Genomic DNA, 144179 nt, shown 5'->3' with positions numbered 1-144179 from the left:
AGTCCAGAAGGGTGACAAGCCATTTCCTGAACTTGAAGAGAAAATAGAACCTGAAGTTCAACGAGTATGCAGTGGAGTGGATGCAGATGGAGAGGTAACAGTAGAATGCAGAAACAGTAGCGGTTTAGTGTCTACAGTACATCAGAAACTATTCCCTAAGGTGTCTCTAGTCTCCATGACTGTTTAGATAATTTACAAACTTATTAGTTACACTGTTTCTATTAGTGGTACTCTACTGGATTTAGATACAGTGTGAAGTTGGATTCCCATCTACCCTCTGCACGTTCATCATCACATTTCATATTTACCTCTCACATACTGTACTTGTTATGTTGTATGTTTAAAAATACATTTCTAATTATCTCTCACGTCCCTTTTCCAAAGGCTAAGGCAATGGAGACACAGAAAGAGCCTGGAGACAAAGACCTCGCCACAAAGGAGAGCAGCCCCACAAGCCCATCAGATCTGGCTAAGCTGGAGAGCTCTGTCCTCCCCATACTGGAGGCCCAGACTAAAGAACTGACGCAACCAAAGGACGACTCAGAAAAACTCACCGATTCACTCAAGGGCAGACGCAAACTGGAAGTGCTGCCGATCTCGTCAGAGTCCCCCAGCTCCGAGGATGACAGGGAGCTCTCGGAGAAAAAAGAAGCAGACGCCCCTAAGAAAAGACTGCTTGTGCCGATGGACCTCAGAGGCGACTCACTGGAGGACAGCAGTGAGAGTGTGGGTAAAGACAGCCCCATGTCCGGGGACGAGGAAGACTTCATTCGAAAACAGATCATGGACATGAGCGAGAACGAAGACGCCTCTCCGTCGGACGAAGAAAACCTGATCCGGCGAAAGGTCCGAGATCAGGAAAGGAAACGTAACGAAGACCAGAGAGGAGATGTGAAGGAGAGGAGCGCGTCAGGAAAAGCCCGGCGCCTCCTTAAAAACAGTACCATCAGCCCTGACGACGACGAGATTAAGAAAATCAGCACCTCGTTAGACGCCCCTGAGGACACTGGGAAAGAGGAGGGAACTGAATCCAAAGTCGACCAACCTCAGACAGAGGAGCAGGAAGGTGGCATGGGCGTACGTAAATTCAGAACCATCGAGCTCAACACAACCAGTTACCCGGTAAGTGTGCCCGGAATACCAAGAGATGACGGCGAACTGGAAATGGAGAACTTGACGGATTCGCCAGATGACCGATCCAGAGGTGAAGGTTCCTCCAGCCTCCATGCCTCCAGCTTCACTCCGGGGACGTCCCCAACATCGCTATCCTCTCTGGATGAGGACAGCGACAGCAGCCCCAGCAACATACGCTCCGGCGAGGGCAAACAGCACAGGAAAGCCAAACACAGACAACCTGGCCAGGTCCTGCCCACCATCGAGGATTCTTCAGAGGAAGAAGAACTTCGCGAGGAGGAGGAGCTACTCAGGGAGCAGGAGAAGCAGAAAGGCTCGGGCAAGAAATCCAAGAAGGACAAAGAAGAAATACGAGCGCAGAGGAGACGAGAGCGTCCTAAAACGCCTCCGAGCAACCTCTCCCCCATCGAGGATGCGTCTCCGACGGAGGAGTTGAGACAAGAGGCTGAAATGGAGGAGATCAGACGTTCCTCCTGCTCGGATTTCTCCCCCAGCATTGAGTCAGAGCCGGAAGGATTTGAAATAAAGGCGGAGAAGATTGCAGCTGTCCAGAAAGTGTACACGCTTCCCACATCGATGTCCCTGTACTCACCAACGGACGACAAAGACAGACAGGACGCCACTCAGAAAAAACAACTGAAAACTGCCGACGAGACGTATGAAGAGATCATGCTAAAGGCTAAGTCCCCTACAGCTGAAAAAGTTGAGATCCCTCCAGGAAAAGAGTCCCTTTATGGAGGTATGCTCATTGAAGACTATGCCTACGAGTCCCTTGTTGATGGATCAAAAACTCAGCAGCAGGATCTTGAGAAGATCTCAGTTCCAGCTTCGCCCAAAAAACTCAGATCACCAGATGAGGTTTACGAAGACATGATGCAGAAGAGGAAAGAGTTCATGCAGTTGGAACAAGAATTCCAACAAACACAGCCTGTGTCAGAGAGACCAAAACCTACGATCATATTGCAACCGGCCAACAGTAGCACCTCTGCCAGCCCTACAGTTTCCATAGGCAAGGACGGGAAACCCTTGTTAGATGCAGAAGCTGCTTATGAAGAGCTCATGAAGAAAGTGCTGACTCCTGGAACCAGCCCAACCCAGCAGACTGACGTTCCCCCAGCAGAGGGGGCACTTCCTAGTCTTGAGGCTGACAAAGCTCTACCTAGAAGGGCTCTCCAGCCCATTCCAGACCTCAGGGTGACGCAGTGTTCGTCGGGAGAGGAAGGATCCGATGAAGAATGCAGTGCAGCCAAGATGCAGGACGAGCCGAAAGCTGATGTTCCTGAAGCGGATCAGACACCTTCAGTGACAGAAGATCCCACAGCGGTTGTTTGCGAGGTTCCTCCAGCAACTACGTCCAACCAACCACATACCATAGTGGCGGCATCAGAGGTGGAGCAGCGAGTGGAGATTAACCAACCCGAAGCCATAGACCTCTCCGGTGTCAAATCTGTGACTCCAAACATGGTCCCAAAACCACCTGCCCCGGTAGATTCCAGTGTATCACCTTTACCCACCGTACCACAGTACACCCCCACTGTGCCCAGCATCGTGTCCACTGCCCCTCCTGTCCCCCCAAAACCAGCCGTCCTCCGCAGGTGTCTGTCTCAGGAAAAAGCAGACGTCCCTATCCCTCCACCACTGCCACCTCCCACCCTACCCAAACCAACCGTTTACCCAAGGAAACCTCCGGTTCCCCTTCCACCTCAAGCTTCATCGACCCCAGTCAGGTGTGACCCTGTGGCCATGACAACAGGACAAGCAGGGTTAGCAAGTCAGCCTGTGGCAGCAGCTACATACAAGCCCCACGTTCCTCCTCCAGTTCCTCCAAAGCCTTCCTCCATCCCTGCTAGTATGGGGTATAGCCACAGGCCAGGCGATGGTGTCAAACCACCTGTTGCACCAAAACCAACAGGTTCTCAGCCAACCTCCCCGGCCCATGTCACATATCCACCAAGACCTACTGTGCTCCCCACAGGCACTTCTGACATGGCCTTGAATCTGAGCCCCTTTGCTGAAAGGCCAGGTTACGCCTCACCAAAGTCCCCCTCCTCCCCAAGATACGCCAGCAACCTCCATGACACGTATGTGGTCATCACTCTGCCCTCCCAGCCCAGCTCTCCAGTTGAGGGCTTCACAACCCAGGCCCCATCAAGTCCAGGCCCAGTATCTCCTTTAAGACAAGCCCAACCTCAATCACAGCAATATCCACAGCCACCTCCCCCTCAAACAACCAGGGTGCCCTTGGCATACACTCGAATCACTGAGTCCATAGAAAGCCAAGAGATATGTGGACCAGAGAAGGTTGTGTCGAGCTCCTGTCATGTGATTGAGGCCATATCGGCTTCAGCACAGCCCCCTCTGGTCATGCCGAACCTCCTTTCTCAAGTAGTAACGACCGAAGTCCAAAGAACAACTGTGTCTGTGGTGCATGAAAGAGCCACACCCCCCACGCCCGCCCCCAGAGCAACCGGCGTTCCCATTTCGTTGGAGAAACCCAAACCGCAACAGACCCACACTACACACAGCTACCAGCCAGGAGAGGTAGTCGACCTTCGCACGATGAAGGAGGATCCTGAATCATCCATGAATGGTGTAGATCTGTCCGCCGGCCCTGAGATAAGACGTCAGTCCTTGGTGCCAGACATTGGTGTTCGTCCTACAAGTGCAGTGCAGTCATCGGTTGTCAACCTCAGTGCTGAGTCCTCCACTGTTTCCATAGTGACAGACAGCATCACCATAGTAACGTGCGCGGCAACCATACAACGGTACGAGAAAGTAGACACCCCCGAAGCATCCTCCTGCATGCCCCTTCAGCTCACAAAAAACAAAGCGTTCGAGCCGGTTTCTCAAATAGTTTACCGGCCCATAGATTCTCAACCCTCCACCAGTGACAACGCAGAAATCCCCATAAACCTCTCCGTTGGATCCAGCACAGGAGGTGGAACCTTCCAGCCTCCGCCCATCACCATCGCCCCAACTCCCACTCCCGCATGTGTTGCCAATGGCCTAACCAGTGGCACGGCCACAGTAGCAGGGGCAGTTGACCTCAGCACGGTAAAACCTTTCAACACAGTGGTGTCAATCGATCCTTCCTCTGTGGATGTCGTTACGGCTGTGATCACGGAGGATGATGGGACACCGGTGGACCTGACAGCTGGAAGGAGAGCCGTTTGCTGTAATGTCGTCTACACGCTCCCTTTTACAGGGAGCTGCACCACGCAGCAGGCAACCACACCTTTACCCGAGGATCGCTTTGGATACCGGGATGATCATTATCAGTATGATCGTACGCCATATGGAATGAGAGGGTTTGGGGGGATCAAACCGTCGATGTCAGACACTAACCTGGCTGAGGCTGGCCTTTTTGTCTACAAAAGCAAGAACAGTTATAATTTCAATGGCACCACTGAAGGTGCAGTTGACCTGACATCAGCAAAGATATCCGATGCAGGTCAGTGCAGTGATATCGCAGACCTTTCCCTAAAATATCACTTTGAATTTCTTCCACTTATTCACGGCCAATAAGTGTGTCCGTTTTGTCATTCTCTTTTTTCGTCATTTTTTTGTTTGTTTTTTCTTTCATATAAGTTGTTTGCATGGACATTTCATTTTCATAATTTTTTTCATGCTCTTCCATCACATTTCCATAAACAGATGTACGTGCTTGCATGCTTCCATGTGGAACTGGCTTGGCATCACTTTTCATCTGGCAAGGCTGGACTTTCATCCATTCTTTTTTTGTTGTTGCTTTCCTCATTTGGATGGGGCATGGCTTTTTGTGAGCTATTTTACCATTTACGTAATGAGGTCTATGGATTCAATTGTATTTTTTTGCCTTCGACAGGAGAAGCTGTTGACTACTCCAAGAAAGGAGCATACTCTGGGATGACAATTCCTCCTTACTCCCAAGCCAGAGTAACAGGATCTACAGGGACTCTCTTTGGAACAAGCAGTGTCTTGAGGTCGTCTAATGGCGTGGTTTACTCTTCAGTGGCCGCACCAATTCCCTCCACCTATGCCATCACCACCCAGCCTGGTTCCATCTTCAGCACCACCTACAACACCCTGTCAGGGATGCACACCAGCGACACCATGCCGTCCCTCTCAGACCTCCAGAACCAGCCCCTCACCAGATCCCACAGCTTCCTGTCCTCCCTCTCCATCACGACGGCAGACGAGCAGAGCAACGCTCCCCTCAACCTGGAGATTTCCAAACACGGCGTCTCCGCCGCTGGTTTCGGCATCGCGACCGCTGCAACCTCTCTGGCTCTGGACTCTTACACTGAGGCGTCCCTGGAGGCCATCGCGGCCTCCCTAGAGGCACTCTCCTCCCCCATGGTTCCCGGGGACGGCCAGTATCAGATGGAGCGGGAGATGCTGGAGGTGGAGAAGATGAAGCAACAGCGGCTGGCGGAGGAGCTGGAGTGGGAGCGGCAGGAGATCCAGCGCTTCCGCGAGCAGGAGCAGATTCTGGTGCAGAAGGAGCTTGAGGAGCTGCAGTCGATGAAGCAGCAGATCCTCTGCCAACAGGAGGAGGAGCGCCAGGCCCATCTGATGATGCAGAAGGAGACCTACGCCCAGCAGCAGCAGCAGCTGGAGCAGATCCAGAGGCTGCAGGAGCAACTTCGACAGCAGCTGGAGGAACAGAGGTTCATTAAGATGTACCCAGGGGCCGATGCCCTGGGTCACGGCCAGCAAGAGGCCATCATCCTGGGGCCGGACGGCACGGAGCTGTCCCGCAAGATTATGGACAGCGGGGTTCAGACCGACGAGGAGGACGGGGCGGTCGAGAAGGCCTACACGGCGGGGAGGAAGAAGAGGACGGTGAAGAAGAGCGTGGACAGCTGCGTGCAGACGGACGATGAGGATCAGGAGGAGTGGGAGGTGCCGGCGAGAGGGAGACGGAGCAGGCCTCGCACGGCCCGGGGAGAGAGAGGGGGACAGACCGACATGTCCATCCAGGCCCATGCTGAGATCTCCATACAGACTGACACAGAGGGCAACGTCAGAATGGACACGAGAATGGAGCTGTCAGACTCGGAGAGAACTTCCCCCAAGAGAAGACCCACCCCCTTAGAGATAGGCACATCCCCACACCTCAAAACGGACTCGTTCACCCTTCAAGCCCCTCCCAAATCTCCCAAAGTCCTCTACTCCCCCATATCTCCTTGCATATCCCCCAGCAAATCTCTGGAGTTTGTGTCCTATGAGAAATCACTAGGTGACACCAGCCCTCAGAGGATAAGAGGGAGCACTGAACCGACCAAAGTGTCTCCTGCGAGCCCGAGGTCGTCGAAGGTCATGCAACGATCCCTTTCTATGAGTCCCACCGGAGAGGAGAGAGCATCATCTAACCAGTTTGGGGAAGGTTACTCTGTAAGTCAAAAATGTTTTCCGATAATAGTGGGAATATGTATTGGAATGGGAACACCATTGTTTGGGGTAGTATCTCTATCAATTAAAAGAAAACCTTTTTTTTCATCATGACACTGTAGTATTAGCTTAATTGAATTAATGAACTACTATTCTCGTTATACTACGTAGCACGTTAGTTTTCCCTCTACCCCTCTCAGGATGTAAGAACACTTATCTGTCTGAGCAGTTAGTTGAGAAGCACCTCATATATGCATGAAAATTGGAGGGCAAAAAGCTTAGCTTGCAAGAAAATATTGAGCCACCACACATCCATAGAGGTTTATCTGAATAAATTACATATTTTGTGGCTTCCCCTGAGAAGGCACATTTTTGTTGAGAAGTTTAGTGCATCACATAGGAATGTACACTTTATCTTAAGGTACACATATTCACCCTTTACTAGTTTCTTATTAACATGCATATTAGTAGCAACTTGACTCTTTATTAGTCATTAGTTAGCACTTATTAAGGACTTATCATGCATGACCATATTCTACAACTACTAGGCCATGAACTACAGGGTTTTCCTCACTAACCTCATAATTACTCATAATCTTATTCTATCTATAATTCCAGAAATATGTGTGTCACCGACATCTTACTCACCAACTGCATCACGGGCACTGTGCTCTAATTCCAGGAAGCTGTGTGTGTGTGTGTCACCTACTTCATCATGGGCACTGTGCATCTGTCTATAGTTCCAGGAATCTGTGTTTGTGTGTTTCACCAACATCTTAATCACCTGCATCATGGGCCAGCTGAGGTTATTCGCAGAGTACTTTTTAAAATGAAAAGTACCACGTTATACAACTGTCTCATTTGTCTAACTTGTATAATTTGTTATTTTCCACAGGGAAAAGGTTCATCAGGCAGTACGCCAACAGGAACTCAGAAGAAGGTGAAGAGAACCCTCCCAAACCCACCTTCCGAAGACGAGTCGACGTCTGCCAGTCAGACCGGCTACAGCACCGGCTCGGCACGCCGGCGCATGTGCCGCAACTCCAACATGGCACGAGCCAAGATCCTCCAGGACATCGATCGAGAGCTCAACCTGGTGGAGCGTGAGTCTTCCAAGCTTCGCCACAAGCAGGCGGAGCTGGACGAGGAAGAGAAGGAGATCGACGCCAAGCTGAGGTACCTGGAGATGGGAATCAACCGGAGGAAGGACGTCCTGCTGAAGGAAAGGGAGAAGAGGGAGAGGGCTTATCTACAGAGCGTGGCTGAAGACCGCGACTACATGTCGGACAGCGAGGTTAGCAACATCCGGGAGACGCGGGGGAGCCGAGGGGTCAGCGGGGTCGAGGAGGTTGGAAGTCACGGGCTGGAGCGTCCCAGGACGGCACCACAGTCTGAATTGGAGGAATTCGTCCCACCGCAGACGACACACGACTACAGCAAGTACTCTCAGTACCAGTACTCCCAGAGCCAGACGATGTACCAGCAGCAGTCCCTCTACCAGGCCCCTCAGTCCTACCAATCCCAGTCCCTCTACTCGTCCGTTCCCTCCCTCTCCAGCTCCCAGCAGCAGAGCTACCACCAGATGCTCCTGCTCCAGCAGAAGGCCGCACGACAGGCTGCCCTTCTCTCCGAGCTCGACGCTACCAAGATGGCCTCCGCGTACGACGTCATCAGCCGTCAGCCCGACCCCACGTCCTCCTCCTACCTGGGGGTGAGGTACGACAAGTATGGCAACCACTTGGACCTGCGGGCCCTGGAAGGGGGCAGCATGGCGGGCAGCCCAATGTCCAACGTCTCTGATTCCTTTTATACCGACATGGACCATCACACACCCAGGAGCTACGTCCTCCTGGAGGATGCAGCCGAGCTGGCCAAGAGCTCCAACAGCCTGGCTTCCTCGTCGTACAGCCTGGCCGAGAAGGAGCTAGCCAAGGCAGAGAGGCTTCTGCGGAGAAGCGCGGCCGATCTGGGCTCGACGGACTACCTGGGCTCCACCTCCAGGCTGCACACGTACGGGAAGACGCCCGACGAAGAGGATGCCATGGAGGAGCCGTACGAGCTGAAGCTGCTGAAGCAGCAGCTGAAGCAGGAGTTCAGGAGGAGCGGGGGTGGGACGGAGAGCCTGGAACAGCTTACCGGGCTCCCTCAACACTACTACACCCCCAGTTCTGGAGTGTCCAGCTACTCCCAAAGACACTACCCAAAGACGGAAAAGTACAGCATCAGCCGGCTGACCCTGGAGAAGCAGGCTGCCAAGCAGCTGCCCGCTTCGATGCTCTACCAGAAACACAAAACCCCACAGATGGAGCCCAAGATATCCACCAAGTACTCCTCCGTTCAGGACAGCCGAGGCCTGGAGACGGACTACAGCAGCTACCTGGGTTCCAGCGGCAGTTCCCCCAGGTCCAGTCGCCTGATGCAGGACGAGATCACATTCGGCCTGCGCAAGAACATCGCCGAACAGCAGAAGTATCTCGGGTCCACCTTGGGAACCAACCTGGCCGGTTCTCTCAACCTGGGCCAGAGCATGAACCTGGACTCTGCCTATCCTAGCGGCAGCCGCTCCCGACCGTCCTCCCGTCCGACCTCCGTGTACGGCCTGGACCTGTCAATCAAGAGAGACCCTTCCAGCTCTTCTCTAAGGCTTAAGGGGGATGGGGAGGTGTCGCTGGAGGGTTCCAGCTACCAAGCCCCCACCGGTCGCACCAAGCCGACCAGTCTGCCCATAGTGCAAGGAGGTCGGGGACGCATCCCCATCGTGGCACAGAACTCAGAGGAGGAGAGCCCGTTGAGTCCTGTGGGGCAACCCATGGGCATGGCCCGGGCATCAGCAGGACCTCTGCCACCCATATCAGCTGACTCGAGGGATCAGTTTGGCTCCTGCCTCTCCCTGCAGGAGACCCAGCTACAGCAGCACCTGAGAGAGGAGCCGACCAGAGGGAGGGGCTACGTGATGATGGACGACCTTCAGGGCACCATGTCGGACAGCGAAGGTAAAAAACTTCCTTGTCACGCTGTTGGGTTCTTCCTGTGGGAGTGGGACTGCTTCCTGTTTCCTGCTTCCTGTTTCCTGTGTGGGAGTGGGACTGCTTGCATGCGACAGACTCTGGCTTTCTTCACTTTAGACTTTGTGTTTTCGTTTGTTGTCTTTTATCTCAGTTTTGGTTGTTTATTCTTTACTCTCAATGCATGTCGTCTTTCTTTTTGTCATTTACTTTTTGTGTTTGTTATTTAGGGCTTAATTTAATTTAAAATATTGTTGCCCTGCATGCATGTCTGTGTATTGCTGTCCTTGCATGACATTCAGATAGTTTCAGTATTTTGTTATCTGGTATATGAATGCCAATATTAGTGTTGTTACTGTGTATAGCATCTAGTAGTGTATGTTCACAATCTGAATTTCTGCATTTCTGACATACTGTCATCTCAAATGAACAGTATTTCATAACTGGCATACTTGAAATGAAGGTTTTATTCTTCACGTCTTAAAGGATTTCCATATTTTTTTTAAATCCTGCTTATTAAGCGCACAAGCTCCTTTGTGTGTTGAGACAGAATAAGTGTGTAATCCCTCCTGAAAGCTCAGGTCAAAACCATGCAAGGAAAATGCTTCTTGCTTTATCATTACATTTACATTTAGTCATTTAGCAGACGCTCTTATCCAGAGCGACTTACAGTAAGTACAGGGACATTCCCCCCCAAGGCAAGTAGGGTGAAGTGCCTTGCCCAAGGACACAACGTTATTTTGCACGGCCAGGTATCGAACCGGCAACCTTCTGATTACTAGCCCAATTCCCTAACCACTCAGCCTCCTGACTCCCTTTCATGAATGATATATTTGCCTCCCTGACTAGCTAAATTTTATGAAAATTATACTGTATCATCGTCTATGTAATACTTACTCAGCAATATTTTACCTGGACAAAGACAAATCTATATATTTATATATCATATAATGTTTATCTCAGTCGACAATTCACCTACAAAGAAATTATTAACTTGAACTACTGTCATGTTGATTACGGCAGATCTAGTTCTGAAACTGTACTTGTTAGTCTTGCAGATAACAGTGGAAAGATCTTTCTAGCATTAACATTGTTAAATGTTTGACAGTGCATGTTATGTAAATGCATGTTGTGCTGTGTAATAAATACAAAACAATAATTTGCATGCCCGTCTTTGAATATGCATGGTTGTCTTTGAAATTATGAGGTTTCGTTTTTTTGTTGGTTATAGTACAAGTAAACAAATGAAAAATTATTACAAGTTGACTTAGTGTGTTTACAGTCTGTTTTTAGCATTATTCTCTACCAACTAACCAGTCGAATGATTTTCAATGCCTCTACATTTTAAAAACAGCAAAACCATCAGCTTATATGTAACCTCGTTGCCCACATTTCCAACTGTCATTCAACTGTACTAAAATCAAACTCATGCAATGTCCTGCTTGGCAGCATGATGCAGTGTAAATCAGGTTTCCTTGGTTACAGCCCTCAGTGACTCCATGATGGCTTTGAACAGAGAAGATCCAAGAGACTCACATGAGAATATAGCTAACGGTAGAGTATTAGTTCAATTCTCCACCCCTGCCACTTGCCCATCAACAGATATTTAAAAACAAAATGCTATTTGCATAATGACACATTGGGGTGACTAAATGCTGAGAGCGTGAGACATGCAATGGCTGCTTCCAAACTAGTATGAGTAGTTAAAAAAAAATGTTTACTAACAAAAACTACAGATTGAACAATTTCATAAATATGCATTAATCTAGTTCTCCTTTCATGTACAATAGTCAATCCATTAACCTCAATTGCCCATTTGAAATGATAGTTGACCTTGTCCCTGAAGCTTAAAAATGAGTTTATTTAGCATTTAGCAGCTTGTCATTCATATTCTCTGTGGGTTGAGAAAAATTAAATGTTAGCAGTGTCCAAACATATCTACTCTTTTACCTTGGGGGCCCTTTCAGTTTTTGTATTATTCATTCTGCATTCCAGACTTTGTCCTATATGAGTCAACAGGTTGCAAGTTGTTAAATACTAAACAAAATGGAAGTCAGCCTCATGCTCATGTATCCACCAATCAGAGTGTCTCCTCGTGGACAGGTCAGATGTGGTGAAATGACTTGATTTATTCGTTCCCTCCTCTCCTGTGTGTTTGTGAAGCCTACCACCTGCGCCAGGAGGAGACTGACTGGTTTGATCAGCCGAGAGACGGCCGACCTGAGAATGGCCACGAGAGGAGACAGGTACCCTTCATACACGTGCAAAAGGAAAACACTTGATCCACAAATCGTATATACATCACTGTGGTTACCAGAGGTCCAGGGGTGTAGGTTTGTTTTCAAATGGGGGTGGGAAATGTTAAAATTTTTTAACTGATGATGAGGCTGTTAAAACTAATTTTCTTTATGAAAAGTGGGATGGGACAGATTTGGCTTTTTTTTTGGGGGGGGGGGGACATGAAACTTCCACACCTGTTCAGGTGTTTAGCCATGCTAATACCCTGTCCTTTCTGTCTCTCAGGGAAAAGATCTGTACTACCCCTTTCCTCACACCAGGGTTAAACTGCAGAGGAATCCCAAGGATCGCAGTGTATCAGGTAATTTAAACAGGATTGTACTTTCCCAGGTAATAATTTAATGTCTAACTTGTTTCCAGAGTCAAAACAAGAGAATCTTACCTAAAGAAAAACAGACTCTTTACAGTCATGTATTTAAATAATTCTGTTCACTAGATGAACCAGTTCCTAGTTTCTTGTCTTGCATACGCCCACTTCAATTCACCATTGTGCACGCATCACTTCCGCATATTGCATAAGTCAGGTCAACGGTTTCCGCTAGCTGGCAGTTACTTTTGTTCTCGCACACAGTTCGGGTCATCTTGACAATGAACCAAAATGACAATGAACATGTACATAGGATTCTATGTAACTTATTTTTATGTTGGTATATACTGTTAAGTATAGGTCATCATATAAAGTGCCCATTGACAGTGAGGCTAAAAATACAATAAGCTGGACATCTTATCAGATAAATCTACAGTTACTGCATTTCGATGCACAACGTTAACACTAACAATAAACACATCGTATTTAGACGATCCTAAACAGGGCAGATAATCCTGGTCTGGCTTATAAAACCTTAATCATCACGTTGAGTCAGATCGCCCACTGCTCCCTCACATCTCACCACCTCTATCGTTTTGGCGCCTTTCCACTCTCATCAGTCATCCACGCTCAAAATGGCGTAACCTTCACAGGGAAAATTACTTGATGCAATTAACGAGCGTCCCACAAAGGAGGAGCCAGATTATGAGTCTCTTTGAGAATGAATCGTTTGTCGTTGTGATTTGTCACATTCCTGATCGCGTCAACGCGTCTGACAGGGAAGCGCTGCTTTGGCCCCTTCCATTGAAGAATAGTAAACATCGCTCCGTCAGAGAACAGACTGTTTGACGATGTGTGTTTTGGTCATGTAAACAACAGTCGTGAGTGTGTGTGTGTGAGCGTGTGTGTGTATGGACGTGTGTATGAATGTGTGTTTGTGTCAGTATGTTTCAACATTTTCTGTGTTTCCCTCATTTATCTCACTCGTGTGTGAACTGGATTCTCTTCTCATTCAGGAAACGGTCTAGGCATCCGTGTGGTGGGAGGGAAAGAGGTTGCCGGCAGCAACGGAGACATCGGAGCCTACGTTGCCAAGGTCCTTCCTGGCGGAGCAGCGGAACAATCTGGGAAGATTCTAGAAGGTATGTTTGTTCCATCACAGAGAGACACAGTCTACATAGTATGTCCTATGAAATGTTGCATAGACTGAATGTAATTATAAGTGAAAGAAATTCTGGTATAATTGATGTGAAAACATCAAATAAAAAATGATATAACATATGATACACACAATATAAGATAATGTCCCCTAATTCAAGACATATCACACCCTCAGAACACAATCTACCGTACCAGTGAAGCATATCATTCTTCGCCCCAGCCTAGCATATATATCAGTTGTCTGTAAGCACTGTGTATCAGTCTACAGATTTACTGGCAGTGATCTCACCCTAGGCCAGCTTTTCCTGACACTCTCCCAGAGATGGATGGCTATGTCGCGTATTAAATTAAAGGTATTTCATGAGCCGTATTGATTCAAGCAGAGGGAGGCTTGGGACAGCGATACACTCTCTCTGTCTGTGTCAGGTGACCAAGGGCCATTCAGGGCCACGGTGAATTAAGGTTGATGAGGGTCCCCGGGTGCTTTGTAAGGCTGTCAGGGCGTGATGTAGAGGTGGGCAGCACGGACGGGGTGGTGTACACAGGGCAAGGAGAGAGAGTCAGTCTACACGGGGCACGGAGAGAGAGTCAGTCTACACGGGGCAAGGAGAGAGAGTCAGTCTACACGGGGCAAGGAGAGAGAGTCAGTCTACACGGGGCAAGGAGAGAGAGTCAGTCTACACGGGGCAAGGAGAGAGAGTCAGTCTACACGGGGCAAGGAGAGAGAGTCAGTCTACACGGGGCAAGGAGAGAGAGTCAGTCTACACGGGGCAAGGAGAGAGAGTCAGTCTACACGGGGCAAGGAGAGAGAGTCAGTCTACACGGGGCAAGGAGAGAGAGTCAGTCTACATGGGGCAAGGAGAGAGAGTCAGTCTCTACTGTGGGGGGGGGGGGGGCGGTGTCCGTGTGCAGGACTGCAATCCGTCCATCAGTGGTGTGTATGTGTGTGTATGTGAGTGTCTTTGTGTATATGCGTGCGTGTGTGTGTTTGTATGAGTGTGTGTGACTGTGTGTATGTGAGTGTCTTTGTGTATATGCGTGTGTGTGCGTGTGTGTGTTTGTATGAGTGTGTGTGACTGTGTGTATGTCAGTGTCTTTGTGTGTGTGTGTGTGTGCGTGTGTTTGTCTCGTCTCTTTATCCTCTCTGTCCTTCCTGTCCCTTCATCCTTCCTCTCCTCCATCTCTGTCTCCTTGATCCCGTCACTTTCAATAATCACTTGTCTACGTTCCTCCACCCCCCTCCCTCCCTCCACCCACCCCCCTCCCTTCCTCCACCCCCTCCCTCCACCTCCCTCCCTCCCCCTTTTTCTGACTGACTGCTTATAAAACCGCTACATTATCTTCCTGCACACAGACTCAAAGTGAGCTTTCACCAGGTGCAGTCTAACCCGTGTGTATTTCCTAAACTCTATGTCAAGCTCTTCATCGTCCAACCTAGTTGTGTAGTTCTGTAGTTCTGTAGGTCTATAGTTTTGTAGTTCTGTAGACAACTGCCTAAGCCTCAGGACCTCAGCTACAACATGAGACGCAATCCTCTGATTCAAACATCTCAACTGATGTCCCGAATCCTCTCTTTACACTTCTAGTCACACAGACACAAGAATAGAGAGGCTTGTCGAGGCTGGCCGTGTCACCAGAGGGTTGCTGTCGAGACAAACCTGTGGTTCCGTCTAATGAATCGCTCAATGTTACAACACTTATTACCGTGTCAGAACAGACTGCGTGAGTCGATGGCTCTCTGGAGCGTCGTGTCTCGCTGAGCGAGAGAGAGAGGATTGTCAGATAGAGACGGTTTTAAGGGATAATGTTCTTCCAGCCATATTATTTGTCTGTACTTTGTCCATGAGTTTGTGTGCGTATATGTAAATAGTATTTGTTTGCTTGCATATGTGTATGTGTGTGTGAACGAGAGAAAGGATATCTGAATCATACTGCCGATGAATCCCAGTGTGAAACTTGCCTGCGTGTCACACACACACACACACACAGCTCAAGATCTCCGGCGCAGGAAGAAGAGCGTCCAGAAGAGACGAGTTCACCTCTGTAAGTTTTGAAGAGAGGGTTTGTGGAGAGCGAGAGGGGGGGAGGGAGAGAGAGAGGGGGAGAGAGAGCGAGAGGGGGGGAGGGAGAGAGAGAGAGGGGGAGAGAGAGGGGGAGTGCGGGAGAGGGGGAGGGAGAGAGAGAGGGGGGGGGAGAGAGGGGGTGCTGTGGTGCTTTGCTGTGCTGTGCCCTGTGTTATTTCACCTGTTATTTCTAACCAGTGGGGTCACATTCATCTCCCTTCTTGGCTTCCTTCTTGACTTTCCCTACTTGACTTCCTGTTACGAGAATTTGACCTCCGCCTGTACTGCTTTGACATCAGCACATCTGTCCACCAAAAAAGGACACAGTGTAAAATAAAATCTCTCTTCTTCTGTGCATGGGTTTTCCCTAACATGAACATCCAGTTCAACTTGATTTCAGACACACCGATCCACATCCTATCAGAGTGTCTCAAAGCCTAAATGTTGCTTCAAAACATTTACTTGTCACCCCTCTCGTGTGTGGGTCAGCTGGTGTGGTAGTAAACAATGTGTTTATCCTGAGCGTGTGACTGTGTGCTGTCCAGGAATGCAGGTGCTGGAGTGGAACGGACTTCCCCTCACAGGGAAGACCTACGAGGAGGTGCAGGGGCTTGTGGGACAGCTCTGTGGGGAGGCGGAGCTCTGTGTCAGACTGTGAGTATCTCTCCTCCTTCCGTCTCTTTTATTTTCTTCCATCCCGTCATCCTTCCACACTTCTATCGCTGTTTTATTATCTTCTCTATTCCTCCTTCCACTCTTCTATCTCTCTCTCTATCGCTCTCTCTCCCTCTCTCTATCTCTAAATCTCTACATCTCTCTCAGGGATCTGAACATGCTGGCTGACTCAGATGCCTCCCAGCATCTGGATTTCCAGGACCAGACTAAGGGTACCTAGCTCTCTAGAACTCATTTTTTAAATTCTTATTTCTATCTATTTCTATATCTTTGCAGGTATGCACAGTATGTTTGTGTGGACTGTTGCTTGTGAACAAAACAAAAACAAATGTTTTTTTCTCTCGTGTGTGTGGCGTGTGTGTGTGGTGCTTGTGTGTGTGTGCGTGGTGCTTGTGCGCCCTCTGCAGGCGACAGGCCCCCCAGGTCTCCGGGGGTGGACCCCAAGCAGCTGGCCGCTGAGCTGCAGAAGGTGTCCCAGCAGCAGGCTCCGCCCCCGACCACCACCTCCTCCTCGCTCTCAGCGGGGGGCGACAGGGGATCCTACGGCATTTCAGGAACTACCTCCACCACCTCCAGCGCCGTCGCCAGCCCCGGACAGCCTGGCTCACCCTCCGTCAGCAAGAAACGTCACAGCAGCAAGGTGAGGAGAGGAGAGGTGAGGTGAGGTGAGGTGAGGTGAGGAGAGGAGAGGAGAGGTGAGGAGAGGAGAGGAGAGGAGAGGTGAGGAGAGGTGAGGAGAGGAGAGGTGAGGAGAGGTGAGGAGAGGAGAGGAGAGGAGAGGAGAGGTGAGGAGAGGAGAGGAGAGGTGAGGAGAGGTGAGGTGAGGAGAGGAGAGGAGAGGTGAGGTGAGGAGAGGAGAGGAGAGGAGAGGTGAGGAGAGGAGAGGTGAGGTGAGGAGAGGTGAGGTGAGGAGAGGTGAGGTGAGGAGAGGAGAGGTGAGGAGAGGTGAGGTGAGGTGAGGAGAGGTGAGGTGAGGAGAGGAGAGGAGAGGTGAGGTGAGGTGAGGTGAGGAGAGGAGAGGTGAGGTGAGGAGGAGAGGTGAGGTGAGGAGAGGTGAGGTGAGGTGAGGAGAGGAGAGGAGAGGAGAGGTGAGGTGAGGAGAGGTGAGGAGAGGAGAGGTGAGGAGAGGAGAGGTGAGGTGAGGAGAGGAGAGGTGAGGTGAGGAGAGGAGAGGTGAGGTGAGGAGAGGTGAGGAGAGGTGAGGAGAGGAGAGGAGAGGTGAGGAGAGGTGAGGAGAGGAGAGGTGAGAGAGGTGAGGAGAGGAGAGGTGAGGAGAGGTGAGGAGAGGAGAGGAGAGGTGAGGTGAGGAGAGGTGAGGTGAGGTGAGGAGAGGTGAGGAGAGGTGAGGTGAGGTGAGGTGAGGAGAGGAGAGGTGAGGTGAGGAGAGGAGAGGAGAGGTGAGGAGAGGTGAGGAGAGGAGAGGTGAGGAGAGGAGAGGTGAGGAGAGGTGAGGAGAGGTGAGGTGAGGAGAGGAGAGGAGAGGTGAGGAGAGGTGAGGAGAGGTGAGGAGAGGTGAGGAGAGGAGAGGAGAGGTGAGGAGAGGTGAGGTGAGGAGAGGAGAGGAGAGGTGAGGAGAGGAGAGGTGAGGAGAGGTGAGGAGAGGTGAGGAGAGGAGAGGAGAGGTGAGGAGAGGAGAGGTGAGGTGAGGAGAGGTGAGGAGAGGTGAGGAGAGGTGAGGTGAGGTGAGGTGAGGAGAGGAGAGGTGAGGTGAGGAGAGGTGAGGAGAGGAGAGGTGAGGAGAGGAGAGGTGAGGAGAGGAGAGGAGAGGTGAGGAGAGGTGAGGTGAGGAGAGGAGAGGAGAGGTGAGGAGAGGTGAGGTGAGGAGAGGAGAGGTGAGGAGAGGTGAGGTGAGGAGAGGAGAGGAGAGGTGAGGAGAGGAGAGGTGAGGAGAGGAGAGGAGAGGTGAGGAGAGGAGAGGAGAGGAGAGGTGAGGAGAGGTGAGGAGAGGAGAGGTGAGGTGAGGTGAGGAGAGGTGAGGAGAGGTGAGGTGAGGAGAGGTGAGGAGAGGTGAGGTGAGGAGAGGAGAGGTGAGGAGAGGAGAGGTGAGGAGAGGTGAGGAGAGGTGAGGTGAGGTGAGGAGAGGAGAGGTGAGGAGAGGTGAGGAGAGGTGAGGTGAGGTGAGGGGAGGAGAGGTAGGAAAGGAGAGGTGAGGAGAGGTGAGGTGAGGAGAGGTGAGGAGAGGAGAGGAGAGGTGAGGAGAGGTGAGGAGAGGTGAGGAGAGGTGAGGAGAGGAGAGGTAAGGAAAGGAGAGGTGAGGAGAGGTGAGGTGAGGAGAGGTGAGGAGAGGTGAGGAGAGGTGAGGAGAGGAGAGGTGAGGTGAGGTGAGGTGAGGTGAGGAGAGGTGAGGAGAGGTGAGGAGAGGTGAGGAGCAGAGAGGGGCTCTACTAGCTGAAGGATTGAGATGTCATTTTCCTCCCAGGCTCCCACTCACAGGAGATGTAAATTGCGCACACGCCTGCTGTACCTACATGTGTTTTGTTTCTCCAACCCTGCAGACAGTGGAGGCGGTGAAGACTCAGACCCACCCTGTCAGCGGGGAGATCCAGGTCAGCTTGCTTTCTGGAAGTCCACTTCAGACACACACAAGTCAATCATTAACACTGTATATCAGTGCTTTTGATCACGTCACTTTGTCTCTGGACAAAACAAGCCCTTCTAGATTCACACTTAACACACACACACACACGTCAAAGTTTCCATTGATAAAAAGTGAGCTAACAGGCAGCTGGTGTTTGGACTGCAGCTCCAGATTAACTACGACAAGCAGATGGGGAACCTGATCGTGCACGTGCTCCAGGCCAGGAACCTGGCGCCACGCGACAACAACGCATACTCAGACCCCTTCGTTAAAGTCTACCTGCTGCCTGGGAGGGGGTGAGTCGCTGTGAACACACACACACACACACCGGAGAGACACTCACACACATGCCAGACACACACACACCCATGAGAGAGGCACACACCCAAGAGAGAGAGACACACACACAGCCCAGAGAGACACTCGCACACATGCCAGACACACAAAAAATGTTCTAGCATTTCCAGAAGATTTACATCTCATGCACACTTTGGTGAGCATAACAGATACTGATGGTGGCAATAAGAAAATATCTTCTTGTGGACACGCACTTCCATGCTGATAAAACTCACAGAAAGGACATCAACATCGAAATCAAAGCTCGAGTTCTTGAACGGCAGCCATTTTGTAAAAGCTTTAAACCTTATTCCATTCATTTTAAAATCGATTTACAATTGATTTTAGCTTGCCATGGCATCTTTCAGTGTTCTAAACTTCACCCTCGCTTGCTATCAGCTCCATAACACCACAGCGGACATTACTGTAGGTTCAATTACCTTTTCCTAATTTCTTAAAAGCCCCCCGTGATATTACATTCTTATTTTCAGAGTTATCAACACCCTATCAGCGTCAATCGAGACGTGTAATATTTAGATACTGTATGTAGATAGAGGTAATGTAAATTATATGATCTCTTCCATGCAGTTTAGCTGATTTACCTCCTACGGTGTGGTTGCTAGGCGGTAGGACAGGGAAATTGATACGTCTCATATTTGCTTGTAATATGATCCTCACACACTCAAGCAGCCTGCGCTCGCTTCCTGAATGGGATTACACTGCGTTCTAATTGGCTCTCCCACCTTTCCATCCCTTGTCGACAGGGTATTCAGCGACTGTGTTCAGTGGATACACACACGTTCACACAGTCACTGTCTCAGACAAACACACTCTCACACACACACTGCAGCCCCCCCACTCCCACAACACACACACTCACTGCAGCCCCCACAACACACACACTCACACACACACTGCAGCCCCCACAACACACACACTCACACACACACTGCAGCCCCCCCACTCCCACAACACACACACTCACTGCAGCCCCCACAACACACACACTCACACACACACTGCAGCCCCCACAACACACACACTCACACACACACTGCAGCCCCCACAACACACACTCACACACTCACTGCAGCCCCCACAACACACACACTCACACACACACTGCAGCCCCCACAACACACACACTCACACACACACTGCAGCCCCCACAACACACACACTCACTGCAGCCCCCACAACACACACACTCACACACACACTGCAGCCCCCACAACACACACACTCACACACACACTGCAGCCCCCACAACACACACACTCACACACACACTGCAGCCCCCACAACACACACACTCACACACACACTGCAGCCCCCACTCCCACAACACACACACTCACTGCAGCCCCCACAACACACACACTCACACACACACTGCAGCCCCCACAACACACACACTCACACACACACTGCAGCCCCCACAACACACACACTCACACACACACTGCAGCCCCCACAACACACACACTCACACACACACTGCAGCCCCCACAACACACACACTCACACACACACTGCAGCCCCCACAACACACACACTCACACACACACTGCAGCCCCCACAACACACACTCACACACTCACTGCAGCCCCCACAACACACACACTCACACACACACTGCAGCCCCCACAACACACACACTCACACACACACTGCAGCCCCCACAACACACACACTCACACACACACTGCAGCCCCCACAACACACACACTCACACACACACTGCAGCCCCCACAACACACACACTCACACACTCACTGCAGCCCCCACAACACACACACTCACACACACACTGCAGCCCCCACAACACACACACTCACACACACACTGCAGCCCCCACAACACACACACTCACACACACACGCACGCACACACACACTGCAGCCCCCACAACACACACACTCACACACACACTGCAGCCCCCACAACACACACACTCACACACACACTGCAGCCCCCACAACACACACACTCACACACACACTGCAGCCCCCACAACACACACACTCACACACTCACTGCAGCCCCCACAACACACACACTCACACACACTGCAGCCCCCACAACACACACACTCACACACACACTGCAGCCCCCACAACACACACACTCACACACACACGCACGCACGCACACACACACTGCAGCCCCCACAACACACACACACACACACACACTGCAGCCCCCACAACACACACACACACACACACACACACACACTGCAGCCCCCACAACACACACATACACACACACACACACACACTGCAGCCCCCACAACACACACACACACACACACACTGCAGCCCCCACAACACACACACAACCCTCTCTTGTTACTACTACTTATTGTAACCATTATGATCACAACCCCCCCCCACACACAACCCTCCCCCCCACCCCCCCACACACACCCTCCCCCCCACCCTCTTCTGACAACTCTTTCTTTGTGTATGTTGTGTTTATATTTAATGCATGCTGGATCTTCTCAGTCAGGTCATGGTTGTCCAGAACGCCAGGTATGTGATTGCCCACTCTGATCTTAAATATGGTCGTTGTTTGGTTGACTTTTGGTTGAAGGAAAGAAGGTGGTTGTGGTTGGACCACTGTTTTTTTTTTTCTTCCCCTGACTTGCATTGGAGCTCATGGCTCAGAGACTGGAGAGACCCCCTTCTAACACCCCCCACCCCTGTGGTGTGTTTCACTACCTCTAACCTTCCCCACACCCTTATTCTCAACACTGCATCCTCTACACACTATGCATCTGCCCCTAGACATGCTAATTTTGTGCTATAGATATACTCCTGATATCCCCTCTTCTCTCCCAACTAATTGTACTAAATTTCTACCGGATGACCTAGTTTGTGTTCCTCCCCATTTTCATTATTACTTTGATACCCAGGCATATCCAAGCCTTGGATGTAGGCCTACATCCTTAGCTATACATCGTGGTCTTATTTTATTTCTGTGCAATCTTCTTTTTCCTACATTGTGTCTTACAACCTCCAGTACACCCTGACAGCATGTCTTACATCCTGACCAACCGTCAGTTGTACTGTTGGTACCCCACAAGGCGGATCACTTCTTACATCGTGACCTATACTGTGATACCTATATCCTGATGACATAACCTTTGACCCATTGTGATCTAACAATGTGCCCTGCATCTTCACAGTACATTGTGCCATACACCCCTAGATCCTACTGTACCATGCATTGCCTGTCCCAAGATGTTGTGTTGTTTCCATTCTCCTCTGGACTCTTCTCTCGTTACTCCTGTCAGTCCTGTTACTGACCTGTGTGTGTGGGTGCATGGTGTGTGTGTGTGGGGGTGCATGGTGTGTGTGTGTGTGTGGATACGTTGTATGTGATTTCAGCGCTGAGAATAAGAGAAGGTCAAAACATGCAGGCAAGAGTCTGAATCCGGAGTGGAACCAGACTGTCATCTACAAGAACATCCACCTGGAACAGGTACTAGACGGCCCACGCATTCACGAAGGGTCACTTGAAGGTTAGGTTGTGGTTGGAGTTGAACCCTGTGTTTGTTGTGTCCCAGCTGAGGAAGAAGACCTTGGAGGTGAGCGTCTGGGATTACGACAAGAGCTCCTCTAACGACTTCCTGGGAGAGGTGATACTTTCTTGTGAACGTTGTAAAAACATCCCTCCAAAAAAATCCACTGTACTCCGATAAAAGCAACACATCTAACCACCCACAATATTTCTGTGCGTGTCGCTGACACGTGTTGGTGTGTGTGTTGGTGTATCCAGGTTCTCATCGACCTGTCGAACACAGCCCAGCTGGACAACATCCCTCGCTGGCTCCAGCTGAAGGAACAGACCGAGGGTGAGCACCACCGACGCTCCCACACGAGCCAGGGACGCCAGCACTCCCCCAAACAGCCCTCCCACGGCAGTCAGCATGCCTCCCCCAAGACCGGTGGCTCCGCCCAGGACTCCGCCCAGGACTCCCCCAAGTCCTCCGTCATCAAGAGCCGAAGCCACGGGATATTCCCCGACCCGGCCAAGGGTAGGAGACACACACACACACACCCCGCCCTCCTCTCTCCCGCCTCCTCACCGCCATCCTACACATCCTCCCCGACGCCTCGTGCTTTCCTGTTTCTGGTCTCTCTTTCCTCCTTTTTTTGGTCTCTCTCTCCTGGTCTCTCTGTCTCTATTTTTTTCTTCTTCTTCTATGTCTCTCTTTGCAGTTTAGTCTCTTTCTCCCACTATCTACTGGCTTGTCTTTCTTTCTATTCCTTTCCCTCCCTTTTCTCTCTTTCTCCCCCTCTTTCTGTCATTCTGACTCACCCATTGTAGCTTTGGCTTCATGCTTCTTGCTTTCTCATGCTATGGTCCTCAGTTGTGTGCATAAACCAACCCAGCTGCAAGAACGGCCCTTAACTTCAACCACCCACACAAGGGAAGCTGGCCGTGGAAGGCTTTGAAAACATCCTTAACTTAGGCTACATCTCAAATGTGTCCTTCTAAACATAAACATAAATGCCACTGAATGCCAGATCCTCCAAAATGTAGCATGCAGAGTTAACTAGCTAGCTGGTAAACACAAGGGATCACTACTGCTAAGTCATAGACAGTAGCTTAGAGTATGAGCTATTTTTTGGTAATTTGGTGAATTTGGTTGTTTTAGACACGCAGGTGCCCACTATTGAGAAATCACACAGTAGCCCCAGCACATCGAAGCCTTCCCAGTCAGAGAGCCACAGCCAACATCAGCACACTCGCTCTCACGGCGCTCCGCGGTCCGCCGGCGGCAAATCCGCCTCGCGGCCGCACCACCCCAAGGACGGCGGAAGTGCCGGCGGCGGTGTTGCCGTGGCAGCGGGCGAAGCTTCCGCCCCTCAGCAGCAGCATACGCCGCAGCGTCTCCAACCAAGTAAACGACGCAAATAAAATAAAAAACTCCGCAGCATGGCCGCATCGCGCTCATCTGTTCCACCTTCTGTTCTGTTAGACCTTTTTTTGTTTTCGTTTTTTCTTCGTTTTTCCCCACGTTCCTTTCCCGGTCCTTGTCCACACAGTAAGTCTGTAGTTCACCTCTCAGCGCTTCTCTTCCTGTATGTTCCCACGGTCTGTGGAGCCAGCACATCACACGAACCCCGAGCACTTTCACTTCACGTTCACTCTTTTTGAACCGAAGAGGCATAAAAGACCGTTAAAAGCTTTGTAAACTGTTTTATCGTGAGACACGACAAGCAGAATTTTTTTACTTTATTAGAGAAGTTAACCAAAAGTTATTTTAAATAGTAGAACCTACAACAAATAAGAAAATAAACGTAGAACATTTTTGATTTGTTAATTTTTGTACATGTAGGCCTGTATGTCTAACTGTAGGTAATCTTGACATAGACTGACTTGTACCAAACTAGATTGGCTGTATTTGAAAGGTTGAGTCAGAATGACCTGTCAATCACATTTACATTTAGTCATTTAGCAGACGCTCTTATCCAGAGCGACTTACAGTAAGTACAGGGACATTCCCCCCAAGGCAAGTAGGGTAAAGTGCCTTGCCCAAGGACACAACGTCATCTGGCACGGCCGGGAATCGAACTGGCAACCTTCTGATTACAAGCCCGCTTCCCTAACCGCTCAGCCACCTGACTCCCAGAATCAGATTCAGATCTGACGACTGGACAAGCACACTACTGACTAGTGTCAGAACACGCTGGAGTCCAGCATTAGGTTGGCAGCAGTGATGAGTTTAAGTTAAATAAAAATACTGGTGGTCATTATAAATTGTCAGTTGGACATTTTGTACAATCTGATCCAAACACATCTACATAAAAGAACTCGACCTAACCCATCCCTTCCCTCACTTTACCATAAAGCCTTTTAACGGTTTTCAGAGTTCATTTTGGCTATTATTTAATCCCGATTTTTTTACTGTCAGCTTTCTGTGAAAAGCTACTCCACTGAGATCGTTGTGCATGCAGTCCACTGCCCTCTACCCAAGGTTTTATTTTTTATTTCCCCAACTTTATTTTTCTACCCACAATGCAACTCAGTAGACGCTGCACACCCCACCCCTTAGTGACATGTGGGCGGGGCTAACTGCACCAGTCACTGTGGCTGCATGCCGTTGACAGTAACGCTGCTTGCCATTGGTGAGGATAATTCGCTTTCTGAGTCTCCATCTCGCCCCCTTCCCCTCCCTCCGCCCTCATCCTGACCTATGAACTGCCCGCCACCCCTGGCCATGACCTTTTGCTCCCTCGGCGTGACCCCACGTTGACCCCGCCCATGCGCCTGCGAACCTCCGCCCACCCCACCCAAGCCCAACGAAACTCCGCCCACCTCTCCCTGAGGCATCACAGGCACAGCGTAGTGGGCGTGGTCACCGTTCGGAGACCCCAGTCCGATTCGCTGCCCGCCCTGCCGCCGGCGGCTCCATCAGCCAATTGGAGCAGAGCAGACGGTCGTCAGCTGACCCTCAGAAAAGCCTTGTCTGAAGAGAGACCATGGAGGGACGGAGGTGAGAGACCAGCGGCCCCCCTCAGTCATGTGACTGGAGCGGGGGGGAAGGAGGAGGAGGAGAGAGGAGGAGGAGAGAGAGAGGAAGCTACTAACGCACACCTGCAGAGAACTAAAGAATGAAAAAGACAAGAGAGAAGAGAGAGAATTTTAAATAGATGAATAGATGGATAAAAGATAAAGATCATACACACACAGCCACAGCCAGCCAGAGATTCATGCGGAGAGACACATCTCTTGATGGCCGACGACACAGCTTGCTAATATCAGGAAAATGAGAACTGGGGGCGTGACATCATTTCCTGTCTATTGAATATTATTCTTCTCCCAATTGAACTCAGTAAGTGCCTGACTGTGTTTTATCTGCTTAAAGACTTCATCGACTGGCATTAGCAAGCTTTTCTCCTGTAGTCACAACGTGTCTTTCAGGCCTGAGAGAGAGGAGCGTCGGCATGAATTCTGGGTAATATCACATTCACGCATCCCACGTCATTCACAGCCAATCATGTTCTGTATCACTGCCACACGTACGGTACTTGGCCCACGAGACCACAGTCTAAAGTGTGATCCTGATAGGATGGTGATGAATGACCTTGTTTCTTTCAGCATAATCAGTTGATAAAAATGAGAAACATGTTGGGGGGGGGGGAAAAAGCATAAAATCCTTTAACAGAAATGGAACTGATACTTGTGAGCGATAAGATTAGATGACACACATTAATCCCCAGGCAGGGATGTTTGGGACAGGTCTATATATAAGTCTAACAGTATATAAAATCATGCAGTCACATCTCTTACATGAATAGGCTGGTCAGAAACACACTCAAAAGTTTACGGTCCAACATTAAGCGTACTAACAGTGTTTGTTAGGGTCTATGTGCCTCTTCTTTAGTCTTCTGTGTACATATCTATGTTGCTTGATGTGTGTGTCTAGACACTCTATCTCTATGTTGCTTGATGTGTGTGTCTAGACACTCTATCTCTATGTTCTTGATGCCTGTGCTTCGTCTGTGTGTCGTTAAAGAACGAGGTACTGTCTGTTTCTGAAGCAACGCTGTGTTCAGTTGATGCTGTGTTTGTTCACCTGCTGCTTCGGACTGTACCTGTACAAGCTGTTGTTTTCATTCAGGTTTAAGATGTACACTCCCTTATATATGGCATCCAAGGCACATATTGTAGTATCGTAATATATCTACATGTAACACATACGGTATCACCACTCCTCAGAACATGCAGTGCACACTACACTGGGATATCTCTCTCTCTCTACCTCTCTCCCTATCTCTCTCTCTATATATATATCTCTATATATTATCTCTCTCTATATATATAGATATATATATCTCTCCATATCCCTTTTTTGACCTATGTCAAATCTCCAATCAGCCCGGGGCAGCCACAGGTCTGGGGATGCCCCGGTAACAGCTGCCTCATTGGACAGTGGTCTGAGTGGCAGCGCCTACAGCCTATGGGACGAAGACGGGGAGACCAACGCGGTGGACAGTGCCATCTTCCAGATCCCGCGACTGTGAGTCATTTAGAGTTAGACTGAAAACCAAGAGACTGGAGCATGTGCATGTCTGCGGGGGGTTGTGTGTCTCTGTGTGTGTGTGTGTATGTGTGTGTGTGTGTGTGTGTATGTGTGTGTGTGTGTGTGTGTGTGTGTCTCTCTGTGTGTGTGTGTGTGTCTGTGTGTGTGTGTGTGTATGTGTGTGTGTGTGTGTGTGTGTGTGTGTGTGTATGTGTGTGTGTGTGTGTGTGTGTGTGTGTCTCTGTGTGTGTGTCTGGGTGTGTGTGTCTGTGTGTGTCTGTGTGTGTGTCTGTGTGCGTGTCTGGGTGTGTGTGTCTGTGTGTATCTGGGTGTGTGTCTGTGTGTGTGTCTGTGTGCGTGTCTGGGTGTGTGTGTCTGTGTGTGTCTGTGTGTGTGTCTGTGTGCGTGTCTGGGTGTGTGTGTCTGTGTGTATCTGGGTGTGTGTCTGTGTGTGTGTCTGTGTGCGTGTCTGGATGTGTGTGTCTGTGTGTGTCTGTGTGTGTGTCTGTGTGCGTGTCTGGGTGTGTGTGTCTGTGTATCTGGGTGTGTGTCTGTGTGCGTGTCTGGGTGTGTGTGTGTCTGGGTGTGTGTCTGTGTGCGTGTCTGTGTGTGTGTGTCTGTGTGTGTGTCTGTGTGCGTGTCTGGGTGTGTGTGTCTGTGTGTATCTGGGTGTGTGTCTGTGTGCGTGTCTGGGTGTGTGTGTGTCTGGGTGTGTGTCTGTGTGCGTGTCTGGGTGTGTGTGTCTGTGTGTATCTGGGTGTGTGTCTGTGTGCGTGTCTGGGTGTGTGTGTGTCTGGGTGTGTGTCTGTGTGCGTGTCTGGGTGTGTGTGTCTGTGTGTGTGTCTGTGTGCGTGTCTGGGTGTGTGTGTGTCTGGGTGTGTGTCTGTGTGCGTGTCTGGGTGTGTGTGTCTGTGTGTATCTGGGTGTGTGTCTGTGTGCGTGTCTGGGTGTGTGTGTGTCTGGGTGTGTGTCTGTGTGCGTGTCTGGGTGTGTGTGTATGTGTGTATCTGGGTGTGTGTCTGTGTGCGTGTCTGGGTGTGTGTGTGTCTGGGTGTGTGTCTGTGTGCGTGTCTGTGTGTGTGTGTCTGTGTGTGTGCCTAGCGTCTCAGGGTGAATATCCAGAGTTAGTTGGTTGTAATCAGTAAAACAGGTACCATCTTGTTGTTCTGTTCAGTGGAAAGATTCCAAACGGCACAGATGGGATGAAGTCACCACTGGGACCCGGGGACTCAGAGGGTAAGCTACGCTGTCTCTACAGCGTTTCTGTGTGTGTGTGTTGAAACGTGTGTGTGTGAGTGTACGTGTATTTACATGCACGTTTTGGATCTGAATCTGGCCTCATGCATGTTCAGTCACTGTTCTCAGAATCAGAATGGGATTTATTCGCCATGAAAGTTTGCACAGACAAGGAATTTGCTTTGGCAGGAAGGTGCATACAATAAACATATACCTAAAATTTAAATATGTGGACTATCTATACTAAGGGTACATAAACTAGCAGTACTAAGTGGGATTAGAATATAATTAAATATACAATAAAATAAAATATAAGTTGCCGTAAATTACAATATAAAAATACAAAAATACAAATATTACAAAAAATACAAATGTACAAGATACCATTGGTGGTCCACATCTGTGGTGCATATCCACGTCACCACGCTCATACATCATCCGCCAGCTGTTTCAGCCATGTCCTCTCTAGAGGAATATGAGAGAGAAGGCTGTGATTGGTGCTGGGACTGTAAGTCGTAGCAGGTAATGGAGTCCAGGGATGATTCTTTAGACAGATTTTTTAACCCTTTCCTTCCTTGATTATTATCGTGTTTAGTGTGTAAAGTAAGCTCCATTTCTACATTTATGACACAAATACTTCGAATGTTGAGTGAAGATTATTATTATTTTTTGTATCAAAAAAACAGATGTGGACCACCAATCCCTCTACAAGAGCTGACTGGGGCACTGTGGTCAAGATAACTGTGTTACGTCTGTGTATGGCTGTCAGTAAACTACCCATACATTAAAACACTCCTATAGAACTTTTACACCATGCTTGCAATGAAATCGAAGGCGAATATGAAATGCAAGGCTTTCAAATCAAATCACATCTTATTTGTTCAGCTCTTTTTACAAGCAATGTCACAGAGTGCTTCGCACGTGCCTCCAGAACTGCAGCATGAACCATCCTAACACTGGGCTGGAATGTGTGTCTGTGTTCAGGGAAGACCCAGGTGATGGGGGAGATCAAGATCGCTCTGAAGAAGGAGGTGAAGACCGAGGGGGAGCAGCTGGTGTTGGAGATCCTGCAGTGCAGAAACATCACCTACAAGTTCAAGTCTCCTGATCACCTGCCTGGTTAGCGACACACACACACACGGAAACCCAACTCTTCTGCACACGTGCCTGTTGGCGAGAATAATGTGCACTGCATCTTTTGAAAGGCTGTGTGTGTTTACAGACCTCTACGTGAAGCTGTATGTGGTGAACATCGCCACGCAAAAGAGGATCATCAAGAAGAAAACCAGAGTATGTCGCCATGACCGCGAGCCCTCCTTCAACGAGACCTTTAGGTTCTGCATGAACCCCACCGGTCACTCTCTACAGGTATACCCTGTGTGTCTGCCTGTCTGTCTGCCTGTCTAATTAAACCTACCTACTGAAGCTACATCGTGTATAAGTACTTCAGTCTCGATCTTTCGTAGCTATGATTGTACCTTCCTTCATGTTGTTGATGCCTTACTTACGATACTCGTGTGGTTCATCCCGTGTGTGCTACAGAACCAGGTCTCAAATATGTACCTCTTCTCTCCGTCCAGCTGTTCCTGGTGTCGAACGGGGGTAAGTTTGTGAAGAAGACCCTGATCGGGGAGGCCTACGTGTGGCTGGACAAGGTTGACCTGCGCAAGCGAGTGGTGAGCTGGCACAAACTGCTGGCCAGCTCGGCCCAGATCCACTCCTAAGAGGATACCCCCCTACACCCCCCCCCCCCCCAACATCTCTGACTCCCTAAAACTGGTGTGGGACAAGACGGAGGGGTGGAGGGGTACCCCGTCTTCTCTGATCACTGCTCCGTTCGTTCCAGACCTGCTCACAGGCTGCACCCCCAGGGGGGGGACAAAGACTTTTGGGGTGCAGCGGGGAGGGATGTTGTTCTGACAGTGTGGGTCTTGGTGTCAGGGTAACACGGTTGAGCTGTGAATGGAGAGAGATTATCTTAGTAGAGTACTGAAGTGTTTTTTGTGACTACTGGAAGTTGAGAGGACATGGTTATGTGTTTACAGGAAATGAGCTAGTGTTTACAGGAAGTAGCGTGCAGTCCGGAGCGATGGGTGGCGGAAACAAAGCGAGAACTGAACTAACCAGGTCTTACAAACATACTCGCGTTTAAACGCACAGGCGTGTAAGCACCCACACACGCACACGCACACACAGACACATGTTCACTCACGTTCACATGAACACGCTAAAGCCACAGAGAAAGTGAATAAATAGATACAGGGAATGGACACTTGTAGATTCTTGTTTATTTATATTTTAATTGTAAGTTTTGTTCACAAATTAAATTATAATTATGGGACTCCCTATACATTTATGTTTGATATCAGAATTTTAATTTATTCTTGAAGAATTTTGAGAATTACATATCTAATATTATCTATTGAGATGCACATCTTATTTTTGTAGTTTGATTTCATTAGAGATGTACGAATGGTCATATTTCTTCTCCTCGGTCAAGTAATGTATTTCAGTCCAGAATTTCTATCCAGAGAGTGCACAGTCTATTTTCTAACACACACTTAATTCATTCCGATTTTAAAGTTGCTCTGAGCTGGCATGATTTTGTTTTGCATTTATAGACTATATATCAGCCTGTCCTCTTCTTCATTGCTCCTTTCTTAGATGTAAATGTAGATCTATCTAACATAGTACATAACAGATAAGATGTTCTATATCTCTAGTTGGTGTGATGTGATCAGAGGGGAGAGTGTGCATTGTGTACAGCCGTATATCTATCCTGTGAGGTATTTCAGTAGTACCACACTGCACAAGTGGAAACATGTCCATCCACTACTTGGCGTTCACTTTGTACGTAGTGGAGTACAATGTCATAGTTGGAGATTATACTGTATATACGGTATATATAAACACACACATATATATATAATAAATATCTACCTATCACTGACAATCCAATGTGTATGATTGAGGTTTAAATGTTTGACTGGTATCACCCCTTAGGATGTGGACCACGAAGCACATCATATTGAATCGCTTTGATCATTCTTGTTTTTCTTCTTATGATGCGTTGTTAATTGATTACATATTGAAAAGGTCCTATCCACAATATGTACTGGACAAGACAAACAGCGTCAATATTGCAGACTTTTACGTTTTACTTTGCACTTTTTCGAATTATTTCTAATATAGAGATAACCACTGTAGAAGCTACCCTTTGAAGATACCTTGAATCACAAGCGACAGTTATTCCAGTACCAGGGACTGCTAAAAATATTTAAAAACAACTAAAGGGGTTTTCTGTACCAAACATTCCAACATTTATTCAGATACTTGTTCAGCGTATTGTGCTTCCCCAAGTTCAAACACCTTTCATCAGGGTACCCCAATCCTTTGTGAGATGGTTGGTATTCATCAATGTGTGTACTGATAATGAACTGTCATGACTTAACCCTTGTGCTGCCTTCGGGTCACATGACCCAAAGGTTCATAACGAACCATCGTTGTGTTTACCCAATTTTACCCAATACAAAAACAAATAAAAATAATTATCTTTTAACCTTCGCAATGTGGAGGGTCTGAGACAGCCCGACGGTTAAAAGAAAATGCTTCACTTTGTTTTTGTATGCAGTAAAGTTGTCGCAATACGACGGTGGGTCACAATGACTGATGGGTCAGAATGACCCGAAGAGAACACAAGGGTTAAGATACGTCAGTGACATTTTAATATTTAGCTACCTGCTTTCGTGTCATACAGTCTGTTCCTGTGTCATTTCCTGTACGGTGTCATTTCCTGTGCGGCGTGCGCTGTGTGTATACATGGACATGCGAGACAGGATCTTCGTTTGAGTTTCACAGCTTGTTTGTTTGGGGTCAAAGGGCACAGGGGCTGGTCAGACTGTGACTGTTTGACCTGTGCCAAACTTTGACCAAAATCCACAGATCATGTCCCCGAGTGATTTCTATGCAACATAGAGCTATGTGTTGGGAATGGATCTCGAGATTAGTCAAAATGGCTGTTTAAGAAACAGAGCATTGGAAAAGGGGAAAATATAACATTTTGTTCATGGTTCATATTATGTACATTATTTTTATTTATTTTTTACAATTGTATTTTCACGTCTCAGTGCTAGTTTTATGGCATTAATGTGTTTCTTTTATAATGAGTCATTTCATATGGCTGTGTGCAGATGTATTTATCCGATACATGCTTTTGTTTCATACAGTATGTTGTAAATGTACATAACTAATTTAAACGTATTTTGATTTATAAATGATATACAGTTATTGTTTACAGAGTTTAGTTACCTTGACGGTCAGAGGAAGGTTCTGGTAGAGAGGTACACACATGCAGTATACACAGGTCAGCTCATATCAATATATCATATCAAGTACAATTATGGACGAACTCTCTTCATTATCTCATTTCAAAAGCACTCACATTTTCCACAGCTTTTATTTTTCCAGTAAATACATGATTTACTAAACGACACAACAACCTGTTGATGTGATGTCACGATATTATCAAATCTTTGCACCACTTTGCTTATTCTATGAGTGTGTGAGATCCAACTTCATACTAAAATCCATGCATGGCAATGTCCTAAGTGCACCTCCCTTTTCTAAAGTATAGTCTGCCTACCATCTCCACACGGATGGAATCTCTCTCTGTTTCTCTTTCTCACACACACACACACACACACACACACACACACACACACACACACACACACACACACACACACACACACACACACACACACACACACACACACACACACACACAGTAGTCACATCCCTGTTCTCACACACACACACACACACATTAATCACATCCCTGTTCTCACACACACAGTAGTCACATCCCTGTTCTCACACACACACACACACATTAATCACATCCCTGTTCTCACACACACACACACACACACACACACACACACACACACACACTCACACACAAACCCCCACAAGGCGGTGCCGTTTCTTAGTTTGTTACCTTGTATATAAATATCTTCTTTTTTCTATGAAACGGATCCAGATAAACTTTCTCTGATCTGTGATGCATGAGAGGAGAGCAACGCACCTCCTGACCACAGAGTCGGAGCGCAGGAGACGAGGGGACACGCTTATTGCCGATCTATAGGAGCCACATCTATCCTGACCCTTACACTGAACACAACAGAGAGTAGAAACACACTAAAGTTTTAATCTTACCAACTCAAGTAGTTGCAGGAGAATTTAAATGTGCTCACATTGGATGTTGCATGTTATGTTGGTGGTCTGTCCATACTATTTTTGTGTCCAGATTCTATTTACAAAGGGAGGCGCAGAGGAAAACAAATGCTTAAGGGGGAAAAATATGAAGAAAAACTACATTATTTAAAGATGTATGCTGACTGTACAAAGATTATGCTTGTAAAATCGTTCTGGTTTTTCCACTTCTATGTAAACCGAAAATCTACTGTCATGGTTTTGTGATTGTACACAGGAGGTATTGATAAATTATGCAAATTGTGCTGTAAAAAAACGGCTGTTGCCCTGAGTCTAAATATTAAATATATGTACAAATGAAGCACAAGAGTTTGGTTTTTGCAGAACTGTTGGCAACTATGTCCTTTGATGCATTATATACTAACAGACTAAATGTTCAGGACTTTTTGCTTTTGTATAATTAGTGTGCCTGACTATTTCCAGAAGGTAGGTAGAGAGACAGAAAAGTAGCCCGTCCAATCATTGCATTTGGTCCGAATGCCGTCCATTACAGTCCTGTGACAGATTTCAGATTTATAAAATGTTACTGTCAAACCTTTAGACTAACTATCAGGATATGAAGTTCATATAAGCACATTTCAACAAAAAGTGCTCAACATTACCTACCCTGCCTTTAATTCATTGTAAGAAAAATGAAACGGAAAAGCACGACATGTTGATAAAAATGAAGAAAACAGGACATAAATCAGAAGTGGGCATAAAAGGTATTCTAGAATGTGGTAGAGCTGGACAAGGCCGGAGATATCTGTTGGAATTTCTGGAAAGAACCGGCCCAATAAGGATAATCTAGATTGTGCTGGATATAATTAAACCAGAAGATGGCAGTAATGAAACATGATGGATGACAGCTGCCGTAAAGACCCAGGGTTAGAAGATGAAGCAAGTTAACTTCCTGGAGCTGGACTAGCTGCAGGCACAGGTCAGGGTGATAATATATCATATGTAGCTTTCCTTTGAACACCCTGTATTTTTGTCATTCGTAGTGTAAGGTTGCTAGCATATGTAGTCAATGTGGATTGACATAAATCACTGCCGAGTTTGAGTACCGTGACGGGCAGTTAGGACCTGTGTGCACAGGACCTACTGCCGACGAAGCTTGCGCAATCACGCCTGTTACACATGACTGTATATATGGAGGTGGGCTTCCCTTCGTTCTGGTTCACGCAGTAGTTAGCAGTTACTTACACCGATATGGGTCCGGTCTGAAGCTGGGAGCTAAACAGTATGGAGGAAGGAGCAGAGCCCACGACTACAGACAGCCGGGGCTTCCACCAGGTAAGCATTAGTAAGTGCGCTACTCTGCTATACAAAAGGCAATGTACTATAAAATAAAAAGCTTCAGTAAAACCTTTTTATCATGGCCTTACAGAAGTTTACAACCTGGTGTCCAAGTCACATTTCGCACCCTATCCCTGGCTCGTTGCCTGATCTCAGACATATTTTGTGTCTCCCCTGCCTCTTCCAACTCTTTCTTAATGTTCTTCACCTCTACGTCCATGGCTTTAGCTAGTCTCCAGAGTTGTATTGGTGTAATGTTTACCACCGTTCTCTCTAACCATCACATCTATGGTGGTCATGAGCTGTGAAATGTGGAAAATATTGTTTTTGTAGCCTTCACCTGACTTCCAATATTCATTGTCAATGACATGAACTCGGTTTCCACAACTTTTCACAAAGCTCTTTTTGTGGGTCAAAAAAGAAAAAGAAAAAAAGAAAGAAATCAGAGACATAAATCATCAGGTTAAAATTAGAAATGACATTATTAATAATTCAAAATGTTATAAATTCAAAGGATGTCATTGGGTAAAAGAAAACAAGCAAGTCAACGAGCAACATAAGAACAACGTTCAGTTACACCTCATGTGCTTACAATATTTTTTAACAATCTTAAGAATGGCATTAACAAAACAAAGCAGTAAAAATTATAAAATAATAAAGATCCATTGATTTCTGTTAACTCTTCTGATATTTAAATCCGCACACAATTTATTTAATCTCAGACATTTGCTATAACAATTTTCAAATCCAGACCACCAGGCTTATATGACTGTTTCAAATCTCTGTAAGCACATATCCGTGCTTATGTACAGGTAGTTGTTCATTTTGCTGAATGCACAAACATCATTGTATGGTTAGTCTACTGCTTTCACTCTAAAGATGGTTAGGTGTTCTGTACATCTTATGTCTCTTCCCACTTACTTATTTTTACTAGAATTGTTGGTATTATGATTCTTTTGGTTTGACAAGCTTCTGAGGGGCTTCCCAGGCTCCTTGAATGATCTTTTTGGCTTCATCTCCGACGGACTGAGCTGCATTCTTTGCCGCTTCTTTGGCATTATCGGACCTCTTTGCAGCTTCTGCTCCCTTCATACCACCTTTAACTGCCCCAGCAACGCCGCAAACACCACCTGCTACTCCAAGTCCAATACCTGCAGCAGCCCCGGCTCCAATTCCACCAGCAACTACCCCTGCGGCTGCTGCTGCTTCTGCTGCTACTGCCCCTTCTGCAGAAGCTACCGCTGCCCCAGCTGCTGTTGCCCCAGCTGCTGTTGCCCCAGCTGCTGTTGCCCCAGCTGCTGTTGCCCCAGCTGCTGCTGCCCCAGCTGCTGCTGCCCCAGCTGCTGCTGCCCCTTCTGCAGCCCAACTAGTCGCTATTGCCCCAGCTGTTGCCTCAACTATTGTTGTATATACTGCTGCTCCACATGCTGCTGACTTTGAGGATTTGACTTCCATGGCTATCTTGGTTCCCCCTGCTGCACAGAGTCCAGCTAGTAGGATCAAAGGGGCTGTTGCTCCAACCGCCACACCAAGCAGCATCCCTAGTAATGCCCCGGTGCTTATACCTGCCAGCTTTCTCAAAGCTTCCTTCTTCACCCTATTCCTGGCTCGTTGCTTGATCTCAGTGATCTCAATGTCTTGTGTCTCCCCTGCCTCTTCCAACTCTTTCTTAATGTTCTTCACCTCTGTGTCTATGGCTTTAGCTATAGTCTCCAGAGTTTCATTGTTGTAATGTTTACCTTCATTCTTTCTAACCATCACATCGATGGTTGTCATGAGCTGTGAAATGTGGAAACTATTGTTTTTGTACCCTTCATCTGACTTCCAATATTTATTGTCAATGACATGAACTCTTCCACAACTTTCCAGAAATCTCTTAAAGACATTGGTCTTGTTCTTTTTGTCACCCTGGCAACTGTTGTCCAAATCTAAAAACTGCTGAATGGTCATCTGATCATCAAGATTGTCACCATGAGTAAAAAGGACAACTGTGTGCTTCAGCAAATCTTTACTAAACCAGTCCTGAATTGTCTTTGCAGTCTTCATGTACTCTGGTGTGAATCTACCCACTGGAAACACCAGCAGAAAGGCATGAGGTCCAGGTGCACACTCGGTTAGACATGACACTATTTCATAACGAAGATCTTTCTTAGATCTGTTTGGGTCAAAGATCCCAGGGGTATCAATAATTGTGACTTTTCTCCCACAGACTATGCCGTTGGCTCTGTTAACCTCTCCAGTTACAGCCACTGGGGAGCATTTAGAGGTAAAGCAGTTGTTGTGCAGAAGGGTGTTTCCAACGCTGCTCTTTCCAGACCCCGTTTTGCCAAGAACAACAATCTTCAGTTCTTCAGGTGCTTAAGGGAGACGTACAGATCTGTTGTAATTCTTTTGCAATTCTATAATACAGTAGAATATAAACCGGAGAATGCAGAGTAGTTCAATTGTAAACCTTTGAGCTAATTTTATTTAAATGATGTTTGACTGAGCTCATAAACTCTTCTACAATTTGACTAACAATTTACATTAGTGGACTTACCACTCATCTTCTGCGTTGACTTCAAACTCTGTTCACAGGCTTCTGGATATGTGATATATAAATCAAAGTTTTACAGACACTGTTTCCTGTTCAGGTGGTGTTTGTCATATTTAAAAAGGGGAGGACATAATCTTAACCAAATCTCTCAAGTGAGGAACTTTTGCTAGGTTAAACTACTTCATAAAGGTGTTGCTACCTACGTAATTTGAGTTTTTGTTTTGTGGGAAATCAAAACAGATCCAATTTTAAAACATTTTAGATTTTGAACATTAAGCACACAAACCTTTCAAATTGAAGAGAAATGATTGAGCATAGACTTGAGTTCTAGTTTGTTCTAGAATTTTGCTGTCTTTGTGTTCTGCTTAAACTGGTTAATCAACGCATTTGAAAGTATCCACTTAGCTAGCCAGCATTTCATCCATAAAAGTAACCCTTTGAAAGCAGCATTGCAAATTAATTGCAACCAATACCCATCCAGCTATACCCACTGAAATAACCACTTTAAGTAATCTTTTTATTAGTTAGCTAGCCAGTATTTCATCAGAATCAGAATGGGCTTTATTCGCCATATAACTTCACACAAACAAGGAATTTTCTCTGGCAGGAAGGTGCATAAACATATACAAATCTTAAGTCTTGGATGTTCTATATCGCACTGACATAAATAATATCGTTCCTGTGCCTGTTTTCCGGCTCGCTTTATCCATAATGCCCCTTTTTTAAAACTGTTGCCCTCTGGCCGACGCTTCAGAGTTCTGTGCACCAGAACTGTCAGGCACAGGAACAGGTTTTGTGTACTGGAAGCTCCTGTCACCAAGACACATTCCTTGTATGTGTAGGCAAACTTGGCAATAAAGTTGATTCTGATTCTGAGACACAGAGATTCCTGGCATAATTAGAGAGATACATTAAATGCGTTCACTTACCACTCATAAGCGCAGCTAGTTCAGGCAGGGCAATCGGGCAGCGCGCGTCAGTCATCGGGGACGTAAGGCGTCTTACTCCACCTTTCTATCCTCCGCCCACTACCACACCCATGTTAGCAGCTCATATCCATTGGGCCACGTCCGATAAGGCGTATTTAAAAGACGCGCGGATACGCACACACTCACCCCGGTTGTTGTATGATCAGTGCTGCTGCCGCCCTCCACCATCCCCTTTCTCCCCCGTGCTGTCTGTCTGTTCGATCCCTCCGGGGGATTATATCTCTATTGCTCCCTGCCTCATATGTCAAGTATGGATGTGTCGCATCGAGGAGGCGGGGAGTGCTTCCCTTAGATCATCCACTCCGCCATAGTTAAATCTACATGTCCATGTCATGTAACAATAAATGCTCAAATCTAATACGTGATTGTCTTTACTGAAATCTTTTTCTGTGTTGACTTGAACTGTGTTCACAGCCTTCTGGATATGTGCTAAAGTCAAAGTCTTACAGACACTGCATCCTGTTCAGGTTGTGTTTGTCATATTTACAGAGGTAAGATAATAATCTTAACCAAATATTTCAAGTAACTGACCAATCAGGAACTGTTGCTAGGTTAAACTATAAGAAATACCTTTGGCATTATTTTGAGCCCATACAAATTTCTCAAGTAACTGACCAATCAGGAACTGTTGTTTACCTTCCAAAAATGTGTGGGTGTGATGTCAAAACATAGATGACATTTAAAACATTGTAGACAGGATTCCAAACAGTAAGCATACTACCCTTTACAATATCATTGAGCATATACTGGAGTTTTGGTTTATTCTTGAATGTTACTGTCCCACTACTCAATTACTCCTTTAATTACTTTGTGTTCTGGTTAATCAACGCATTTGTCTTACTGTAAACTAAGGCTGGGCAGTATGAACGATGCAAATATTGCAATCAATCTACGCAAACATCTCAATCAATCTTTCGCATCCTCATAATCAGTATTGCACAGATGAAGTATACAGTTTTAGGGATATACCGTTCGGTTTTATATGACATAACTTCCAATGCAGCGGTGCAGATTGTATAGTCATGACATTTTAAGAAAAACTAATATCTTGTGAGATATGCTGTTACTGTCCGTGCTTCCAGCCCTGCTGTACCCAAAATCAAGAAGTTAATAATGTAAACCAAACTGTGGGTGTGAATTGGAATATGTCCACAAGGGGGCAGTCCAGGACATCAATTAACTACAAAGATACAGTATCTATAGATTATGTTTTCTTAATCTTTAAACCATCTTAACTTTAAATTTGAAAAATGTAATGTTACATGTTGGCAGTAAAAAACAATATGATAAAAAAAAAAAAAAACTTTCCCCTTCCATACTGTTATTTTTAGTGACGGGAAGATTGTGGCTCAAACACACAAGCAAACACACCAACAAGAAGAGACTCTGTATGATGACACTGTGAGACCCTGACGTGCTCATCAGTGATGTGATGTGGCAGATCCATTGGATTTTTCACTGTGTGTGTGTGCTAGAGAGTGTGTGTGTGTGTGCGTGTGTGTGCTAGAGAGTGTGTGTGTGTGTGCGTGTGTGTGCTAGAGAGTGTGTGTGTGTGTGCGTGTGTGTGTGCTAGAGAGTGTGTGTGTGTGTGCTAGAGAGTGTGTGTGTGCGTGTGTGTGTGTGTGCTAGAGAGTGTGTGTGTGTGTGTGTGTGCGTGTGTGTGCTAGAGAGTGTGTGTGTGTGTGTGTGTGTGTGCGTGTGTGTGTGTGTGTGTGTGTGTGCGTGTGTGTGTGCTAGAGAGTGTGTGTGTGTGTGCGTGTGTGTGTGCTAGAGAGTGTGTGTGTGTGTGTGCGTGTGTGTGTGCTAGAACAAGACGATGTGGCCCAGATGAAGTGTGTGTGTGTGTGTGTGTCCCATTAGCTCTGTCTGTTTTAGTACAGTGTGTTAATTTAGCTTGTGCGCGTTTGTGCCTCGTCAGAGCAGACATCTTGTTTAGCGGCGTCAGACACGCTCATAAATCAGGCCTCTGTTCATCCTCCGCGTCGCCCCCCTGAGTGGCCCTAACGTTGTAACGCTCGCTGATTTGTGAGCTGTGACGCGCGTGGAAGGCATGCATGCTAACTGGGCTGAGGTTGGCTAAAGGACTAATGCAGCCGAACTCAAGGCCAGCGGGACAACGTCTTCACAGCCTGCGTTTGAAACACTTCAAATGCACACATGGATGCACCGTGATTGTACTGAACATACAAACTCCTGCTTGTTCTCAGGCACTTCCTTACTGATGCCACGAATGTGTGATTATCCTGCTCTTTTATTCATGGTTGAAAAGGGTTGTGACCCATATGATGGTGTTCACACCGATGCACACGCTCTTCACGAGCTCTGCTCTAAGAGCAGGGTCGCTCCCTGAGGGAAACCCACTAATGCATTACTGACATTTACCGCACACACACACGCAAACACAGCCGATGGATCGTCAGATAAATTAGCTAATCGAGCAGAGCCTGAATGTGAATTATGCCTCCAATGATTTGCTGTTTGACAATCTCTTTGATTTGTTTGACCTAATTTACAGAGTCCTACAGTATATTCACAGAATCCTACAGTATGCTAAGTGTTAGTCTCACTAGGGGGCAACAGCTTCCTACACACCCATGAAGAGAAATCCTACACTGATTTAGTTTCTTTCTCCTAATATTTTCTTGTTACAAGCGTGTGTGTACCTGTGTGTGTGTGTGTTGGGGTGCATATGATACATGGGCTCTCTGTGTGCACCTGCATGGGGGCAATCGGCCCCCCGCTGGTCTCCAGACCTGCAGCTGGAGTCAGGAGCCATCTGGCTCAGCCTCACCTGAGAGCCCAGACGACACACACCTCCCTCAGCCTCACCTGAGAGCCCAGACGACACACACCTCCCTCAGCCTCACCTGAGAGCCCAGACGACACACACCTCCCTCAGCCTCACCTGAGAGCCCAGACGACACACACCTCCCTCAGCCTCACCTGAGAGCCCAGACGACACACACCTCCCTCAGCCTCACCTGAGAGCCCAGACGACACACACCTCCCTCAGCCTCACCTGAGAGCCCAGACGACACACACCTCCCTCAGCCTCACCTGAGAGCCCAGACGACACACACCTCCCTCAGCCTCACCTGAGAGCCCAGACGACACACACCTCCCACACTCAGGAAGACGTTCGCTATTTCTTCTTTGTACGCTTCTTCATAAAGTGGTTTATCACATCAAGATCTCGCAGTATTGTGGTGTTTCGTGCGCCTGTCCGTATGTATGTAAAACTCAAACCTTACATGTTGCAAGCAGGTGCTCGTTTCAACAAAACCATCTTGTTCAAACTGCTAAATAAACGTTAAGCAGGGTAGTTTAAAAGTGAGACAGCTTTACTTTTAAAATGGGTAAAGTTGCTGTGGTTTTAAGTAAAGACCAGACCCCCAGGCTCTGCTCAGCGGATGCATCTGGAAGGATAGACTGAGGGCAATTCTCAGAGAACAAGTTCAGCTGAAATGAAACCAGGTTATGAAAGGGTCACATTCGAGACAGGCGCAGTCTGTTGCTCTATGTCTTTCCGTGGCCGCCCATGTGTCCGGAGGGCAACGAACGACCATTACATAATGGGCTGAATCAGATTCTAGCTGTAGTCCCAGATCGGCATAACCTTCATCTCTTCACTTCTGTGGAGGTCTTTCAGATGCTTTCGTTAAAACCTGCAGAGCTGACAGGATCCTACAGTTCATCAGGGTAAACAGTTTTACCAAATTCACCTTTCAGGAAATACTCGGGGGAAACTTGTGGCCATTATTCAAAATATCAGACTTTGTGTTCATGTAGCAAGAGAAATTGGTCACGTTGAAGCATAGCAAGTCTGGAGGACAAGTATTGAAGGGCTTTTGCGTGATGCTGTATTGTGTGTGAATCCGTTTGAAAAGGCTGCCTGCTTTGATCAGTGGACACCTGTCCTTCCCTTCAGAGTCCACGCTTTCATCCTCTGTTGTCTTCTCTCACCCTCCTTTCCTCCCTCCAGCATCCTCTCTTTCCTCCCTCAAGCATCCTCTCTTTCCTCCCTCCAGCATCCTCTCTTTCCTCCCTCCAGCATCCTCTCTTTCCTCCCTCCAGCATCCTCTCTTGTAGGTTCGCTATCTCTCTCTCTCTCCTTCTCTCTCCCTGCCAACTCTTTGTGTCACTTTTTCTCTCTTTCATTCTTGGTCCTCTCCCTTTGTAAACTTTCTAGCGTTCGATTGGTATCCCTAAACCCATTCAGACCAACATATCTCTCTCTTCTCTCTCTCCTGCTCTCTCTCTTTTCTCTCTCTCCTGCTCTCTCTCCATCTCTCAGATCTTCTTCTTCTAAAGATATATTTGTTCCCCTCTATGCCTTTAAAGAGAAGCCACGCATCAACAGGGCATGGTAATACACTGCCATTGAACTTTTGAACGTTTATTTGATCTAACAGAAGGAGATGCGATGAGACCAACACAATCTGCTACGTCTTTCAGCCTGTAAAATTCAATCCGGGGGCACCAATGGAACAGAGAAGCCCAAGGACTAGGAAAAACGTTAATATGTTTTTTATTCCACTTCTGGAACATGAACATAAGCCATAAGACTCCAGGTAATACATGTTGGCGCTTGCATCCCAGTGCAGGAACGTTTTACAATCTTACTGGCTGTAACCTTTGTTCTTTTCCAAATACAGGGATTGTCTTTCTGAATTCAAGAACAATATATAGAATGATGGTAAGGAGGGTGTTGTTTTTGTCAGTTTGCGGATACAGTACCAGGATTACCGTGGTGATGGCTCACATACAAATAAAGGTCTGTCGATATCAAAACGACTTTAAGCCACGCCTGTCTCGTTATCTGCTCCTATCTTGCTCCTGTCTTTCCCCCTCTCTCTCTTTCTGTCTCTCTCTCTGTCTCCCTCTCTCTGTGTCTCCCTCTCACTGTCTCTCCCTCTCTGTCTCCCTCTCTCTATCTCTCCTTATCTCCTTCTCTCTCTCCCTCTCGCTTTCTCTCCATGCTCCTGATAACTGGAATAATAGAGCGATCAAACACTGTAACCAAATCACTCTGTGGGTCTGGCCAGATAAAGAGACTGATTCCATCCGGACTCTTCCTTACCGGTCCAAACCTTATCCTGTTCGGTTCCTAATCAGGCTCAACCTCTGCATCTAGAAAGATCTCTCAGATACCAAGACAGGGGTCATGACACACCCATGTATAATGACACCTGCGCCTCTGCAATGTACGGTAGCTTATATCAGCTGAACAGTCGTGAGATTTCCTAGAATTGGCCATGGATTGTCTGGTGAGAAACCAGCTGTGAGGCATGAAGGCATAGGAAGCTTCTGACAGACGGGGAGGCGTTTGATTGGTGGTTATAGGCAGCAATGGTATCTTCCAGGTGAATCTGATTGGATGAGATGCAGAGTCATTGGCCTGTTTTGTGTGTGACAATTTCACTCTGATCTGACAATGACCAACTGCTTGGAGCGGATGCAGAACGTTGTTACGACCGACACAGTCCCGAGACTCTGACGTGCTGGTCGGTGACGAACCACGAGAAACAATCCGAGGATTTACTTGAAAAGCATTTCGCTGCGTCTAACATTTAACATGACCCGCCCCTGTCACAGCCCCCGAAGGCACAGTAATATCCCTGACCCCAGACTGTCCTGGCCTTCAGAAATAATACAAGTCAGACAGTGAGGAGATACAGCCCCTCCCTGTCACATCACACACAGTAGCCATCAGTCACCCTAAAAAAATAAATATCAAATCAAGTTGACCTTTTTGAACAGGTCAACTTGCCGTTTGTAAGACTAAGTCACCTTTGACCTCAAAGACAGAAATACCTTATCCTCCCTCAGATCATCTAAACAACCTCTACCTGTCTCAACTGTCTCACCTCCTCATCCGATGTCAGGTAACTTCACACCTGCTGTTATGAACCTGTGTGAGGACCACACTAGGATCCCAACAGTGCTCCAGACACAGAATAGGATTGTAGGTAGTTTTCTGATTAAACACAAAAAATAATTCATGACACCTGAGAAATGCACTCACCCAGGATGAATAAATAAATTATACTTTGCAATCCAGAAGGAGATAAAAAAAAAGGATATGTGTGGATGCGTAGCATGAAGATAGCTATGATTATGAATTAAACAGTCAAATCCTATTTATTGTTACAAGATAACAAGGGAATTTAAACAGAGAGCACTGACGACATACTCATGTATCTCATGGTACATTCATTAATATTTAAAAATAATCATGGAAAATAAATATTTTTACTGAATTCATGTTGGAGGTTTATGGGTTGGCGCTATGTAGTCCTACTTGACATATTTTGTGAGTGTGGTACATTTGAAAACCTCCAAATGTTCTGTGTTTGCTCTGTTCTGTGTGTTACATATCTGGATTTGTTTTATATTATCCACTGTGACTTCTGTGGAAAACAAGTTTTAATTTGATCTGAAAAAAGCCTGCAGTGAATTTCCACCCACAATGAATCAAAAGTAATTAAAATAAAATGCTAAGACTTTTTGCCCTGCAAATATAATTTAATGAGTTAATCTAATTCAAGAAATGAAATATTTTAAAGCATAGGCCTACCTTCTTACAGTGGGTTTGTGCAGTTAAGATGATAAATGTGTACTTTATTAACACAGAATTATCCCTGTTAGCTGACTTTAATAGTACATTCTTTCATCTCTTATCAACATCCCTAATTAACTCATTTAGAATCTGCTTCGAAATATTCCCAATCTCCTGTTTAATGACCCCATTTATCTATTCCGACTAATCACACATATTCACAGCTCAACTTTTGCATAACAAGGTCTCTTTCCCAGGAGTCCCACTGGTTTTGTTTAAACAAAAAAAACGTTTTTCACCGTCACATTCATCTCTTCAGTAACAATTCAACAACAGATGGACTAATTTGCACTCTCTCGTCTCCTCTATAACCACGTGTGGTTTAAGAGATGATCGGACACATTGCTCTCACTCTCACCAAATCATATCCATAAGTGTAGAATTATTTCTACCCAAATGTTTACTATTCTTCGCTTAAAAATGTAGTAGCACTTTTCCGTTGTTGTTTTTCGTTTCGTTTACTCTCGACCTCGGTTGTCGCTCCCTCGCGGGTCTGGAGGCAGGTCTCCGAGGTGCGCTCGCTCGCTCGGCGGGAAAGAAAAAAAAGCCTCTCGTGAGGTTTTGACTAGACTGTGTGGCGTTGCTAGGCGACGGCTGACTGCCAGGGCGAATCCCCGAGTGAGAGTGGCGCGAGCTGGCGCGCGCACAGACGATCCTAATTCACTTAGCAACACTTTCTCCATCTTTCAGGAGATCTCTTCTCGTCCTTTTCTTTGTTCTGTCATCATTGTCCTTGTATCAGTCCTCCTCTCGCTCGTTCCACCACAGTCATATATAAACTGTGGTAAACAGATGATATTGAACACAGGCAGTAGGCTGCAAGCCTACATTTGTATATTGAGCTACGTAAAGTTTAGGAACTAAGAGCAAAGTAAAATCGTAACAGATGATCGTCCAAGCACTATACAGTTCCCCCAAAAATCGTATATAGGCCTACTTTTTCTCCAGCAGGTAATATACAAGTACTAGAAGACAAGTCTATAAAGATATAGCCTAAGTGGATCATTGAGGTTTTCTGATCTCACTGAGATATGAAACATGTAACAGATGTGGCCGCGCCCCAGTCGGCCGACGTTCGCCTGCAGTCATGGTCGCCGGTGGCCTGTATACCTGAGTGAATTTAATCGACCGACACCGACTACTGATAATGTGAACCATGCCCATGTGAGGCAGCTAAACGAAACCGAACTAAACTGACATTTACTTAGGCCAAATTCAGTAACTTTAATGTAATCTCTTAATCCTGTTAGGAATAGTTCTGGTTTGGCTTCATGGCTAAATCATTATCCATCGAGCATGGAGAGAATTATCCATGAAAGGCCTGGGTGTTAAGTATAACATATAAATTACAGTTTATATTAACATGTAGCCCAGTCCTGTAACTTTAATGGGTTATTTCCAAACAAAACACAGAACCAGGAATGTAATTAAAACATCTATCGTTTAAGGAAGTGTGTGTGTCGCTAAATCTGGTCCTGTATTTTTTTTAAATCTCTCACCTCGTGGCTGTGCGCGCCCGAACAAGTGTGTGTGTGTGTGTGTGTGTCTCATAGCACGCTTAGCCTATCTATTTGCGTTGTATACCATTTTCCAGAACCCCCACACCCCTTCCAAATATTATACTCTGCTAACTCTGCACTCACCCTCTCTGAACCCAGGGGGACGACGCCCCCAGCCCCGTGCACCTTTAATATAGCTGCCTGTGAAACCTGATGTTTGCTTAGCGGTAGGGCGCCTGAATATTTGCACAGTAAATCTATCAGAGAGTTGGTATAATGGAAGCAGGCACATTATTCTAACCACCCCACCGCCCTCTTTGGCAAATAGTGAAGATGGCTCTGAAATTATAACCGTAAGGTTGCATATTAAACAGTGGATTATGTGATATTTATACATATTAACTGTCTGGTTGACTGAGAAGTAGAAATACTTTGTTACTGTAGGCCTACTTAAGTAGATTTTTATGGTATCGTACTTTAGTCCACTATTATTTTTTGGACAACTTTTTACTTTCACTTCTTACATTTTTTACACAAACATCTGTACTTTCTACTTCTTGCATTTTCAAGCCAGGCTCATTACTTTAGTGTTAATCTGAAGGAGTGTAATACAGGGAAACTATTATACTGTTGTTACACTGTGGTTACACTGTGGTTACATTGTGATTATGTTGCTATTACACTGTTGTTACACTTGTTACACTGTTGTTACACTTATGTTGCTATTACACTGTTGTTACACTGTTATTGTGATGTTACACTTATTATGATGTTATGTTTTGTATTACACTTATGTTGTTAATAAGCTTTATTTTTTAACAAGTTTTGTGCAGTCCAGTTCATGTTTTTTTTAATTACAAGTCTATTACAAATGATTAGGCTTGTAGTAGGCTATGTCAATCATAACAAACAAAACAAAAGTAATTTTGTGTTTCCTACACTACACCTAATTAGCTTTTGGGCCACGTTAGTGCAACACCGTTAAATCGTAAGTTGAAGCCTTCAGAGCTGTTGTTGTTCAATGTTCCCGGGTGGTGACCGCGCGTTGCCCAGCTCCGCGAGGAGAGGAGTGCCTTGTATGGCAACGCGTGATGATGATCGTTCTCAAATGGGGTGGGGTGGAGAGGGTGAGGGGCTTGGAAACCGATCCGCTCTAGGCTCGCACACATGCACCGACACTCTCTGCTCTGCCGGCGAGCGGAGAGGATAAAGAAGAACTACACACCTCCCGTTCTCCTCCGACGCACGCGCATCTTTTAGAATCACAGCTGGAGATCTGACACGCTGCCTGAGAGTGTACCAGACAAACTCACTGGAGGGAGTAGAACCCGTCGTGATTTGTTTTCAAACTCCGATGGCTGTGTAACCGGTCCGTCAAACACGCAAGGGAAAACGCAGAAACCGTTCCAGTGGATTGGGGGACGCGTCACGCATTGTTGGATCTGGGCTTAGTTTGTGTTCTCGGGAAATACGCACAAATATGGATACTAACAGCCTATCAACCGCATTTATAATAGCATTGACAACGTTGTCCTGTGTATCAACTTTGGAGTTCCCAACAGAACGTGTGTAAGTACAGTAGGCGACACGCTTTAACTTTCTATAGTTATGTCCTTTTCTATAAATTACAGTGGCATCAGTATTATACTATCGCTTTCTGTAAAACAATGAGGATAATAGTACAGTAGGCTTATTGTCAACTGTGACAGAGTGCGATATATGCCTATTTGCAATGTATGAATTAGGTTTGTAATGCCGTAGCTGAGTTTGGGTCTGAATTGTAAGCTCACGGTTTAGTGGCAAACTGGAAAATCGATTACTCATGGGCTAATCCAATTTTCATTACGTAACTCCGACGAAATTGTATCCAAATCAATGAATAGAGAGGACGGTGCTCTCTCGCTTCCAGCATCCTAAAGTGTGATAGTAACTTCCAGCCACCGTATATGTCCGGCCAATAGTAACTCGCACTCAAGAACAATTTAGTGTCAAAAAATAAAACGTGTAGGCTATCTTCTGATTTAAAATATCAGTTTGACACATTATAAATGAACATGTAACTCAACTCAGCACAACTGAAACAAAACACGGTTGATTATTATTCATCACGCATTTCAACCATAGTTTTTTTTTTAACAGTTGTCTCTCTTCCACAGCTTACAGGTTGTCAGCCGGTTCAGAAACTAGTAGTCTAATTGTTGAAGCAGGCCCCCAGGTCTCCACACTTAAGTGTAATAATAAAAATAGAAACCACCCGGTTCTTTACCGTGGTGGAATACAAGTTGTCCAATCTTGCTCAGCATTTCATTTAATCATTTAAATAATAATACTTGACCCCTAGACCCTACACGCTTTACATTTATTTCAGTTAATATTAGGTTTATCTTTTTTTCTCCAAATAGACAACAGGTTTCCGAGGTTAGGCTATAGCTACAGTATGCTACAGTTTAGTAAATGGGCTTGGTGATGGTGGTGGGGAGGGTGGGGTAGATTTGGAATTCATACGAGGTCCCGCCATGGAGAGACCAGTATGGCACTCAGCCTAATAGCCCACAGTATGATGTCAGACTGCCACAGCAGCCACCCACTCATTGAAATAGATTTTATGGAGAGCAAATAGATTGATTACCCCACCCACCCATCTCCCATGCATTGTTCAGACATGCCAGTGTGAAGGCATAGATAAACATAATTTGAAATATGGAAGAGGAGAGTTTCAAAGCAGATCAGGTGACAGTATTCAACAATTCCACAGGGAATTACTACTGAACCTTTTAGCTTGCTAAATGTTAGTTCTAGCAATGCTAATGTTATAGTATTAGGTTGTGCAGTATAAAATTATAATCATCCCTAGAATGTGTATTGGGTGTGTTCATAACTGTGCGTGCGGTTGAGTGAATAAAGATGACCCCTGCTTCACTTTGTCGATGTCACGTCAGCTGTATGCCTTTGTCTTTCTCACTGTCTGCATGGAAGCTGTTGCTGTTGGGAGAGATCTTGCTACAGTACTAGCGAGAATAATAATGTGTAGAAGTAACACATTAGAACAAGCGAGAAGTAATAATGTGCTCCTTATTTAAAGTACAGTGACAGTGATTTTGAGTGACAGCCTGGACTCTTCAAGGGGAATGTCACGAAAGGAGACCGAACAATATTTTTGGGTGACTCACAGCACGAGCGACAACATCTACTGTATGTGTGTGTGTGTGTGTGTGTGTGTGCGTGTGCGTGTGTGTGTGTGTGTGTGTGTGGTGTGCGCACGTTTGTGCGTAACATGATCCCTTGGTTGAGTATAGCTGGGGGTGTTTTCTGTTCTCTTGGAGAGGGACAGGTGGACACTGTGGTCCATTATTAGCTCATCAGTGGTTGGTCCCTTCCTGTTTTTCTTTGCTCATGTAGCTCTCTTCTCTCTTCTTCTCTCTACTTCTCTCTTCTTCTCTCTTCTTCTCTGTACCCCTCCTCTCCTCCTCTCCTGTCTCTGTACATCAACAAGGATACATGCACGTAGGCACGCATGCCTTGTCTCCCTCTCTTCTTTTTCTCTGTCATGTCCTTTCTTTTTCTCTTTCCCCGCTTTCTCTCTCTCCTCCTTTCTTCCCCCTCTTCTTCTCTCTGTCAGCATGCATGACTGCATCTTTGTGATTCGGCTTTAACCTCTGATTTCAGTGTCTCCCTGCTTCAGATGTGCTCTTCTGTAGACTGTGTTGCCCCTCTCTCCATCTCTCATCTGTCTCCTCTTCCTTTTCTCTCACTCCTGCTTTCTCTTTCTTCTCTTTCTTTCTTTCAACCTTCCCTTTCCCTCTCTCTCTCTGTGCTCCCAGGCAGATGATGAACATCATCAAATCTGAAAGTCTGATGTCACAGATTGTGCCCCAGAGAACCCGGCGCCATGCAGCCAGCGCACAGGGGACGAGGGGGTGGGGGAGAGAGGGAGAGAGGGTGTGGGGGAGAGAGGGAGAGAGGGGGGTGGGGAGAGAGGGAGAGAGGGGGTGGGGGAGAGAGGGAGAGAGGGGGTGGGGGAGAGAGGGAGAGAGGGTGTGGGGGAGAGAGGGAGAGAGGGGGTGGGGGAGAGAGGGTGTGGGGGAGAGAGGGAGAGAGGGTGTGGGGAGAGAGGGAGAGAGGGGGTGGGGGGGAGAGAGGGTGTGGGGAGAGAGGGAGAGAGGGGTGTGGGCGAGAGAGGGAGAGAGGGGGTGGGGAGAGAGGGGGTGGGGGAGAGAGGGAGAGAGGGGTGTGGGGGAGAGGAGAGGGAGAGAGGGGGGTGGGGGAGAGAGGGAGAGAGGGGGGTGGGGGAGAGAGAGGGGGTGGGGGAGAGAGGGAGAGAGGGGGGTGGGGGAGAGAGGGGGTGGGGGAGAGAGGGGGGTGGGGGAGAGAGGGAGAGAGGGGGTGGGGGAGAGAGGGAGAGAGGGGGTGGGGGAGAGAGGGAGAGAGGGGTGGGGGAGAGAGGGGAGAGAGGGGGTGGGGGAGAGAGGGGGTGGGGGAGAGAGGGAGAGAGGGGGTGGGGGAGAGAGGGAGAGAGGGGGTGGGGGAGAGAGGGGGTGGGGGAGAGAGGGAGAGAGGGGGGTGGGGGGAGAGAGGGGGGTGGGGGAGAGAGGGAGAGAGGGTGGGGGAGAGAGGGAGAGAGAGGGTGGGGGGAGAGAGGGAGAGAGGGGGTGGGGGGAGAGAGGGAGAGAGGGTGTGGGGGAGAGAGGGAGAGAGGGTGGGGGAGAGAGGGGGAGAGGGGTGGGGGAGAGAGAGGGTGGGGGAGAGAGGGAGAGAGGGTGTGGGGGAGAGAGGGAGAGAGGGGGTGGGGGAGAGAGGGAGAGAGGGTGGGGGAGAGAGGGAGAGAGGGGGGTGAGGGAGAGAGGGGGTGGGGGAGAGAGGGGGTGGGGGAGAGAGGGGAGAGAGAGGGTGGGGGAGAGAGGGAGAGAGAGGGTGGGGGAGAGAGAGGGAGAGAGGGGGTGGGGGAGAGAGGGTGTGGGGGAGAGAGGGAGAGAGGGGGTGGGGGAGAGAGGGTGTGGGGGAGAGAGGGAGAGAGGGTGTGGGGGAGAGAGGGTGGGGGAGAGAGGGAGAGAGGGTGTGGGGGAGAGAGGGAGAGAGAGGGTGGGGGAGAGAGGGAGAGAGGGTGTGGGGGGAGAGAGGGAGAGAGGGTGTGGGGGAGAGAGGGAGAGAGAGGGTGGGGGAGAGAGGGAGAGAGGGTGTGGGGAGAGAGGGGGTGGAGGGGAGAGAGGGAGAGAGAGGCACAGCTTATCTGGTTTCACAGTCTGCCTAACACAGTCCACTGGCCTGGCTGACCCATGCTTTTAAGAGGCTGGGATGGTACAGCACATGTTTATGTTGTTATACTGAACAAAGGACCAATATCCTCCCCTCTCCCCACTCCCCTCTCTCTCTCTCCCCACTTCCCCTCTCCTCCCCTCTCCCCTCCTCTCCCCACTCCCCTCTCCCCACTCCCCTCCACTTTGTGTTTCGTTTCTCTATGGCTTCCACCCCCCTCTGTGCTGTATTTCCCCCACTATAGTGTAATTAGATTTCATGCTCAACCAGTTAAGTAGATATGCCTGTTTCGTCCCTTGTACTGTCTCCGCTAATCAGCAAGCATAATGTCAGGCCTCTCTCTGTCTCAGAAGGCTGAAGATGTTGTTAGCGTCTACGAAGAAGGACAATGTCGCAAATTTAGCAATTTTGCTGGTTGTCTTTGGGGGGGATTGCCCTCATGAACATCTGGGTACTAGGTTGTCACACTGCTAAGGGTTAGGTTGTGGGTTCGATCCCCACATGGAACACACGTGTTGGCATATGCGCGACCTGCTAGGCACGGTCGTAGCTAACTTGGGTCTCCCTGGCTCTCTGTCGCCTCCTGACCAGAGGGATTTAACAGGTGTATTTCAGGAGGAACGCTTTCGCGCACACACACACACACACACACACACACACACACACACACACACACACACACACACACACACACACCCTGAAGACAAGATCTAGGCCCATTACTCATACTAGTCACTGCTCCTTAGCCCTTTTATCTATTCATCTTATTCTCCCACTCTCAGTGTATTTCTCTCTCCCCGATTCACTTCAAGTCCTCTCTTTCCATCTCCTCACTCTCTCCTCTCAAACCCCCTCCCTCCCTCCCTCCGTTCATCTCTCAACATGTGCGCTAAATTTAGATATTTTTTGCTGTAGGGAGGGGGGTCAGGGGTCTGGTCTCAGACCTGAGTTAGGGTTTGTGACTGGGGGTCGGGGACGTAGTCTAAGATATCATCATAGAATATTAAATTGTCCTGTCCCCTTCCTGTAAATCTCCCCCTTGCTCCTCCACTGATGGTCTGTGGAGCCATATTTTATGTGTGGTGTCCGATGTTACTTTAGTGTCTGGTTTAATTGGCTGCTGCTGCTACTACTGTAGTACTACATGCAATACTACTACTAATACTACATATATGCTTGATTCCGCGTTTTGCTTTAGGCTAAGAACGTCATCTTTTTCATTTCATGTTTTCATAATAATACAGGGAGCCGGGAACCCCTGTAAATGAAACTTCTTAATGAATCGGATTATATGACATAATCTGTCAAACAATAAGTTAAACATGAACAGTACAAAGAAAGAAATGTGTACCTGAGTGTGCATGTACAGGAACACGAAGGAACAAGCACCTCATGCAGGGCTACAGGCCTGCATCACTGTAATCTTGTGCCACATGGAACTTCCTGGAATTTTCCATTGCAACGTTGCCCAGGAAACCTTGTGAATAGTTAGCAGCTGGTTAGACATAATGCCCTGTCCACCACAGGAAGCACATGTGTACTACAGCCCTGACACAAAGAATGGGAACTGTAGTTTTTCAAGAGTTGTGCAAACTTAGCAAGTCAATTAAAGCACAAGGCCAAATAGACATTTAGCAATTGGAGAAAATCTAGAGAATTATGTGTGTTGATTGTCTCGCCACACACAAGTCTTAGTCTAGTCCAGCAAAAGTATTTTGCATGCTATATGTTCCAAGTCTATAGTGCATTGCTGGATAATCAGGAGATTTCTCCCCAAATCATCCTCATCCACCATAATCATCAGTTATCAGATGTCTCAAGTGGGAGCTGTTTCTCCCCTGTAAGAGTCTCTGTTGCTCACGTGACCTTGTATTGAGACGGGAGCACTGCTCCAAGGTGGCCACGGGCAGCGTGGTGCCTTCAGAGAGCTGTCCAAACTCAGCCCCAGCTAGAGGAACACTCACCTGGTTGTGGAGGTGCCTGGATTGATGTCGACTATTTTGGGCCAGAAGGGTTTTTTGTCACACCACATCGTGCAAAATAGAGAGTTGTTAGAGTAAATGGAGTGTGTGTGTGTGTGTGTAAGAGAGAAAATGTGAGGGAAAGAAGGAAGTGAGAGAGTTTGATCTGGACAGAAGATGAGAGATGAAGAGAAGATGTTAGAATGAGAGAAGGTGAGAGAGAACGAGAGGAAGAGGGATATTTGTGGAGACGAGCAGGAACGCCAGGAGAAGATGCGAAATGTGTGAAACGACACCTCTCTCTTTCTGTCTCTATCTCTCTGTCTCTCGCTCGCTCTCACACACACACACACACACACACTCTGTACGGTATATATCATACACATCTCTCTCGTTCGCGCCACCCCGCCTCCTTTTAGTCTGGGATTTCTTCTCCCTCCTGTCACGCCTGCGTCCCTGATGCCGTTACTGAAATTCAATCACAGAATGTCTGGAGCCTAAAAAGTGTTTGGAGAGGAAATGAGGTCACAGAATCCTCTCCATTTCTATGGAAACCTGAACCTGTCACATCCTACGCCGGTTGCGTCCTGGTTTGTGGCTAGTTACTCCATACCCATCTCACTGTTTCCTAAAGTTTTGCAGATGTACAATATTTCTACCATTTCTGCATTTGTTTTTGTTTCTGGAATTGTGTTTTAGTTCATTGTGTCACAGGGAGACACTGTAGAAAGTAGAACTTTAAGTTCCATGGGTCAAGGTCCATTAATGCAGTAGTTAGGTTGCATCTATATGTACAGTGTTAGTAGCAGGTGTGGTAGTCTGACAGAACGACCACTAATAAACACTCTGTTCCTTTCTCCCGATGTCACAGTGGTACCTTTGTCCTAGAATGTAACTTGCTTGGACATGGGCGTAGGGATAATTTCCTGGGCGTTGTTAGGTCTGTCAGGACGTATTCCTACTCACCTGCAGGGTGAGGTGAGACAGAAGAGGTGCGGACAACACTGACCAGCGGCCGTGGGGACAGCGGGTCAACTCTGTCCTGTTGGCCCAGGGGAGAGGGGTCGAATCTAGGCAAGGGTTGCTTAGAAAGGGTGGAAAGGATTTCAATACTGGATAAGTGTGTGTACCACTACCGCTAATTAGAGCCTTGCTCAATCTCTTATTAGGTATCGCCTCTTGACTCAATTACAGACAGTCTGTCATCCTCCCTCTCTCCCTCTCCCTCTCTCTATCTTGCTCTCGCTCTCTCTCCTTCTCTCTCTCGCTCTCGCTCTCTCTCTCTCTCGCTCTTTCACAGTTTTTTATCTGCTTTCTATCTTCTCATCAGTGCTTGTGTCAGTCTCATTTCCCACTAAAAGCAGATTAGGAACCTGAATTACAATCATTAAAGGTTCAGTGCAGCGAAGAAGATAAAAACAGGAACCCTGTTATAATGTGCTTCCTTCCAGACCGTTTATCTGTTGCTCTCTCTCTCTCTGTCCCTCCCTGTCTTTATCTTCCTCTCTTCCTCTCTTTTTCTCTCGCTCTCTCTCTGTTCCTTACTCTGACAGTTTGACAGCGTTTAGAGGGCTAATGCAGTTGTTCTGAAAGCTAATTCAAGTGTCAAAACATTGCAGTGTTTACAGGGTTTTCTGGGTGTGGGGTGACTCTGGAGAGGTTGATGATATGTTCACTCTGTTTCCTGTGTCTGTATTTGGTCCCTAAGAAAAAGAACAAAGCTGGTTGGCCCTTGTCTTTAAAGCTTTCTACATGAGCAGTCTCCAGATATAGAAGGCAGGGATGAGCATTCGTGTTTAAGACAAGATGCTGTGGATGCCAGAATGGATGGAAATCATTCCACTCTTTAAAACACAAGTAATTGCATCCTTAATATAGAGGAAACCGTCTAGGGAGACTTTCTAGAACGTTCTCTCCGAGACCTAAATTTAAGGCGGTTTGACCCCATCACACAACAACTTATCAGCATAACGAACGACTGGCCGGCACCCAGTGAAGCTTGATGTGTCACTCTATTTCTAAACCTTACTTCAACTCTCCTTAATTTTTTTTTCGGTTGCTAAACCAGCCAACTGAAATCAGCTGCATCATTTCAAAAATATGAAAGCGATGAAATGGAGAGGAGAGGACAGAAATGGCCTCAGTAGCTAGTGAGGCCCGAGGGCCGACCCTGCCAGAAGTCACACAGCCATGCTCCAGCTCTGAGTCAGGATCTCTATTCTGGGCTCCGGCCCACCCCGCTGTATCAAGCCCGGGGATTGGACAGTCTGCTCCGGAACAGCTTTTATCATTGGTCGGATGCCTTTTATGTACGAGGGAGGTTACTGGTCTGTGCTGAAACAGGTTGGTTGGACTGAGTGGAGATGTGTGGCGTTGGAAGGTGTTTTCAGAGATCTTTTAGAGTTTGGAGATGCTCTCAACTCAGGGAGCTGTGTACTAATTAGACCCCAGGAATACTTAGCTCCCTCACACGCACATCCAGACACAGCACTGATGTTACATAATACTCGCCCTAACAGTGACCACCACAGAACACACACACACACACACAGATTATTACACAGAAAATCTGGTAAATTAGTTGCACCTGCCCCTCTGACCTTTGACCCTGCTGACCTGTAAAACCCCTACTCTGGTTTCACACACACGCACACACAGACACACACACATCTGAAAAGAATGAGGAAGTAGAGGGTTCCTATAGATAGTCTATCTACACAAGAGCAAGGCAACCTCCTGGAGAGAACTTCAACAAAACCCTACAGTCTGTTTTGGTAGTCGGGGAGTCTTTTAGAGGCAAAAGGCAAGAAAGGAAGCACAGCGCGCCTCACAGAGCCGGGAGGACTCTCACTTGGCTGGGTTTCACAATGCTCCACTCTGCACAAGCGCCCGGGTGTGCAACTGAACTGCTGCTGCCTCTTGTCCAAACCGCTTCACCAGCCATTTTGGGTCCTTTCACCCCCTCCCCTTATACTGTGCATTACCAACCCACCCCTCTCCCCCACCCTCCCCCAGTGGGGGTCGTGGGGGGGTTAGAAGAGGGGAGGGGTGAGGGATGTTATCTCATTTTTCCACAGTGCTCTCCAAGTTTCCATTTCTCCTACGACTTTGTAAAACTCTTTTCTTTTCCCTGACAGTCTCATTGTTTCTGCTACATTTCTGGCTTGTCTGTTTTGGTTTGGTTTAGTTTGTTCAGTTTGTTTTTGTGTCGCAAGCTGTTTGGTGCAGATTGACCACATACCGTAGATAGGACACAATCAGAGTAGTCAGGATTATTTCTCAATGAAACAGGGAAACTGAGAACTTATGCTTTTAGCATTGTTCAGGTTTGAGGCTGCGTGGCTATTTTCTGAAACCTGTTTGTTATTTCAGACCATACACAGGATAATGGGTTTCACACTAGAACCAACCATGAACTGCAGAACCTCCAGGCTGCAGGAGACTAGGGGGGGACTAATCATCCTTACCCAGAAACAGTGGCCTTCCCTGGGACACAACCACATAGTTGTTGCTCCCCATTCCTCATTACAGCTCCAGAGTAGGGCTGCCCTTGGCCTTAGATTCTGGTTCAACTTCCCAGTCCCAAATTAGAGACTGTAATGTAAAACTCGCTGGGGATATAGGGTGCATGGACTATTTATTCCTGCCTGCAAAGGTTTAAATATATTTTAAATATGTAAAAGTTAGCAGCAAGGATGTTGAGTTGATTGGGTTTCTGATGTTGAGGGGTGAATCGGGTCGTTGTGTGTTCCCTCTGTCAACACACTACGGGACCGTCCTCCCGTAGTGACGAAAAGCGAGACGGACGTGTAGCCGAGCAACCTGTTGAGCAGGGCAACGTTTTCCACGGCAACCGCTCGCAAGTTCTCCCTCACGTCTGCACGCCAAGTTAGGAGACCTTGACTTGACCCCTGTGAGCCGGTGAACGCAGAAACACTTCCTGTCCTCAGCGGTATGCCAGCCCCTGATTTACTTATGTACCTAGGTGATGTGCATACTGTAAGTGTGTGTGTGTGTACTCGTCGTGAGTGTGTGTTGGTGCTTTATTGCAGGAACAGACTATGCTGACCGTTGTACCGGCTCCAGCCTCTCTCCTAACCCCTCTCTCCTAACCCCTCTCTCCTAACCCCTCTCTCCTAACCCCTCTCTCCTAACCCCTCTCTCCTAACCCCTCTCTCCTAACCCCTCTCTCCTAACCCCTCTCTCCTAACCCCTCTCTCCTAACCCCTCTCTAACTCAGCTGTCTCTGGGAGGCTAAATATACGGAGCTGGTATGCTTCTCCCTGCGCCGGCGCTCCCTGCTCACATTACCCTGTGGTCTCTAAATAAGATAACACTGAGAGGTCAGGTGTCGTAGAGGTCAGGGCTGGAGGGCTCCGGAGCAGGAAGGGTTGACACTTCAGGGGGGGGAAAGTTCATTTTCTTGATGTGTTGTCTTATGTATTGTTAATGACGCCAGGCGTGGGGGGCGGGCCTGGGGGGCAGGCGTGGGGGGCAGGCCTGGGGGGCAGGCCTGGGGGCCAGGCGTGGGGGGCAGGCGTGGGGGGCAGGTGTGGGGGGCGGGCCTGGGGGGCAGGCCTGGGGGGCAGGTGTGGGGGGCAGGTGTGGGGGGCAGGCCTGGGGGGCAGGCCTGGGGGTGAAGGGGGTGTTTGTGTAGACTGCGGAAGAGGAGACCTCACATGGACAGTTTTTGTAACTGTATCACGGCCCGGGTAATGAGAATCCTGGGTGTTTTGACACGTCGGGGTATTTATATAGAATATCGCACACCATACACGTGGATACACCTCTACCTACTCACCCCTCCTCTACCGCTTTACACTCTACCTCATTCCCCCTCCCCTCCTCCACCCCTTACACCTCCACCCCCTCTCCTCCTCACCTCTCCTCCACCCCCTCTCCTCCTCCTCCTCCTCCTCCTCCTCCTCCTCCTCTCTCCTCCTCCTCACCTCTCCTCCTCCTCTCTCCTCCACCCCCTCTCCCCCTCATCACAATGCTGGCACTGCCACTCACACACAGACAACCCTGGGTACATCTTGATTTTCATACACCGATCAATGACTGTTTAATCACCCCCGAGCTTCAGAGCGATGTTGTTTAGCATGTTGCCATGGTAATCTGTCCCCCAACTACACTCAGTGTCACATGATATCCAGGTTCCAATAGAAGCGAACGTCACAATTTGTAAAACAACAATTTATCGTAGCTGCTGAACATGTGCCATCGTTAAGTGAGTTGTGGATCCAGTCATGTGAGCCTCACTAGCCTGGGTTAGGGTTTAGATGAGATCAGCACCCGATTAATAGTGAATCTAACGTGATTTCCTCTGGTGTTCTCACAGGGTGAAGAACTGGGTTGAACAGATGCAACATGAGCTGGTGACATTGACAGATTCAGCCAGTGGGATTCACAATCTTGTCCAGGTGAGTTTCTCAACACACGTTTGGAAGTAAAAAACGCACATGTACTTATGCATCCATCCTGTATATACTCTGTTTGTCTCCATTTTCAACCTATGATAAACCTGTTTCCTCATGTAGAACCTGTGGGTCGAAAGTATTCTTGTTCAGTCCATGCGTTTGATCATATGTGTTAACCTGTTCATGCGTGCATGAGTGTGTACCGTGGTGTGACAGTACACTCACACACACACACACACACACACACACACTCATGTACAGTACGCATGAACAGGTTAACACATATGATCAAACGCACAGAGAAGCATGGTCTGTACATAAACACATCTCATTCCTGTGGCTTCAGAATCCCCTCAGGCTGCTAAATAATTGGCTGTTTGGCATTTCTGTGTTTGATTTTCATTTCTGTCTCCTCTTGCTGTGATTCAGAGTTGTATAATCTGCAAACAGATTCCACATTAAACCAATCAAAAGTCCCCGCTCGAATGAAGTCACCTTTGACCCCTGTGTCTCTTTCTCCTGATTGGTCCAGATCTTCCATAACCACAGGAAGCACTTCACCATAGAGTCCAACGACGCCAGACATCTGGTGTCCAGCGCAGCAGGGAACATCGAGAAGCTTCTGGCTAACCGCTCTCGCGCCCTTCATGTAAGAACACAACTTTACTCCTGCTACACACTCAAGTTGGGTCGCCCCTTTAGCTCACTGGGCAGGGCGCGTACCCTACGGGCTAAGGTCCCACACACAGCGGCCCGGGTTTGATTCCGGCTCGGGGACATTTCTGCATGTCCTCCCCTCTCTCTCCCTCTCATAGCCTTCCTGCCTGTCTCTGTCACTGTCCAAAAAGGCAGAAAACATAAATAAAGGAATCTCTGGTAATTCAGTCTCTGGGAACGAGTTTAGGAAATGAAATCTGTTTTTTCTACTTGAGTCCTGTGACATCACGCCCCAAAGTAGCTTGATCTCCAACGCCACGCTCCTCGCCTCCCCCCCTCCCTCCCTCCCTCCCCCCTCCCTCCCTCCCCCCTACCCCCCCTTCCCTCCTCGCCTCCCCCCTCCCCTCTCTCCTCGTGGATCACCTTGATGACGACACGACGAGCTGCCAGCTCCCACGTTCCGGATCGATCCGGATCGATGCTCCTCGGGGAGAAACCTGTCAGTCTGTGTTTGGCTTGTGGCGTAGCAGCGTAGACGCCGTCGTAATCCCCCTGTCAATGCCATTAGGACCAGGGGTTTTCACAGCGTCACAATGGATAGGTTTGAGGAAATGATTGTTGTTTTCAGTTGTTGCGACCATAGATATATATAAAGGGTAGACGTCTCGTCCGCGTTGCCGGACAACAGAGTCGAACGTCCGCACATGGCGGCCATCTTGCTACAGTCAACTCGCTCACCCATAACATTGTGTTGATGCTAAAGTTAATTTTTAAATGACCATAACTTATCAACGTCAGAGATGTCGTTATGCCACTCTCCATCTCTGACGTTGATAACAAACCAAACCGTTTAAAAATCGATTGAAAATTGAGCAAGTTATGGTCATTTAAAAAGTACATGTAGCATCAACACAATGTTATGGGTGAGCGAGTTGACTGTAGCAAGATGGCCGCCATGTGCGGACGTTCAAGACTCCGCCGTAAGACATCTAGTCTTTATATATATCTATGGTTGCGACAACGCCGGCAGCCAGGCAGGGAAACATGAGGTTTTTCTCCGATTCAAAAGCAACATGTAGCTAGTTAGTATGTGTCTTTAAAGTGCCATTTACGACATGTTTACCTGAAAAGACTGGAGGCTACCTGGCTAACGACGATGTTTAGACACTTAGCTAGCACGCATTGGTGCCTGACAACATGTCTTTTGGTCTCGCAGAGTTTAGACAACAATGAGAGCACTACTGGATGTCATCAATGGCACCACATACTTCATCAAAAAACACTGTATTCTGTCACTGTCAGAATACACAGAAAATAGGCTAATTAGCGTTGATGTCAAGAGGTGAACTGTGATGTTTTCCACCTCCTGGAGAGAGTGGAACCAACCTATCGTACCATATGTGACGGTGGAAAGCTATTCGTTTAGTTGAGAAACAGGATGTTGATAGATGTGCTGTTTTATTTTCCTCTTTGTAAGGGACCATCTGTCACTTTTAACCTGCCTGCTGGCAATACAGGGGTGTTGTGTGTGTGTGTGTGTGTGTGTGTGTGTGTGTGTGTGTGTGTGTGTGTAATAGCGGTGTGGGGGTGGGTGGGGGGTGGGGGGGATAGGGGTGATGTACGGGAGTTGACCGGATGCTCTTTTATGAGTGACAGTTTCACACTGACTAACCACACACTCTGGCCAGTCTGGCCTTTGGGTAATAAGAGAGAATCGAGTTTAGACACTCAGAACACACACACACACACACCTATTGACCTTCCCTATGGCGTGTGTCTCTCTCCGTACTTACACACTGACACACACTGACACACACTGACCATGACAGAGGGAGAGTGAAAGAGAGAGAGAGAGATCAGGGGAGAAGGATAGAGAGAGGAAAGAGGGAGATTGCTAGAGAGGGGGGAGAGAAAGGGAGCCAGAGAGAGAGAGAGAGAGAGAGAGAGAGAGAGAGACAGAGAGAGAGAGAGAGAGAGAGAGAGAGAGACAGAGAGAGAGAGAGGGACTGATAGAGAGAGAGAGAGAGAGGAGAGAGAGAGAGAGAGATGAGAGAGAGAGAGAGAGAGAGAGAGAGAGAGAGAGAGAGAGAGAGAGAGAGAGAGAGAGAGAGAGGGCTAAAGAGAAAGAGAGAGAAAGAGAGATTAGGGAGCTAGAAAGAGAAAGAGAAAGAGAGAGAGCTAGTGTAGACCAGTGGAGTGCTGTGACCACCAGTCCCCCTGAGGGAGTGTATGGTAGCGTAGTGCCGGTAGAGCAGGCCCATCCATTAGACCCTTAGCAAGAGAAACAACAGGAGCTCCCATTACACCATTCAACAAGCGCCACTCTCCTTTCAAAACACCAGCTCCTATTAGGCCTCTCTCTCCACGCCCTGCTCTCTCACACACTCAAACACACACACACGCACTCAAACACGCACACACAAGCACACACACACGCACTCAAACACGCACACACAAAGCACACACACACGCACTTAAACACGCACTCAAACATGCACACACACACTCAAACATGCACACACACACACTCAAACATGCACACACACACACACTTAAACAGGCACACACACACAAACGCGGAAAAAAAAACAAATAGCCCAACCCTCCTGGATACACGCAGGTAAAAGGTGACAAATGGCGTCTATCAGACCTATGAACAAACTGGTATACATCAACAACCAATCCCATCTCCTGTCCAGACGGATCGGCAGAGAGGGGTATATCTCTCTGTGCAAACATAGAATCAAACATTCATTTCCCTCTCAGCCTTCAACCTGCCCATTGTGACACAGAGAAGAAGAAAAACAACGAATTGCACTGAGAAGAGAATTAGCTTAAAGCTGTAAAGGCTGCACTGGCTCCATGCCACACGTAGTAACAGGATAAACAATAAACTACTCTGGGATCATTTATCCCTCAGTTCTTGTTTGCTTCCATGTCCCAGAGAAGCAGCACAAGCACAGTCGTCTAGAAGGGATCTGAGGGCGAGACAGAGTTTCCTGTTTTAGCTTGAGAGGAGGAAATAACAAAGATGTTTTAGACACACATTCACAAACGGATACTTTCGACACACAAACTAACCAACACACACACACACACACACATACAGACACCCTGCAACATACACACGCTGTTTGAGAGACTGAGATCCCTGGTCCTCAGGGCTACATGATGAGGAAGGGGTGTGGTTGAGATAGCGTCGTAAACACTCCATTACCACAAGCTGCTTGTCCTCCTTCAACCCAGGAACTCCTCTCTCTCTTATCCCTTCTCTCACTCTTCCCTCCACCTTTCTTCTCCTTTATTTCACACACACACTCTCTTTTTCCTCTCCTTCACTTTCTCTCTCTCTTTCTCTCTCTTTCCCTCCTGTTTCCTTTTCACACATACTGTACACACACACACACACACTATCTCGGTCTCTCTCCTCTCTCCCTGGCTGGTTTGCTGGGCAGGCGTGGATGCAGGGTATCTGATGTGGTGCCAGGTGCCACTGTAACACGACAGGCTCCCTGTGGGGCATGGGCACCAGCTGTATGTACAGGGTTCTCTCTCTCTATCTCTCTGTCTCTCACTCTATCTCTATGTCTCTCACTCTATCTCTGTCTCTCACTCTTTCTCTCTCTCTATATATATTTCTCTCTCTTACTCTCTTAGTACTCTTTCATCTTTCTCTTTCTCCCACTCTGTCTTAGTCTCTCTTATTATTTCTCTCTCTGTCTCTCTCTCTTTCTCTCTGGCATTCCCACTTTGTGGGACTTTCCCAATTTACCATCTTTAACAAATCAACCACCACCTTTTAAAAACGCCTTCCAAGAACATTCTAGAAAACCCCCAAACAGTCGTGATGGTCGCTTGGACAGGAGGAGGAGTGATGCTGTGGGTTGTTTGTTCTGTGGATCCGGTCTCCACACAGCAGATTAAAAATGATGTGTCACTCCTCTGTGTTTCTTAGACAGTCAAGTAGCATGATAGTTGTGCATTCTGTTTCGGGAGATTACACCACACAGACAAAACAAGTGTGTTACTGTTCCCCACACCCTCGCCTCTTCCGATGCCTCTGATCTTTCTTCTCTCTCTCTTCCTTGCTCACTCGCTCCTGTGTGGTACTTCCTGTGTGGTACTTCCTGTGTGATTTGTGAGCATGGGTGCCGGTCATTTGGGATATGGATGATAAACACTACTGAGATGGAAGAAAATATTTCACAGAAAAAGCAGCGTCTTGAGAAACATAACCGTGGCTCTCTCTCTCTCTCTCTCTCTCTCTCTCTCTCTCTCTCTCTCTCTCTCTCTCTCTCTCTCTCTGTCTCTGTCTCTGTCTCTGTCTCTGTCTCTCTCTGTCTCTCTCTGTCTCTCTCTGTCTCTCTCTGTCTCTCTCTCTCACTCTCTCTCTGTCTCTCTCTCTCTGTCTCTCTCTCTCTTTTCCCTCCTTTTCTACCTTCACTCCCTCTGGCTTCTTTTTACATCTCTATTTCCTTGCTTACCCCCCCCTTCTAACACACTGATGATCTCTCCTCACCAGATCACTCCTGTACTGGTCAGGATGATCTCTCCTCACCAGATCACTCCTGTACTGGTCAGGATGGGTGGGCGTCTCCTGTCATGCTACAAAGAAATCCCAGGCGTGTGTGTTAACTGTGTGTGTGTCGACAGTTCATGATATTGTTTGCCCATGCCCCCAAGTACCCTCCGATGTGTGTGTGTGTGAGTGTGTGTGTTTATAAGCCATAGCCATATCGATCTGACCTCCCTTTGACTGCTATTGTCCAGTGTAGCTCTCTTTGATATCGAGACCACCTCAGGCTTTCTGTCTGCGAGGCCTTCATGAATTATTTACCTCCCATTTCCAACACACTTGGATCGGGCCTGTGGTTAACCTCTTCTGAAGGAATAGCCGACTTTCCCCAGCAATAGGGGTGACAGCAGAGATTGGTTGCATGCGTGGGTGTGTTCCAGATGTTAGCCCAGAGGGACAGGACGCAGGGGACACAGTTTTTAACAGGAAGCTAGTCTTTCTAACCTTAATGAGATCTGCAGCCTGAGACTGCTTTACTGAGTCATGTTAAACAACCAAACTGTATGTTAGAGGGCCATGTGATATCGAAAAGAAACCTGCCTATTTTTTTAGGTTTGGGGGCTTCTGAAAACATCTTGAGAATAGTGCTTCAAAGATCAGATGGTTCGGCCAAGCGTGTGGTTTCAAGGTCACCTTGCAGAGCTGTCTGATCTGAGGAGCCACACGATTCTGAGAGAAGGAAAAGAACAGAGGCTGAAAACGATGAATAGAAAGTGACAGAAACACTAAGGGGTGGGGTGTAAGAGAGAGCAACAGAACACAAGTACACCCAGGCTGTTGTTGTCAGAAGGAGAGGGGGAGAGAGAGAGAGAGAGAGAGAGAGAGAGAGAGAGGGAGAGGGGGAGAGGGGGAGAGGGGGAGAGAAAGAAAGAGGAGAGCTTGATATAGAGTAAGAATACAGAGTAGAGTTAGGGACTCTGTTGTGAATCTCAATATTGATTGGGCCGGGGTTATTTCAGTCGTGGGATTGCATTAGTCCTTTGGCAGGGGATATAAACGCCTTTGGCTCCCCACCAGATCCAACTCCACTGTTGGCTGCCATTTTGGAGAAAAAACAACAGTTGCCTCTCAACCCCAGCCTGTTGGGGAGATTTATATCACTCTGGGTGAACACCACTCGGCAGTTCAACGGGTGGAATAGAGGAGAACCCCCCCCCCCCCCCAAAAAGGGTCCCTAATGATGAGTGAGTGCGAGTGTACAGCCTCTAGACAACCCGCGATTCTGCAGCAGGATTTTGTAAAGTCTTAATTGACGGGTGAGCTTAGTATGAAGTTAACAAGATAACCAGGAGATGACAGCAATGGGTGATCTGGCTCTGTGGCGTGTCCTCACCTCACTCGAGTGGCACCGTATCTACGGAGCCCGGCTTGGATGCTGCCTGTTGCCATGACGCCCGGTCGCTAAGCGACGTGGGCATCACAAACAGACACTTGATGCACTAAACTAAGCACGTCTGCCTCTAACAAATGACACAGAATCAAAGCACATGTGCTAAAAACCCCACACTTAAATACCTGCTAAGTATCCATCTCTCTGTGAACATCTTGTTTTTATCAAAACAGCGTGTTATCCGGAGGACAAAGGCACTTGAAGCATTCTTGGAAGTAGCAGAAGAAGCGGAGACGTTTTAATAGGGCCCCATTAGCTGAAACAGTGCACTGTGGGTAATGTGGTGTTAGTAATTATAGTGGAGTGTGTGTCTGCAGTGTCTGATAGCCTGTTATTAGAAGTGGGCTAGTGGGGCTGGAAACGGTGACACACCGAGGGCCATTAAACACTGGAGTTCAAATCCTCAGAAACACATACACTATTTGTTGTCACACACACACACACACATCCATACATGGGAGGGTCACTGTACAGTAGTGTGTGTGTGTGTGTGTGTGTCTTATTAAATAGCAACAACTGAATTCCAGTCTGTCGTGTGAGACCACAGCATCAGATCCACAAAGCAGAAATAGTTTGACAACATTATGAAGGATGATAATTACCTGCAACATAGCACCTGCAAAGTCATGCTGTTAAATCAGCGCTGCAACAGAAACATCTACAAACGCAAAAGAATCTAACCACAGAAACCACAGAAAACACACTATGATAACAAACAAATATCCTCTGCATTTTCCGACAGATTCCTAACATGCACAAGTGACACATTTAATCACAATAACTGGGCAAATTATATTGATGGAATCTCAGCAATGGGAGCACTTCAGCATAACCTCCTCATTGAATAAGGACCTTGTGGATTTATAAGGGCCCAGCGGATATAATTCAGGTTGAACTATGGTCCAGCTGTTCTAGTCCAGCTGACGTGGCCTGAGATACCCCATATATCACCTCCTTCAGTCTGGGCAGAGATGCATCGCTGAGCAGGCAAAACGAGGAAAGACGTTATTACGACATCTGAATATGGATGTGAGACGTGAAAGAGAACCTGGTGCTGATGTTCTACAATGTGCCGATGTTCTAGCATGAGCACAACCGTTGTGAGCTGTGAAGTTTCTGAGACGTTTAGAAGAAGCATCTTTCCCGAGCCAGTGTGTTTCTCTGGAGTAAGTTAACCGGCTGTGTTCTCTCTGTCATCTCTCATTCCATCCTCTCCCGCTTGCTGAAACACACACTTGGCCCCAGACACACACTTAAGCACACACTCTTACACTCTCACTGTGTGAAGTCCATAGCGGTGTTTTATTGTGTTAGGGACCTGAGGGGCTCTCACACTGAGGCGTGAGACAGTTGCTTTGCACCAGACCCTCGCCTGTTGACAGGTGGTGCGACCACACACAGTCCTGACACGCCTTGAGCCAAAATGGCTCCCATCCTGCTTCCCTCCGTCGCCTGCGTGCTTGACAAGCCAGGCTGACTGTAAATACTGTCAGGTCGCTCACCGTGCCTTGAGCCAACATGTCTTCTCTCCAAATACGAGTCAGTTCATCTTGCCCCAAGCCAAGATGGCCCCTTCCCTGCTTCGCTCTTCCTTGCCAGAAGACTGTGATGCATATTTAACGGCGGTGACCTTTAGTCAATAATGTAGCCTCGTTTTCCAGCGAGGGGGCGGCGCTCAGAGGTAAAAGCAGATGGTCGGGATAAACCGCGGTAACCACGGCAACGTCTCACACTGCCTAATTTGTTTGGTAAGGATTTAACTTTAGCTGCAGACAGTCAACAGGACTTTGATAGCACTGCTGCAAGCACTGTTATAGCACCGAATTTCTCAACAGATTGCACTCTTTGCTTACAAACGTAATCTGAAAATGGCTTCATGGTCCAGTTGTAAAATGTAAAAATGCAGGACCAGGGAGGAAGACCACTGGTGTAGATCATGTGCTGCTGTCTTCAGCTCCATCAACACCAGGTGCCAGGTCCTGGCTCCCACATGATGGGTGACAGTCAGACTTACGGTCCTGTCCCCAGCTCCCACATGATGGGTGACAGTCAGACTTACAGTCCTGTCCCCAGCAGCCACATGATGGGTGACAGTCAGACTTACAGTCCTATCACCAGCTCTCACATGATGGGTGACAGTCAGACTTACCGTCCTATCACCAGCTCTCACATGATGGGTGACAGTCAGACTTACCGTCCTATCACCAGCTACCACATGATGGGTGACAGTCAGACTTACAGTCCTATCACCAGCTCTCACATGATGGGTGACAGTCAGACTTACCGTCCTATCACCAGCTCCCACATGATGGGTGACAGTCAGACTTACAGTCCTGTCACCAGCTCCACTCCCAGTCCCCTGTGTTTACATGCATCCATTTACCAGTTGTTTCTCTACAGGGCGACACACCAAACGTCACATTCTGTTGCGCAACAGATAATCAATGACTAGACTGGTTCATGCTTCTAACAGTATAACAATGTTCCTCTGGACAAACAATAGAATAAAGGGAAGCTATCTTTAAATTATAGGGATATGTAGGTTTAAATTTTAATGGGCTGTTTGCCCATGCATGCCCATTTTCTCTCTGTGCAGACAAATATAATCTGGATGATTTGGGTCCCCCTGTGGAAAGGTTGTAAATATTTGATGTGAATAATGTTGTGGAAAGTGTTGAATTAGTTTTGATAAGGGCTATGAGAGGCTCTGTGTGTATTTGTGTGTGTGTATGTGTGTGTGTGTGTATGCGTGTGTGTGCTCAGACAGCAGTGACTCATTATCCAGCTCTCATTATTATTTACCACTTCCTTGAGTGTGTGTCGCTCCCTTGGTGCTCCCAGCTGGCATGTTCATGCTTGGTGTCTGCCTCTCTCTTTCTCTCTCTTCACTCCACCCACTTTCTCTCATCCCTCTATCTCTCTCTTCTATCAATTTATGTCATCCCCCTCTCTCTCTCTCCACTGTCTAAGTACTCTCAGATCATAAGGATTTGCTTGTATCATTTAGATGTCCTCTATTCTCTGACTATCTGGTCCTGTTTTGATATATAAATAAGATCAAAAGTCTCGATTTGCTCATCATGTATGGGCTATGTGACGTGGCATCCCCAAAGTAACACAAAGGAGAAATGGACTGTTTTCCTTGTCCATGTTTTCAAAACTACCCCCAAAACGTAAAGAACCGAATGAATGTATGGATCAATGGAAGCATGGAAGAGTTCTGGTTCGGTGAAGGGTTTGAGATGCATGTGAACAGAAGGCGGTAGGAATACTGATGATGCCGGCTAGCAGCGAGGGTGAGACACACTGGAAAGGACAGCAGCCATCTTTCTACAACTGATGTGTGAGAAAGAGGCTTGGACAACGAGTTCATATCATGTCATGTTGCCAGCCAGTAAGCTCATAGACAGTTCATATCATGTCATGTTGCCAGCCAGTAAGCTCATAGAAATCTGGTCAGCCAGTCAGGTCTCTCACCAGTCACATATCTGCGTTCGAAAACTACGTTTTGCTGTGTTAAGATATGTATAATTCCCAACTGATACAAAAATGTACCCATATCATTGATTCTGGCGCAATTATGTGTCTTTATACACATGATTTAGTAAAGGAATGTCCATTGCTGTCCGAAGGCAGCTTTTCTTTATTCAGCTCTTATATCTAAATGTAGCTATTCAGCTGGGCTACATGATGCCACTTGGCTCATTAGCTGACCATTAGCTACACAACATACTGTCATTTGTTATTCTCTAATTAGCTCATTAGATAGGCTGCGCTGCATTAGTTTACTGTTGCTCATTAGCTCTCGTAGTACTGGAAGGAGCACAATGTACAGCTGGAGAACAGGTCGAATACCACAGCCAGCTCTGACCCCTGTGCTTTGACCATTCATGATCCATATTTTACCCCCTAAGGATGTCACTAATGAACCTGTGTGTGTGTGTCTTGAGAGTGTGTGTCTGTGTGTTGAGTGTTTGTGGGCCTTTGTGTGTGTGTGTGTTGAGTGTGTGCGTGTGTTGAGTGTGTGTGTGTGTTGTGTGTGTGTGTGTGGAGAGGTTTAGCTGAGCTGTGTGAGAGTTGCTGTAAGGTGTGTGATTAATGGGTCGGTGTGAAAAGGCCCAAAGAGAAAGTGGTCTCCAAACAAGCGTTATGAAACTAAACTAGCTTTTAGAAAGACCAACGCCTGTGAGGAGAGACATGGCATCAGAGAGTTCATGAGTGAGGTTACCGTTCTGTTGGTTAAAAGCAGTTCTCTGTTTAAGTCCTTGTGAGATACTGTGAAGTAACCAGGCTGAAGGATTGTTTAACACACAAATATATTCATGACTCACGTATATACTAACACATCTTATTTAGAAAGATTTTTGAGCTTTTGAGATTTGAAAGGAACTCGCCATCTGTTTGTGTTGCACCTAGAGACCCAACTGTCATGTAGAAGACGAGTGAAGTTATGTTGTCATCAAAATGATTACGCAATCCGAGACAGCCATAATAAGTGATAACAGACAATTAGGACTTGATTATATTTCCTCGTCAGAACTTGTCACTACATGAAGAAATTAAGATATGAAACGCTGTCAGAAAGCTTGGTTGAGAGCAGGGGTGCATCAGTGCTGGTCCCAGAACATGTGGTGGCCAAAGGCAAGCTTCACCCATATTCACAAACACTAAACAGAATCATATCTCTTTTCTTTGCTTTCTCTTTCTTTCTTTCTATCCCTCCCTCTCTCTACTCAGAGAGAAGAGAGACAGTGAGAGTGAGAGTGAGAGTGAGTGAGTGAGAGAGAGAGAGAGAGAGAGAGAGAGAGAGAGAGAGAGAGAGAGAGAGAGAGAGAGAGAGAGAGAGAGAGAGAGAGAGAGAGAGAGAGAGAGAGAGAGAGAGAGAGAGAGAGAGAGAGAGAGAGAGAGAGAGAGAGAGAGAGAGAGAGAGAGAGAGAGAGAGAGAGAGAGAGAGAGAGAGAAAACCCAACACGTGTATCAGGGTGAAGAGAGACACCTGACTCCACTGAAATGTACCTGCAGGAGTTTAGAACGTCCCTCTCATGAGATTAGCAGGTTGGCCTAAAACACAGACACTTAAAGGAGCCCTTTAACTTTCCTTTAATAACATGGAGGGCAACAGTCTGATCCAAATGGTTTTCATGGGCAAAATATGCAGCGTTCATTCAAATAATTAATTTTAAGCTTTAAGGCAATTTAGAAGATAAATCTTAATCTTTTTTTTTTTTTAAGGAATCTATCTCCTACTGCATTTCTTAGATTGACATTTTGATATTTACTGGCATTGATTTCACTGGGCACTCTGATATTTCATTTAGCAGGAATTTCAACCATGGCTCATGATCCAATCGATCCAAGACTGATGATTGTTATCTCATTCATTTGTGTGCCGGTTATATGACATAAAATTATATTATTTATTAACACGTGAATTTAAACGGTAACTCAAAGCAGTTAGCTCCTACTGTTAAACACCCTCCTGAAACGTTTAGTCCAGTATGAATGTAGTTCACACTAGCACAATAGCAAAATATCCCCAAAGGGATGCATGACCATCAGTCAAATCAAGCCTGATCCTTGCGTGTGTGTGCGTTTGTTGGCCTATAGGCTGGGTGTGTGTGTGTGTGTACATACCTTTGCAGTATGCTTGTTTACAAGCACATATACAAACACACGCACACACACTCTCACCCCTTCCCCCTCCCGAAAATTCTAAATCACAAAACACAGCTGGAGGAAAGTGTCATGGCAACTGCTCTTCCATGGTAAGGCCTATTGCTAGCCGTACCGTGAGAGTCCAGGGTTAGAACTGTCGGAAGGCAAACCACCACAGGTTGGATTTCATTATCAAATGTTAGGATGTGCCAGGCCAGCTCATTAGGTCGAAATAGACAGGCAAAGAGGAACACTGCTGTGACAAATTAAGATTTTTCTTCTGTCGAAGAAAGCAAAGGAGAGAAGGAGAGGGAGAGGGAGGGAAGGAGGGAGGGAAGGAGGGAGAGAAGGAGGGAGAGAAGGAGAGAGATCAGAGGGAGGTGGTTCCCTCATCTGCTGTGTCGTCAACCATGTCTGGTCTGAGACTAATTGGCTTTGGAGTTTATTCATGCAGAGATTTGTTTTAAAGATCTCTGTGTGGAAGTGATGAGATGTTCAAGGAGAGGTGCACCTGCTGACCAGTAAGAGTGTGGCAAGAAATGGGCCAGCGGCAGTGAATTGTTTATAGAGCCATTCCTGTTGCTGTGCGATCCGACTTTCTATGACAACACGGAATTACAATTACAGTTATTTTGCTGTTGCTCGACAAAGTAGCAAAAAGTTACCAGATTTGTCAGTAGATTTGTTTTTGTTTTTGTCGCTAGGGAAGGTGAAAGGTCGCTAAACCTAGCGACAAAGTCGCTAAATTGGCAACACTGATCTTAGCTGGGTTGCAGTGAGTCCTAAAACCCGGAAATTAGTTAGCATCTTTTGCACTCCCGGTTCCCTCCTCTCAAAGTCTGGTGTGTTCGAGGTGGTTTCGACTTCATGCAGCGCCGGCGGCGCCGACAGAGAGCCGTCTGACTTTAAGCAGTGAATCCAATGGAAAAAAATCCATTGGTTGTTTATCGAGTTAGCGATGCTAACTTCCAGTTGGCCTACAGAAATACGTCATCCCTGCAACACTCTTTAGTTCTGTGATGAATCAAACTTATTTTTATATACAGCTAGATGTTATTTCAGGGTACAAGAATTAGGCAGAACAGTAGAGGTGTTGAATGGGTGGCACATGCGTATCGCAAGTTGTCATTTTTGAGTTATCTCAAATTATAGGCCTTTGCTATGTCGAAACATTGTTCGTCGGTGTCAGAGCCATAGAAAAATGTTTTCTTTTTCTATGGCTCTGGTTGGTGTCACTTTGTAGACTTGGCATTGTGTTTAACCCAGATTCATTCGCATGCAGCATCCGGCTCTTAAGTTCACCTCAACATAACATCCTCCTTAGGCTTATATCTGTCAGAACTCTGTTCACTGTACAGAACGTCAATTAGTGGAAGCTTTGATTGGGTGATGCGCCAACAGTAATCAGAAGCTCGAAGGAAGACGCGCTCATTAAGCTAGCGGTGCTAAACACGTTCACTTCACAGATTTCTCCATTTAATCACAAAAAAAATAGTATTGGATAGCAAAGCACTGACGGTATCAAAGCCACCTTGTTTTCAATCAGCAAAATCGTTGTTGATAACTGAGGCAATGCATTTGGTCATTTTGTAGTCATGAAACGTCTATTAAAGATATCATCCTGCTCCTTGGCTAATATCGTGAACGTTCTCTCTCATTGGCAATTAAAAACGATTTAAAAAGAAGCTTTGTTTTGGAAAGCTGTTAAGAGCCTGTGATTCATCACCAACCGAAATAGAAAAATAACTTGTTTTTGTCACATTCCAAATGTGTTTGGTAACGGCACATCTAATTTCACACCAGAATGGAGTCCGTAATTCATCTTCAACCCAAAACACTGTTTTCACACATTAATTCCGTCATTTTCATCAGATCTCATTTCTGTTTCACTCATGGAATTCCCAACTGTAGAAGCTAGTAAAATGAATTGGATTCCGCATTTCCCGAGGGAAATCAGCAGTTCGCTAGGTTTCTAGACCAGGTTGAGATTAAAAGCTAGTCCCCCCATTATAAATCCATTAACCGAGTCATTAGGGCAGAACTGGGACAAGTGAACGCGGCATCTAATTTTAACTCGGCAACAATATGCCTGTTTCACACCTGAAGGTGTTAAGTGAATATGAGCTCTATTTGACCTGAAGCTCTCCCCGTGTTGACATCCTGACTGGTGGATGTCACAGGGAGTTCATCTTCATTGCTGTTTCTCTTCTATGATTCTGGATGGATTCAGTTGCATTCAATTTTTGTCATAATTACATGGGGTTGATTTGTACATACATAGTTTTGACTGAAAAACGCGTGTTTTTGCGACACACAGTATGTGTCGCACTGGTGGCTTTAATGTATAGCCGTGAGCGCTCCTGACCTAACCTTAACCCTGACCTAACCTTAACCCTAACCTTAACCTTCACCCTGACCTAACCCTAAACCTGACCTAACCTAAACCTGACCTAACCCTTAACCTAACCTAACCCTAAGCCTGACATGTCATGCAGTACATCAGATCTTCCGTGTTCTGTCTCCTGCAGTTTGAGGACTGCAGTTAGGAAGATCTTCATTCCACTCTGTTATCTGTTTATGCATTATGACTTAGTAATACCCCTGTCATCTCTCTCTCTCTCTCTCTCTCTCGCTCTCTCGCTCTCTCTCTCTGTTATCTGTTTCTGCTCTGTGATTTAATAAGACTCCCTCTTCCTGTCTTTCAGAGTCTGGCGAATGCTGCAGAGCACCTTCAGATGGAACACCAGTGGCAGGACAACTTGGTGGTGAGTGAGGGAGGGAGGGAGGGAGGGAGGGAGGGAGGGAGGGAGGGAGGGAGGGAGGGAGGGAGGGAGGGAGGGAGGGAGGGAGGGAGGGAGGGAGAGAGAGTGTGAAGGAGAGAGGGAGGGAGGGACTGAGGGAGGGATAGAGAGAGTGGGAAAGGAAGGAGAGAGGGGGGGATGATCAGCTTTAGATCACCATTGACCTCCCATACATTACCTCAATGCGAAAATGAGCTGTGATCTCCATCAGAGGCGAGGGAATTGACTAATAATCTAATAAGGTCGCCATGATTGGATGGCAATTTGTGTGTCAAATCTCAATAAATGGAAAAGGACATAATGACCACAGATGAGATTGAATTTGATTGTATTAGATCAGCCAGTTTAAAGTATAGTGGGGTTTGGTTTGGGATTCTGTCTGCAGTGAAACAGTCAGACATCCTTGTGGATTATAATGCAGTTTTCTTTTGCTGTTCGGATGCTGGACATTATCGTCCAAGAAGTGACCTTTTGTAATGATTACAAACGACTCCTTCTCAGTAAAGAAAAACAATTCCAGACATTTGGCAGCCATCATGAGGATGACAAATGGCCCATTGTTTATTTAAAAAAATATTTTTCTTCTTTGCGTGCGGCGTGTGTGGGAGGGCTGTTTTTTTTTATTGGCTATATAATTACCCAACTTCAGTTAGATTTGACCAGTTTTCTACGTTAAAAGTTTGCTTGCATTTCTCGCGGCTCCCCGCTTGGTCCGAGCTGTGTTGTGAGGGAGAGATTCTGCTCTACAGGGAGTCTAACACAGACCACACTTCCAGACAGGCTTTTCTGTGGATCTGTCTTGAGGTTACTGGCCAGCTGGCATCATTCACTCTGGTAGGAATTAATTTAAAATAAAAATGAACAAACACACACACACACAAAAAGGATCACCGGGAAATAAACAATTTGTCTATTTTTTCTCTCTCCCCATTTTACGAACTTGAGACCACTGAAAAAGCTTTCTTTACTGGGTCCTGTGAAGGTGTGCAACGATGAGCAATGATTTCCTGTGAAGAAAACAGGGGCGTTTCCCAGTTGCCTGGTCCCTTTCTGTGTGTGAGCTTTGCAGCTTTCCAAGGCTAGAATGTGTCGTGTTGCGTTCAGATAGTCCTGGCTTCGCGGGGATCCCTGCACCCGCTCAGTGGCGGCGGCGATCCTGCACGCGCTCAGTGGGGATCCTGCACGCGCTCAGTGGTGGCGTTTGAGAGCTCCGAGGCTCCTCACGGTGCGACTTCGCTTTTCCTCTCACCTCTGCTGACTCCATCAGCACCCTCCAGCCAACTTCTTGTTTTCAGCTTAGCACTCTGTGAACCTGCTCATGTCCTTACTACACCCCAGGGTGTGTGTGTGCCTGCGTGTTTGTAAGAACTATATACACAACCAGGCAGTGGATTACATATCCCTCCACATGCTCCACATTGCTGTAAGACAGCCAGCTAACACCTTCCCCCATATCGTGTGTCTTCCTTTGATGGTGTGTGTGTGTGTCTGTCAGACACCCCTCCTCCCCCGCCCTCATATCTTCTAACTCTATTCTGTCACCTTAAATATCTACGACACATCCGTAGGCTGCTGTACCGGCTGGGTTAAAGCGTTCTAACTGCAGCTGTTCAACAAAAGGCTTCTGCACAGTAAACAGAGGCATTGTTTCCCCATGTAAACACTGGTGAATGACAGCACACCGCAAACCTGAAATGGGTCAAAACACACAAATCACTTTCCCAACAGTGTTTTTATTTTTTTTAATTTTACATCACCCGCTTTTACAGGGTGTGAGATGAGCTGACACACACACACACACACACACACACACACACAACCACACACACACAACCACACACAACCACACACACACAACCACACACAACCACACACACACACACACAGATGCGTGCCCGTGGGGGTGTGACACTGATGTTAGTGTGGTTGGACACATTTCTCTTGTCACATAAGGTACACATCCTCATTTTGGATGTCACAAACCTCTGCCAAATACAGTAGATAGGGAACGTGTGTGTGCCATGGCTATCGGTGCTTCTTTGCTACGCATCACTAACACAGCGAGATAATCGCTAATGACCCAGCGCTAACCCCTGGTGCTGTAACAGGCATCAGCCGGATCGGGTGGTCCTTGTGGGGCATCAATGAAGCCCCATGTTGCAGCGCCACAGGTGGCAGCCAGGCGGTGTTAACTAGTGGGCCGTCTCCATGCCTCTGGGCAGCCATATGTCCGTGGCTAGCCTAGCTTGTTAGCGTGTAGCTTGTTAGCGTGTAGCTTGTTAGCGTGTAGCTTGTAAGCGTGTAGCTTGTTAGCGTGTAGCTTTTTAGCGTGTAGCTTGTTAGCGTGTAGCTTGCTAATGCTATGACAGGGAGCTCAGAGAACGACAGCGCTAGAACCGTGGAAGGAAGGGATTACTAGAACAACACGACTTAAGTAAATCATTAGACTTTTCATATTGTCCAATATAATATATGTAAAGCAGTAGTCTAGAAGCCTATTAACGTAATTTTCGTGTAAGGCTGGAAAAAATCGATCTACTCTAAAGTGTGAAACTGTTTGAATCTGCAGGGATTCAATGTTGGTCCAATGGTGTGCTAATATCGTGGCTTGTGTTAGTACAATAAATAACAAATTCCTCGGCCATGAAATAGTCACAATGTACCACACATGCAACATTTATGTATCCTTTGTTTCACTCTCTTTCTCACTCTTTCTCCTTTTTTCTTACAGGAGGAAGATTTATATTACTACAACGCCAAAGATGACGTGAGTATATTTCTAATATATGACCCTTTCCATACTGAATGTGTTGGAGGACGTGAGATTCCAGAAACACTGTAGTCGTTGTAACCATAGTAATTAAGCCGCTAGTAAAAGTGACTGATGACATCAGAGGACTCTCTGTAGAGTCCTATAAAAACATGCACCACAACCATGACCCACAGAAACACTGTCTACACCCAGTTACCACAGTTGAGTACAGTATGGCAAACTAGCGCATGCTTGCGTGTGTGTGTGTGTGGGCTCTCCAGTATAGAGGTGATGTCCCCCCCCCCCCTCAGACACACACACACACACACACACACATACAAATCCCTGAGACGTTGTTTACATCCAGAAGCTTCCGTGGTTGTCTGTGTGATTTGGTAGTGAGGCGTCAGTGCTCTGCTCGGCCTCTACGCGGTCCTGGGGGCGTCCCGCACACACACACACACACACACACACACCCCTCCTCAACGCCATTGCCACGGTGACTCTGACACATCCAGACACCTGGACCAGCTGTGACACACACACCTGAACACACTCAATACACTTCATTATTCTGAACAGCGCTCGACTGAGGCAGCCAAACACACACACACGCCCCCCTCTCAAGACGCAAGTTGACTAAGCATGTACACACATACACACAGACATGCACTTACTGTAAGTACGTACACTTGTTCAGTAATGGTTGAAGGGGCCCATGTCGCATGCCAGACGAGCAGCTGGTAATGCAGCCTTTGTTCCTGCCTCCAGCAGACTCTCTCAGGACTGTTTGACTGTGTCTGGTTTTCTTCTTCTTCCGTCAGTTCTACGCTAACGAGACGGAGACTCGTAAGAACCGGGTCTACCCCGTCTTCAAGGAGGACCCGGCGTTTAAACGACCCGTAGACTACAACCACACTGCTGTTCACATCCCCACTGACATATACAAGGGCTGTGAGTATTGTGTGTCTTTCTGCTACATGCACACACACACAAGCATGCTCATACACACACACACACATACACACACACAAGCAGACAAACATGCAGAAGGTTCCCACGCTAAACACAACCATGCTGTATTTATAAACAGCGTTTACAGTTCTCATGCGTGTACAGTTGTTCAGTCTGTCTGTCTGTCTGGAAGACAGCTGAAGGCCGGACAGTCTTTTACTCTATATTTAGCTGGTCCAACCAGCCAATAGGGCGTCCCGGTCACTCTGACTGGTCAGCTCCCCCTTCCCCCTCCTCCCTGCTCAGGCTCTGGAGGCTAAATTTCCTAAACTTCCTCTAGATTTACGGTAGACATACTGTAGACTTTACCGTCATCTTGTCTGCAGCAGGTACATTAGCGCCTGGTGTTGATTTTAGTAACTGGTGCAAGACGCACAATAAATAAAACTGATTTCACCAGTCGCCAGAAACCAGAACCCCAAATAGAAAGGTACCGTTGGAGGGGGGTTCTTTTGGCCCAGCGATCCCAGGCTGATCACAGACCAGTCTGTTGGAGAAGTTTTTATTTAGATGTGGTGTTATTTAAACACCTTGTGATCCACAAGCAGATCCAGCAGGAAACCTTGTTGTGGGAAGGTGATGAGGAGGGTGTGTGTGTGACGGGTGTGTGTGTGTTGCGTGATTCATGACTGTACTGACTTGGAAGATTGGGATGACCTATTTTGGGTATGTGTCAGTGAAAGTGTGTGAGAGGGATGTTTGACTGTGTAAGCAGCGTTGTGTTTCTGTATACGGCGTGTGTGTGTTTCTCCTCCACCAGAGTGTTGATAATAGGAGGCCGTCGCTCAGTAAGGTCTGCCTGTGTTGAATAGGGAGTGTTTGGCTGGCTGACTCTCCAGAGACAGTCTCTCTCAGGACCTGGCTACACCCCAGGGCTAAGGGCCCCTTATGGAACAGTGCACACACACACTTGAACACACTTTCTCTCTCTCTCTACCTCTCCTCTCTCTCTCTCTTTAACACACAGGAACACACACGTAGACGACCACACACATTCATACAGGCACCGCATGCGCCCACACAGACACAAACTTTGTATGCAGACCCATGCTTCAGCGCACACACACACGCACACACACACACACACCCACACCATGTGCAAAAGAAAACTGGAAACGAGGGGAAATAGATGAGTGTTCTTAATGAGGATTCAGTACAATAAGAACATGGAATTAACCTGTAACATCGGTAGATCATTGTGGATCCATGTGAGTACAGTTCTCCAGGTTCCATCTCCAGTGGAATGAATGTGACAGGAATGGGAGTAGACAAGGCCGACGGGGTCAATGTGGATAATAATATGATTTCTTTCTCGTCCTCCATCTCCCTTCTGTGTTGTTCATTCTTTCCCCCTATCTCTCTTTCCCCCTCTCTCTTCCTCCTACCACCCCCCCCCCCTCTGTTTCCCTTTCTCTCTCTCTCTCTCTCTCTCTCTCTCTCTCTCTCTCTCTCTCTCTCTCCCTTTCTCTCTCTCTCTCTCCCTTTCTCTCTCTCTCTCTCTCTCTCTCTCTCTCTCTCTTCCCGTCCTCTTTCTCTCTCGCTCACTTTCTCTCTCGCTCTCTTTCGCTTGGAGTGGCTAAGAGGGGGTTGAAGTGACGGGCCCTGCAGTCATCCTGTCTGTCCCTTTCTCTCTGCGTCCGTTTGTTTATGGCGGAGAGCGTCTGCGTTACTCATGCCTTTCTCCCTCCTTCTCCCTCTCTCTCCCTCCTGTCTCCCTCCTTCTCTCTCTCTCTCTCTCTCTCTCTCTCTCTCTCTCTCTCTCTCTCTCTCCCTCTTTCTCTCTCTCTCTCTCCGTCCTGTCTCCCTCCTTCTCCCTCTCTCTCCCTCCTGTCTCCCTCCTTCTCTCTCTCTCTCCTGTCTCCCTCCTTCTCTCTCTCTCTCCCTCCCTCCTGTCTCCCTCTCTTCCTTCCTTCCTCTCGCTCTTTCTCATCCTCTCCTTCTCTCTGAGGACGCGCTGCCACATTGATGCCAGTCTGACCGGCCAGAACTGTCAGCGTTGCCATGGTGATGTGTGTGTGTGTGTGTGTAGAAGCAATAGTAACTTGATTACAGGACATCGTCTAGACCTGTATCGTCCTTGTAGATTCTCTGTCTTTATCTTGGAGTCTGCGGTGAGGTATTCCACCCCTCCTCCTCCTCCTCTCTCTCTGTCATTCCACTTCCACCTGACCCTCACATGTCCAATGGGCCTACGTCTTTTCCTCTGTTTCAATCCCCTCCCTCCCCCCTCTCCCTCCCTCCCTCCCCCCTCTCCCTCCCTCCCTCCCTCCCTCCCTCTCCTCCCTCTCTTGTGTGGATGGGGGACAGGGAATCATTATGGGGTGTGTGTTAATAATGCCTGCATGTCTATGAGACGTGTTGATAATGCCTGCATGTCTATGAGACATGGATGTGACAAAGCCTTTGTGTCTTTGTGCTTGTGGAACCATGTAGTGTGTGCGCACGTGTGTGCTAGTATTCCATATTTGTATAGATCTGTGTGTGTTCTCACTCATTAAGGGGACGTGTGTGTGTGTGTGTGTGTGTGTGTGCGTGTGTGTGTGTGTGTGTGTGTGTGTGTGTGTGTGTGTGTGTGTGTGTGTGTGTGTGTGTGTGTGTGTGGGTGTGGGTGTGGGTGTGGGTGTGGGTGTGGGTGTGGGTGTGTGTGTGTGAACTCTGGGGATCTGTGAGTCGTCGGATGCCGGTTTGCATCAACGCTGTGTGTCACCTGTCAACTCCAGTCACACACACACTCGGACAAGAGACAGTGACAGTGTGTGTGTGTGCGTGTGTGTGATACAGTTCCAGTCCCTGGGGCAAAGCACAAATAGATTTGTTTCTCACCCTCTCTGCTCAATTGACGTCCCTTATTTAGGGGGTTTGGCTGCAAATAACTCTTGTTACTATCTTATTCCCTCCATGCAATCCTCTACCTCCTCTCTCCCTCTCTCTCTCTCTCTCTCTCTCTCTCTCTCTCAACAGGTGGATATGTTTGGGCTTCTCATATAAAAACACACTCAAACAGCAAAACACACATGTTCCCAAATACAGCATTCTGTTGAGTGAGGAGTCACTTCCTCCACTCTCCCACATCTCAGACTCTACATCCATGTCACTCATAGCTGCTTCCTCTCCTCACCCCCCCCTCCCCTCTCCTCACCCCCCTCCCCTCTCCTCACCCCCCTCCCCTCTCCTCACCCCCCCTCCCTTACCCTATACTCACCCCCCCCCTCCCCTCTCCTCACCCCCCCTCCCCTCCCTTACCCTCTCCTCACCCCCCCTCCCCTCTACTCACCCCCCCCCCCCCCCCTCCCCTCTCCTCACCCCCCCCCTCCCCTCTCCTCACCCCCCCTCTCCTCACCCCCCCCCCTCCCTTACCCTCTCCTCACCCCCCCTCCCCTCTCCTCACCCCCCTCCCCTCTCCTCACCCCCCCTCCCCTCCCTTACCCTCTCCTCACCCCCCCTCCCCTCTCCTCACCCCCCCTCCCTTACCCCCCTCCCGTCTTCTCACCCCCCCTCCCCTCCCTTACCCTCTACTCACCCCCCCTCCCCTCCCCTCAGTACGCAGCATTAGTGCTCATCCAGCAGTAGAGACGGGGGACAGGATGACTCCCTGATGGGATGATTTCAGATTTTCACGGCTGCGTCCTGATAGGTCGTAATCACAGTCACTATGTCCTGATAGGCTGTAATCACAGTCGTTTAAACTGGGCCTGTTGACAGCTGCTTGATGATGGTTGTGTTGTGTTTGTTCTCTGAGAGCCTGGTTGATTGAGGCACGGTGGCCATTAGTGATTTAACTGCACTCTTCCACGTAAAACCACGACACACACACACACACTTCTCAAAACTGCCCCTCAGGGTTGTCATGGCGCCTGACGAATAGGCCAGACCAAGGGTTCGTGTTACCACGGTAATCCGTCCCGCTCCTCTATCTCCATGGTCTCCGACCTCGGGACATTGCCGTGGTGACAGACACATTGCCGTGGAGACAGATGTGTTTACAGGAAGCTGTGATTTGTTCCAGCGTTTGGCTTTCATTAGGAGGTTCTGACCCCCTCCTCTGATACAGCCCTTAACACTGATCAATGGAGTCTGGCTCACACTTTAGGCTGTGTGTGTGTGTGTGTGTTTGTGTGCCAGTGTATCTTATTGATCTGTCGCTCCGTAAAATATCCGTCATGTGGTACACACACATACACGTACATACAAACACACATACTGCCATACACTTTGTTGTATGAGTCATGTGTAGCTCCTCCACGGTGTGCGACGGCAAACATTTTCTACCTAATTAGATTCTCTGTCCATTAAGATTGCATCTCTGCTACAATAAACCTTTTTTTTTTCTTTTTCTTTAGTTCTCCAACTCCTTTCTATGACTCTTTCTCTTTTTGTGTCATTTCCGAGCTTGTTCTCTCTAGGTGATCTTTAGCTTATCTCTAATAAATAGGATCTTGTTGAGTATGTGTACTTTTATCATAACTATTATATATGACCATTCATCGTTTATGTCACGGAATTACATTTACGTTTCTCAGTCCTTTCTTGATAGAAGAAAAGCTCCGTACATTTGTGTTTTGTAAAAAAAAAGAATAATATAGTATTTGCTCAAACACTCCCTCTCTTTTGGCATGTATGATGTGTGTGTGTGTGCGTGTGTGTGTGTGTGCGCGTGTGTGTGCGTGTGTGTGTGCGCGTGCGCGTGTGTGTCACACAGCCACCATCGTGGTGAACGAGCTGAACTGGACGGCCGGCCTGGAGGAGGTGTTTAAGAAGAACAAGGAGGAGGACCCCTCCCTGCTCTGGCAGGTGTTCGGTTCTGCCACCGGATTGGCCCGCTACTTCCCAGGTACGCCGCAGAACAGCCAATGAGGTCGTAGACTCTGACCTTCCCAGAGATCAGTGGTGGAGATGTAACACGCTGGACCTCTTTGTCATGGTGGATTTACTCAGAGCCCACACACAAACACACACACAAATATGCTCCAAGACCGACACCCACACACACACACACAGACTTGTGCTACACACAGGGCACTCCTTTGCACATTACACGGACACACACAGCCTTGGTGAGTGGTGAGTCAGGGTGGTGGTGTCCTGGAGGGGGACAGGGAACCCTCCAGGAGGGAGGCAGGGAACCCTCCAGGAGGGAGGCAGGGAACCCTCCAGGAGGGAGGCAGGGAACCCTCCAGGAGGGAGGCAGGGAACCCTCCAGGAGGGAGGCAGGGAACCCTCCAGGAGGGGGGCAGGGAACCCTCCAGGAGGGAGGCAGGGAACCCTCCAGGAGGGAGGCAGGGAACCCTCCAGGAGGGAGGCAGGGAACCCTCCAGGAGGGAGGCAGGGAACCCTCCAGGAGGGAGGCAGGGAACCCTCCAGGAGGGGGGCAGGGAACCCTCCAGGAAGCCTCAGGAGGCTCCTCTGACACTGGGACTCTTCTGACCTGGGACTCTGTCTGAGGGGGTTAGCCTGGTTAACATTAGGGGTCTCTAATGCTATACAACGTGTCTAGTAATTGAATCAAGATAGAAACACTACTGTAGGTGTGTGGCTTAAACTTCACAGTCATGGAATTTGAGGTTTAGTTGAAGGGTGAATAAGCATTTGAAATCATTAGACTTCAACAGTGATACTCAGTTTAGGATGTTGCCTTTTTAACTAACAGAATGCAGAAGGTAAAAGTGAACAATAGTTTTTCTGATGTATTAAGCGTATCTACTGGATCCCCACAAGGTTGTGTTCTTTCACCTTTTATTATACATTTTGTATACTAACACGTGTCAAAGCCTACATGAAAATAGAGTTTTTATTAAGTTTGCTGATGATACAGTCATAGTGAGCCTGTTACAAGGGGATGAGTCTGACCATGGTCCAGTTATGGAGGATTTTGTGACTTGGTTTGATGATTCTTATCTGCAGTTAAATTCTACTAAAACAAAAGATATGATTATTGATTTTAGAACTTCTACTGTAGATCACGTTACCACAACTATTAAAGGACAGGTTGTGGATCGTGTGGAGAGTTACAAATACCTAGGTATAGTCATTGATTCCAAACTGACATTTGATTTGAATTGTGAAATGGTCTGTAAGAAAGGTCATCAGCGTCTGAGTTGCCTTAGGAAGCTTGCCAAATTTCACATTGACAGACACATGCTGTCATTGTTTTATTTTGCTTTTATTGAATCTATCCTTGTCTTCCTTGAGGGTTTAGGTTGGTTGAGGGGCAGTTCTATGGGCATATGTGAAGCCCTCTGTGACATGCTTGCGTGTAAAAAGGGCTATACAAATACATTTGATTTGATTTGATTATGTCATTTTCCATTGTGGTGTGGTATGGGAGTCTGTCAGTGAAGAACAAGAACTCCTTATACCAAATTGTCAAGTGGGCGAGTAAGATAATAGGAGTAAATCAACGGACTCTAGAATACATTGTATACACTGTACAGTTGTACAGGAAGGCAAGTATTATTTTAAGTGATGAGCTGCATCCCTTAAGTAACGGGTTTCAGTTACTTCCCTCGGGTTGCCGGTTTGTGGTCCCGAGATGGAAACGAAACGCTACAGGAATACTTTTGTTCCTGCGGCAATTGAGGTTTTAAATAATAAGAGGAGAAATGTTTTAGTATGCAATAGTTCGTTAAATACAAGAAGGGATATGCATGTGTTTGGTGCAGCCTGTCATGATGTTATTAACCGGTATATTTGTTGTGAATTGTTGTGTCTTGTATGTGTTTTTTCTGGACAACGAAATTCTATTTATCTGGAAAACAATTTTACCTACGGGTACGACATAAAGCTACCTTGACCTTGACCTTGGCACAGGAAACAGGAAACAGGAACCCCAATCCACACGCCACATCCAAACAGCATCCAAACTGTTTCGCTCTTGCAACTGACCTTGCGTTTTTATTTTTCCCAGCATCCCCCTGGATGGACTTGCGGAAAACGCCCAATAAGATCGACCTCTACGACGTCCGGCGGCGACCGTGGTGAGTCCAGACGATTATTATGGGATGTTCCCTCGTTAGTCTGAGTTCCCCCCCTTCCCTCCGTCTCTCTCGGTGTCTCGGACTGTCCCGTCTCTCCTGTCGGAGCAGGAAGGGTGCTCTGCATAGCAAACAGCCTCACTTAAAGGTTATTGTCTTCATCTGTCATTGCATTACATTTACATTTAGTCATTTAGCAGACACTCTTATCCAGAGCGACTTACAGTAAGTACAGGGACATTCCCCCGAGGCAAGTAGGGTGAAGTGCCTAGTCCAAGGACACAACATCATTTGGCACGGCCGGGATTACTAGCCCGATTCCCTAACCGCTCAGCCACCTGACTCATTGACCTTTGTAATCTTCCATTCAGCATTTCAGATCTACTTGTGTGTTTGGTTTGCTTGGGAAAGAATTGTAGGGTGTGTGTGTGGCCATACTTGCGTGTGTGAGCGTGTGTGTGTGAGCGTGTGTGTGTGAGCGTGTGTGTGTGAGCGTGTGTGTGCTGGCTCCAGCATTATTCCTCTGAGTGTTCCTGCTGCTGTGTTGTCCCAGGTACATCCAAGGAGCAGCATCGCCTAAGAACATGCTGATACTGGTGGACGCGTAAGTGCCGACTTATGATTCATCTTTAAAGTCAGAATCCATTTAATTTCTCAAACTCAAACAGTGACTACACACACACAAACACATATCTGTCCTGCTGATTCGGACGGACAAACGTAAAGACAGAATTGTGACGCACGCAAACCTTGATTTGTTCGTGGGATTTTACGTAAGAGTTGGGGAGGGATGTTTTAGAAGAGAGGGGGAGGGGAGAGGGGGGAGGGAGACAAACATGTTCGTGCCACTCAGCAAAACATCATCATGAACTCAGAATTTAAAAGGAGATTTTTATTTCATATGTACATGACCTGTAGGAGTACTGATGGTTTCTAGACCCTTTCAAGAACAACCTATATGTCAAATGTATATTACCATGCACTGTTACATGATGGTATTACATGGCAATAGGAATTTTGCTCAGAAACTTATGTTTTGCAGGTGCTTTCATTACACAAACCACTTTCTGTTATCCTAACTAATACACTGTCATTGTCTGGCATGGTGGCATCTGAACAAAAACCTACTGAAGTGTATACGTACACCAGAGCTGTCAAATGATACACCAGGGGAATAGCCCGTTATTTTGCTGGTGTTGTCTCTGTATTATAGTGATTTGTCTAAATTAGCGATGAGTCTCTGACATGGCACGACAAGATTAATAACCATCTGGAATTGTTTTGCTGGCATCGTGCTAACACTGAATGACTAAATGAGAGAGGAACGTAAGACATTCTTCCCTTTAGCTCTTCCCACTGCACCAATAATTACAGAGTTGGATTGACAGGATATTAAACATCAAAGCTGACTTTGTGCCGCCTAATTGGAGGGAAAATAAAAGGAACTGTTCTCTTCTATAGTTTCATTATCCCCTTTCTCCTCTTTCCGTGAAACCAATTTAGTGAGATATTAATAGATAATCGACTACTAGCATATTGAACTTTAGGAGCTGAACTTGATATAGGATGTCATTAAGGAAGATATTCTCACTTCCACTGACGATGTGAAATGGGTCTCAGATTCAGTGTCTTTTCTTTTTGCATTTCATGTGATCATGTCAAGACTCGAGATAGATTAGATTAGTCATGGTTATAAATGTTGAAGTGCTCCTAAGGTTGGCCTGTTAGCTTTGCTTTTGTTTTTTTGTTCTATGTGGCCTAATGTATCAGCATTTATCAGCACAGCAGTCAGAAGACTTGAGTTTCTTCTGTCCCATGTTTCATCACAACTGTTTCTCGTTCTCAGGAGTGGTAGTGTCTCAGGGCTCACCCTTAAACTCATCCGGACCTCGGTCAACGAGATGTTGGAGACCCTGTCTGACGACGACTATGTCAATGTTGTTTACGTGAGTATCTAAGCATCTAACGCTGTTTTGGTGGAGAGCGATTGGCTTGTGTTTGCTCACTCTGTGTTGTGTGTGTAAATGCAATGACAACCTTGCATGCAGCGAGTGTGATAGTCGATAACAGCAGAAGGGGCGGGGCTCCAATTACCGTAGTCTCGGGGACGATGAAAAATATGTTAGGGACAGTTCAACACAGACTTTGGGACAACCAAAACCTTTTCTTAAAATCATTTTTTTCAACCTTTCAAAACTTTTTCCCCACACAGTGAGGAGGGAGGGGAGAACAGAGAACCCTAAAACAGTAGAATAAAGCAGAGTACAGTAGAGTACAGTAGAGTACAGTAGAGGACAGCAGAATAAAGCAGAGTACAGTAGAGTACAGCACAATAAAGCAGAGTACAGTAAAGTTTAGTTTAGTACAGTCTTCATCAAGTACTCATCAATGATGCAAACCTATTTGTGAAAATGTATTTTCAACCTTCCAAAACTTTTGGGACATGGGAAGGGTTAGATATCTGGCAAAGGACATTAAAATACTGATCTTATTCCCATCCCACACACGAAAAGCTGGAATTTAATAGAAAATGCCAAACATAGACATTATGCTGGCAACTCAATTTCCCCAGAGTTATGAAACGTCTTCCTGTCTCTCAGCCTCTCCTGTGACTCCTGATTGGTCCCTGTGCTTTGATATATAGAGGCTCTCCATCACCCCCTCCAAGCCCAGCTCTCAATGTCCTCCCAATTCATTACGGCAAAAAAAAAAAAAAAAGAGTTTATGTTGATTGTTTTGCTCTCTCAGCCTCTCTCCTCACTCTCTCTCTCTCCTCACTCTCTCTGTCAGACTCCCTCTCTCTCTCTCTCTCTCTCTCTCTCTCTCTCTCTCTCTCTCTCTCTCTCTCTCTCTCTCTCTCTCTCTCTCTCTCTCTCTGTCTGTCTGTCTGTCTCAGACTCACTCTCTAGGACTCACTCTCTCAGACTCCCTCTCTCGGACTCACTCTCTCAGACTCCCTCTCTCAGATACTCTCTCTCTCTCTCTGTCTCAGACTCACTCTCTCCTCACCCTCTCTCTCAGACTCCCTCTCTCTCTCCTCACTTTCTTTCTCTCTCACTCTCACTCACTCACTCTCTCTCTCACACACACTGTCTCGCTCTGTCTCTCGCTCTGTCTCTCGCTCTGTCTATATCCCTCTGTTTTTTCTCCTCCTAAAGTCCTAACCAGTGGACAAGGACTTGATGCTAATTAATTCAGGGTGGGGTGTTATAAATACACTGATGGCTCTGAGCCAGTGTTTGCAGTAGCCCTCTCTAAATACTTTTGTACGAATGATGTCGGCTTAATAATACGATTATTTTAGCGTGTGTGTTAAATATGTCCTAGTCTTGTGGTTTTGCAGTTGCTCTTCTGCCTAACTATTTGAAAGCAATGAACTTGAGTCTGTGAATATGAAAACAGGGATTCTTGTCTACCTGCAAGTGGAGAAGGCTCCTTACTGCCTCACTGAGCCCATGTACAGATGGTGATGCTGATATCACAGACCCCCAGAGTCACACCCGCCCCTCCTGACACACACACACACACACCAGATGTTCCGAATGTGACAGTGACTCATTCAGCAGTCCAATTACCCAGAAAGCTCTGCTCGTCTGCTTGTCTGTCTGCCTGTCTGCTTGTCTGTCTGTCTGTCTGTCTGCCTGTCTGCCTGTGAATAGTTTAATTGTTGTGTAGTAAAAAAGAGTACACACACGCCCACACACAAGTACACATGTGTACACAAACATATAGTTGCTATAATTCGTGTATTGGCTCCACACACACACACACACAGACATACTTCCAGATGTATGCAAACAGACTACGGTACTCACTAGGCTGTGTGTGTGTGTGTGTGTGTGTGTGTGTGTGTATAACTACTGCTAGGTATCTGTACAGCAGTGTTCTCCACATGTTGGAGGCGTGTAGACTAAGCAGATGTCAGGTATTAATGAGGCATGTCCCAGTCCTCTGTGAGTGAGTGAGTGAGTGAGTGAGTGAGTGTGTCTGCTTGCAGAAATCTATCAGTGTCTCTCTGAATACAAACCTGGGTATTTCAAAGCGTTCACATGAGGTTGTTCACTTCTGCATCATGTTCACCCTTCTCTCTCTGTCTGTGTCTTTGGCTCTTGTGGCTCCAGTTCAACAGCATAGCGGTCCAGGCTGCGTGTTTTGACAATCTGGTTCAGGCCAACATGAGGAACAAGAAGATTCTGAAAGAGGCCGTGCAGAACATCTCAGCCAAGGGCATCACCAACTACAAGGACGGCTTCGAGCTGGCCTTCGCTCAGCTCTCCTCGGTGTGTGTGTATGTTTGTGTGTTTATGTTGGTGATCAGGTATTGCCCTCTACTGGTGATCCTAGACACTACAACTTCCATCCAACTAAGTGTAACTGAACTTTAGAATTTCAGCCTTTTCCCGCTCATTCATACGAACAAAAAATGCTTCCTGGTGTAACGTTGTGGCTGGGGTATTTTTAGGAGGCTTCTTCAAACGCTTTCTTCAGACGTGTATCATCCCAAGCTCACGCTGCTCTTGTTGTGACGTTCCTCACAGATGAACACAACCAAGCACTGCAACAAGATCATCATGCTTTTCACGGACGGAGGTGAGGAGCGGGCGCAGGAGATCTTCCAGAAATACAACCCTGACAAGAAGGTGGGCACAGAAACACAAACGCGTTCTTGTAAATCGAGGTGGTGTCTTTTCGTTTTCCTAATTTATAAAAAGTATTAGTACAACAAGTGAGTCAAGGGAGTCAGATGGCTGAGCGGTGAGGGAGTCGGGCTAGTAATCAGAAGGTTGCCAGTTCGATTCCCGGCCGTGTCAAATGACGTTGTGTCCTTGGGCAAGGCACTTCACCCTACTTGCCTCGGGGGAATGTCCCTGTACTTACTGTAAGTCGCTCTGGATAAGAGCGTCTGCTAAATGACTAAATGCAGTGTGTGTGTGTTTAGTAGATTTTTTTTGTTCTGTTGCTGTGACTTCTAGGTGAGGATATTCACGTTTTCAGTGGGCCAACATAATTATGACAAAGTACCGATCCAGTGGATGGCTTGCAATAACAAAGGTAGGAAACCTCCCATGGACTGATCCAAAGACTATCTCCATCATGTCTGCAAACAAAATCTTCCCTAACATAGTTAAGATGGTTAAGATAGGATGAAAGGGATAGTCTTTGCTCGATGCTTGGCTACCTTCAAGGTTTGTCTAATAACAGGGTCTGTTTAATTCTGTTTACTGTGAGAAGCTACAGATGCATTTTTATGTTATTTTCTTTCTGAAAAACAACAAATCTTTCTCCCTCAGGATACTACTATGAAATCCCATCCATCGGAGCGATACGAATCAACACACAGGTAAATCGTCACCCGGAAACAAACCATATCAAACCCAGCTCTGCAGGGCTAGCAGCACCTTGAGGCGAAGCTCCAGACACTGGAAGGCCGTCAGGCGACCAATCTGACGCTCACGTTTTAGATTCAAGGTTGGAAATAGTCTGCCCTCTAGTGGTCATCATCACCCCTGTTTCTGCTCTTCTGACAGGAGTACCTGGATGTGTTGGGGAGACCCATGGTGAAGGCAGACAAGAAGGCTAAGCAAGTCCAGTGGACCAATGTCTACCTGGATGCTCTGGTAGGTGATAGCAGATCCCCCAACTCAGGATGACTGGTGACATGACACACCACCAGTGAGACAGACACAACGCAGAAAATGTCGATGATTCACACTACATCAAATTCAGATACAACACTGCAAATATTGATGATTCAGTACCAGTAAATTCAGACAATTCAGACATGAAATATAGAGGATTATCCACGACCGGTAAGATGCAACACAGTGTGAGAACTACAGGAAGAAAGAAAACACACAATATCATTTTGTTCAAGTGCACAGGCAGCCCAACGGGGTCTTTCTCTAAAAATGTCTCCCATCATCAAATAAAATACAATATTATTTGTATAGACCTTTTATACAAGCACAGAAGGCTTCACATACACCCACAGAACTGCACCTAAACCAACCTAAACTCTCAAACACCACGTTCAAACTGCATGTAAACAATTGTCCTCGTAAAGTCATCCTGGCCCAGAACAGTTGGATAATGAGACGTGTCCAAATCCAGATATTCCCGTAAGGTGTCGCAGAGTGCACACAGTGACGTAAATGACTTTGAAAGACGTAAACACCAGATATCTGCTTCTGTTGATATCATCACACAACAAGCAGCTTTTTATGGGCGCTGGTTGTGTCTCGACTATGAATAGCTCAAATCAAGTTCGTTATTCTCAGTATGAACCCAAACAACAGATAAGGGCAGTGACGTTTGTCCGAGTATGTCAGTAAGACATGAATTGAGCTTTAAGACATTCTTTTATGACAGATTTAATGCTACACCTCCAGTAGAATAGAAGTACAGCAAAATACTAAAACAATACTTGAGATAGCACCTTTTATACTGTGTGTATCAATACAATGAATTGTGCTACCTTGAAAGTAGAAGAGATAATAGGAAATATTGATGGCTTGTGAGATATTTTCGAATGGACATCTGTATAGTAAAACTATAGAAAATAAAATAACAAAACCCCAGGATAAAAACGAATGTGTTAACTCTACACTTCAAATCAAGCTGAGTTTGGGATCTATTGTTACTATGCTGATTTAAAGAACCTTCTGAACTCATACTATCTCTTGTTGGAGTTCCCGTCTCTTATCCACTGTTTAAGTTCACTCAGAATTTGAACTTGACAGGGACTATTTTGAGAAGCAGAGAGACTGCAGAGTTTGTGTGATAATTTTAGATGTTGACAGCTGGTGTTTATGGTTTTACTAAGTTCACCCGTATGCGCTGACACTGTGTCTCTACACAGACTGTTTAACATATACATCCAGACACATACATTTTAACAATACAAGCACTATGGAACTCAAACATTGAATATCATAGCAATAGCTCTCTGATATGAGAAATCCGAAATGTAAAACATACTCTCTGATCTGATCCTGACAGGAACTAGGCCTTGTCATCACAGGAACTCTGCCGGTCTTCAACAAGACCAACACCAAAGCTGACAAGGAGAGAGGAATGCAGGTAGACTGTTTTTCACTCGAGCATTCTAGAATGCAGGTAGACTGTTTTCCATTCTAGAATTCAGTTCACATTCTAGCTACTTGCTCCGTCATCATAACGCTGAAACCCCCTGAACTGACCGACCTCAGAGAACGTCCATCCCACCTGGGCCAGTTAGATGGCTGTTCTTACTAAATACGTCTTAGTGTGTTTAGAGTCTGCTTGTTGACCTTACAGACGTGTCAGAATTCGTCCTTGACCTGCTCTTTCATCCTCCTGAGAGAATCCGGCTTGTGGTTTCAGACACGTGAAAGCAGTTAGCAGACCGAGACGTGAACACGCTCTCTGAAAACAGGCTCTTAACGCTCTCATCCTTCCTCTGATCGCTGCCTTTAAAGTGGTTTTGATTGGACCTTCTGTCGATCCGGCGTGGTCATTCAAAGCCCGCCCACTCAGTTTTACAGGAAGTGAAGTCGAGGCCATGTTGGACATCAAAAGCGATGAGATAACAGTAGCTAAACGCTTCAAGATGGGTGGATGTACCTCCAGTGTTACTGCAGCTGATCTGGGGACGCCTCGTTAGTGACTCAGGGGGACTGTCAGGATGAGCAGCCTTGCGTCCAGACTGAAACCAGACTCCCGTATTCTTAGAAAAACATTCACACGGCTCAGAGGGACTTGAGTCATGACAAAAGGACCAAACAGTGCTCTGACGAATGTTAAAGGTGTGGGAGCCCGATCACTCAGCGTGCCGCGTCTGCTTTGGTTGTGTCGTTTTCCAGAGGCCGCAGAACCAGCTGATCCTGGGGGTGATGGCTATCGATGTGTCCCTGGACGACATCAAGAGACTAACGCCTCGGTTTACTGTGAGCTGGCCTTCACACACATGCACACACTGTTAACAGAGTGTGCAGGCACTTAGAGCGTTCAGGAGGCTTCTCATTCATCCTCTCTCTTACACACACAGGGACACATAAACACTAAAACAATCTCTCTCACACACACACACACATTCAGAGCTGCTTACCCCTACAAAACCGTACTACACACCACCCAGTACCCTCCCACCCCTCCTGTTCTCTGCTATCCCATCCAGTTCGGACCAAACGGGTACTACTTCGCCATCGACCCCAACGGTTACGTCCTGCTGCATCCCAACCTGCAGCCGAAGGTAAATCAATCACTGCGCTCTTCTGGCAGACAACCACAGCACACTTCACCGCCCCATTAAGCAGCAGTATTCCTGTCAACAAGCCCAGGGGCTGTGCGCACCAGCAGGCTGGTGTGGCTGCGGCCCGGGCCTTGTTTGCTGTGTTTGGCTCGCTTCTCTGTTATCTTTCTAAAGGTCGCTATGGGGGGGTTTTAATTGAAAAATGTTTGCGAGAAGTTCCACTCTACAGAGTGACGATGGCGGAACACATGGAAGCCATGTGTTCCTTGTTGGTGGAACAGTATGTGTTGCAGTTTTCCTGTAAACGGGACGGGTGACACAGAGAATCACAAGGGTTTTTCTGAGTTAAAGAGTGATTGATTGTAAACTTGGACTTGGAATGTGTTGTTAGATAGGCGGAGGTGGAGGAGAAGGCAAAGAGGGAAAAAGAACATTTAACCAAATGTGTCATCGTTCTGGGTTTGTTATTGTTCAGAACCCTAAGTTTCAGGAGCCGGTCACTCTGGACTTCCTCGATGCTGAGTTGGAGGATGAGATCAAAGTGGAGGTGAGAATGAGAGTGTGTTCTAGACGCCTGATTTGCCCATTTTAACTTCTGTGCAAAACAACTTTACTATCCATAGATGGATTAACATTTGTTCATTTAGGAGAGTGACGCTTCTATCTAAGGGACGTACAAATAATGATGTGCTCGTTTCTCTGTCTGCAGATTAGAAAAAAGATGATTGATGGAAACACAGGCAACCACACGATACACACACTGGTGAAATCCCAAGATGAGGTAACTATGGTGATGATGATGGTGATGGTGATGGTTATTATATTGGTGGTGGTGATGATGATGAAGACAGATATCTGGCTGTGTTTGCTCCACAGCGGTACATAGACCGAGGCCTGAGATCATATACGTTTGCTCCTGTGATAGGAACAGACTACAGGTAGGCAACATGATGTAGAAAGTGATAACCTTGCTCCTGGTTCAATAGTGGATGTAGTAAGTGATAACCTTGCTCCTGGTTCAGTAGTGGATGTAGTAAGTGATAACCTTGCTCCTGGTTCAGTAGTGGATGTAGTAAGTGATAACCTTGCTCCTGGTTCAATAGTGGATGTAGTAAGTGATAACCTTGCTCCTGGTTCAGTAGTGGATGTAGTAAGTGATAACCTTGCTCCTGGTTCAATAGTGGATGTAGTAAGTGATAACCTTGCTCCTGGTTCAGTAGTGGATGTAGTAAGTGATAACCTGGCTCCTGGTTCAATAGTGGATGTAGTAAGTGATAACCTTGCTCCTGGTTCTGGCCCCTGTGTTAGTTGGTTGTTGGATCCAACTCCTCAGCACGTGTCTGTAACAGACAGAGTTAGACGCCACTGTCTGCTCTGCCAATCACCCCTAACACAGGGGAATCCTACCCTCTACTCTTATTAGGACAAAACATTGTCATGTTTTCATTTTATACATGAAAGCAAGAGCTCTATATTGAGTTTATTATAATAGTGCATAATACGCTTATTAAATTCATGGAAAAAAAAGACAAGTGTCTAAATGATTTATTAAATGTTTGTTGTGCTGTATGTTTGGTTAAGTCACTCGACTTTAAAGTTTTGTCATGTGGTGTGGATACGGCCTGTGATTTTCTCCAATGTGTTCCGAGTTGGACCGTGAAAAATTGGAAAATGATGTCTCTGTCGCCCGTGTGGCGTTCAAGTGTTCCGCTCTGCATCAGGAGCTCATGTTCACCCTCGTGTGTGTGTGTGTGTGTGTGTGTGTGTGTTCACAGCATAGCACTGGTCCTGCCTGAGTACAGCCTGCACTACATCCGAGCCACAATCGGAGACACGATCACACAAGCCAAATGTAAGTTGCACCGTGAATCCGTTTGACCGGCCGTATCAAACATGACCTCATCCACCTATTTACACAGACGATGACTGAAGCACTTACCAGTGACAAAGCCGATGACATCAAGTTTTCATCAATCGGGGTGTCGGACCTCTCATGTTTCAATGCATGGTTTTTATCTTTAGCAGTTGCCTACCAGCCCCTCTCCCTCTCCCTCACCCCTCTCCCTCACCCCCCTCCCTCACCCCCACCCCTCTCCCTCACCCCTCTCCCTCACCCCCACCCCCCTCCCTCACCCCTCTCCCTCACCCCCCTCCCTCACCCCCACCCCTCTCCCTCACCCCTCTCCCTCACCCCCACCCCCCTCCCTCACCCCCACCCATCATCCCCCTCCCTCACCCTCTCCCTCATCCCTTGTGTCGTGATGGCATCATGCTTCCTCAGTTGTGGTGTAAATACAAAGTTTTGTTGCCAGACAACTTGACGACTGGTCCTAAGGGGATCCAGCCCCCCCCCCTCATCACACACACACACACACACACACACACAGTTTCAAACCCTGTTTCACACACACCAATGTCATCACACACACCACTGTCACCGATTCATTGACGGCCGCCACAGCCTGTGAGTGTTTCTGCTCTTAAGAAGTCTCCTGTTCTGTATCCCGTTGGGGATCGTCTAGTGGGGCGTCCACATGAGCGTGGTCTGTGTCACGTCACTCTTGAGTTGTGACTGTTCCACTTACACTGGACGTGCCGTTGCCGTTGGGCTCCTCAGAGAACGTCTTGAGAGATTGTTTGGAGTTTGTTCTTTGAGTTCTTCCAAGACTTGGAAGTTTGAACTGGCTGCCCTCTTGTGGCTTTTAATCCTGTGATCAATTTGTTTGTTGGGGAAGCCCTTTATACAGTACATCACAAACACACACACACCCCACACACACATTGTGCTTTTGTACTGTACACACACCAATCATCTGTTTTCAAGATGCAATATTATTATTCACTTCAATTGAATAAAATATTGTGTAACCCTGTTTGCTTCTTTCCTTATCGTCCTTCTCTTCTCTCCCCCCCTCCTCTCCTCCCCTCCTCTCCCCCCCTCCTCTCCCACTCCTCCCTCCCGCCCTCCTCCCCCCCTCTCCTCCTCTCCCCCCCCCCTCCTCCCTCCCCCCCCCTCCTCTCCTCCACTCCTGCCTCCCCCCCTCCTCCTCTCCCCCCCCTCCTCTCCTGACCTTCTGACTCCCTTCTGTCCTGTTGCTGTGTGGAAACCCCCTTCAGCATTTTTGGGCAAGTATTCTCCTCCTGTGCTCTTCCTGTCCCCCTCCCTGTCCTCCAGTTCTCTCTCCTGGACGCAGGGCTTTCAGTCCTCCTGCCAAGCTGCCGCCCTGTCTGGCGGAGCGGTGCACTTTCACGTGCGATTTGGACCGCAGCAGGAATGCGAGTCATACACACACGAGTGGGGAGTAATGAGCTTGTTGATCACCCTGATCCAGACGGGTGTCTGCCCTCGCTGGGAGATCTCTGCACGCCAGGCTGCCTCCATTGAACGGAAAGAGTCAGCCTCCACATGTGCACAGAGAGATAGAGAGAGATAGACAGAGAGAGACAGAAAGAGAAAGAGAGAGACAGAGAGAGATAGAGAGAGATAGAGATAGACAGAGATAGACAGAGAGAGACAGAAAGAGAAAGAGAGAGACAGAAAGAGACAGAGAGAGATAGAGAGAGATAGACAGAAAGAGAAAGAGAGAGACAGAAAGAGACAGAGAGAGATAGAGAGAGATAGAGAGAGATAGAGAGAGATAGACAGAGAGAGACAGAGAGAGACAGAAAGAGAAAGAGAGAGACAGAAAGAGAAAGAGAGAGAGAGATAGAGAGAGATAGACAGAGAGAGACAGAAAGAGAAAGAGAGAGACAGAAAGAGACAGAGAGAGATAGAGACAAAAAGAGACAGAAAGAGACAGAGAAAGACAAATAGAGAGAGGTTCTTTTGCCCCACCTGTCCTGCCCTTAGATGTGGTTTTGGCACTAGCCAGGCCTAGCAGGCAGGGCAGAGGACAGGATGTTTGCATTATTTTAGGTGAAACTATAAAAGAGAAAGCTGTGAGCGTTCACTCAAAACAAGAGTGGTCGGGTTTCCTCGCTTTCTGAGTCCCTCTTTTTGAATCATCTTGAGGTTTACGCCAACTGAAGAAAAAAAACACAGTTTTAATGAAAGACAGAAACCCTCCTTGGCCACACAGCATCACCTTTCTCTCTTTTCCTTCTGTTTGTTCCGAACGCCTCTCCTTTTGTTTCTTGTTTGTATTATATGTGGTCGCTGAGTCAGAGCCGTCGCTAACAGCTAACGCCAAAGATATGTCTGATGGCTGGTGCCATTTTTCTTTATCGGTCGCCACCCAAATAGCAAGGCGGACTCATTAATGGACTTTTGCTTTTAAATGTCTGATTTCATTTCATTAGTAAGAACTGAACTGGTCTATTTCACCTTCTGTAGGTTTTACATCATCTGCTGTTGGTTAGGAATTTGTAAGAATATATAGGTATATTACGCTCTGGATAAGAGCGTCTGCTGCTAAATGACTAAATGTAAATGTTATTAGATTAACCTTAATAGCCAATAAACTATTACGTAAGTGTAGGATAAGTGTTCTGAACCCTAAAACTCTCCAGGAAATGGCTTACAATTTTAGCAATAGGTCAATCAAACTCAGTCAATATTATAATTTTTCATATTTGCCTTTCACAACACGACATTTGTGCATCCTCAATTTATACATTTTAAATGTATAAACTCAAAAGACTTTTGGGTTTGTGGTAATGTAATTTCTTCTTCAAAGTTCAAACTGCTACAGTAAGAAGTGTGTAATCCAACTGCTGAATTATGTATCATAAATACATTTAACAACAAAGCAGGTATTTACACCTGGTCAGAATTATTTTTCAATCATGACCACCAAAGAGGTCAGCTAAGCCTATTATATCATAAAGTAGAGAATATCAAAGCATCTGGTCAGAATATCAACTGCCCCATCAACATTCTTTGAATACATTACTCACAATTTATAACTACATCAGTTTATCACCAACGCTGTATTCAGCAAATGCTAAAATGCTAATCCACGACCACATTGTAAAGCTTCACTTTTCATCCATTATTTTCACAATTTGCATTTCAGTGCAAAAAAGCTTTTTGATGGATTTGCAATATTTCTATTCCGAACTCGTTCTGTGAATAAAATATTGCTGACCTTTGAACCCTGTGGTTTACCCTGTCTCTTTTATTTTCCTTTTCCCCTATTCCTCACCTCCCGGGATGAATCTCTCAAATTCTCTCTTCTGCCTGGATTGTTTTTCCACTCCAGGGAAAGATGGCAAGTATTTCCCCCTCCTTTTGTCTCTCTCCTTCTGTTTAACGTTCTTGTTCGTCCTTCCCCAGCATGCTTAGGGGCAGCTTTTTCCACCAACTGTGTCCCGCTCACGTTCTCTCATAATTTGAGTCGCTAGCTATTAGTTCTGTTCTTAAGCAAATCAGTGACAATGTTTTGAATTTTAAAAGGCATTGAATACGTAATCTTGAAATTTAAACATCACTGAATTCTTTGGTTTTGAATTCACCTCTTTAAAATGGAAATATGAATTGATTTTTTTTAAATCATATCCAAAATGTAAATATTCAGAAAATCAGTTATCTCAAATTCGAACAGTAAAATTCAGGACCAACCCCCACAAAATAGACAATCAAGCTTTTTAAATTCAAATTGGACAAAATTCTATCTGCTCAAATTCGAATGGTGAAATTCAAATAAAAAAAAATTAAGATTGCACCATCCGGGATCTGAATTTACCATTCGAATTTGAGCATCCTGAAATTTGTGTCTATTTGAATTTCTGAAGCTTGATTATTATTATTTATTTTATTTTTTTGGGGGTGGGGGGGGGGCTGAACTTTACTGTTCGAATTTGAGCAACCTGAATTTCTGAAGCATGAATTTTTTTTATAAAAAAAAAAACATTGAAATCAATAAATAGTTCATTTTAAAGAGGTAAATACAAAACCAACAAATTCGAAGGTGTTTACATTTCAATATAAAGTATTCAATGCCCTTTAACAACATTGTCACTGATTTGCTTCCATATGTTCTTCTGTTTGGCATTGGGACAGCCTTGACAGTGGCTGCCCAAGAGACGGTCCACTGAACGGTCACTTTGTACCGTTTTCTCTTTTCTATTCAAATGCTAACACCCCCAATCAGCTACACAACACTTAGCATGTTACCTAAACATTACTTGAGAGCCTCTTTGGCGAAAGAGGGTGACGACGGGAGGGTGGGTGACGACGCATATTATGGGATGAGATTCTGAGGATTCCCTCCCTTCAATACCCTGATGAGGAGATAGAAGACACCAAAAGGTTTTTAAGGAATCTGTCAAGATCGTAGTCTGTAGGCTATCTGTACACAGGCACCTGCTGCTTTAACACTTGTCTATGTCAAGTTGTCACTGTCGATACTCAGAGGCAAGGTCAGGAGCAAAAAAATAAAGCAAGGTCAGGAGCTTTGTTCGTTAATTGTCAGCTGTTGTGGTTCATGCTTTACAACTGAAAATATGCAGTCATGCTAGCTCCGGACTAGGGATGCTCATTTAGAAGAAAAAAAAAAGCTTGATGCTCGTGAACGACCATTAACCGACAAGATTAACAATTTAGAATTGATGTGTCTGTCACCCATTAAAAAATACCAATACAACAAAAACAAAACAAATATCCGCTAAGGGGTTTATTAAGTAGGATAAATAGTAGCATAGCTAAGCTAATGTAGCAGCATAAGCGACAACAGTAGCCTAGCTAGTACAAAAAGATTAACACAATGAAAACACATTGAATCCGAGAGCGCTGGTTGTGCCTACATGATTGGCAGCTATAACAACACGGAAGTAGGCCTACAATTTTGTTGTACAATATTGCCAAAGTAGCAGAATGGCGCCAGATTTGTCGCTTGTCGTGTTCATACGGTAATAGGCTATTAATCGTTAAACATTGATATTGTCGGTTAACAGTTACACAGTTAATTATGAGCATCGACTACTCCGGACCAAAAAGTACGTGTCATTTACATGTTTATGTGCGCATGTGCTGTGTGTGCTTGAGTGTGCGTTAGCATCACCTACGTATGTGAGTGTGTGCGAGATTTCAAAGACTCATGTCTCTTTGTGTTTCACCAGTCTCGGAAAGCCTACAGGAAGACAAGTTTGACGATTACGGATACACGCTCATCGCTCCGAGGTAAGGCCTTATTCCCGTCACCTTCCGGGGTGGAAAGTAAATCCGTATGACACACGGACACAGTATAACACGTGATGAAATGTCACATGCTCTCTCCACAGAGAGTACTGCAAAGACCTGAAGCCCTCGAAAAATAACTCTCAGTTTTTGATGGAATTCAACGAGTACATCGACAGGAAGACGCCTAACAACCCTCAGTGTATGTACCCACCCTCCCAGCACCAGGTGTAGCTGTCCAGCACCAAGGACAGAGATACAAGAAGGACAAATTCCCTGATTTCTCCACTCCCTGGATGAACAGACAGTGTTACCTCAAGAAGTGTTGGTTTTAATACTCCCAGATTAAGATTAAGATTCCCAGATTAACCCCTATCATGTTTACATTAAGAGGCCAAACGTAACACGGTCAGACCTGCTCTGAAACTCAAAGGCAGTCTATTACACACTGATATTCATCCCCGTACAAAGCATGGTCTCTGTCTAAAAAGTGTTCAAGTTTGTAGAAAATACAAAACAGTCACCCGTCCAGGGTTTGACACGTCAGAGATTTCTTTATGAAGAAAGGAACAACAAAGCCTTTTTCAGGTTTCTGTTGAAGGTTTAGTGGAATAGAGCCAGTTGAACCTGTTCCCTTGGGTACATGGACAGAAACAGCAGTGTAGGGTTCTCCTTTGTAGAGCCCCTAGCTTGTGTTCCCCATTTGATCATTCCTCTAAAAGTTTGACCATCACACGCTTGAGTGCACACGTGTTAAATGTGTTGGCTTGGCTGACACGCAGACACACACACACACGCAATGGAACACACACACACTCAGGTGTACACATGCACAGATACTCAGGTGCAGACACACACAAACTTAGCACACGCTCAGGAGGGAACACACACACAGGCCCACAAACACACTCCACGAGGATTACACCCCCACACACTCTACCTTGTCTGCTCTGGTTTGTCCAATTACTTTGTGTTTGTGAGAAAGAGCAGGTCTCGTCAAGCGCAGCGCGCAAGCGGAGCAGTAAAACTCAACTCAGGTCTGCCGAGACTCGATGGAGCAGCTCAAACATCTGACCAACGCGTTAGCATCTCAGACGCTCTCCCAAACACAAACTGACATTAATCGCTTGTACTTTTTTCTCCCGCTTGGAAGTCTAAACGCCTCCAAAATGGTACAAGTGGCTTTCCCAGACCCCAGTGTTTAGTTTGATGTTTAGGTCTTGGAAAATTCACTTCAAACATTCGAATTGGAGAGACTCCTTCTCATTACAAATCCACTTCTGAATCGTGTCCGTGCCCCGGATTAGCGCTCCTAGCTAGCAGGTCTACTCTGCAGGACTCAGTATACAACACATATGGGAAACTGCCCGAGCGAGGCTAGTTACATGCTTTACTTGTTTAAGCCACTGCAGTGGCGGTGGAGTACATTAAAGATTCCTGGGCTGCCTTCAATAAGAGTCCCCTAATGAAAACCACTGGAGCGGGAGGGGTGTGTGTGTGTGAGGGGGAGGGTGTGTGTGTGTGGGAGGGGTGGAGAGGGGGGTGGGGGGGTAAAGTGTTAGACCAGCTGTTTTCTCTGAAGTGTGTGTGGTGTGTCGTAAAGAGGAGGGGGGGGCTTAGCTGAGTTTCAACATTAATGGACTGTAGCAGGACATGAAGGGGTTTGAAGTGACGGTGGAAAACACATCGGCAGCGTGGCGTTCTGCAGTCGTGTCGAGCGTCTCAGAGCATTATTCTGAACATTCCTCACCTCCATCCTCCAATCCTTTTATTAACTAGTTCCACTTAACGACTTTCCCCTCATATTGTGGCTGCTCTGATTCGCCCATTCAGAGAGAAGGGACTGTGATTAGACTGATAATCGTGACCCTGTCGACCTGACAGTTAGAGCAATGCTGTTTGGATGAATGAAGTCATTCCCTGGAATCAGGGAATCTGTTTCAAACTGTCTCTTCCTCCTCCTCTGCTGGGAGATGTCTGTTTTGTCTCTATTCTCACTAGCCTCCCCAACGTCCTCTCTCTCCCTCCCTCTCTATCTCTTTCTCTACCCATCCTCTTCTCTCTCTTCCAGTCTCTCTCACACACACACACACAGCTGTATCTAGCAGTCTGCTACAACCATCCCTGCGTCTGAAAGACACACTACTCAATTCTGTGATGAAGAGATGAGGATGAGGATGACTCACTTTGATAGATATCATCTCATGGCCCAATTACAATCTCAGTTCTGGGGTCTGAACAACATCTGGAAAAACATTAACTGCACGGGGGGGGGGGGGGGGTTGAATACTTTTTAATGTCTTCTTCCTGCTGTTCGTTATAAATGATGGATTCTACTTCTTCTAGGCAACGTAGAGCTGGTGAACAGGCTTCTGCTGGACGCGGGGATCACCTCCGACCTCATTAAGCGCTGGAGAGAGGAGGAGGAGCTGCCGTGAGTCTACAGCACCGCCGTCATTTTACCTCCACAGAGAGCCGCTCTGCTTCCTGTAGTCTCTCTGCTTCCTGTAGTCTCTCTGCTTCCTGTAGTCTCTCTGCTTCCTGTAGTCACTCTGCTTCCTGTAGTCTCTGCTTCCTGTAGTCTCTCTGATTCCTGTAGTCTCTGCTTCTTGTAGTCTCTCTGCTTCCTGTGGTCTGTATAAGGTGGTCTCCAAGGCATGTAAGGCCACCGTACACACCTTATACTGAGTCTCTATCAAAGTGAGTAGCTATAAGGAGGTTTCTGTATACGGGTGTGTATAACATGTGTAAGGGGTCTTTGTCATTGCAGACACGGTGTCCTGGCGCGGTTTGTCGCCACAGATGGAGGGATCACACGAGTGTTTCCTAAAAGGTTTACTTCCTCCTTCCTCCTGCCTTCAAAAGGCTGAATCTTTCTTGTCTTGGTTAAAAAAGCTTTCCCACATCATGCCAGGAATGAAAACACAAAGTCCAAAACCTTACACCTAGTAGACATCCTCTGCTTCTACAACACAATTACACCCTTTTCTTTGAACACAGCTTGCTGGGTTATGTCTCCTTTTGTCCATGTGAGCGACCATGCAGCTGAATATGGGTGTGTGTGTTACAGTGCCGGTCAGTACTGGAGCGAGGACGCAGAGACCTATGAATCAAGCTTCTACAAGAGGAGTCTAGACAACAATGTCTACATATTCACACCAACGCCCTACCCCAGTAATGACAACAGTAAGTTATTGGAAGGAGGCGTGTCTTGTGCTGTGCGTGTGTGTGCATGTCATAACTCTGTCTCTGTGTCTCCACCTCTTCAGTGAGTGAAGACTCTGTGTTAGTAAGCAAAGCTGTGGACCTGCACATTGATGGAACAACTCTCAAACCAGCAGGTAACAGCACACACACACTCGACACCCTCACACACACACACGCGCACACACACCCTCACACGCGCACACATAAGCTATATCAAGATGAGTAAATCTCCAGATCTCGATATTACTATTGTTTTAAGATATGGAAGCTTACACCTGCATATCTCCAAACAAACTCTAACAGTAGGCGCTGACCTTGTCCTCCATGTTTGTAGTCATTGGTGTGAAGTTAGATATCAACGCTTGGATGGCCAACTTCATCAACGCAACTTTGAGCATGAATGTGAGTACATGGACAAGGACCAGGATGTGTGGATGTTGTTCTCCTCTGGGTCTCTGTGTAAATCTCTTTTCTGTGTCCTGCAGTGCAGAGACGAGTACTGCGGCTGTCTCAGAAATGATGCGGTGAGTGAGTCAGGGAACAACATTACAGATACACTATGAATGTTGGGTTTTATTTAGTACCATAGTGGGCTGGGAATATGCTGTCAGGTCGAGCGTCCTTCATGGTGATGTATTGTGTGTGTTTCTCTGCAGCATTTGGACTGTGTCATCCTGGATGACGGGGGCTTCCTGGTCATGGCCAACAGAGACGAGTACATTGAACAGGTGGGCGAGCGGACCGACAACTCTGTCACAACTCCCCCCCTCCCCTCCCCCACCTCCCCTCCATCCCCTCCACCTCCCCCCCTCCCCCACCTCCCCTCCATCCCCTCCACCTCCCCCCTCCCCCACCTCCCCTCCATCCCCTCCACCTCCCCCCTCCCCCACCTCCCCTCCATCCCCTCCACCTCCCCCCTCCCCCACCTCCCCTCCATCCCCTCCACCTCCCCCCTCCCCCACCTCCCCTCCATCCCCTCCACCTCCCCCCTCCCCCACCTCCCCTCCATCCCCTCCACCTCCCCCCTCCCCCACCTCCCCTCCATCCCCTCCACCTCCCCCCTCCCCCACCTCCCCTCCATCCCCTCCACCTCCCCCCTCCCCTCCCCCACCTCCCCTCCTCCCCAACCTCCACCCCCCCCCCTTCTCCCCTCCCCCACCTCACCTCCCTCCCCTCCACCTCCCCACTTTCCCTCCCCCACCTCCGCCTCCACTTTTTGTAGTATGTGGTACATCCTCAGCTCACCTCAGCCATCTGCAACCTCGTTCCACCTTCCCCTTCCCTACCTCATTCAGACCCCTCTCAAACCCTAGTTGACCCTAGTCCTTTTTCACCTCCTCCCTCAGTCTACCTCCCCTCTCCACCTCCCCTCTCCACCTCCCCTCCTCCACCTCCCCTCCTCCACCTCCCCTCTCCACCTCCCCTCTCCACCTCCCCTCTCCACCTCCCCTCTCCACCTCCCCTCCTCCACCTCCCCTCCTCCACCTCCCCTCTCCACCTCCCCTCTCCACCTCCCCTCTCCACCTCCCCTCCTCCACCTCCCCTCTCCACCTCCCCTCCTCCACCTCCCCTCTCCACCTCCCCTCTCCACCTCCCCTCTCCACCTCCCCTCCTCCACCTCCCCTCTCCACCTCCCCTCCTCCACCTCCCCTCTCCACCTCCCTCTCCACCTCCCCTCTCCACCTCCCCTCCTCCACCTCCCCTCTCCACCTCCCCTCTCCACCTCCCCTCTCCACCTCCCCTCTCCACCTCCCCTCCTCCACCTCCCCTCTCCACCTCCCCTCTCCACCTCCCCTCTCCACCTCCCCTCTCCACCTCCCCTCTCCACCTCCCCTCCTCCACCTTTCCTCCCCCCAGTCTACCTCTCCTTTCCACCTCTTCTACCTCCCCTCCTCCTCCCCCCTCTTTACCCCGGGGTAAAGGTTTTCCATGCTGGCCCGGCGCGGGTCTCTAATCAGGCCGGGGTGTGTGCCGGATAAATCAGTCCCCCTCTGAAGTTTGGCAGGAACACTAAAAGCGAGGGACCGTGGTCTTTGTTTGGAGAAGGCCGCTCTGCCCTAAATCATATTTCCTACTGGAGGGAAGGAGTTCCCTCTGCTCCTGGGGGCTTTATGACGGCCAGTAGGGCTGTGACTGTTAATTCATTATTTGTGTTAGTGCAGAGGGAGGGGAGAGAGGGGATAATCTTTATAGTCGTGGAGATTTATACTTCCTTTTGGACTGCTAAAAAGGAGGTAGATGGACTTCGATTGAGAGGGGGAGGGGAGAGATTTGGGATTATTGGCTGTGACCGTGACAAAGGGAAAGATATTAGAGTTTCTTAGACAAACACACACACACATAAACAAACATGCACTTCTGTCTCATCTCAGATATGTTTAGTCTAGACGCTTTCTTCATTGTTAATTTACGGCTAACTTTTGTGACGTCTTAACCAGATTAAACTGGATTCCATTGCTGGCCTATCAACTTGTCTGATTTACTGTGTGTGCATATGTGTGCGGGATATTTCACAAAGATTAAAGAGTTTGATTTATATCTCCTCAATAAAAAGGAAATCCTCAGGGTATTAAAGAAACGTGTTTTTAAGAGGTCGTAGTTCATAGTAATGACATTTTTCTGAATGGGCCTTTATCTTCCAAATCACCTGTGCTAAGACCTTCAGTAATGTGTTATTCTGTAGTGGTTGTATGGGAACTTACAGGTGTGTGTGTGTGTCCTCCAGATCGGTCAGTTTTTCGGGGTGATCGACCCCATCCTGATGACCGACCTGGTCAACATGTCTCTGTTCACCCTCAACAAGACGTACGACTACCAGTCAGTGTGTGACCCTGAGAGGGAGAGCAAGGCAGACGCAGGCCTGCGCTCCGTCTATGTGGTGAGTTACACTAGCCAGAGATCACACACACACACACACTAGCCAGAGATCACACGCACATACACACAAGCCAGAGTTCACACACACACACACTAGCCAGAGATCACACACACACACACACACTAGCCAGAGATCACACGCACACACACACTAGCCAGAGATCACACGCACATACACACAAGCCAGAGATCACACACACACACACTAGCCAGAGATCACACACACACACACTAGCCAGAGATCACACGCACACACACACTAGCCAGAGATCACACGCACACACACACTAGCCAGAGATCACACGCACACACACACTCTCCAGAGAGCCATAAATACAGATTTTCCGACAGGGGGCCACGGGGCTATGGGGAAGGAGGTAGATGGGAGATCAAGTCACTGAATTGGATTAGCCAGACCAGCCAATGAACAACACCTCTAATGATAGATGATGGGGTGCTGGAGGGAGGGAGTCATGGAGCATGTTGCCCCAAACACACAAGCTTCCTGTTTGGCTTCAGTGGACGTTATTTCCAGAGGGAGGGAGTCATGGAGCATGTTGCCCCAAACACACAAGCTTCCTGTTTGGCTTCAGTGGACGTTATTTCCAGAGGGAGGGAGTCATGGAGCATGTTGCCCCAAACACACAAGCTTCCTGTTTGGCTTCAGTGGACGTTATTTCTAGACCGCTCCGGTGCCTTCTCATGAGGTTTCAGTGGCAGTTAGAGAGAGAAGGGTTCATCCACTCAGCCTTATACATGATGGGGATTACCTGAGACTTTATACATGATGGCGATTACCTGAGACTTTATACATGATGGGGATTACCTGAGACCTTATACATGATGGGGATTACCTGAGACCTTATACTTGATGGGGATTACCTGAGACCCCATTTAGGCCTTGTTTCTGGATCGTACTGTTCTGAAACAGCAGTCATGGGGGGTTTAGGTTTCTGTCTTGGTCTACGTTCGGGGTACTTTCAAGTGTTTAATGATCTGTTTTTGTCCCTCTCAGCCCACCATAGTGGACATTTTGAACGTTGGCTGGTGGGCTTCCGCGGCTGCCTGGTGAGTACTCCCTGAAACTGATCTCAGCCCAGCTCTAACCACACGGAGAGGCAGGTTGAGGCCATCTGCACATCCCTCAAACTGCTCCCAGGGCATCTGTAAACTCACAACCCTTACGATTTATCCCTGTTTACGACATCTCTCCCATGTCCTGCTTTTCTTCAGCTTTAATTTACAGCGACGTTGCGTCCAATAAATGGACACCCGGGTCTTTTGATATGTCGACTGTAAGGGTTAACGTAATACTTCTTCAAGCCATGCTTTTTAATTATGAAGTTTTGCGGTCCATTTTGAAGCACAATAACCTTACCATATGAAATCTGCAAAGACAGATTTTCTTTTGATTGTGTTGTCAGTTTTCATAGCGAGGCGTGATTTGTTGGGTGTCGTGTCAGACGAGGGTTCTTGTCATCTTCAGCTGGCTTGTCTGGTTTCCAGGTCGATCCTGCAGCAGATGTTGCTGAGCATCACCTTCCCCAGGTTCCTAGAAGCAGGTATGTTTAGAAACTCCTCGCTGGCCTCTCCTGTCCTTCATGGCACCCAGTTAGTTTGGTCCCGTGTTAAGAAAGTCTGTGTTGAGAACAATCTGTTTGGTCAAGTGGAATCCAGTCCCTTAAACCTTTGTGTAGAAGCATCAATCTTTGTCAAGTGGGGAAACTGTACTCATCAGTAAAGCATGACTTCAAAATAAGACAACTTGACAGCATGTACATTTATACTGTATGTATTTACTTCTTAACTGTTAGTATCCATGACGCAATGAGTTCCTTTACTTTTAATAAAACACAATGTGACAGTTTTTCCTATAAGTCGTTATAAAAACATTGTGGACTTTCTTTGGAAACATGATTAGATCTTACAAGGTATTGAATATGTGGTTTCTCAAGAAATGATGTTCTTCATGTGTACATGGTTAGGAATTAATCAGGAACTTCCTGTTTCACCAAAGGAAAACCTTTTTGTCTGTGTGTTGTAGAGTCTGTTGTGTGAGTGAGTGTGTGTGTGTGTGTGTGTGTGTGTGTGTGTGTGTGTGTGTGTGTGTGTGTGTGTGTGTGTGTGAGAGTGTGTGTGAACAGACATATAGCAGAGAGTACTTTACCTTGCTGGATCTTTGACAGTCTTGGCGTGTGTGTGCGTGCGTGTGTGTGCGTGCGTGTGTGTGTGTGTTCTCTCCACAGCTGATGCTGAAGAGGACCTGTCGGACATCCTGATGAAGCAGAGCTGCATCACCATGCAGACTCAGTTCTTCTTCGACAACAGAGACGAGAGGTCCTTCAAAGGAGCCCTGGACTGCGACAACTGTTCCAGGTGGGACTCACTCACACCTCACACACACAACCACACACACACACCACCATAACGACGCTACTCTACCGTAATACGGTCTGTTAAGACCTAATACTCATAATCCCTTGGGATGTCATGGGCACCTCCATGCCACGCCCCACTGAACACAGGCCACGCCCCACTGAACACAGGCCACGCCCCACTGAACACAGGCCACGCCCCACTGAACACAAAACCCCCAGTCTCACTCTCGGCCTTCAGGGATTCCCCCTGAGGATACACACAGCCCTGACTGGGGTTTCAAACACACTAGGCAGCCTCCCGGACGCGTCCCCTTTCAGAAAGCTGTCCCCCTCCCCCGCGCATCTTCCCTCCCTGCCCGTCAGATCAACGTCTGGACACTCGCTCTCCCGCCTCCCCCCAGACACTGGCCGGCCCAGCCGAGGAGCCCTGTGAAGGGGGGGTCAGCAGGGCCCTGTGTGGGTCGAGCAGGTCCTAGATCAGATCTGCTGGTGCCATCAGCTCGGCCCTGCAGTCAAGCCCCCTGAGGGTGGCTATTAAACCCTGCGTGCCTTGAAGGTGAGGTGGAGCGGCTAGCGAGACCACCGTCCGGACGGGCCCGCCTGTTTGCTGTTTTAAGGCCCCCTCGTGCAGGCTAATGGAGTGCCTGTTTTAAGGCCCCCTCGTGCAGGCTAATGGAGTGCCTGCCACGGTGTTCCTGTGCATTAGCCCCGCGCACGCTGGCCTTTAATGAGTGCCGTAAAAAAAAGAACAGTGTCCGTCTTTATGAACCCTGTGCAGAACCCTGTGTGTCTCTCATCCCCTCCGTGTTTCCTCAGGATGTAGCTCTCATCCCCTCTCTGTCTCCTCAGGATGTAGCTCTCATCCCCTCTGTCTCCTCAGGATGTAGCTCTCATCCCCTCTCTGTCTCCTCAGGATGTAGCTCTCATCCCCTCTCTGTCTCCTCAGGATGTAGCTCTCATCCCCTCTGTGTCTCCTCAGGATGTAGCTCTCATCCCCTCTGTCTCCTCAGGATGTAGCTCTCATCCCCTCTGTGTCTCCTCAGGATGTAGCTCTCATCCCCTCTGTCTCCTCAGGATGTAGCTCTCATCCCCTCTGTGTCTCCTCAGGATGTAGCTTTCATCCCCTCTCTGTCTCCTCAGGATGTAGCTCTCATCCCCTCTGTGTCTCCTCAGGATGTAGCTCTCATCCCCTCTGTCTCCTCAGGATGTAGCTCTCATCCCCTCTGTGTCTCCTCAGGATGTAGCTCTCATCCCCTCTCTGTCTCCTCAGGATGTAGCTCTCATCCCCTCTGTGTCTCCTCAGGATGTAGCTCTCATCCCCTCTGTCTCCTCAGGATGTAGCTCTCATCCCCTCTCTGTCTCCTCAGGATGTAGCTCTCATCCCCTCTGTGTCTCCTCAGGATGTAGCTCTCATCCCCTCTGTGTCTCCTCAGGATGTAGCTCTCATCCCCTCTCTGTCTCCTCAGGATGTAGCTCTCATCCCCTCTCTGTCTCCTCAGGATGTAGCTCTCATCCCCTCTGTCTCCTCAGGATGTAGCTCTCATTCCCTCTCTGTCACCTCAGGATGTAGCTCTCATCCCCTCTGTCTCCTCAGGATGTAGCTCTCATCCCCTCTCTGTCTCCTCAGGATGTAGCTCTCATCCCCTCTGTGTCTCCTCAGGATGTAGCTCTCATCCCCTCTGTCTCCTCAGGATGTAGCTCTCATCCCCTCTCTGTCTCCTCAGGATGTAGCTCTCATCCCCTCTCTGTCTCCTCAGGATGTAGCTCTCATCCCCTCTCTGTCTCCTCAGGATGTAGCTCTCATCCCCTCTCTGTCTCCTCAGGATGTAGCTCTCATCCCCTCTCTGTCTCCTCAGGATGTAGCTCTCATCCCCTCTCTGTCTCCTCAGGATGTAGCTCTCATCCCCTCTCTGTCTCCTCAGGATCTATCACGCAGAGAAGCTGTGGAAGACCAACCTGGTGTTCATCGTGTCGGACGCCAGACACACCTGCACGTCCTGCGACCCCAAACCCCTGATCCAGGCCGAGCAGCCGTGTATCCTTCCAACAAGCCCTCCTTCCTCATCCTCCTTCCCCCCTCCACATCCTCATCCTCCTTCCCCCCTCCACATCCTCATCCTCCTTCCCTCCTCTACATCCTCATCCTCCTTCCCCCCTCCACATCCTCATCCTCCTTCCCTCCTCTACATCCTCATCCTCCTTCCCCCCTCCACATCCTCATCCTCCTGCCCCCCTCCACATCCTCATCCTCCTTCCCCCCTCCACATCCTCATCCTCCTTCCCCCCTCCACATCCTCATCCTCCTTCCCCCCGACACATCCTCATCCTCCTTCCCCCCTCCACATCCTCATCCTCCTGCCCCCCTCCTTCTATCCTCCTCGTCCTCATCGTCCGTGCTCCCCACCAGAAGCAGGGCTGTGTGGGATCCAGGCGAAGCCTCTGGGAGGTAGATGGTGACAAACTGAATTTGCTCTGAAACAGGTGACAACAAAACCCATCATCGCACTCCCTTACAAGTCTGGGGCCAATTATCAGTTAGCTAATGGACAAGCGCATTGATTCGAAATCGTGACCGAACGGGAGTCTGCTGGGCAAGAAGAAGCGATGTTTCCTTCAAGGTCATTTTGACAGTCAGTTCCCATTTGGTGAGTGGAGTGCGTGTTTTTGGTTTGTTGGTGATATAACTTGGTTATTTTGGAAGGGGAGATGTATTCGTCCCCCAGTCCACTTGTTTTTTGCTCCTTCAGTCTCTCAAGATCGTTGATTCGACGTAAACTTGTTTACTCTCCGTAATGACGCGGTTTGTCCGCCATTTCCGCAGACGTTTTGCGTGGCAACGGCGCTAGATCAACTACTAGATGCAGACGCTACAGCTGACCTCTAATCAAACATGGCCAGACTTGGGTTAGGTTTAGCACGGTAGTTTAGGTTCAGTGACCCTGTCTGACCTCTGTGAGGGTGGACAATCAGGAAGGCTGCAGATGTAACATCTTTTAATATCTTACCGTAACTCTGTTCAGTTTCTGCCTATGCCCGGTGGTGACGAAACCATGCAAACGTTTATATTTATAACTATGATATGAAGCTCATTAGAGGCATTTCGTTGGGTCAGTTATATTTAGTTCTCTTACGGTCTAGGAGTTTGTCTCCCAAGCAGAACCAGTTTGTGTTTCCTGAATGGATGATCGTAGCTAAGGGTCCTGACCCCTGTAAACTGGCCAAGAATCCACGCTACAGGAAAGGTCCCAATGATTGTTTTGAAAACAACACAAATGTAAGTGACCGTCGTCAGTGATTGGGCTCTGTGTTTTATTAATGGCTGTAATGCAACATTTACATTTAGTCATTTAGCAGACGCTCTTATCCAGAGCGACTTACAGTAAGTACAGGGACATTCCCCCAAGGCAAGTAGGGTGAAGTGCCTTGCCCAAGGACACAACGTCATTTGGCACGGCCGGGAATCGAACTGGCAACCTTTAGATTACTAGCCCGATTCCCTCACCGCTCAGCCACCTGACTCCCAACTCCCAGGCACTCCTCACTAAGCCACTGAATTGTGTAAAACACACTAATTTATTTCGCATGTGCTTGTCTTTCTGTGCGTAACTGCTAATGGCTGCCTCTCCTATACTCTGTAGTGAAAATATCGTCTGCACCGAGATTTCCCACATAAAAACAAACTTTCAATTCCATGTGCTATCGTAAAGTCAACAAACATTGGATAAACCATCAAAAACCTTGTGTAGGAAATCCGTGCCTGAATGCAGTTTGTTTCAAGACTGACCCTTCGTTCCAGTCGCAGAACTTTTAGTTTCTGTAAAACTGTACTATTCCTTTAATGATGCTTAATCTCAATTTCTCGCTCACACAAACATACATACACACAGACAAAACATGCACACACACTCCTGTTATGTGGGTGCTTCTGTCTCTATCTCACTAAATCTGTTTTCTCTCCTGTCTGGCTCTGCACATTTAACTGCTGACTGTGACATGTTAGCTGCATGACTTTCTCTTTCTGTTTCCTTTCCTGCTCTTTGATTGGCTGTTGATGGTTAGGATGAGTCGATGTGTCGGAGGAGCGCAGGCTCTTCATTGGGCTCCTCTCTGCTCATGTTACTGCTGCCACTGTTCATGTGCTGTCTCGGGTCAGTCCCATCATTCTCTCTCTCTCTCTCTCTCTCTCTCTCTCTCTCTCTCTCTCTCTCTCTCTCTCTCTCTCTCTCTCTCTCTCTCATTCTCTTTCCCTGTCCCATTCCCTCCCTTCCTCTCCCGTACTCCCTTCCATTCCCTCTCTCTTTCTCTGTCTCTCCAACCCTGTACTTTTATTCTCTCCCTCTCTCACACTTTTTTTTGGTTCATATACAGTGATCTTTTTTGTTTTTTCTTTATTTTAATTTTATTCTTTGTTTCTTTATTCTTTGTTTCTTTGCCTGCACTCTCCTTCCTACCTCCTGACATCTCTCTCAAACTCTCCTCCCTTCTCTCTGTCACAACTCCTCTACCTCTCCTCCATCTCTCTGTCTTCTACCTTGATCTATGTGTGTTTGTCTCTACTGACATCTGCTTACTAATATAACTGCTAGCTAACGCAACCCTCTGCCTTCTCGTTAGCTGAAAACAATCCAAATACCAGTTCACATATTTCATTTAACTTCAATTTATTCTGAATGTATTTTTGTAAACATAACGTCTTTGTAAACAGGGACTATCCATGAAACGTCTCAATATATTATTATTTTTATCGACAGTTTACTACTAGTCATTAACTTATCAGCACTAAGCGTCTGTACAGTGTCTGACTCAGAGTCAGGAAGGGTTCGGCCCTCTAGTGATCATCTGTGACTGATCAGTCTTCCTCCTTCTCCATTTCCCGCTCCCCCGGTGGTCATGGTAACAGGAGGATGACTTTGACTGCGGCGGTGCCTCCAGCCTGAGGCCGCCACTCTTGTTACTGGTGGCGTTCCAGCTGGCCTTGTACCGGCTTCTGATTGGCTCTGATCACCACGCCGTCTCCTCGTGACCTTTGAACCGTCTAGCCCCTCTCCTCTTCCTCCTCCTCCTCCTCCCCCTCTCCTCTTCCTCCCCCTCTCCTCTTCCTCTCCTCCCCCTCTCCTCCTCCTCCTCCCCCTCTCCTCTTCCTCCCCCTCTCCTCTTCCTCTCCTCCCCCTCTCCTCTTCCTCCCCCTCTCCTCTTCCTCTCCTCCCCCTCTCCTCCTCCTCCTCCTCCCCCTCTCCTCTTCCTCCCCCTCTCCTCTTCCTCTCCTCCCCCTCTCCTCTTCCTCTCCTCCCCCTCTCCTCTTCCTCTCCTCCCCCTCTCCTCCTCCTCCTCCTCCCCCTCTCCTCTTCCTCCCCCTCTCCTCTTCCTCTCCTCCCCCTCTCCTCCTCCTCCTCCTCCCCCTCTCCTCTTCCTCCCCCTCTCCTCTTCCTCTCCTCCCCCTCTCCTCCTCCTCCTCCCCCTCTCCTCTTCCTCCCCCTCTCCTCTTCCTCTCCTCCCCCTCTCCTCTTCCTCCCCCTCTCCTCTTCCTCTCCTCCCCCTCTCCTCTTCCTCCCCCTCTCCTCTTCCTCTCCTCCCCCTCTCCTCTTCCTCCCCCTCTCCTCTTCCTCTCCTCCCCCTCTCCTCTTCCTCCCCCTCTCCTCTTCCTCTCCTCCCCCTCTCCTCTTCCTCCCCCTCTCCTCTTCCTCTCCTCCTCCTCCTCCTCCTCCCTGTCCTCGCCAACCAGCATGAAACGCCACCTCTGCTCCCTCCAGGAACGCCAAGCTCAGACCAGCGACGGACACACGACACGCACCTCGACCATCCCGTTTCCATGGTTTCATTCTTTTCAGGGATTTCCATCCCATTTCACCCGGAGCCTGACGGAAGGGAGGCAGAAGCTCTGAGGAAACGGTTTGAGAGGAGAACTCAACGCCCCTGACCCCCCCCCCCTCTCACCCCCCCACTCTTCTCACACCCCACAACCCCCTCCCAGAATCCCCAGCCCGGCCATTTGAAATTAGGAACATTTCAAACTGGGTAAAGGTGATTATTGAGTGGTGCCCTTCAACCTTTGACCGTGGTTGGCTTGCGGGACACGGGTTTGGAGCCTTATAGTGCCAGGAGGAAGTGGGAGGACTGTCTTATAGTGCCAGGAGGAAGTGGGAGGACTGTCTTATAGTGCCAGGAGGAAGTGGGAGGACTGTCTTTGGGAGGGGGGAGGGGGAAGATTTTGTGTTTGAGATTAATTGTTTGCCCTTCCAAACTAGAATTCTGTCACTTTTATTCAGCACTTTCTGAAACAGTGCTGCCGACGTATGAAAAGTTTGCTATTTATTTTGGCGCGTTTTGCTGTGGCTGGTTAGTCAGTATTTTTCTTTGTCTGATGTTTCAATAAGGGACATTGTAATGTCAGTCTCTCTTGACCTATTCATTGAATTATTGTTGCATTTTTGGGGGGGGATTGCAAAGGCATTACGCTGTTAAACCGTTCTGTGTTAAGAGTAGCATTTCCCAGCACATCTCTGTGTTAAATCTCTCTCTCCTAAGGTCCAACAATATGCAACACTTTTACAAAGTTGTCATCTTGTAAAGTATGGGGTGCTTGTGACAGTGTGGTTACAATCGAACCCATGACCTACCAGAGAATGACCATACTGTGTGTGGTCACCCATTAACCTCACTGTTTAAGGTTGACCGTGGATCCATCAAAGGCAGATCTCTCCCAGGTGTCTCCAACTTGTCCTCTATTTGTCAACAACACACATCAACCAATCAGGATCAGCCTGTCAGGCCTATCGGATCTTTGGATAAAACTGTTGCCATGGGGATTCTGAGAACCTTTCGATTTGATTTAGCTGTGTGGCTACTGACTTGAAGAAAGCTTGATGTGTTTCTAATTTATTTTTACTTAAGTTATATATTTTCTTTTTTTGATTAAGAATTTTTTTTTTTTTTAAGGACGAAGACAATAGCTGCATGCTACTGTGTTACGTTGGATTTATTGTGATTATCTGAAATAATCTTTAACTGAATATTGATATAGTGTGTCTTGCTACTGTGTCGGTCTTTATATACCGTAGGTCTGATATATATATATATACACTATCTTCAAATAAATCATAAAATCACTGGAAAAATAATACAAGAGATTTAACTATTTAAAGGTATACTACTCCCACTTGTTCACCCACCATCAGAAATACCTCTAAACCTGAGTTTCTACGGCAACATCTCCTTGACTGTACTCATTGCACTGTGAAGCAGTTGACGCCTAATAAGATGCAGTTAATAGATGCAGTCCGGATATTAAGGAGGATCACAATGTCTAAACCTGCATTTCATTTCTTGGACTCAGACTTAGATTCTGTTTATTTTTGTTGTGCCTTGTTGTGTGCCAGTATAGACACACTCACTTAATTGTAATATATACTAGAGAAAATATCACACATTGGTCAAAATGTGATCCCTTTAGTTTTGGTATTATATTGCCAGATCAACATTATATCCCTATCAATATTTCTGTGCAGTGAAATAGGATTTTCAATGGTCACCAGTTAAGATTTCCTAAATCATTCCTCATGAACTGCCAAACATATTAGAAAAAACTTAGACACGACAGAAATGTGCCTCAAAACATACAGGACCAAATCTGTGCTCTTCAAATCTGCCTCCTTTCCCTGTGATCTCACGGTGGAGTCTACTAAATCAATATCAGATGGTGGTTCTTTATCAAAACATTGTAGGAACTTATCAAAAAATCTTGTCGTCATGCCAAACAAGCCATCATCTTTAAACAGTTTCCTGCCTAAATCAATTGTATTTATTTTATGTTTTCGGATAGAAGTTGAGGTAGACAATATAATTGTAAGCTGATGATACGGTATGCTGTGGTTTTTGATTATTTATTTGTTGTTTCAGATGACGAAACGTCATCTAAAGTAGAAATTGTTCTGCGTAACAAATGGACCTTTGCAGTCCATTCTGTGCTTGGCATGTAACTCTGATCTGTGAGTATTACTGCAGGAAGGGAAGTGATCCAGAGAAAAATCGACGATCACAGTTCCTGATAATTCAGTAACCGCTTATTTCAGTAATGCCTTGTTGAATTGCTGTTAAAACGGATGACTGCCAGAACACAGGGGCTTCGTCAGAACCCAATTTAGAGACACTCACGCATCATTTCCTGTGAACACAGGCGCATGGGCCTGTTAACCACAGTCGCTTCGGCATGGAGTTGAAAACCACATCATGACGTTATGTGGTCCGTGCTGTTATTGGGATATTCTTTCTCTCTCTTTGCTTCTCGTGAACACTTTAAAGTTAAATCACGAATTGCAAAAGGATTCTTCTTGAGTCAAATAGAATCAAACTCAAGCATTCCCCCCCCCCCCCCCCCCCATCTCCTCAGAATAACAGTTGATTTTTGTTTTGTCGTAAACACCATGTTTACGGTGTGGCTGCAACACTAACACCGAGGTACTGCCGTAATGTAAACTACTACACATGCGGTCTGAGATGGTACTGCTGTAATGTAAACTACTACACATGCGGTCTGAGATGGTACTGCCGTAATGTAAACTACTACACATGCGGTCTGAGATGGTACTGCCGTAATGTAAACTACTACACATGCGGTCTGAGATGGTACTGCCGTAATGTAAACTACTACACATGCGGTCTGAGATGGTACTGCCGTAATGTAAACTGCTACACATGCGGTCTGAGATGGTACTGCCGTAATGTAAACTACTACACATGCGGTCTGAGATGGTACTGCCGTAATGTAAACTACTACACATGCGGTCTGAGATGGTACTGCCGTAATGTAAACTGCTACACATGCGGTCTGAGATGGTACTGCTGTAATGTAAACTACTACACATGCGGTCTGAGATGGTACTGCTGTAATGTAAACTGCTACACACGCGGTCTGAGATGCCGCAAAACAGTTTATTTTCAAACTCTATAAATAATGTGGTGACACTAACATACCGGTATTTAAAATCCTCAATATCTACTAACATTCAAGAATATTAAGTGCCATAGGACTTTCTCGGATATATGGAAACCTGTAATGACGTTCTTCTGACTGAAAAATGCAAGTCTTTATAGATGTTTTCCCAGTGCTGCATGACAGTGGCCAGCAATGAGAAAAAAAAACAAAAAAAAGAAACTTCGGTGTGAAATGTTGGAAAGTGTAACAACATGGATGTCAGGTGTTTGTTATGATCAGCTATTACTGCCTTTCTCTTGGGGAGACAGCATTTGGTCCCGCCCCCATCTGAGTGAACTCCTGAGCGAGAATTTGATTGGATGTTTTCGTGTTCAATTGCATTAAGCACTTGTATGATTGGTTAATCTGTGTGACAAATTTAGCGAATTAGGTGGGGCACTTTTCTGCTGTTATTGGAAGGTAACAAGAAGACACTACATGCCCATGTGTGACTAGTAGTCTTATTAAAGCCCTCCACACCACACTGTAACCTCCATGAAACTGAGAACTTAGAAAAGAAATGAAGACACTGGTGGGTTTATGCTCGAACAGCTGTCAGATACTCACGTGCCGCTCAAAGTGCTAAAATCAGATGCTGTCACTTCAGGAATATTATATTAGGGTTGTGATTGAAAGTGTATTTGATGCTGTTGGTGCTCTCTGTGTGGGATATGCTTTCTCTTATGGACTCTTCGAGATTTCTCAGTGTGTCGTGAATAAAGTGTCCCATAACTTGCCACTTCCTGGCAGACTGCTGGGCAGGCCGGTGTGTCAATCTCTCTTTGTCAGTGTGATGGCAGGCCATTGGTGGAGCCATCCATCAATCTTCTCTTGACAGCCATTCATTGGGCAGGCTGTTGATGGGCCCTTCTGCCCATCTGCCTCGATTGTGCTTTAACATGTTACACTTGTGAAACTCGATTCACCTGAATCAGTCGTGTAAAAATTTGTACAATATTGTTATTATTCTGAACAGAAAGAACAGAGTAATGTTTATAATCCTGGAAAATGTGTTTATTCATGTTCAAATACAGAATATTCAGAATAAACCTTTATGATTATTATCTGTTGCATGGTCTCCTCTTGCAGTTCTGCCTAATGTCCTTGTGAATGTCGTGATTTTCCTGACCTAGAATGGACTGCGTTTAGCGTTTAGTTAAATCTGCAATCTGTTCTCACACATTTTCCTCCAAACGCGTGTTAAAATGTAGGGGAAGTTAGAACGTTTCAGTGCAACGCTATCGCAGCTTCCCCCGTGTGGAAAAACATCGTCCATCAGTGATGAGAGTTGAAGCGAGGCCAAAGTAAACATTCAGGAAGGAAAAGACATAGTAACCATATCTCTCCACAGTTGTTATGACACTGAATTTACCAGCGGGATTAGACATGAAAGACCCTGAAAAGCTTCCGTTTTAGCATGTACAGTAAATCTGATACACTTCTGTAAGTTAATGAAATGTTAGAGACACTTTCTCGGTAGCGACTGTGGTTTGCCTCAGAATAAAACACGGAGCCACCTGCGAGAGAGACTTCTACCGACCTCTCCTCACTGCCCCCCAAAGACAAACCACGCTCGTTTTGTTATTTATTACTAACGTTAAAATCGTCCGTTACAATGTAAAGTATACTGCGAGCCTGTGAAGAAACACTTAAATCGTTTGGGTGCTTAGGGGCATTTTAAATGTGACCAATTACAACGCCTTTACTATTTATGTTTAATAAAAATGGTCTTTACTGTTGGTAGCACAGCTGGGGTAACGACTAGGCAGAGAGCAATAATATGAAATTACATATTTTACAGACTTGGTGCAGGAAATTGGCCATAACAATAATAACCAAAGCAGTATTAAACCATTCAGAGCCCTCACTATCTCTTTATAAAAACTTGCAATAACATATAACCTATACTGATAAACCATAAAGATTGTAGCATATGTTATGAGGGATATGGAGGTCAAAATTCATGTCCCGGGCTCTTGGTCGCGAGCTGAGCTCAGTCATTTCACATAACTGGCTCTGGACCAGACAGCTACTGCCTGTTTGACTTCCTGAGTGGCATATCCATTCCCTTGACCTTATCATGCTACAGTACGCACTGTATAGTATATGTTCCCAACCACACACTGATTCTGAATCGGCGTTAGCCTTCTGTGCAAAAACATCTTGTCATTAAAAACGTTAATGTCCTTCAACAGACCCTCAAGGACATGTGTTTGTTGCGATATAACGTCATGTCTTCCTCGAATGAAGCATTCTGACTCCTTGAAGCGTTGATCCGATCCTGACATGGACGAGTTGTGATGTGAACACGACGTCGGAGCCAGCGCCAACAGACTCATGGTTTTTGCGTCTGGTTACAAGATGGTCCCAGTCAGTTTACGTTACGAGGTCAGACTTGTTTTCTTTTTGATCGTTAACTGAGCTCCAGCTTGCAGCCTCGTGTCAAAGATCCATATCTGACAGGAGTTCGAAACCCCAGTTGAAGGATAATATAATGTAAATAGAATCATAGGTGGATACAAAACCACCTTTCACAGTTTGATGACTTAACTCGAATGCACCGCGCAAACGGTCCATTAACGGACTTCACCGGAAAAGGAATGTAACTTTATCCAACCTCGTCATAACATCGTTATACAGGACGCTTGAATAGCTTGAACAAATACCCTGCTTTTATTTTCCCTCTCAAAGGAATTAATGAATTCATTAAGCAGGGATGAACTCATTGTGGGTGATATGGATGTTGATGATGGATGGTGACAACCGTTATTATACACAGAGATACACAGTACAAAGTTTGAACGGGCACATGTTTGTTGAGAGGATAAATCTGGAAAGAAAACAACTGGGGGATGATTTGTAAAAACCAACATTCTTGACCTCAACCAACAACAGAAAGACAGGATCAGACCACCAAGGCTTTGATGAGGTTGTGGTTATCCCCAATTGCAAAAACTTGACTCCTAAGTGTAATTTTCAAGAGATTAACATTGTTACTATCCCCTATTGATGTTAGCAGCCCCCATTGAAGTCCCATTGTACTTCTACAGGACTGTGGTGAATCTGTGAAGATCCCTCCCCCATTTTTTAGGTCTTGGCTACAGATTTACATTTCAAAGACCTCAAGCTCATTTATTGAGGCCCATCGTATCAACTGCCAGTACCGTCTCTCCAGACCACGTCTGTGGAACTTCAAAACCATGTGAGATTTGGAGGGAGCCGGTGGCTTAAACAAGCTGAAACCAGGAAGTGCATTTCAGACTCTTCTTTACGATTGGTCTGTTTTCAAGGTCCGTCGCTAATTAAACTGGCGGCTGCTCTCAAGGGCTCATGGTCCCTGCGTGGAGCGTTTCCAGTTATTATTTCAGATTAGGTACCGTAAATAGACCAGAATCAGAGGCTGTAAATAGCCAGGATCCCGCAGGCCCAGGCCTCCCTAGCACGTGTAGGCCCAGTCCATCGGTCTCTGTGGTTTGCAGTTTGACCTGATGCAGCACAGACAACGCGCATGTCTGACTGCTGGTCTTCTGCTAGCTGATTACGGAGGGGAGCTCTCCCCCTCTTTCCCTGATTTGTTCCATGACGTTCTGGAACTTACCGTCACTGACAGTTTCAACAGAATCTGAGCTGGGATTTTTAATGACCGTCAAAGCATGGCACGTTAGAAGAGAAACAACTTTCAAAATACAACTTATCTACAATGCTGTCTGCCATTGATTGGCCGTTCCATGTAACATTCTGTTCAACAGAAAGACACACCTGGAAAAGGTGAAGGCTTAAACTATAGCATGTTATGGTGGACCGTTCAGCAGGGGCCATAAACCTCCCCGTTGCGCCTCTTTTCTCCTCCCAATGTGGCTTTTATTTCAGCGCCCATCCACCTGCACAACACCCCGAACCTCGCGCCGCAAGGCAACAGGTCTGGGAGTAGAAAAGTCGAAAAACTAAGTTAGTGACTCATCTGCTGGTCATTTGAACATGCACTTTGGTGTAATCGCTGCAGTCTGGTAGCACTCCTTTTTGATCTCCCTTTCATGTCTGTCCGTCTTGAAAGCCAGTCGTGGGCCCGGTTATATCTGGAAAACAGAGAAATGCCGCGGGCAGATGTGGACGTGTTACGGCCTCATTGACTGGTACTCGCACGTCAACTCTCCTCCCTGGCATTACACACACAGAGGTCCTGAGGGAGAGGGACGGAGAGAGAGGGAGAGGAGAGAGAGAGGAGAGGAGAGGAGAGGAGAGGAGAGGGAGTGAGGGAGGGAGGGAGGGAAGGAGGGAGGGGGAGAGAAGAGGACGGATGAGAGAGGGAGAGGAGAGAGGAGAGGAGAGAGAGGAGAGAGGAGTAGAGAGAGGGAGAGAGGAGAGAGAGAGAGGGAGGGGAAAGAGAGAGAGAGAGAGAGGAGAGAGAGAGAGATGAGAGAGAGAGAGAGAGAGAGAGAGAGAGAGAGAGAGAGCGAGAGAGAGAGAGGGAGGGAGGGAAAGAGAGAGGGAGAGAGAAGAGGAGGGGCGAGGAGAGAGAGAGAGAGAGGGGGGAGAGAGAGGGGAGAGAGAGAGGAGAGAGAGAGGGAGAGAGAGAGAGAGCTCCACTTCCTAACGGAATGTGACCACTATAAAGAAATTCGAACCACATACTTCCCCAAAATTACAAACATATACAAGGGAATTTGAAAATTTTACAATAATGAGAGACTGTTTATTTATTGAAAGAAAAACCTAACTGCTGTATTTTGCAGCAAAGTATGTATCAGCCGTCATAGCCTTGGGGGACAGCCACAATGAGAACAATGTATAAAGTGTCAAACATAACATGTTTTCATTTTTTGTTTCAATTTTACTATAATTACTTTTTATAAGCACTTGAAGTTTCAAATCTATTATTATTATTATATGACCTGGTGTATGTGCGTATGTATGGGTATATATGTATGTATATATATACACGTGTGTGTGTGTGTGTATGTACGTGTGTGTATGCGTATATATGTGTGTATCTATTTATTTAATGAATTATTTTTCCTACCGATTATTGGCCAACATTAATAATATACCAAATAATATAACATGGATACAATGTTGTACACCTGTGTGGGTGTAGAGAGAGAGAGAGAGAGAGAGAGAGAGAGAGAGAGAGAGAGAGAGAGGAGAGAGAGAGAGAGAGGAGAGAGAAGAGAGAGAGAGAGAGAGAGAGAGAGAGAGAGAGAGATGAGAGAGAGAGAGAGAGAGATGAGAGAGAGAGAGAGAGAGAGAGAGAGAGAGAGAGAGAGAGAGAGAGAGAGAGAGAGGGAGGGAGAGGTAGGGAGAGGTAGGGAGAGGTAGGGAGGGAGAGAGGGGGGGTAGTGAAAAGGAACAAAAAAAATGACAGATAGAAAGAGAGAGAGATGTTGCAGTATAAGATGTACAGAGCAAGATATAAAACCGTATATTGCATAAGATGGATGTGTGACACATTACTAAGCAGCAGGGAGATTCAGAACATTCACGCATGCAGATCTGCAGACCCACAGGTGGACACATATCACAGAGCAACACAGAGACCTCCTGGATGGAGGAACAGAGCCAGAGTCTGGTGAGTTATCAACCCAGCTGGGAGACACAGGCGTGTGACTGCAACAGGAGTCAGCATATCTGCCGTGTGTAATGATATTACCATGTCCATGATTAAGGTCTGAAGCCCTGCCTCCTGTCCTGTCAGGAAGCAGTCTGCCTGCTCAGATAAAGATTGTCTGACACGATATCTTTGTTTACAATGTCTGGCCTCCACAATGAGATGCCTAACAGATGCTTGTTTAGAAGGCCACACACACACACAAACTCCCTACACATCCTATTACTTACACACTCATCAACTCAGGCACACACTACTTCAGTGTAGTGCAGTGCTGACTCATACACAAAGCACAACTTCAGACCCCCGCCATGGCGGGCCACTCACGCGAACACACAACGCCCACACACACACCTGCTGAGCAAAACAACAACAGGAGAAAACGAACACTTTCAGAAAACCTCTGAAAGCGGCAATCAAAATAATTGGTACAGTTCGAATTATGTGTTTGCAGTCATTAGTTTGTGTGGCACAATGAGAGTATATAATTGGACGGTAAATGAACATGCAGGCTTAGTTTTTGTAGTTGTTTTTTGGGGAGGGGGGAGGGGTATTTAATGTGTATTTATGACTTCAGACACGGTTGGTTAGGGTTATGTAACATCTCTGATGAGGGACACAATGAGAGAAGCGGAGAGTAGGCACACACACACTTACACACATATATCTCTCGTACGCGTGTGTCTGGGGTGTGTGTCATGGGAGGTCAAATGGTGGTCTGGGTAATTTGACACAGATGAAAACCTAACCCCATTCCAGGGGACCGCCACGACCAGACGGTTCAAAGCTGCAGGAAATCTATTAGCACCTGGTGTGATTCCCTCCCCCTCTCTCCCTCCCTCCCTCACCCCCCATCTCACCTCTCCCCTCTCCCTCCCTCCCTCCCCCCATCTCACCTCTCCCCTCCCCCTCCCTCCCTCCCCCATCTCACCTCTCCCCTCCCCACTCCAGTTAATAAAGCCACACAGGGCCACGAATTCCCGCCGTGCCACTAAAGAGAGAGTGTGTGTTTGTGTGTGTAAGCGTGCATGTGAGTGTGAATACTTGTGCATCTTTAAACATGATATACTTCTGTGCGTGTGTAAGCACGCGTGTGTGTGTGTGGCTAATTTATCTAGACCTGTACTCTTGGACACGTGGGGCCAGTTAGCGATGAATGAGGTGACAGACGCCCAATGCAGCTGCCTGAAACAGCAACAAGGATACTTCAGTCCATTCTCCATACCAGCCGAGGCCATTCCAGCCCAGCCCCTCCACACCTCATTCAGTCCACTCCGGTCCATTCTCCATCCCAGCCTAGCCTTGTCCACCCTAGCCCAACCCAGCTCAGTGACCCACACCTAGTTCAGTCCACTCCAATCCAGACTCCAGACGGTTCTTCAAACTAAAGGCACGTTTAACCACCAAGGAGGCCTACCACTTGAGGTGTGATTACGTAAGCGGAAAGTTACTTTAGATTCCTCCCCCCAAAAACAATCGTTCAGTCGGTTGGCATTATCTTGGGTGTTTATTTTAGTTTTAGGTGTTGACTGTGACTGGTACCGAAGAAGGCTTGCCTCAAAGCCTTTCCCGGAGCAACCTACATCAACCACCCGTAACAAATTGATCCCTCTACTACTTTGACATACACTAAGCCACGCAAAATATCCCTGCCAAATTGTCCCAAATTGCCACAGCCGGTTCATTGAGCTTACCTCATCCAAATCCTTGCTAAACCAATTAGCGTCAAGCCTTCCAGGTTAACAGTGCCGCACCGGAGCGACGTAGCCTACACTACTTTGTTCCTCCTCTTAAACTGGCTCAGCTGAGTCAACTGGGCCGGGCGTTTGGTCGGCTGGTCGCTTGCTTGTGTCCGAAAGGTTCAACCTAATTGGATTTATGTGCGGGAATGTTTTCCAAAGCCGCACTTGTGAAATACCTTCACATCTGCAGGCTATTAACGGCGGACATGCAAGCGCACAACGGAGAGGAAGGTCCCTCCGCACCTTGATTCATAGAACTGCTGCGCTGCCCTCGTATCGCGACCCCCAGATAGGCTCTCTGCAGTGTCGGTAAACTGAAGTGCCGTGAAACCTTGAACTACCTTTCTTTACCACTCTTTTTCTCTGTTGCATCCACTTGACAGTATCTTACGTCCTCATTAGTGAACGTCTCTGAATTCTCTCTTAGTCTGCGTGTCAATCTTTTCCTCTGTCCGTGAGGCATTCGCCCTTCTACCGTTTGTCTTCTTTGTTGCCCCTCTAATGTTTACATTTAGTCATTTGGCAGATGCTCTTATCCAGAGCGACTTACAGTAAGTACAGGGACATTCCCCCCCGAGGCAAGTAGGGTGAAGTGCCTTGCCCAAGGACACAACGTCATTTGACACGGCCAGGAATTGAACTGGCAACCTTCAGATTACTAGCCTGATTCCCTAACCGCTCAACCACCTGACTCCCTATGTTTATTTATTTTTGTATTTTTTTACCACTTGTTTCACCACTTTACTAAGCGAAAGATGATATTGTTCAGCTCTTTCAAACAGTGGACAGAGAGACTAGTGTGTCTGCGTGTGTGGGGTCAATCAACCTCCCGACCCCTCATCCGTCATTTGCAAGGGAAAAAAGCACCCACATAATTGGGTGAAAGTGTTGTGGGTTAGGGGGTTAGGGATGTGGAGTGGAAGGGGGTTGTTATTTTCACATCAAGGAGGGTCAGAGGTGAAAAAGAGATTAGCTACACAAACTAGGCCTACCCCCCACTCTGTAAACATTCAGAATACTCACAACTTTTGCTGAAAACGATAACTTAAAACTATTTGAGTAATCTCAGCAATTTCTTTCGGTAAATAGTTATTCATACAATCGTTTACTTGATTCAAGTAATAGCTTTTATTTTTTTCTTCTTTTGTGTGTGTTTAGGTCTGTGTCCTGTTAGCAGTTATAGGCGGCGTGCGTGCGTGCAGCCAGCAGGTGCTGACAGGACCTTGCCTTGGGAGCGTGTGTTCCACCCTCCCTGGTACCATGGTAACACCAACCATCACTCTGGTACTCCCTTGTACCCTCTCTCTCTTTCCCTCTCTTTCTCTTTCCCGCTCTCTTCCCCTCTCTCTCTCTCTCTCTCTTTGTCTCACTCACGAACACAACCACACTCGTACTCTTGGTGCCCCTCTCCTGTCCACACCTGTCCGCTTAGCTCAGTATTTACTGGACTGTGTGTGTGTAGCTACAATGTACCTTTGTGAATCAATGTTTGTGTTTCTATGTGTTGTTATTTAAATCATTTTAACATGGTAAAGGTCGGATTCAGCAACGGTTGTTATTGTAGAGGGGAAATCGTATTTTCCTTTGTGTCCACTATCATTCGTATGTATCTGGATAAGCAGTTCCACAATTTATGGTGACATATCATATATCAATCTCATACTTTCCCCCTCAACTTTCAAACTTCGTTTATAGTGAGCCATTTCAAATCACACGGGACAGGGCTGAATCTTAGAAAAGTTTGAATCATTTAACTCCAAGACAAGTTTGACGTCTGTTTTTCTCCTTTCCTCACTCTTGATTGACGTTGCTAGGGTGACACGCGCCCTGAGCTGCGCACCTTCGCACCTGCCTCCTCTTGGCTCTGGCTGCGGTTCGCCCCAGCAGACACACACACACATACGCGCTGGCACTTTTTCTGCGCACGAATCTAACGGAAAACGGACCTTGAAAAAGATTGAAATAACCTGCACGCGGCTTATGAGACCGGACAGTGCGTCTGCTTTCGCTTTCGTCGTCTTCTCTTTCTCTCGCGCTCTCTAGAGGGCTCTTACCGCCGCCCGTTAACATATAGAATATCTTTATTGTCATTGTACACTGTACAACGAAATTGGAGGCAATCCTCCTTATGTGCATTGAATAAATACACAAGTTTATAAAATAAGATAAAAATGTAAAAAGATTAAGGCTATAAGTTAAAACACAAACACACATCCATCACATTCCACTATTGCATAGCTCCCTAAAATTGCACATAAAAAATTCAATTTTAAAAAACGGCCGAAGTGTGGGTTAGTGTGGATTTCCTGTCAAAAAACGATAGTGCCCTCCACGGGGTTCGTGTCCAGACCTCAGGAACACTTAGTTAAACAAAAAAAACAGCAGGCTGGTACATAAATGGGATTGCTTCCAGCTGCTTTGCCCTACTTCATCCCAGCCACACCAAAAGCACACGCAGTGGCGCGTGGCTTTGAGTGGCCGAGTTGTCCTCATCGCGTTCCTCGTGGGATGTTCAGAACAAGCTGGTCAGACATTCTAATCTAAACAGGTCTGGATTTTACACTTTGTCATCACGTCGTTTGACAATAGAATAACTCATTAGATTGGAGATTGGAGACAGATATATGATACAAAAGCTGTCATGTATGGGTGCAAGGTGACCAGATTTGATCTCTCACAGAATCTGATGCAGTTCACACACCTGGCAACGCGAAAGTACCAAAGTATAAAACCAGCACTTTTTGTTGAGTAGGTCGTGTTATGGAAATGTGTCTGCATAGCTCCTAACCGTAGCTGTACGTATATCTGAATGTAGGCATACATTCCTTTTGGTATAGGTTTATAAAAGAATAATCTATAAGAGGAAACCATTTCTAAGGCTGGTTACATGGCTTGTTGTGTTTAGTCCCAGTGTGCTCCTCATGTTAACCGGGGTTTGTGCGTTTGGCAGCGGCAACAGGTCCTCTGGGACCGTAATCACTTCTCTGCATACTGTTCCTTTTATGCATGTGTGCAAATCCGCCCATCTGCGTTTGTAGTTAAGACTCAAGTCAGAGCGGAGTAGAGGAGAGAGAGAGAAAGGGGAGGTTCAAGGGGAATTGTTTAAAGTCTTATCATCGGAACTGGGGGACCCTGCGCTCAAATGCGTCTTATGACACCGACATGTATCGTCTGCATACACAGTTCATTGCTCCAAGGGGAAGTGACATGCATCCGGTTTGGCATCACCCCATGCTGCTTGGATAAACAAATTGACAAACGCACTTTGCGCGAGGCGGTCAACGGGACGAGAGAGTGCAGTAAAAGTGCAATTTAATTGCTCCGAAAGTGGGGGGAGGGGAGACGGGGGGGTATAAAACGGGGTTGACGAGGGGTTGAACCAAGGACGGCTGCGTGGCTGCGTGGAAGGCTGTTCCTGTTAATCACAGATTGGTCCTTATAAACAGGTAGAGTCACGAAGAAGAAGACACATCGTTCAGCTCAACGCAAACTGTCGGATTAGCCAGTGATACCAAACATGAAGCCAAACATCACGTGGATGTACAACGCGCTCCTGTGTCTCCTACTCGCGGTGAATGCAGGTAAACTGACACGAATGAACAGGTTCGAATAGAATCTAGGCTGGGATTCTATGCGTTATGCGTAATTTGGAGTGACTTGAGTCACTTGAGTCGCTTTGAGCGCTATTTTCATTCATTGTTGATTGCTTGTGAATTGTACCGGTTTCTTCGATAGTTAACTTGATTACACTGCAATTACACTTTCAACTTGATTTAACAGTACGTTAATTTGGGTAGCCTATGTACAAACGGGCCACCTTAATTGGAGTAAGGTGGCATATTCGATTTTTTGTATTAGTTTTGAGTCCCCAATTCCAAAGTAGTAGTGCTGAGAAAGATAACGGTCAGCAATGCTTTGTCTTGGAGGTCGTGTGTGGGTGTGAATGTTTGTGTGTGGCAAAGTTCCCATAGAGTATCAAACGTTGTAAACCTTTTGCTGCTGTAATGTGCCATGGGTTAAGTTAAAACATAATTCATATTGTATCATTACATATACTTTGTTTCGAAACTCAGCAATTTAATTTGAATTCGTTTAAACCCAGTTGGTGTTAAGCTAGGCCTATGTTCATTTTAAGTCAGTTCAGAAACTATTTAAAAGGGAACCGTGATGAAATATACAGTTATACTTCTTCTTTCATTAACATATTGGAGAGTTTTTAAGAAATATAAAAATGAAATATAGAAAAATGAAATATAACAAATGTATCATCAAAGTATTTTGGTGTAATGCAGCCGCTAGCACTCAATGCATGCGTCATGCATTCCAAATGCGTAAAGGGCAGTTTTTAGCCGCAAAAGGACAATTTAAGATGGAACATTTTACCGCTGATGCTTTTGAAGCGCATCTGCTGATGTGAAGGCTTTGTTATAAACTTTTTTTTATATAGGTCATGGTCATTTCAGTAATAAGTCTATTTACATCTGTGGAACGATAATGCATAGCTACTGGGCAGATGACGTGCAGCTACATATTTCAGATAGTCAGGCAGAGGCTGAAAACTCACTAAAGTACCACAGCACGTGGCACATGACCAGTACGTTGTAGTCTAAATCTCGTGCACGGGATCCGTGTCTTTACCTTGGTAGAGCTCCGGGCGCACATGCGCATGATGCACCCCTTCCCCGAGGAATCCATGCGCGTGCAGGCAGAGCGCGAAACATCTGGCTAAATTCCCGAGGTCCACATTTCTCGATTGCAAGTGTTCACTGGAACAGATGCGTATGCAAATTCCAGACAATGGCACACCTTTAACCTGTTTCCTAGCTGGTTCAAGAGGAGATGAGGTTTATTGGATACAGTTCCTCGTTGCAAAAAAAAAAAAAAAAAAACGTTAACGGTTTTAAATAGTCACGGTAACAAGCTGAATACGTTTATTATGGTAATACTACCTTCCTACGTTCGATAAAATCTAGAACGTCGGCGAGATAACGGGAGTAGGAACGTCGGACTGGAAGAGAGGAAGAGACTAAATGTTGAGGTCTAATTGTGCGGCCTGGAGAGACATGAATGTTAAAACAACAGCGTGATGAGTGCCAGATGTGGTCCGAAGCAGCCCTAACCTTAATAATGTGTCCTCCCAAACCATCCTCCACCGCTGAGGAACGTTTTAGGTAACGCCGCTTAAATCGTAACCCTACAAAGTGTTCCTAAACACATACACAAACACAGTGTCTGATTTGAGTTCACTTGCATTTTTGTAAAACAAAAACCGGAAACTAATCATGATTTACCATTCTCCGCTTGCCACCAATTAAGAAATGGTTACAAGAACCACAAGAACCCTATGCCTTATGAACATGCAGCGATGACGTTTGAAAATGATTCCATCCATCGTCAGCATGTCACCAGTATAATTGTTAGGTTTCTTGATCACAGTATGAAAACCGTCTAGGGGTGGGTATGGGTGTGTTTAGCCTATGTATTCCCTAAGGATATGACTGCACATTTTGAGTTTACACTGAACTTTGCAGGATTTAATTTGGTCTCACACAGTACGGTCCAGAAGTACATGGAACTACAGTATGTGAACCGTGTATGTCATCAGCCGGCTCCCCAGGACTCACGTTACTGTCTGTCAGGTGGATCTGGGGCCTGGGCCTGTGCTGAGTAAGGGAGTTGAAGTAAAGAGCGTATCTTGTGACCTACTTGGCTTATAAAATACCGCTACATCATCACTGGCATCTACAGGACTCTGGCTGTGGTATGAGCTGGGCGAAAGTGTGTCTCTTTTCCAGTGTATCAGTTCTCCAAGGAAATCTTGAGATTTTTTTCTGAAAATCCTGAAAGGAAATTCTGGAAAAGGGCGGTTAGTTTGCGGTAGACGAGTCATCCACCTGGACACACGTTTTAGAAACGACAAAGAATATAGATACACAAGTCCAATCACCACAAAACAACTAAAACACAAATAGACGAAGAAAATAAACATAGCTTCTATATCACCTGTGCAATATTGCTACAACTTGCAGTTTGACAGCATGCAGTGTTCTAAGTGTCTCAGGAAACTGTGTCGACCAATCTTGTTGATGCTTAACGGTCCTCTCTGCGCCCGGGTCCAGAGAGGAGGGGGAAGGGGAGGCAGGGGACCCTCCAGAGGTACCAGAAGAGGGATGACACGGCCCTCCTGTGTCCCAGCTGCCCTCCGCCCGTCCTGGTGAAGAGCAGCTCCTCCAGGGAGCACTGTGCCCGCAAGTGCAGCCGCAGCAGGAAGTCCCTGACCTGCAGGTGAGCTGAGCAGAGAACACACACACTCACACACTCACACACACACACACACACACACAGATTTGGTCTAATTAATTCTTTTCAATCGAACAGGTGAATTTGCAGACACAGATTGCAGATTTTTAGTTCTTTGCATGAATACTCTCTCCCATACAACACACACACACACACACATGAAAGGATAGTGATGAGTATAGTTGGGCCTTTTATAATGTCCCTCCACACCCTTCTACCCTTTCTCTACCAACACCTTATATCTGAATGGATGTGCATCTCCACTGATCACTGTCTCATGGATGTGCATCTCCACTGATCACTGTCTCATGGATGTGCATCTCCACTGATCACTGTCTCATGGATGTGCATCTCCACTGATCACTGTCTCATGGATGTGCATCTCCACTGATCACTGTCTCATCTGTTTTCCCAGAGGGTTCTCCTTCGAAAACCACACAGGGAAATGTTTCCTTCTTCCTTACGACCGCTACAGCGCCGGAGCCTTCAAGGAACACAAGGCAAACACTGACCTTTATGAGAAGAAAGGTAAACAGGATTGTTGACTTCCAAATCTGTCTCTGGCTTTTTCACCTTTTTCTCCCCACACCCTTCTGAAGATCATCAGAATGCAAGATGTGGAAAAAGGAGAAGGGAGGGGAAATGGAAACTGGAAGAAATGTCTTAGTTTTGTTTGTTTACAGCGATGGTTGTTGGTGTTGTGTGTCCTGTTGGATCCGTAATCTCTGCTCTGTTGACAGAGCACTCGTTTTATAGATGTGGTGATGAGAGATGCACTCACCAGCATGCGTCCGTACTCATGCAAGGTGTAAACAAAGACCCAGTTGCTTACAGTAGCAACCTGTGGTTGTGTAAGCCAGATCTGGGAGAATCCCAAAATAAATGTACTCAAAGTCTTCAGTGACATTTAATGAACTTGAGGGAGACGATTTCTCTGTAATTTCTTTCGATTTTTCTTTAGTGGTGACCTTTCTGTGTATGGCTGTCTGTCTTGGCTGTATGTAGATTACGTGAGGAATTGTATACTCGGTTCGGGGGCGAAATACAGAGGAGGACTTGCTGAGACCAAGAGCAACATCTCCTGTCAAGCCTGGGAAACCAAGTACCCTCACGAGCCTCGTCTTGAGTAAGCTATTTTACATTTTAGACTTTCTCTTTTATGATTTCTGTACTTGCTTGAACGTACTTCATCTTTGCTTAATGGAATATCTAATGCCGTTAATGTCTGCTTACGGTACAGTGTGTTTTTCTAATGTGTACTTCGAGATATGAAGAAAATATAGATATTTGATGCTGGTGCAGCTGTGCCCTGTACATTGAACTACATTTCCCACCATGCCACCACCAAGACACGTTACCCCTAACCCTAATGTAACATGTGGGCTTCTGAGAAGTCGGGGACATGATTCAGACAGACAGGTAGGAAGTGTAAAAGATGTTGGAGTTGAAAGCGATAGTGTTATCAGTTGCTAAACGAGGCCTGTTTCCAGGGTAAGCAAAGCAGGATGAGAGAGAAGCAGATGATCCTGAGCCAGGATCTTGTTAGCAGCGTTCGTTAGTTATGAGGCGTTTTAACAGCAACACGTGGGTGGAGGAGAGGAGGGGGGCAAAACAAAAGGCTCAGAGAAGGACAGAGAGAGAGTGGGAGAGAGACACAGAGAGAGAGAGTGGGAGAGGGGGTGTGTGTGAGAGAAGGAGAGAAAGAGAGGGTGTGTGAGAGACACAGATAGAGACACACACAGAGAGAGAGACACAGAGAGAGAGAGAAGGAGAGAGAGAGAGAGAGAGAGAGAGAGGGAGGGTGCAAAGATTTATAGACTGAAGTCATGTTCTGTCTGTTCTCCAGCTGAGCTCACAAAGCCACAGACAGGAGAAAAAACGAGGCCCCAGCCCAGATGAAAACACAGGGCTGGTTCTGGCCTCCCCCAGGACACCTTGACTCCCCCTTCCTCCCCCTCCTCCCCCTCCTCTCCTCCTCCCCTTCCTCTCTTCTTCCTCCTCCCCTCCTCCTCCCTCTCCTCTCCTCCCCCTCCTCTCTTCTTCCTCCTCCCCCTCCTCTCGTCCTCCTCCTCTCCTCTCCTCCTCCTTCTCCTCCTCCTCCCCCTCCTCTCCTCCTCTCCTCCTCCTCCCCCTCCTCTCCTCCTCCTCCTCTCCTATTCTTGATCAGACCATGGATTATTCATGCACACAGTCGGATACCATGAGTCAGATACACACAGACGCGGGCACATGGAACCAAACACACATGAAGCATACGCAATACGTCTGAAAGACACACACACACACACACACTGCTATGTGTGTAGAGCTACACATCCCTCGCTACACAAAAGCCTCCAACGCTGGCCTCTCCAGACCTCTTTCCTCTGATGCTGAATGTTCCATCATGGTTTGACACGTTGGTTCAAGACCTCCTTATTTGAAGACTTACAGAATATCCTGCAACACTAACCCTAACACCTGGCTGAAAACACTCCCTGACCTTCCTCCTGCTGTCCTTGTAGTGAGAGAAGACAAAGAGAGAGACAGAGAGAGAGAGGGAGAGAGAGAGAGTGAGTGAGAGAGAGAGACAAAGAAAGACAGAGAGAGAATTATTGTAAAGTAAACCAACGTTTCAGGATTACAGGCCTAATGAACCTGTGTCGTTTGGCCTTTGAATGACTGTTAGTTTTACGGTTGACCGATCACCTGGAGCGCCATGCTATATGCGTTTCCTTCCAAGAATAAGACTGTCTGCTGCACATTCAAGTAAGTAATTTTAACTGCGTCTCTTTTTAAGATGTATTCTGAGGTCGCAAAAACATTTCTGGAAGTAACGATGGGTTGAGGTTTTTTCTCAGGTATCCCAGTGGCTTGTAAAAGGAGTTGGCATCATTTAGAGCATCTTTCAGGCTCCAGTTCTCTCCAGGTGCTTGTTGAGTTGTTGCAGATCGCTGGTTTGGATAAAACTCACAAAATGCGACGAGTCTGTGTGTTTGCGTCTGAAAGCAAAGCACATGTGAACAGCGGCTGCCTGTGCACCATGGGGAATGCTCTTTGGCAGAGACACGAATAGCTGGCTAACATCTGTTAGCACAACATCATTACAGGCTAGCTCCATACCTTGGCTCCTTACATGCTCACACTGAAACTGACCAGATGCTTTTGAAACTCAGAAAGGATATTCACCCAATGTATTAAACGGTGATTAGAAGGAAAAATCCATAACTTAGATTAACTGGTCTCAAGCTGTACACATCTGAGCTCACAGATAACGAGACAGAGTTTGGGGGGAAAATCCATCCCTCAAACCCAAGTCCATATTCCCTGGCCTGTCCTGTAAGAGATCTAAGAATGGACCTCTAGCAGCCTCTAACCCTTTAGGGCTTTAGAGTCTAAACTTTAGACTCTAAAGCGACTGTTTGGATAAAACAATGGTTGTTTGCAGCAGGGGGCTTGGGTCTGTGTGAAGGGTGATCGGTTCACTGCTCAGCTTCCAACCAAATCCCCAATCTTGAGCTTTAATGTCAAATGGGCAAAGTGAGCTTCCTGAGACTTCCTCTGTGTGTGGGGTTGAGTGATGTTGTGCATTAGCGCAGCTCTGTGGAAGCCCTGGGGCTAAGGGGGGACAGGGCATCAACACTCCCCAGAGACGGTACCCTGGAGCTGGGGTGAGACTCTGACTGAGGTTGGGCTGATGGGAAGAATCTGGTTTCTTTTCTGTTTCCATCAAACCATTTTTTCTTCTTTTTCATTCTGTCTTTCTCATCTGTTTCGGTCTCTTTCTCCTCTTCAATCCCCCTTTTTCTCTCCCTGGGTGGGAAGGGTTTGGGTGGGGGCTGGGAAGTGGGGATGGTGAGGTGGGGGTGAGGTGGGGGAGGAAGGGATGGGGTGTTGACATGCCAGCTTTTCATCATCCAGCTTTCTAGAAGATGAATTGCACACGGTGTTCATTTATGTGGTGCCGTCCCCATTCCTCCAGCGGCTCCTCGTGGCGTTTCTCCTCAACAAGGTGTGTCCACAACCCAGCGAGCAGAAGAGAAGGATTATGTCTGAATGTGTGAAGTCAGCCTGAAGACATGCTGTTTGGACTGCTGCTAGTGATTGGTACAGTGGTCCTGTGAGGATCCCTGTTGCGAGATTCTATAGTGTAGCGAGAACAGGCTGTTTTATAGACTGTAGTAGATTCTTTGGCCGATGCACAACTGAGAGTGGAAAATAAGACAGATTGGAGATTCAAGGAGACACAGAGGGATTCAGTACTCAGCTCAGACTGAAGGAATCTTTACTTTTTTATATGCCAGACATTTTTCTCTTTTTGAAGTAACACCATGCATGTTTTATGGAACCAAATCCACATAAAAGCACACATTTGTCAAACTCTCGGCGGTGTATTTTTTTTAAATATATATAAAGATTTGACTGTATTTTGTATTTATTTTTTTACTTCATCAGATTCCAGAAGGCGAAGAGAGGCAAAGACTTGAGGGACAACTTCTGTCGTAACCCTGACAACCACAGCAGCGGCCCGTGGTGCTACACAGTCGATCCTAAGATCAGATTCGAGTCATGTGGTCTTCCACAGTGCTCTGATGGTAACTACTGAGTATCCATCCATACAGACATACATCCATACATCCATCCATACATCCATACATCCATACATCCATACATACATACATCCATCCATACATCCATACATACATACATACATACATACATACAAAAATCCACAGTATCAGTCAATCTATCTATCCATCTATTTATTGATCTATCTGTCCATCAATCCATCTATTTATTGATCTATCTATCCTTCAATCCATCTATTTACTGATCTATTCATCCATCTATTTGGATGTCAAATGATAAAACAATCAATCAAAGTCCATTGATTGATGGATAGTTCCATCGATCCGCCTGCCTGGAAGGAAAGCTGTGCTGAGGCTGTGGTTGCGTTTGCAGTGGAGTGCGTGCGCTGTAACGGGGAGGACTACCAGGGGCCCATGGACCACACCGAGTCCGGCAAGGAGTGCCAGAGATGGGACGCCATGAAGCCCCACAGACATCACTACCTCCCCAAGAAGTATGCTCAAGAACTAGGCTTCAACTGAAACAGAAAGGGCCTGTTTGTTTACAGAAAACGGCTTGTGTGTGTGGTGTGAGTGTGTGTGTGGTGTGTGTGTGGTGTGTGTGGGGGCAGCAGTGAGAGATAGGGAGAAACAACCTAGGAGGATGAAAACCATGTTGACAGTTTGCTTTTTTGCAGCAAATAGGATGTTGAAAATTGACCTTGAGCTTGACTTTGGCTGTCTGATTTACATCATGCGTCATGATAACCCCCTCTCTCTTTCTCCTCACTCCTTCTCTTCTTACCTCGATCACCCCTCTCTCCTCCTCTCTCGGTATGTTCCTACCTCGATCACCCCTCTCTCCTCTCCAGGTATCCTGACAAAGGTCTGAACGACAACTACTGTCGCAACCCTGACGGGCGTGAGCGTCCCTGGTGCTTCACCATGGAGACCAGCAGGACGTGGGAGTACTGCAACATCACCGCCTGCGGTGAGTCTGATCTCCTTTGGCTGTCTGAGACACAGAGGTCAAGCGAGGCTGTCTGAGACACAGAGGTCAAGCGAGGCTGTCTGAGACACAGAGGTCAAGCGAGGCTGTCCGAGACACAGAAGTCAAGCGAGGGGCGACCTGGTAGTTTACCAGATCAGTGAGTGTACCGCATAGGCTGGGGTCTTAACGCAGCGGCCTGGGTTCGATTCTGGCCTGGGTCCTTTGCTGAATGTCTTTCCATCTCTGCCTCTGCCTTTCCTGTCACACTTCAGTTAGAACTGTCCATTAAAGCATAACACATATGTCTTTAAAAGATTGAAATGATTTGTTTGAGGGTGATGCTTGTTGGTGAAGGTGTGTGTCTTTGAGTTGTGTTGTGAAGGTTGAGGAGAGGTTGAGGGTGATGTAACCGTTCCTGTAAAGAGTCAACTTTTCTGCTGTCTGCTTAGGAACACACATTTATACCGACCACACACACACACACACACACACACACAAAAACACACAATCCTAAACCTCATTAATGCAGTGGCACAGCTTTTTCATTGTATGTATGTGAGAAGAGGCCTTGAGCAAACCTGACCAATCCCATGCAACTTACTCACACTCTGCATTCCCAAATCCCTTTGAACATAATAGTCTACAAACACACACACACACACTGACGACCTTCCACAACACACACACACACGCTCTCACAATCCACAGTCCATTCAGAGCTTCAGGCAACGCAGCAGTAATGCGACTGAGCACCAACCAGGCCTGCACAGAGAGAGGACCCTATTGAGGCTTTGCCAGAACGCTCAGCCGGGTGCACGGTCTGTTTCAGGGAGTTAGCTGGCTGTTCGGGGGCGCCGTAGCTGTTGTCAAACGGGGAGCAGAGTCTGCGGTTTCGGTGGGTAACAAGACCAGTGGAAGATGCCTCTTCTTTATTTACTCTCGCCGTTTAATGTGGTTCTCGTCTGCAGCACATTTACCTCGTTCAGGGGCAAATCATCTGTAAAGGAAGGAGGACGATATATCAGTGTCAGACATGTCTTTTATTGAGACCACTTGATCGAAAAAGTGCAGAGGAGTGAAAGGTGGATGTTGAAACAGTTACAGACACAGGGACACTCGAGGCTGCATGTTCAGAATTAGGGTTCACCTATTCTTGCAACATATCGTGTGTTGAGATCAGACAGATGGAGGTTTTGCTTGCTTCTTAGAAAGACTTGGATTTCAGGTGAAGAGTTCGGGAGAGAGAGTGAGGAATTGTGTGTGTTCTTGTGGGTGTGTGTGTGTGTGTGGGGGGGGGGGGGCAGCAGTGAGAGAGGGAGAAAAGAGAGTAGAAGACAACGAAGGAGGATGAAAACCATGTTGACAGTTTGCTCTTTTTCAGCAAATAGGATGTTGAAAATTGACCTTGAGCTAGAGCTTATCCGGCTGATTTACAACGAGGGAGGGAACTCAATTTGTCCAGATGTTTTCTTCAGTGTCGTCCCTAGTAAGATAATACTGCTGACCTGAAGATAGAGATACTAGCATGCTTTAGGTTAAGATGGAAAAAACTGCCCTTACAGTTCTCTTAATCCAATCATTCACTATATTTCGTTCTCAGAACCCCCCCCCCCCCTATCGTAACCCCATTCCCAACCTCCATCCATCTCATTTATCAAAGCCGGCAGAAACACACAAGTGCAGATCCGGAGGGGTGTAAGCGGTCCCTGTGTGCTGTATCTGGGAGAAGCAGGATTGGGATGTTTGGAATAGTTGTGTGGGGTCTGGAGGGGGTCGGCAGAGCAGGGGGATGCGTTGTGTTTGGGTTGGCATGCTTTCTCCCAGTCCGTCAGGTTGGCTCTGGGGATACATTCTACACTCACACATGCACATACACACACACTCTCACTCACACACGCTCACAGTGATATTCATCATTCGTGTGTTTTATAAGGGTGGTTATGTTTGTTTTAGAGGTCACCAGCTGGGTTGGGGGGCAATACCATTTCAATTCATTAAGGTGATGAAGTCACAGTTCTGAAGTGACAGCATATAAATATTATGTTTATATTCTTAGTTTACATGTTTCATTCTTTTAGTTTTGGCCCAGCATTTGTGTTGGTAGCATGTGCTCTGCAGAGTTGGCAAACGTACACCAATCCTTCACTCAAGTAGAAGTTAAAGTAAAGTGTGGGCACTGACACGTAAAAGGAACATCTCTGGTGCTCTGCTGTATTGGATGCAAACTTCCTTTCCACGTTGTGGAGTCAGATGTTTTGAAAAGTTTCATAGAACACCACTTTGATCCTAATGCTATTAATGTTGTTTGTGAGCAGAATGTAGATCCACAAACTAGTTCCTCTAGATCTGCCGGTGTAGTTACAACACAGAATTGACTAATGTCACTCAAGTAAAAACAAATATCAGTTATAAACCTTTAAAAAATAGCAAACACTTGAAGAAACTCAATATCACATACAGTAACCTGCCGACCTCTTTTGTCTCTGGATGTCTGTGTAATAATATGTTGAAGGTCTATTTTGGACACACAAGAAGATTCTATCCTAGGAGAGACTTGCTGCTGGTCTAGATTATCTGTCCTCAGGCTAAACATGACACATTCCTAGTGAGGTTAATCTTTCTCCCCTTCTCACCCCCTCACTCACTTTCTCTTTCTTTGCATATCTGCTTCGTAATCCCTCTCTCTCTCTCTCTCTCTCTCTCTCTCTCTCTCTCTCTCTCTCTCTCTCTCTCTCTCTCTCTCTCTCTCGCTCTCTCTCTCTCTCTCTCGCTCTTTTTCTCTTTCTCTCTCTCTCTCTCTCTCTCTCTCGCTCTCTCCTCTCTCTCTCTCTCTCTCTCTCTCTCTCTCTCTCTCTCTCTCTCTCTCTCTCGCTCTCTCTCTCTCTCTCTCTCTCTCTCTCTCTCACACTCACTCTCCCTTTCTCTCTCTCCCTCTCCCTTCCTGCCTCCCCTCTCTCTCACACTCTCTCTCTCCCTCTCCCCCTCTATCTCTCTCTCTCTTTCTTTCTCTCTCCCGCTCCCTCCCTCTCTCTCTTTCTCCCTCTCTCTCTTTCCCGCTCTCTCTCTCTCTCTCCATTCCATCCTCCGCTCTTCTCTTTCTCCTCCTCCTCTCCATCTCAGATCCAGGAAATGACACCTACTCGGACATGACAACATCCTGTTTCCAGGCCAGGGCCTGAGTTATCGGGGCACGGTCAACATCACCTCTAAAGAGTCACGTGTCAACGCTGGGATTCCCAGTTTCCCCACAACCACTCCTACATCCCCCAGAACTACAAGTGCAAGTGAGAGGCAGTTCTGTCTTGCTTTGTTTTGCAGTTGCACGCCCTCATTCCAGATGTACAGTCCGGGTAGTGTGTGTGTGTGTGTGTGTGTGTGTTTGTGTACAACTATGTGCAGACCAAGAATTGATGAGTGTAAGTCACTAATCTATCACCCTAAAACATGTTTGTGTTTTTGTGTGGGTGCGTGTGCATGTGTGTGTGACTGTGTGTGTGTATATTTATGTATGTGTGTTTGTCACAGAGACCTCAGAGAAAATTCCTGCCGTAACCCGGACGGCTCTGACCTCCCCTGGTGCTTCACTACAGACCCTAACCAGCGCCGGGCTTACTGCACCAACATCCCCAGGTGTGAGGTGAAGGCCGCGGACTCCGAAGGTAGCTCACAGGCAGTACTGCCAATTAGATTGAGCTGTTTTCGCTGTGATAGTTACAAATTGTTTAAAATACATCAAATGTATGTATGTGTAGCTGTTGTGTAGGCTACAAGTTCAACCGCTTTGCAACTTATGTTACCATAACAGAGTGCTAACTGCTAACAACCATTACATTATGCTCATTAGCATACCTCTGCCAACAATGTTCAACAGTGTAGTAAACTCTCAGGACTGGACCACTTAAGATGTTTAGTTTAAGTTGTGCTCCAGATGAATTCCATTCCATTGAATTACACAACAACAACAAAATTACCAGACAGTTCCCAAATGTTGCAGAATAGGTTGTCTGCTTTACATTTCAAGAAACCAACAATCTTTCCAAGAAAATAATCCTTTAGTCACTCTCTGGTTTTGGTTAACAACATATAGATAGTTACTTTAAATTGATCTCAAACCGCAAAACAGCCTCGACACCAATTAGCCTATTGAATGACAGCATCAATACGAGAAAGAAATGTACTGCCTAAAAATAAACCAGCTTTATCCGTATTCCCATGAGAAGACCTGTGTTAGGCTGCATGTTTGTGTTTGTGAGAACGTCAAACTCAATTACGTCTGTTAGGGAATGTTCCGTGTGGTGCTCTGAGACGGTTTCTTTCTCCTCCCTCTCCTCCCTCTCCTCCTCCCTCTCCTCCCTCTCCTCCTCCTTCTCCTCTCTCTCCTCCCCTCTCCTCTCTCTCCTGTCTCTCCTCCCTCTCCTCTCTCTCCTCCCTCTCCTCTCTCTCCTCCCTCTCCTCTCTCTCCTGTCTCTCCTCCCTCTCCTCTCTCTCCTCCCTCTCCTCCCTCTCCTCTCTCTCCTCCCTCTCCTCTCTCTCCCTCTCCTCTCTCTTCCTCTCCTCTCTCTCCTCCCTCTCCTCCCTCTCCTCTCTCTCCTCCCTCTCCTCTCTCTCCTGTCTCTCCTCCCTCTCCTCTCTCTCCTCCCTCTCCTCCTCTCCTCTCTCTCTCCCTCTCCTCTCTCTCCCTCTCCTCTCTCTCCTCCCTCTCCTCTCTCTCCTCCCTCTCCTCTCACTCCTCTCTCTCCTACTTCTCCTCTCTCTCCTCCCTCTCCTCTCTCTCCTCTCTCTCCTCTCTCTCCTACTTCTCCTCTCTCTCCTCCCTCTCCTCTCTCTCCTCTCTCTCCTCTCTCTCCTCTCTCTCCTCTCTCTCCTACTTCTCCTCTCTCTCCTCCCTCTCCTCCCTCTCCTCTCTCTCCTCTCTCTCCTACTTCTCCTCTCTCTCCTCCCTCTCCTCTCTCTCCTCTCTCTCCTCTCTCTCCTACTTCTCCTCTCTCTCCTCTCTCTCCTACTTCTCCTCTCTCCTCCTCCCTCTCCTCTCTCTCCTCTCTCTCCTACTTCTCCTCTCTCTCCTCCCTCTCCTTCCTCCCTCTCCTCCCAGAGTGTTACGAGGACAATGGGGAGAACTACAGGGGCAATCTGTCGAAGACCAGATCTGGAATTCCGTGTGCGCTGTGGTCGGATCATTCAAACAGGTAGATAAACATCACACGTTCCCAACATGAGTGGAGTCGGATGGCTGAGCGGTTAGGGAATCGGGCTATTAATCAGAAGGTTGCCGGTTCGATTCCTGGCTGTGCAAATTATGTTGTGTCCTTGTGCAAGGCACTTCACCCTACTTGCCTCAAGGGTAATGTCCCTGTACTTACTGTAAGTCGCTCTGGATAAGAGCGTCTGCTAAATGACTAAATGTAAATGGACCAACCACACACAACTCACCCCGCCTCCCCCGGTAGCACATGCTCGCGTCCGCACAGCTCCGGGTTCAGTCGAGTTATGGAAACATTTTCTAGAAACGTTGACATTTTCTTTAGCGCGGTGCCGAGGTGTTTGTTGACGATGTAGCTCAGATCTCTCCGCAAACGAACCAAGCTACGCCGTGAAAACAAACGGAGAGAGGAAACCAAGGGTCACAGCAGGGGTTAACGCCGCTCCCGCTTCTTATTTATCCAACAAAAGAGGAAGCATTGCGGTTCTTTTAGAGGGACCCACCCTGGAGGAAAGATCGCCCTCTCCTGGGGCGTGTCCGTACCTGGTAACGCGGGACTTGTTGGAATGACTTAATTTACGGAAATTTCATGAAGTGAAAATATCACGGACAGACATGTTCCAGAGACGACCCCTGACCCCAGGAAAGGCTTTCTCAGCATAGCAGATCAAAGCCAATCAGCTCCCTCGTGCGGCCTGCAGCCAGCGAGTCTGCCCCTGTTCAAGGTCACGGGGTCGGTGTCGGAGACACCGCCGAAAGCCACGGCTTGTTTAACGTTCGCAGGGGGAGGAAATTATTAGGGCCCCCTGACAAGCACACCACCCCCTTCTCTTCATTGTCTTCTGGGGCCACTAGTCTCTCTCCTCTGTTTAGAACTTGATTAACTATTATTATTACTATACGACCAAGTTGCTTTTTGATTGCTTTATGAGAACCTACCTATCGTCACAACCTTCAGTCTTTTGTCAGCCGCACTCCTGATGCCAGTGACTCCCAGCGTAGTCCAGAATACAGAGTTCTCTGTCTGTTTCAGAGTTCTGCAGAGTCTGAAGCTTCTGTCGGGCTGAACTCTGGTGAATACTTGGAACGCATACTTTTATATTCCCCCGAGTCTGTGGGGAGAAAAAAAAAGGAAAGAAAGAAATCCTTGCGCTTCCTTGTAAGGGCTCTGCAAAGTTAGCCCAGAGGATTCACCGCCCGACAGGGAAAGCTGACTTGAAGTTTCCAATCTGAACCTAGTCATGACTAACACCCTGGTAGTGTGTGTGGCAGTGTACCATGTAAATGTGTGCACCAGTGCTGTTGACTTTGTATCCATCCATGTACAAAGTGTGCATTTATTTTTGGGAAACATCAAACCTGACAAGCATGAATGTGTCTTGTCTTTCCAGTGGTGACCCTCATTCTGCAGAATCCAGCGTGGGCCTGGAGAGGAACCTGTGCAGGAACCCAGACAGGGATAAACACGGCCCCTGGTGCTACACTACTGACCCCTCTGTTCCCTGGGATTACTGCCGGCTTAAACGCTGTGAGTGTGGGGTGTCCCGGTAACTCACCAGATAAGTGGGTGTCTTTAGGCTTGTAGGCCTTACCGCAGTGGCCTGGGTTCGAATCCTGGCTTGGTCCTTTGCTGCTTTATGTCTCTCTCTCTTTGTGTCTCTCTCTGTCTCCCTCTCTCTCTCTCTGTGTCTCTCTCTCTGTCTGTCTCTCTCTGTCTCTCTGCCTGCCTTTCCTGTTACACTTGAGTTAAAAACTGACCTATAAAGTATGAAAACAGTTTCTGACTTGGCCTTTTTCACATTGCTGTCAGGGCATCGATAACACTCGGGGAGACCAGCTGTGACAGAAATGCCATCGAAAGTTGTCTGCTGAAATTAGCTGCATAGCCTCTCTTAATAATAACGTATCTTGTGGTTTTGGTCAGGAGCTTCAGAACGCGACACGCTTTAACGACAAACAGATGCGCATCTCATCCCCCCGTTCCTTCCTTCCAGCATCCGTACGAATGGGCTTTTTGTTGTTGTCTTTACATTTTCTATAGCTGGTTTCATTCGGCACGCATCGATCTGCGTCATTTGAGTGGCCTTGCAATGATTTCTGTAATGTCTAAAATGTCCTCTGTGAAGTTTTTGGGGTTTGGGACAAACGCAGTAATGGTGGATTCA

General features: G+C 47.0%; 4 protein-coding genes across 4 annotated transcripts in view; 3 read left to right on the top strand and 1 right to left on the bottom strand.

Moving 5' to 3' along the window:
- The window catches only part of LOC134038024 (protein piccolo-like), a 44832-nt gene extending 13510 nt beyond the window's left edge, over positions 1 to 31322 (top strand). The window contains 24 exon segments of the mRNA XM_062483615.1: positions 1 to 94; positions 385 to 4585; positions 4979 to 6510; positions 7403 to 9500; positions 10998 to 11066; positions 11676 to 11758; positions 12036 to 12111; positions 13134 to 13259; positions 15887 to 15995; positions 16164 to 16228; positions 16424 to 16656; positions 18512 to 18562; positions 18760 to 18890; positions 21438 to 21464; positions 22323 to 22416; positions 22502 to 22573; positions 22714 to 22972; positions 23597 to 23851; positions 25094 to 25438; positions 26824 to 26965; positions 28143 to 28204; positions 29189 to 29323; positions 29427 to 29572; positions 29785 to 31322. The exon segment at positions 1 to 94 is cut by the window's left edge and continues 16 nt beyond it. Coding sequence (XP_062339599.1) covers positions 1 to 94; positions 385 to 4585; positions 4979 to 6510; positions 7403 to 9500; positions 10998 to 11066; positions 11676 to 11758; positions 12036 to 12111; positions 13134 to 13259; positions 15887 to 15995; positions 16164 to 16228; positions 16424 to 16656; positions 18512 to 18562; positions 18760 to 18890; positions 21438 to 21464; positions 22323 to 22416; positions 22502 to 22573; positions 22714 to 22972; positions 23597 to 23851; positions 25094 to 25438; positions 26824 to 26965; positions 28143 to 28204; positions 29189 to 29323; positions 29427 to 29572; positions 29785 to 29928 — 10549 coding nt within the window. The 3' untranslated portion in view covers positions 29929 to 31322.
- A 3892-nt stretch (positions 31323 to 35214) lies between these two features.
- On the bottom strand, positions 35215 to 38374 carry LOC134037846 (glycine-rich protein 1-like). The gene is made up of 3 exons (XM_062483395.1): positions 38222 to 38374; positions 37296 to 37337; positions 35215 to 37113 (listed from the first exon to the last, which is right to left on the bottom strand). Exons 1-3 carry the CDS (start codon positions 38274 to 38276, stop codon positions 35702 to 35704), a joined length of 1509 nt encoding a protein of 502 aa, XP_062339379.1. The 5' UTR covers positions 38277 to 38374; the 3' UTR covers positions 35215 to 35701.
- A 9221-nt stretch (positions 38375 to 47595) lies between these two features.
- On the top strand, positions 47596 to 113715 carry LOC134037440 (voltage-dependent calcium channel subunit alpha-2/delta-1-like). Its single transcript, XM_062482709.1, has 38 exons — positions 47596 to 47968; positions 58955 to 59036; positions 59566 to 59682; positions 74017 to 74076; positions 76844 to 76879; positions 77689 to 77818; positions 82578 to 82709; positions 84783 to 84852; positions 85403 to 85453; positions 86696 to 86795; positions 88971 to 89129; positions 89388 to 89489; positions 89823 to 89901; positions 90141 to 90190; positions 90378 to 90467; positions 91849 to 91929; positions 92691 to 92774; positions 93005 to 93079; positions 93555 to 93626; positions 93789 to 93860; positions 93956 to 94017; positions 94855 to 94931; positions 100139 to 100199; positions 100301 to 100398; positions 102543 to 102630; positions 102967 to 103029; positions 103267 to 103382; positions 103466 to 103537; positions 103738 to 103805; positions 103889 to 103927; positions 104060 to 104131; positions 106129 to 106281; positions 107296 to 107348; positions 107787 to 107842; positions 108527 to 108656; positions 110581 to 110693; positions 111850 to 111932; positions 113559 to 113715. The coding sequence occupies exons 1-38, from the start codon at positions 47880 to 47882 to the stop codon at positions 113679 to 113681; spliced, it is 3258 nt and encodes a 1085-aa protein (XP_062338693.1). The 5' UTR covers positions 47596 to 47879; the 3' UTR covers positions 113682 to 113715.
- Positions 113716 to 128362: 14647 nt separating this feature from the next.
- The window catches only part of LOC134037870 (hepatocyte growth factor-like), a 22678-nt gene continuing 6861 nt past the window's right edge, over positions 128363 to 144179 (top strand). The window contains 13 exon segments of the mRNA XM_062483424.1: positions 128363 to 128557; positions 131096 to 131261; positions 131692 to 131804; positions 132282 to 132402; positions 135711 to 135850; positions 136218 to 136338; positions 136696 to 136814; positions 139935 to 139973; positions 139976 to 140023; positions 140026 to 140098; positions 140340 to 140473; positions 141907 to 142000; positions 143406 to 143542. Of these exon segments, the coding sequence (XP_062339408.1) occupies positions 128494 to 128557; positions 131096 to 131261; positions 131692 to 131804; positions 132282 to 132402; positions 135711 to 135850; positions 136218 to 136338; positions 136696 to 136814; positions 139935 to 139973; positions 139976 to 140023; positions 140026 to 140098; positions 140340 to 140473; positions 141907 to 142000; positions 143406 to 143542 (1369 nt within the window). The 5' untranslated portion in view covers positions 128363 to 128493.

Source organism: Osmerus eperlanus, chromosome 17, assembly GCF_963692335.1.
Source record: "Osmerus eperlanus chromosome 17, fOsmEpe2.1, whole genome shotgun sequence".
Lineage (NCBI taxonomy): Eukaryota > Metazoa > Chordata > Actinopteri > Osmeriformes > Osmeridae > Osmerus > Osmerus eperlanus.
Note: the sequence above shows the minus strand (reverse complement) of the source record. Positions and strands in the feature narration are given on the sequence as shown.

Bases quoted from the DNA above. Each gene is read 5' to 3' on its own strand.
- LOC134037846 (XM_062483395.1), bottom strand. From the start codon at position 38,276: ATGACTGACGCGCGCTGCCCGATTGCCCTGCCTGAACTAGCTGCGCTT. The intron at 37,338-38,221 runs GTAAGTGAACGC...TCACATATCCAG, and splicing joins ACTAGCTGCGCTTATGAGTG to AAGCCTGTGAACAGAGTTTG. The intron at 37,114-37,295 runs GTAAGTCCACTA...GTCTCCCTTAAG, and splicing joins GTCAACGCAGAAGATGAGTG to CACCTGAAGAACTGAAGATT.
- LOC134037440 (XM_062482709.1), top strand. From the start codon at position 47,880: ATGGATACTAACAGCCTATCAACCGCATTTATAATAGCATTGACAACG. The intron at 103,806-103,888 runs GTGAGTACATGG...TGTGTCCTGCAG, and splicing joins ACGCAACTTTGAGCATGAAT to TGCAGAGACGAGTACTGCGG. The intron at 111,933-113,558 runs GTAAGTGACCGT...TCATGGTAACAG, and splicing joins GTTTTGAAAACAACACAAAT to GAGGATGACTTTGACTGCGG.